General features: G+C 52.0%; 2 protein-coding genes across 2 annotated transcripts; both read left to right on the top strand.

Annotated features, from left to right (window-relative positions):
* Positions 1-32,454: 32,454 nt before the first annotated feature.
* LOC111154427 (vasoactive intestinal peptide receptor 2) lies at positions 32,455-87,742 on the top strand. Its single transcript, XM_022514022.1, has 13 exons — positions 32,455-32,517; positions 34,919-35,018; positions 54,824-54,931; positions 59,230-59,327; positions 75,163-75,260; positions 76,108-76,249; positions 80,043-80,193; positions 80,892-80,952; positions 82,615-82,684; positions 83,157-83,248; positions 86,251-86,380; positions 86,453-86,494; positions 87,183-87,742. The coding sequence occupies exons 1-13, from the start codon at positions 32,455-32,457 to the stop codon at positions 87,354-87,356; spliced, it is 1,329 nt and encodes a 442-aa protein (XP_022369730.1). The 3' UTR covers positions 87,357-87,742.
* A 13,373-nt stretch (positions 87,743-101,115) lies between these two features.
* LOC111154448 (basic proline-rich protein-like) lies at positions 101,116-137,713 on the top strand. The gene is made up of 4 exons (XM_022514055.1): positions 101,116-101,458; positions 101,982-102,104; positions 129,343-130,047; positions 136,938-137,713. The coding sequence occupies exons 1-4, from the start codon at positions 101,116-101,118 to the stop codon at positions 137,711-137,713; spliced, it is 1,947 nt and encodes a 648-aa protein (XP_022369763.1).
* Positions 137,714-142,065: the final 4,352 nt, after the last annotated feature.

The raw sequence follows: 142,065 nt of genomic DNA, 5'->3' as shown, positions 1-142,065 counted from the left end.
TACCTGGGGACACTCACCTACAGGATAATTACAAATGCTTGGGAAATGAAATCGTATAGGTACATGATGTCTTTCAGCTGATTTTTTTAGCCCTTTGAGGAACTTGACTGTGTTTCCCACACCTTCAGATTACCCATTTTACATAATAAGCACCCAATAATTACATGCATATTGAATAATGAACATATATATGAAAGGATGCAGAAAATACAGACCTAAACATTACGAGATGATCCCTGAAAGACAGAAATTTAGGAAATTTTAATTTTCTTTGTGTCTACCAAGTTTTCTGCAGTGAATGTTAATATTTCCATGATTGGGGGAAAAAAAGAATTTAAAGGCAACATCAGTGACAACCTTATCAGCCGGAAGCAGCATCAGAGTATGACACGAGCCCCGGTGGGGTGGGAGCGGGAGTAGTGAACGCCTGGGCGCTGGAACACAGGTTGCCTGGGCAACAGGGGATCCTGGGGCAGAGCTGCCTCTTAGGAAGGGCAGGGCTGTGACTAGTTGTGTTGGGGCTGATGACTGGTCTTCAGAAATGAGGTCCTTCCATCGAGTCAGGTTTCCTGTGTCACCAGGGAAACTGAGATTTTACTGAGACAAAATAGTTTGTGTAATTACTAACAAGGCCACATCAACAAATACTAGTGGTATTTCGCCAAGAAGATTCTATCCCATAAAACTACTCAAGCTGCCAGCTGAGGTCTTCTCACTGGGTCTCTGGCAGTTGTTTCAAATTTTTCACAATGCTTTTCCTCATAAGTTTATGGGATGGGTAGGCCTGGCTTCGTGTTTTATTGGAAGGCCAGTGGGCATTTGCAGATTTCATTGTATATTTGGAGCACAGAAGATGCATCAGTATGGGGCTTTCATGTTTATGTCAAATCAAAACAATAAAAAGGAAACATACCAGAGTGATCTGCTTAACATGTCACCCTCTGGAACCAGGGCCTGGGCTCAGGGACCCCCAAGACCCACAAACTCAAATTTCAAAGATCATCAGCATCTGATCAACATGGCTAGAGGTAGGTTTGTATTTTGGGGTTGGAAGAAGCTAGAGAATGTCTTGAAGGGGAAGGTGAAGACTGGGACCCATGTGGGACCCATGTGGGTCCTGGTCTGGGCTCAAGGCACCTGCCTGAACCACTGAAAAGGACTTAGAAAATCTGGAAGAAGATAGTCAAAGCATGGTGGTCCCTGCAGTGTGACCCCACCGTGTCCCCTGGGGTCCCTTCTCATGCTGCACCAAAGGAACTGAGTCCCTTTCAATTTGACTGCTTAAAATGACAGCTCGAAAATAAATCATTAATGCCTCTTGGATCAGGGTTTTCCAGAGAAACAGAACAAATAGGACATGCATATCCAGAGAAAAAGATTTATTATAAGGAGTTGGGCCATGTGATTATGAGGCTGGCAAACCCAGCTGACTGGATGAGGTCCACCACATTTTGGAGGTCACCCTGTTTTGCTCAGAGTCCACTAATTTGAATGTCAATCTCACTCAAAACACCCTCACAGAAACACCCAAAATAAGGTTTGACCAAATGTCTGGGAACCCCAGGGGCCCAGGCAAGTGGGCACAGAAAATTAACCACCACAGCCCTTAACTGAGGCTTCTCTTCTTCCGAGGAACTGACCTGAGTTGTCTCAAGCGTCTGTCCTTGCAGTGAGGTCACACGGAACGCTCGTCAGCGCTGGCTTGCCAGACACACTCCAACCAGCAACGTTTCCCTTCTCTTTCCCCCGGTTTGTTTCTCTTCACTGTCATTCCCTCGCGGGTCACTCTCCGCTGACCAATGAGGTAGAAAAGTCTGCATATAAGTCACGGGACCACGTAGTTTCCACCGTAAGTGGCACAGTTTTTTGGTTTTGTTTTGCTTTTAGTGTTACGTTAGTCACTGTCCGTCATTACTGTTTGATGTCCTGTTCCAAGATTCACCGTTTGCATGTAACAGCCAGAGCTCCGTGCCGCCCGAGCCCTCCCGAGTACCCGCCACCGGGTGACCCATCCCCCGCCCCCTCCCCTCTGAAACCCCCAGTTTGCTCCCCGGAGTCCACAGTCTCTCATGGTTCATCTCCCCCTCTGATTCCCCTCTTCTTTTTTTTTTAATTTAAATTCAATTAGCCAACATAGAGCACATCATTAGCTTCTGCTGTAGTAGTCAGTGACTCCTCAGTCCTAGGTGACACGCAGCGCCCATCACACCATGTGCCCTCCTTCATGCCCGTCCCCCAGTGACCCCAGCCCCCAGCCTCTTCCCCTCCAGTCACCTCCAGTTTGTTTCCCAGAGTCAGGAGTCTCTCATGGTTTGTTCCTTCTCTGACTTCTTCCCGTGCCGTCTCCTGTCCTTCCACCAGCAGCTGCCGTCTGTGCCCGGTGTGAGGCTGCCGCGAGCTGCTCACCCGGGACGGCCGTGGGCACATCCACCCTCCTGCAGAGGGCACAGCAAGGACAACGGCCCCATGCGATGGTTCACGGGAACCTCTGACACGGCAGACATTGGACGAAGAGGGAATATTTGGAGATTTGTTTGGATTAAAAGAAAAAGTGAGGGGGTCTGCATGGCTCAGTGGGTGAGGCACCTGCCTTCGGCTCAGGTCATGGTCCCGGAGTCCTGAGATGGAGCCCGTGGTCGTCGGGGAGTCGGCTCCTCCCTCGCCCTCTCCTCCACCTGTGTGCTCTCTCTCCCTCTCCCTCCTCTCTTCCTCTCAAATAAAATCCTTTAAATAAATGCAAACTTCAGAAAAGGATTGTAAAACAACCACCACGGACGAATCAACTCTGAAGAAGCCACCCGCGCTCCTTGATCAGTGCCCTTGCCCGGTGTTCAGTTCAGACCAGCATCTGCTTCCTTAACCCAAAGGACATTCACTGCGTGTGCCTGAAAAACTGCCATGACCTTCACGCCTCACCAGCGTGCTCCTGAGCCTGGAGCAACGGCCAGAAAGAGGAATCTGAAGAACTTAGGCTTGGACCTGGCGTCTCCAGGCGCCCTCTCTGTGCCACCCACCCATCCCGCGGTGTGAGAACCAGTTCTACCTCTTTGGCCTGCTTTTGTCTTTTCTAAAATACCCACAACCAGGGGTAGAAAACCGAGGCTGGAGAGGGGACGAGTTAGTGTGAGACGACTATTAACACACGTATATGTAACCCAGAAGGGTCAGAAGGTACCAAATGTTTCTCCTAGACTTTCCCCGTTAGTATGTGTATGGAGTGAACACAGATAACGCCTTGAAAATTTTTGTGATTTTGTCGTCTTTTTCAATATATGATATTTACCCCAATTACACTAAGGCATTCTTCACGCAATAGTGATTGTGTTAGAATGGTGGGGAGAGTAGTAGAATTTTTACAAAGAAATATTCAGCTCCTTTAGTTCAAAAAAAATGAGAATTGCAGATGAATTGGGGAGGAGATCAAGAGGTCACTTACCACAACGAGCAGAGTGACGTACAGAATTACCGAATCAATGTACTGTACACCTGAAACTAATATAGCATTGTATGTTACTTACACTGGAAGTAAAGTTTTTAAAAATTAAAAAATAAAAATAAGTAAATCAGAAAAAAATTGAGAATTGAAGTAAGATAATAGATTTTCAAACTTAGACACTGTATCAAGAATGTGTTTTCTAAATTCTGCCCCCCTTTTAAGCTATGCAGGTTCCAAATGCTATGCACTGAAAAAAGATAACCTATTTGGGTCCTCACATGGCCTGAAGTTCTAGCCTCTTTCTCCTCCTATAAGAACGCTGATCTCATCTGGGAGGGTCCATCCTCAAGGTTTCATTTAAACCTAATCACTACCCAAAGCCCTTCCTCCTAATACCATCCCACTAGGAGTTACAGTTTCAACATATGAATTTGGGGAGGACACAACATATGAATTATGCACTCTGTAACAATGACTAAAAACACTGAACATCTTCTCATTCATGGGTTGGCCATTGTATCTTGTATATTCGGTGAAAAATTGTCTGTTCAAATACTTGGCCTATTATTAAATTATTTGCCTTTTTTTGTTGTTGAGTGGTGAGAGTTCTTTATATACTCCCAATATAAGGCCCTGAAGAGATGTAGGACTTGTATTTTCTCTCTTCCGTAGGCTTTCGCTCTCTCGGTGGTATTGCTATGGTACTGTTTGTAGCACACAAGATATTAGTAGTCTAATTTCTCTTGTTTTTTCTTTGTCATTTATGCTTTTAGTTTTTAAAGAAGCCAGGAGATTTACTGTTCTATTTCCTTCTAAGAGTTTCATAGTTTTAGCCTCCATTGGGCTATATGATCCATTTTGCGTTCATATCTCTGTATACTGGGAAGTAGGATTCCAACTTCATTCTTTTGCATATGGATATTGTCACAGAACTATTTGTTCAAAAGATTATTCTTTCCCTATTGAATTTTCTTGACATCCTTGTCAAAAGTAAATTGACTATAAATGTGAGGGTTTATTTTGAGACTCTCAATTCTATTTCACTGATACTAGTATGTATCTTATGCCAAATTCACACTGTCTTGATTACTGTGGTTTTAGTAAGTTTTTGAATTCTCCATTTTGTTCTCCTTTTTAAAAATATTGTTTTGGCTATTCTTGATCTCTTGCATTCCATATGAACTTTAAAATCGGTTTTTCAATTTCTGTAAAAAAAAAAAAGCAGCTGGAGTTTTTATAAGGATTGCCTTAATCTGTAGATCACTTTGTGAAGTATGGTCATCTTAGTAATATTAAGTGTTCCAATATATTAACATTACATATCTTCCCATTTATTTAAGTCTTTGAATTTTTTAAAATGTGTTTTATTTCTCAGAGTGCAAGTATTGCACTTTTTTCTTAATCTATTCCTAAGTATTTTATTATTTTTGATGCTGTACTAATGATGAAGGGGAATTGTTTCCTTAAATTCATTTTTGGATTTTTATTGCCAGAGTATAAAATATTGATTTTTTTACATATCAATAGCATACTTGACTAGTATCCTGCAACCTCGCTGAACATGTTTATTAGTTATAACAGTTTTCATGGATTTCCTGGATGTTATATATTCAAGATCACGGCATCTGCAAATAGGGATGGTTTTACATCTTCTTTTCCTCTATGAAGGCTTTTTGTTCCTCTTTCTTGCCCAACTGCTCTGGTTAGAACCCCAATACAATGTTGAATACAAGTGGTAAGACCTTGACTTTCTCCACATCTTTGTTCGTTCTTCAAGCATCTTTAAGAAACGTCTTTTAAATTCTGGCTCTGTTGTGCCTGTCATCGGTACAGTACGGTGCATTCGGAGAGAGCTGCTGTGGGTTTGCTCGTTTTCCTTTGGAGGTGCTGTACTTTTTTGTTTCTCGGTGTGTTTTGTGGTTTTGTTGTTGCTGTTGTCAAAAGCTGTAAATTTGAACCTAATAATCCGGTAATCAGATTTTCCCCCTTCCTGAAGTTTTGCTGTTTTAGTTATTGTTTTGCTTATTGTTTCTGTTTTTCCGATCGCTGTAAGCTGTGTCTGTGCCGAGGATAATGAGCCTGAGCTCTTGTCAGATCTTTCCGGAGCCTGCTCTGGGCCCTGGGCGCACGGCTGCGCTCCGATTCTCCCTGTGCGCGCGGTTCTTGAATGTCCTGGTCTTCCATGCTAGGCCCCCGAAAGGGGGGAAAGAGAAAAATATTCAAGGCTTCAATAGGCCCCAGAGTTCCAAAGTAGTTACACCAGACAATTCTGTCAGTGCGGGAGCCTGTGTGGAGAGACAGAGTCCCGGGGCGACCCACTGCGGTCTTCCATAGTCTCACTGTGTCAGCCTCAAGAGCTTCTGTCTCCCTGCGAGCTTGTCGGCCTCATCTGAAGTACTTGGTTGTCGGTGTGCATCTACTCAAGCACTTCCTCTGACCACCTTTTATTTCTGAAAGGCCGGTGGTGTGTCCCCGCATTCATGCCGACTTCAGGAGCCTGAGTCTCTTCCTTTCGTCTCAGTCAGTCCCCCAGAAGATTTGTCATGTGGTTGGTCTTCTCAAAGACCTGACTCTTGGTTTTGCTATTTTCTTTGTCACCGTGCTACTGTCTATCCCCTGTAGGGCCGGTGCTGCCCTGATCTCTGTCGCCTCCTTCCTTCTCCTTGCTTTGTGTTCATTCCCTCTTCTTCTCCCTGTGTCTTCCGGTGGAAGGCCAGGTTATAGACCTGTGATCTCTCTTTGTTTTTCCTATGGGCATTTACGGCTATAATTTCCCTCTAAGATGTAGTTTAGCTGTCATAAGTTTTGGTATCTTGTATTTTATTTTCATTCATCTCAAGGCATTTCTTACGTCCCTTATGACTTCTTTCCTGACCCACTGGTTGGTTGGACGGACGTTCTTTCACTTCTACGCGTCTCCATATTTCCCAGATTTCCTGCTGTTATTAATTTCTACTTTAATGCCACTGCAGATGGAAAAGACGTTTTGTATAATTCAACCACTTTAAATTTATCAAGGCTTGTTTTATGGCCTAGTATATGGGCTCACCTGGAGAACGTTCTATGTTCACTTGAGAATAATACAGATTTAGCTACAGTTAGATACAGTATCCCACGGATGTCTATCAGAACGCGATGATTGACAGTGTTGCTCCGATCTTCTATTTCCTTCCTGCTCTTCTGCCTGGATGCTCTGTCCAGTGTTAAGTGTGGAATGCTGAAGCCTCCAACTATTATTCTTGAATTGTCTATTTCTTCCTTCAATTCTACCAGTTTTAATATAATGTATATTGGAGATCTTTTGTTAGGTGAATGTATGCTATAATTCCTATGTCTTCCTGGTTAATTGACGTTTTAATCATTATACAACGGCTCTCTTTATTTCCAGTAAACTTTTTGTTTGTTTTAAAGTCTGTTTAGGGGACGCCAGGGTGGCTCAGTTGTTAGGCGTCTGCCTTGCCTCAGGTCATGATCCCAGGGATCATGGGATGGAGACCTGAATCAGGCTCCCTGCTCAGCGGGGAACCTGCTTCTCCCTCTCCCAGTTCCCCTGCTTATGTTCCCTCTCTCTCTGTGTGTCTCTCTCTCAAATAAGCAAATAAATCTTGGAACACTGGAAAAGTAAAGTTAAATTTAAAAAAATATTATATGGGTAAATGGAATAAAAACACAAATCTAAAGAAAAAACCAAAATCTTTAAAAATAAAATAAAATAAAATAAAGTCTGTTTTGTCTAATATTGGTAGAGCTACTCTAGTTCCCTTATATTTCATGTATGGCTTATTTTCAACCGTTCTTTTATTTGTAATCTATTTGTATGTTTCAACCTAATGTGTGTCTCCTATGGGCAACATATGATTGGATCTTGTTTCTCTTTTTATCTAATTTGACAAATTCTACCTTTCAAATGGATTATTTAATTTTGATACTATTATTAATATTGTTGGGTTTACATCTGCCATTTTGTTTTTATGTTTCTTATTTTTTGTTCATATATTCCACCTTTATTTCCTTCTTTTGCATTAAGTGTATACTCTATAGAGTAACATTTCAATCCCTTTATTTTTTATTTATTTTTTAAGGGGGAGGGGCAGAGGAAGAGGGAGAAAGAGAATCTCAAGGAGACTCCACACCCAGTGTGGAGCCTGACGTGGGGTTCGATCTCACAACCCTGATATCATGACCTGAGCTGAAATCAAGAGTCAGACGGTTAACCACCCAAGCTACCAGGCACACCTCAACTCCTTTATTTTTTAAAACATAATTTTTGTGTTCTTTTCCTAGTGGTTCCTCTAGGGCTTACAATATACATCATAACGCATCAAAATCTACTTCCAATTTATCCTAATTTATACTGAATTTATTCTAGTGAAATACAGAAATTTTTTTCCTATGTATATCTTCATTCTTTCCTTTTTTGTGATTTCTAGTGTTATATATATTATATACATATGTTACAAGTCCAGCAATACATTTTAATAATTATTGCTTTATATAATCTTCTGTCTTTTTGTCGAAGCTGAAAAAAGAAAGACAAGCACCTTCCTGTAGAGTTAGTCATGTGAACCTTTTCATTTATTCTTTTTGGCTTTCTCAAGTTCTTCCTGCGGACCGGAGCTCTTGTTCAGTGTCATTTCCTTACTGTGATATAACGTGGTCCTGCACACTCCTCCACGGTCCAACATGCGCCTCCTGTCCAGTAGACTACATTCCACTGTGTTGTTGGCTCACAAATACCATAATATATTCATATTATTTTATGCAATTATTTTTAGTCAATCAAAAAAAGAATAGAGAAGAACTATGCAATGTTACCTTATTTTGTATTTACCTATATAATTATCTTTTTAGTGCTCCTTTTGTGTGTACAGATTTGAAATACTATCCAATATCACTCATTTTCAGCCTGAAGAACTTAGTTCTTGTAGGTGGGTCTTCTTGCAACCAGTTCTCTCAGTTTTTGTTGATCCGACAATGCCTTTATCCTGACTTCATTTTTTTTTTAAAGATTTACTTTTTATTTATTTGACAGACAGAGATCACAAGTAGGCAGAGAGGCAGACAGAGAGAGAGGGGGAAGCAGGCTCCCTGCTGAGCAGAGAGCCCGACGCGGGACTCGATCCCAGGACCCTGGGATCATGACCTGAGCAGAAGGCAGCGGCTTAACCCACTGAGCCACCCAGGCGCCCCCTGACTTCATTTTTGAAAGGTAGTTTTACTGGACTTTTTTTTGTTTCCACACTTTGAATATACCATCATGTTTCCTTGTAGCCTCTATTGTTTCTGAGAGAAGTCACTATTAGTCTCCCCGGGGTTCCCTTGTTCATGGTGAGTCGTCTTTCTCTTACTGCTTTCAAGATTGTGTCGCCTTCGTTGTCCATATTCTGGCAGAGATATGTCTAGATGTGGATCACTTGGCTTTTGTTATTCTTTTATTTATTTTAATGGTTTGGATGCATAGATTAATATTTTCATCACATTTGGAAAGTTGTCAGTTATTATTTCTTAAATACTTTCTCATTTCCTTTCTCTTTCTCTTCTCACTGGTAATCTCCTTGCACGTATGTTCATTCACCTAATGCGGCCCCAATTTCTCGGCAGTGCCGTTTGTTTTTCTTCATTCTTCTGCAGTTATATAATCTCTACTGACCTTTTTTCTTTTTTCTTTTTTTAATTTAATTTTTTCGGTGTTCCAGAATTCATTGTTTATGCACCACGCCCAGTGTTCCATGCAATCCGTGCCCTCCTGCATACCCACCACCAGGCTCACCCAACCCCTCACACTCGTCCCCTCCAAAACCCTCAGTTTGTTTCTCAGAGTCTACAGTCTCTCATGGTTCGTGTCCCCCTCCGATTCCCCCCAACTCCCTTCTCCTCTCCATCTCCCCATGTCCTCCATGTTATTCCTTATGCTCTGCAGGTAAGTGAAACCATGTGATAATTGACTCTCTGCTTGACTTATTTCACTCAGCATCATCTCCTCCAGTCCCGTCCATGTTGATGCGAAAGTCGGGTGTTCATCCTTTCTGATGGCTGAGTAATACTCCATAGTGTATATGGACCACATCTTCCTTATCCATTCGTCTGTTGAAAGGCATCTTGGTTCTTTCCACAGTTTGGCGACCGTGGCGATTGCTGCTATGAACACTGGGGTACAGACGGCCCTTCTCTTCACTCTGTCTGTGTCTCTGGGGTAAGTACCCGCTGCCAGCCTGTTTCCAGTGCGCTGATGACTTGTTCTGCCGGCTCAGACCCACTACTGAGATGCTTCAGTGACGTTTTCATTCGGGTTCTTGTAATTTCATCTCCAGAATTTTTATTTCATTCTTTCCAGTAATTTCTCTCTTTGTTCATATTCCCTATTTAATGAGACATTGTTGTAATGCTTTCCTTAAATTCTATAGGTATGGTTTCATTAGTTCTTTGAACACCTTTATAATAGCTACATTGAAGTCTTTGCGACCATCTGGGCCCCTTCAAAAGCAGTTTCTATTACCTGTTCTATTACTCTTGTATATGGGTCACACGTCCCTGTCTCTTTGTATATCTCACAATATTTTTGTTAAAAATTGACTTTCTGTTTAAAAAAGTTTTAAATAATATTTCATAGCAACACTCATTACTTATTTCCCCCTCCCTGGGGTGATTGGTTGCTAAGCGGTTTACTGTTTAGTGCCTTGGCTCAACCAGTTCTCTGAAGTCTCTCAGCCAACCCACACACAATGTGCAACTTCTGGCATCTCTCCCCCACAGTGTTTTAATCTTCTAGCCTTGTTATCTAAGTTTCACCTCCAAGTAGATATAAGTCACTTTTTTAAAGGCTGTTTTTAAACCCCCTTAGTGTGTTAGATTTTAGAATATTTGCTTTATAAGATGAGCCAGATAAAGGTTCCGGTAGATTCAGCAGCCCCCTTTGTGATTCAAAAACAACAACTTTCCTGCTGTGTCATCGCAGCAGAGAGGCAGGTAGAGGCAAAGGAGCTCTTGGGGGTCTCTTTTGTAAGAAAAGTAATGCCTTCATGAAAGCTCCACCCTCATAACCTAATCATCTCCCAAAGGCTCCACCACCTAACACCACCACACTGGGGTAAGGATTTCAACTTTTAAATTGTGGGGGAGAACACATTCAGTCTATAGCACTTGCATCTTACACATTCTCCAAAAAAAAAAAAGTTGTACAATAAATGTCTAGAGTATTTTAAGATTAAGCCTCCTTAAAAAAAGAATATTTGCTTTATGATTCTTTCAAGTTTTTATTTCAGAACTGCCACGTCCCAGACTCTAGGAATCAATGTTTCCATGAGAAATGATAGATGGGATCCTTCCAGGAAATGTAAAATTTTCCCAAATGGTTAAGTTCAAGGATGACTTGTCGACCCATGATTCAAGTTTGGACTTACATTTCAGTTATCTTTTGCTGAGTAAGTATCCTGAGCTTGGTGATATAAAGCAGTTTACTTTGCTCAGCCATTCTGTGGCTTGGCTGTGGACAGGGTGCAGCTTGTATGACTAGTCTCAGCTCATCCTGTCTGGAAGGACCTCAATGGGAAGACTCAAGCATTTGGGTCGACTTGAAAGTCTGTAGCTGGTGGATTTCCAGGTGGTTTGAGGTGGATTTCCAGGTGGTTTGAGCTTCTCATGGCATGGCAGCTGAACCCCAAGAGGACACTTGCTCACAAGGGAACACCAGACAGAAAGGGCACAGCATTTTGTTACCCAGCCCTAGAAGTCACCTACAGCACTCCCGCTAGCTTCAGTTGGTCAAAGGAGTTACAAGCCTGCTCAGATCAAAGGGGAGGAAACATAGATCTCACTTCTTCATGGGAAAAATGTGGAGAATTTCTAGTCACATTTTAAAAACAGCCACAGCTTGTTTAATACTAAATTTCCCTGAGAATTATATCTGTATCTATTACTTTTACATCAACATGGTAAAAAGAAAAAAAAAAAGAGGGCCCAGAAATTTAAATCATCGTGGCCAATGCCTACTGAAGCTTCATCAGAAATTACAGTGCTAAGCCATTAGCAGATGTCTTACCTCAGCAATGGTTGCTTTTGCAGAGGGTTTGCAAGCCACTCACAATTTTCTGAAAAAATTAGATACAGGACAGATGAGTTTTGATAGGCCACCCAAAGAAGGGAGCGGGAAAGTGTGACGTGCAGTCTGGCTTCCCTCGGGGACAACATGCCTTGCACTAAGGGCCCTCGGGCAGTGAAGTGTGCACCTGGGGGTCCCAGATAGCTCAGAGAGGAGAAAGCAAGGAAAGAAACACAAGAAGTCTCAATGACCTGCTTCAAAATTGTGCCCATGACCGACCCTGGAATCAATGAATATTTTCCTGCATTCTTGAGTGGAAAATCTTCAAATGTTAAGAAACTAGACTTTCTTCTGTCTGGAAAATAAAATCATAAATCCTGGTTGTGCGTGTCAGTCCACCCACAGGAGATTGAGAGCCGTTTTCCTTGGCTTGGTGTACGAGAGTTTCTGGCATAGAGGAGGAATCCGGCATGATAGTGCTTTCCAGGGACCCTTAGTCTTTCAGGAAGAGGGAAAATACCAAGATTCAAACCCCTTGTTTTATTAACAAGGCCTGAGAGGCAACGTGACTTGCTGGCAATCCCCCGGCATGAGGGGCAGTTCCAACAAGGTCCTTCTGTCTGCAGAACGGAGGAGGTGGGGAGCATTGCTGCCAGCCAGGAGCGACAGGGGCCTCTAGGTCTGAGAGTCGAGATGTTTGCTGTTCAGTAGCAGCTGTGTTGGGCCTAAGTGGGCTGGTTAGGAAGGAAGGTTTGCCAAGATCTAGGTGAAAATTTAGAAGACACATTAGCAGTGTTGGGGGTTACCCTCCTCTGTCCCTAAGTTGCTTTATTCATTCGTTTGTTTGCTTGTTTGACTCACTCCTTTGGGTTGAACAACTTCTTTGGGTTAAACTCACTCCTTGGAGGCTGCTATATAAAGCCAGAAGTAGAAGGTCACCTGAGTGGCCTGCCACATTAAGCTGTGACCACCCACTAACAGCTTAATGCTTTGTGGGATTGAAGCCTGCCCAGGACAGGGATCTTGGGGGAAGAGGACGGGGATGGTTAAGTGCTCTGAGGGAGGCGGGGAACACCAGGCGGGCTCGCCCACAGGGAGAACTGAACAAGCGGTGAGAAAGAGACCAAGAGCCTTCATGGGACACTGAGCCATGCCTGGAGCAGCAGCAGCAGCGAAGACCTACTGAGGGCCTGCACTGGGCCCGGACCCTTCTAGAGTTTCCGGGCGCTTCATGTCATTTAATCTTCATGCTAACCTGTTTCGGGGACACTGCTGTTATCTTCATGGTGCTGCTAAGGGCCTCTTCTGCTTTCTAGAGGTTAAGAAACCTCAGCAAGTTGACACACAGGGACCAGACAGCGTTGGGGTAACCTAGGTTCATGCTCTGGGTCAAAGACCATGTTCTACTGCCGACGCAGTGCAAACTGGATGATTTTCCCTACTGCCAACTCTATAGACTATAATCTCCCAGAGAATGATCTTCGTAAGTGACTCTCAATGACATCCCATGTGACAGCCAATGCCACAAGAAGGGCAAAGCAAAGGGACACATTCGGCATCATGCAAACCCATTTCCACCATCAGCAAACCAGACCAGAGTACCAGGCCTAGCATCAGACTGGTTTCATTTAGCAGATGTTTCCCCAGAATGTGTTCCAGGATGTGACAATGCTAGGAACGGACAACAGTAAATCTCTTAGGGCCAACAGCCACATTCCTGCACAGTCCAGCTGCCCAGACATCTTGTGGGTATTGGCTGGAATGATTAACTTCAGAACAGTTGCTTCTCCTTCGTGGTCTTCTCCCCTCGGCCCCTCTCCCTCGGACATACCCCCAAGGAGGGCCCTGCTCTGCCCATAGCATGGGTTTGGTGTCCGAACTGAGTTTTGGCTACAAGCTCAAACAGAAAAGAATAAAAATTTCTTTTCAAAATGTCTCTCTCTACTGGAAAAAAATGAATCTTTAACTTGGGGGAGGGTCTTCACTGAGTCCTAACAGTTGAAACTTGTTGTGTGAGACTGAAGCAGCTCTGAAGGGAGGAGGACCCCAGAGGTGAGAAAAAAGGCAGGACCCCCCTCCCCCCGCCCCGTAAGTGAGACACGCAGGAGAGAGTTTCATCTGAACCAAAATCAAGTAAGATTTTACATCAGGAGTCCAGAGGTTCTGTCCGAAATGCCTGAGTGATTGTCTCCACTCATGTTAGTTCAAAACACCAGATTTGTGATGAAAGGAAAAGTGCTGACAGGAAAAAAAGAATGTATTTTGATGTTCAAATATAAGGTAGAAACAATTCTGATGTTCTGAGCTCATGCTGGGTAGGAGTCACCATCGTGCCCCACTCCCTCGGCACTGCCCTCTCTGGGGCATGCCCGCCTCAAGCGAGTCCAAGTCTCTACTTGGGACTCTGGTGCAGAGTCCCGCCCCAGGAGCACCAGGGACCCATGGGACTGCACGGTGACTGCTTGGCCTTGGATGAGACACTTCTGAGGCACGTTCTACATCACCTCCCAGGGATGCCAGTGGGACTGAGCCCCAGGTACTGACAGCAGCAAACTGCTTGTAAATGACCCATCTCTTCCCTTCTCTGGTCCCCACGGCCCTACTAGCCCCTCAGCACATCCCGATTAAACCCCTTGCCCAGCGTCCGCTGCATCACTGTTCGTGATATGGAGAGAAAGATGTAGCTCCCCACGGACGGAGCCAAGAGGGCTGCTATGAAATGGTGCCTGCTGTTTTCCTCAGAGTATTTTCTTTGGCTTTCAATTTTGTCACATTTTCACTGACTTCTCTTGAAGTCATGCGAAATGTCTAAAATATAAAGGAAAATCCACCAACTGGTTGAAAAGAATCCAAAAAGCGAAATGTTAGCGATCTCAGTCTTTCCCCAAACAGACTTCAGTGGACACCATTATCCGCTTCTATTCATAAAGACCTGCCCGGAAACGGAAATATTGAAAGAAATATTTTTTATTCAAAGGGAAGAGAATATGAAGCAGCAAAAGTGCATTAATAAAGGTCATATTGACCTGTTTTTTAATGGACTTCTTTAATCTCCTGAATCTATCCTTAATTTACTCTGATTCCCTTTCCTGAAATTAAGGGGCTCGCCACAGGCTGGTTCATCCATTTGGGTGCATAGGAAATCAATGGTTCTTTTTAAGAATAGTTATTTTCTCCAAGAAGAGAAAGAAAGAAAGAAGAAGAGAGAGAAGGAGGGAGAGAGGGAGGAGGCAAGAAGGAAAGGGGAAGGGGAAAGGATGGAAGGAAGGGAAGAAGGGAGGGAGGAAGGGGGAGGGAAGAGAGGAAGGGGGAAAGGGAAAAAGGAGGGAGAAAGGAAAGAAAGAAAACAGGTTTATGGTGTCTATAGCAGGCTGGGCTGGGCCTTGTCTCTAGATGAACAAATGACATGTTTTCTAATGATGGTCTCTGGATAATTGAGGTTTTCTTCTCTGATGACCAGGCAAGGACTTGAATGTGGAGTCGTGGGATTCTCTCTCCCGAGAACAAGCGAGACCAGGGCCTGGCAGGGAGGCACCCAGGCTTGGCCCTTGCCGGGCAGCTCCCGCCACGGTTAGTCCATTCCACATTTGTCCGAAAGTGGCCGGACGAGCCTGTGGGCCACCAGGGTCAGCCCCGCTCTGGTCCGTCAGAGGGCAGAGGTTCAGCCGGGACCCGTTAGATGGCTCGCTCCTGCCGTTCTGAAACCCAGAAAAGAGACATCTTAAAACCAGGAGGGAGTGGGAGGTAGACTTTAAGTCATAGCCCCTGACGGGAGGAGACTGGGGCTGTGTATCAGGCCTGACCACATACTACATCTGTGTCCCACTCTCTTCTGTTTCCTTGTCACTCAAACAGGAATACTAGTAACATTTACTCAATAGGGTGCGATGGGGTTGAATGAAATACTCATGCACAGCACCTGGCTTCCTGGCTCTCGGGCAGGCGGCCTGGAAGAGCCAGCAGGTGGCTGGGGAGGACAGTCCCCTCTTGGAAAGGTGCCGCCCTGCACTGCCCCTGCCCGGAGCTGAGAAACTGGACTCAAAAGTCACCATGGAGACATCTGTGAGCCCATATGCCGCCACTTCTTGCCCGGAGCAGAAACTGGTACTTGAGCACAGTCCTGGGACAGGTCTCCAGACGTGTTTGACAGAGCTTTCCCAGAAGCTGCACCAGCCCGTCTCAGAGGGGACAGCAGAGGAGAGGAAATCTTGGAGAGTCGCGACTGTGCTCCGGGCCCTCATGCCCCACGGTCAGGGGAGTGGGCAGCACGGGGTCTGGAAATCAGTCTGGAGCCCTGTGCTCCCCAGAAAGCACCTCACCCTCCAGCCAGCAGGCATCTGCCCTGCGCGTGGCAGGCCCTCGGCCCCTGTGGCTCTTTACCTAGTGGTGCGACTGCGGAGCTCCTGGGGGGACCTGGCACAGGCGACGGCATCGTGGGGTCCACAAGCTCCTATAATCCAACACCAGCACCCACACACACGGTCTCTGGAGCAACGATATGAAGGGCCTCCCTCAAGCCGCCTGCATCCCATGGGCAGCGTGGGAGAAGCAACACAAGGCCCATTTAGGCGGCTGACTGCTTTTTCAGGAACTCTTCCAGCTTCTCCACACGCTATTTTTAATCCTGTCAAACACATCCGACAAGCTGGAAGGACAGCACAGTCCGTAAAGAAAATTAAAGCGGCTACGACCTGTTTGAAGGATGGAACATCCTCAGTAATCAGTTAAGTGCTCTCAGTTAAAAGAAGGAACACTTTCCGGTTATGGGCCGGTTTGTGGATCAACAAACCTCCCATTTCTGCAGCCCCGTGGCGCCCAAGTTGGCGCATCAAGGCCTTTGAGTCAAAGCTCAGTACTAATTTCACGTACCGTCTTCCCATCCTCACCGTGTCGCGAATTCTAGCTACTCACCCTGCATGACGAACGGTCTAGTTGAGGTACGAGAGCGAAGTGTGGTCTTCCTGCAACTATCGGACGTCTGTCCGCCCCAGCAGACAGTAAGCCCCGTGCACTGGCAGCAAGTCCCTGGTTCTCGGGACGTCTTTCACACCCGCTAAGTACATGTTCATGCTCATACGTGAGAGTCAGTTGGACCATGAGGTCTCCCATCTTTGTGATCACCTGAGGATGGGCTGGTAGGTGGTGGAACGGTGCAGATGAATTCATAACAAATATGGCCAGGTGGGAAACAGGGGCGGCAGAAATGTGGGTCATGGCCCGAACTGGTGGTGTGTTTTCCAGAACCACCACTGTCTCCTTGCCTTCTCCAGCCGGTGGTGGTACTCCCAGGTGCCAGCAAGGTTTATTGCCAGAAACACCACCAGTTGCTTCTGGCCTGAAAAGTTTGAAGCATTTATTGTCTCTTACCCACCTGAGCAGGGACTTTTTCATCTGGTATTTTTAAGCTCAAAATTTGTCACTAATGGAATAATTCCCTGGAAGACAAGTCTTGCTTTCTAACACTTTTCTTTGATCCACATTCAGTGAAAGCATGTAAATCCCTGTTTCCTACAATTTGGGGCTGAAGAGCATTGTGTCAGCTAGAAAGGGAACGTCCCAAAGTCTTTTGAAAATCTCAGCACTGGAACGAGAGATAAAATCGTTCAGCTTCTCTGTGAGGCATGTGGTGTATGCCCAAGTGCGTGTGCACCTGTTTTTCCCTAGAAGTCTGAGCTGGCACCACGGTGTCCGCCCCTGGTGGTCAGAGACAAGCCTGCGGTTGGTCACACTTCCTAGCACCTGGCTCGGTTAATGGCACAGTAGATAGACTAACAAATGTATGAATATTATGAAACTTAATATAGGCAGAAACTACATAAAAATTAAACCAAGGAAAATGTATTTCTACAGGTATATATTGTTCCATTAAAAACTTCAAAAATAACTTTCCTTTTTGTTTATAAAGTAATTGTTCAGAAACTTTAGCAAAAATACACAGAAATAGGAAAAAAAATACAAGAGACCCAGATTAGAGCTCTGCATTTTAGTGTACAAAATTAGCACAAAACTAGTTCAATTGACAGTAAAGTCACAGGAAAATTTTGAAGTCAAAGTTGACAAATTCATCCTCAGATCATCTCCCTCCTCATCTCCCCGCTCTCCCATGGCTCACTCTCCATTTTTTTTGCACGACCCTCCTCACTACCCAATATAAGGCTCCCACTTCCCACCCAGTGTCTCTGTTTCAATGCTGACCTTGGACCAGGAGTCCTGTCCATGGAGCTCCAGGCAGCCGGGCTGGGGTCTGTGATGATTGAGCGATGGTGGGTGACTAGGGTCCTGGGGTCACTCTTTGCTGTGTCCCCTAGTAGTTTATTGTTAAGAAATGCCTCATGTGGCCATCTTTCTAATAATAGAAGAATCAACTAAGTCCAATTATGTTGTCCAAATAGCTCAGAAACTTGGATCTGTGGTTTGAAAACCATCAATATGCAGCCGTCGGACACCTGTCTGTGCCCTTGGACCTTGGCAGCCTCCACAGGCCCCCTCAGGCAGGGCTGGTCCAGGCCTCGCGTCTCTATGATGCAGAGTGCACCCAGCAGCAAGATGAGGGGCCCCCACCAAACCAAAACGGCCAAGTTAAGGACCCCTCTTGACTGTGCGAGTCAGCTTTGTCCCCCTCTGGAAATCAAGACAATCAGTCCGACCTCCTTTAGCCAAGGACAAGTGTTGACCGGGCACACCTGCAGCGAGGCGGCCCAGCCCATCGTGCCCTGATGGAGACGGGCCCCCAGCTGCCCAGGGGCCCTGCACGTGCCCGCTCAGAAGGCACTCCAGCCAGTTCGTGAATTGTTTGGATAGTAACGCACAAATGGACAGCATATCTCCATGTATGCATTTCGATGCCAACAGGAGAGTAAAACACCCGTATGTCTTAAACAACTCCGACACCGCAGATGTAAGAGGCCCCTCGGACCTTAGCTGTGCAACCTCCTGCCTTTCAACCCCTCCTGGGTCCTTGGAGTCCTTGCCTTCCCAAACAGGCCCCTTCTGCCCCGCCTGCCTGGCCTTGCCCATTAGCAGGACGCCCCACAAGAGACAGTCCTTCCTGACCCGTCGAAGCCTACGGTTGGAAGACACCTTAACCGTCTCCTCCCATCTCAGCTTTCTGCACACGTCTCGTGCAGATCATACTCTGGGTTCTTCAGCCTTGTCTGTGTGGCGATCACGTAATGTCACCTACGTGCAGTGACACGCCGCCAGCATCTTTTAGTCCCTGTGTCATTTTCTTAGATTTAATATCTGCTCCTCTAACTTGTTATGGTTGTAAGCGTGTTTCCAAACTAACTTTCTCAGCTGCCTTGAACTTAGCCCCCAAGAGTCTTACAAGCGAGCTTCACAGCAGAGCAGGCAGACCCGAGCGGGGACAGCCCGGCTGTGGACAGACCTACACAGCTCTCCTGCCCTTGACATTTGCCATGCAGCGATTCTCCCAGAAAGGTCGTCTCTGGTAACTGAATGGTCCCTGGGATGTTTTCCTCTTTCAGATGAACTGACACTGGTTTGCAGGGTAGGGCCAGCCAAATAACAGAGTTTTCACTGGCTCCCCGTGTAAACACAGTCCTGAACTATTGTCTTCTACAGATGCCTAACATAGAAGAAAGGAAGGCATTTCTAGCTTTGACAGCAGAGCAGGTAAAAAGCCTCATTTTGTTCTTTTAAAGACTGCAATAAATATGAAAATGCAGCTAACTCTAATTTTTAAATATCAATTTAGCTTGCTTTCAGAGTGTTGGAGGTAGTCAGAGTCGTCGACTAGCCTGCTCAATAACTCATTCTGCAAATGAGGAGACTTATGTCCCAAGAGGTAATGATCATGGAGGGTTGTCTGGGAGGCCTTCGGCAAAACCGAGGTTCCCAAGGTTTCTGCACCTCAGCTACCACAGGATGAAAATAATCCCTGGGTGCTTGAGTCCGAGGGAGCAGTGTTCCTCACCTGCTGGTACGTGACATCCAGCCAGCCCGGTGCAGCCCTCGGGAGTGCTCTGTGCAAGGAGCCAATGCAGACCCTGGCCCCTGGCCCCTCCCCCCGCTTTCCAAGCAGGCAGGCAGGACCAACAGAATGGATGGAAAGTACTGAAGGACAGAGCTTATGCAACACTACTGTAATGAAAGGACATTAGTGCCTCTGGTCTTGTGTTACAGAAGTGTGAGCACAGAAGAGCCCTCATGGGCGCTCCATCCACGGATCCTGGGGGACGTTATCAATTCTCCAAGGACAGTGGAGTAATTACTGATCCTTCCCCTTCATTTTAGAAGAAAACTTTTATTTATTTTTTTAAAAGATTTTATTCATCCCCTTGACAGACAGAGATCACAAGTAGGCAGAGAGGCAGGCAGAGAGAGAGGAGGAAGCAGGCTCCCTGCTGAGCAGAGAGCCCGATGCGGGGCTCGATCCCAGCAGCCTAGGATCATGACCTGAGCCGCAGACAGAGGCTTAACCCACTGAGCCACCCAGGCGCCCCTAGAAGAAAACTTTTAAACCAAGTCCTATTTACCAGTTTACTTCTTAATTCTCATTTCTGCTGAATAGGTGGTTAAAAACAGGAGATCTTTACTTTGTGTTCCCTTAAGCTGTTCATTTTTTTCTCTTCTCCTTAAAAAACAGACACAAACCATTCTGAAAGGCAACGCAGTCTTTCAGATCCTGACGTTCGCAGCGCTCCCTGGCATTGTGACGTCTTTCCCCCTGTGGCCAGGGCTGCTTTTATAAAAACAGGTCAGACAGGCCTCCAGACCTCCGACACCCCTCACCCAGCCCACACCATCTTCACCCTAGAAACACACCACTTCTCTTCCAACTGTGAACAGGTTGCCCCAAGCCATTTTGCTGACAGTTTCATCAGGGGGCTTCTTTGTGGTAAAGACTGTTACGTGCACTGGGGGATGCTCTGGACCTGCTCTCACTGGCGCTCGGGGTCCAGGAGCCGACAGTTGGAAACCCTTCTCCGTCCCATCACCCAAGCAGGGCAGCACCCCCCGGAGAGGGCACCGGCCGGAGGCACATTCTGCACGCTCCGACAGCCCAGAGTCAGCTCGCGATTGTGGTGGGTGGTGGAACCAGGGCCCAGCCTCAGAGGGTGGAACCTGGAGGGGCCGGGGGGAGTGAGTGCCGGGGGAGGGGAAGCACCAGAGCCAGTCTTACCTGTAAGGGGTCCACACATCTGAAAGCCTGGCCCTGCCCCCTGGACCCACCATCCTGGCTATAAAAAGCATTAAATCCCTTGCGCGAGGCTTGGGTCCCTTAGAGCAGAAATACATGGAAGTCAGGACACTAACGCCATTTGTGAGCCGGGAAGAGACGAAGCCCTGGGAGAGTCAAGCTTCCTGTGGAGGAAACTGCTTTTTGAGAGCCACGTGGGAGAGGCAGGAGCAGAAAAGGACAAGACAAGGAGGGGCCGCCCCTGAGCCCTCGGGCTCTGCCCTGCGGGAAGCTCCAGGAGCTGTCAGTGCCCGCGGGCAAGGGCGCGCGGGCAGGCAGCGGCTTCAGAGCCCTTACTGCACCGCTGAGGGATAATCTGTGTCAAGACACAAGAGAAATGCAGAACAGGGCTGCAGAGCCAAAGAGAGTTAGAAGGTGTGTTGAAATGTTTGCTGTTTTTCCCCTTCTCTCTTGCCGGAAATAATGCACTCCCTGAACTAGTTCCAAGGATTTTAGACCAAACGGAGTGAGTGCAGCAGAAGTAAAAGGCAGCGTTCAGGGGAAGTCACTCTGGTCTGCACATTCAGCCTTTCGGGTGGAATTTATTAGCTCCGTAAAGTCAGCCTGCCGTGGAAAATATTAAGGTTATAACTACCGAGGCTTTCCTGGCTTAAAAAAGTAGAGAAAATCTTGTATTGCTTTATCAGCTAACGTGCTGATCAGTAATCAGCTGATTTATTCTACCTGAACTTAACCACATGTTGAGTAAATAGTGGAGTCCACCCAATGTACACTCTGGAAAATACTCTGAAAAATAATCCAGTACATTTAGGAAAATATGCTACATTCTACCCTACCTCTGTCCACCCTAACCTCTGGTTTGTACTTTTTTTTTTTTTTAAGGAAACAGCTTTCAATAGATTTCTAATTTCTAATTCAGCATGTGAGGAACTTGGAAGGCATCACTCCTGTCCTCTCAAGGAGAAAAAGCTGAAGAAACTGAAAATCAAAAACGTGTCTTAGATTCATCACAGAGTTGAGGTCAGAGAGCAAACCACTGCTCCCAGAACTGGAGAGATAGGCTGATACAGAGACTCACAGCTTCCATGAGCAGGATCCCAGGAGCAGAAATCTTTGTGGGAACCGGTGCGGGGGCGGGAGACCCCAAGCTGTAACTGATTAACTGACCAATTCACTGTGGACAAATCTGTGAGGTAAAGCCTGCAAGAGAGCCCAGGTCTCGGGGGGCTCACAGTTATGACTTACCTCCAGGTATGGTTCTCACGGTGAACATCAGAGAAAAATCCCTTCATGCTTCCAGCAGTGGGGGAAGGAAAGAACCCGTTTTTAAAAACATAAGAGTCCTCTGTTCTTAGTAAGACCTGCCTCAGGGGGAACCGGCTAACCCTAACTTGCTGGGTTTCTCCGAGCCTAACCTACGCAGAGGAAAGGGAGTTACTCAACTGCAGCCCACTCTACCCATTCTATCCCACTGAAGGGGAAGAAAAACCTGAGAAGTTCTAGTGAAGTCGATGGTCCAGAGGCACAGACTCCCCAAAAGACAGAGACCCAACACTAAGACTATAGCAGCCCTCCCTTCCCCCACCTCACCTCTGCACATCAGTAAGATTCCTGTATAACAACAGGGAAAGACACTGAAAGAACTACACATCTCAGACCTTATTTTAAAAGTCTCTAAGAAATCCAGAGACAGCAGAGCAGAAAATAACAAGGTACCGGAGAAAACTGTAGCCTGTAATATCCAGTTACAGCAAACAGCAAATACAACCCAACTCCTAGCCAGATAAACATAAAAACTAATACCAAAGGCCCATTCACCTCAGTTTCTTTTACCCGGCACATTGTGTTCAACTTCTAACAAAAAAATTACAAGGCACACTAAAAGACAAAAATCACAGTTTGAAGAGGCAAAGCAAGCATAAGAAACAGACTCAGATATGGCAGAAATGTTGCAATTATTAGACCTAGAAATTAAAACAACTATGATTAATATGTTAAGGACTTTAAGGGGAAAAGTGAACAACATAAAAGAATCTACAGATAATGTAAACAAAGAGTGGAAATTCTAAGACAGAGTCAAAAGGAAATGCTAGAAAATTAAAACACTATTAACAGAAATGAATGCATTTATGAGTTCATCATTAGACTGGCCATTACTGAGGAAAGAATCAGTGAGCTTGAGGAAATGTCCATAGAAACTTCCAGAACTATAATGTAATGAGAAAAAAGAATGAAAAAGATGGAACAAAATGTCCAAGAACTTTCCAGAGCAATTTCCAGAACAAGAAATTTCCAAGAACATTTCTCTGTAATACACACATAGTGGAAGAAGGAAGAAAAGGAAAAAGAGAAGTCAAGAGAAGAAATATTTAAAACAATAATGACTGAGAATTTTCCAAAATTAATGGTGGGAAACAAAAATCCAGGAAGTTTAGAGAATACCAAGCAGAATAAGTATTAAAAAAATCTACACTTAGACACAGGGATGAAATGGGGGCAAGAGAGACAGGCAACCCACACCCCTATTAAACATTCAGTCTTCTTCATGGTAGGGGATGTGAGGGAGAAAAGCCATGTGAAATACAAGTAACAGAACATATGGAAGGGAGGGGGCATGTGGTGGCTCAGTCAGTTCAGCGTTCAACCCTTGATTTTGGCTCAGGTCATGATCTCAGGGTCCTGAGATCAAGCCCCGCATTGGTCTCTGCACTGGGTGTGGAGCCTGTTTGAGATTCTCTCTCTCCCTCTGTGCCCCTCTCTCCCTCTCCCTGCCTCCATGTGGATATATGGAAGGAAAAAGAGGAAGTGTACATCTGGGCAGGTATGGAAGGGTATGAGATATTTTGACCTCACAAGGAAGGTCAGTGTGACTTCTATGCTTTCATAGTATGCTGAGGAAGTTGACGCTCAGAGACCGTAAATAGTTGATCGTGGAACACTCAGCAAGCCAGCAGGAGAGATAAGAGTCTAGCACCTAACTCTGAAGCCCACACTCTCCCCATTGCACCAAACAAGAGGTATTGAAGGTCATGTCCTGAAGAGCCTTAATGTTGTCCTAAGGAGCTTGGGCTTAGTTCTCTAATGGGTGGAAGTACTCATATTCAAATTGCAGAAAATTAAGAACAGAGAAAATCTTGAATTAAGCCAGAAAAGGGGGTTGGGGGGAGGAACTTTACATATAGAGGAGTAATAAATAAATAAATAATAGAATTGGATTCAACTTCTCTCCAGAAACCATGCAAGCAAAAAGAAAAGGAGTGAAATGTTTTCAAGTGCTAATGGAAAAGAAACCTACCAATATAGTATTCTGTATCCATCAAAAGTAACCTTCACAAGTGGAGGAGAAATAAAGACTTTCTTAAGCAAATATAACTGAGGGAATTTACTACATGTAGCCCTGCCTTGCTAGAAATATTAAAATAAATTCTTCGTTGAAAATGAAGATGGTATAGGTTAGAAACTTGGATCCCCATAAAGAAGATTGTTAGAGAAGGAATAACTGAAGGTAAAACTAAATCTTGGGGGTTTTTTTTTAATCCTAATTGATCTAACAGATAACAATTTGTTCAAAATACTAATAGAAGTGCTTTTTGTTATAGCTTATGGACACATAAATTGAATGACAAATTTTAAAGGACAGAAGGATTTATTGGGGATACTCTGTTATAAGGTAGTTCTTCTACCTATAAAGTGGTATAATGTGGGGGTTTTTTACACTTTAAGGAAAAATTCACTGAACAGGACATTTCCATGCATTAACAGATACCCCAAGAGACATATTAAAGTCTCTAAGTGTTAGAACCAGAGGAGGGCTTGAGAGATTGTCATGGCCAACTTCTTTATTTCATAGATGGGGACTTTAAGGCCTGAGAGAAAGCGATGCCAGTCCCCAGATGGGATGCAAGCCTGGAGCTGCTGACTTCAGTGTTTTTTCTTCTCCTGCTCTTTGTCACTACATCTATACAAGAATGTGTCCTTTTTCGTGGTAGTGTTTTTTGAAAATGGATTTGAATCCAACTAATCAAAATCTGTGGGATACAGGAAAAATAGGACTTAGAAGGAAGTCTAAAGCATTGAAAGCACACATTAGAGAAGATGAAAGATAAAGTCAGTTATCTAAACTTTCACTTTAGGAAATTAGAGGGGCAGAAAGTAAATTAAGTCCAAAGTAAACATAAGAAAATAAAGAATTAGAACAAAAATCAATGAAATGGAAAACATTAGTGAAAAATCAATGAAACCCAAAGCTAGTTCTTTTGCAAAGTTCAATAAAATTGATAAACTTCTAGGCAAGTTCATCACTACTGATCACTATTAAAAGGATAATAAAAGAGTATTAGGAATGATTCTATGTCCATGAATTCAATAACTTAGGTAAGATGAAATAATTCCTTAAAGAACACAATTTACCAAAACTCACATAAAGAGAAATAGAAAATCTGAAAAAGCCTGTATCTATGAAATGAATTAAATCAATACATAATAACCTTCCCAAACAGAAAATAGTGGGCCCAGATGGGTTCACTGGTGAATTTCACCTAACATTTAAGGAAGAAATTGTACAATTCTCTACAATCTCTCCTAGAAGATAGAAGTAGAGGACTACTCCTAATTCACTGTATAAGGCCAGCTTTACCATAATACCAAAACTGGACAAGAACATTGTGAGTAAAGAAAACTGCAGACCAATATCTCTCATGATCATGGATACAAAAACACTCAACAAAATATTAGCAAACTAAATCCAACAATTTATAAAAATACTTACACTGTACAAACTTGGGGGATTTTTTCCAGGTATATAAAACTGATTCAAAATTTAAAAATCAATTAATATAATTTATCACATCAACAAGCTAAAGAAGAAAAATCATGTTATTACATAAAATAGATGTGGAAAAAGCATTTGACAAAAGCTAACACCTATTCATGATAAAAACTCTCAATAAAGTAGGGATTGAGGGGACCTTCTTCAATTTAAAAAAGATTGGAGGGGAGGGAACTCTACAGTTAATATCATACTTAATGGTGAGATACTTCCCTGCTAAAATCAGGCAGGCATGGATATCCCCTCTACCATTACTATTCAACATCATAATGGAAGTTCTAGCTAATGAAATAAGACAAGAAGAAGAAATAAAATGTACACAGACGGGAAATGAAGAAATAAAACTACCTTTGTTCACAAATGACATCATTGTCTATGTTGAAAATCCCAAAGAATCAACAACACAAAAAATCTCCTACAACCAATTAGTGACTATAGCAAAGTTGTAGGATACAAGGTTAATATACAAGGTCAGTTGGGTGCCTGAGTGGCTCAGTAGGTTAAGCCTCTGCCTTCAGCTCAGGTCATGATCTCAGGGTCCTGGGATCGAGTCCTGCATTGGGCTCTCTGCTCAGCAGGGAGCCTGCTTCCTCTTCTCTCTCTGCCTGCCTCTCTGTCTACTTGTGATCTCTCTCTATCAAATTAAAAAAAAAAAAAAAAGGTCAGTTGCTTTCTTATATACCAGTAATGAACAACTGGAAGATAAACTTACTGTTAACATTAGCACCAAAAAACCTCTGAAGACTTAGCTATAAATCAAACAAAATATGTACAAGATCTATGTGAGAAAAACTACAAAATTCGATGAATGACATCAAAGGAGAAATAAATAAATGGGGAGATAGTCCATGTTCATGGATAAAAATATTCTATGTTGTCAAGAGGTCAGTTCTTCCCCAATTAATCTATAGATTCAATGCAAATCCAATCAAAATGCCAATAAGCTATTTTGTGGATATGGACAACTGATTCTAACATTTATATGGAGGCAAAAGATCCAGAATAGCCACACAGTATTGAAGGAGAACTGAGTCAAAGGACTAATACAAATCTAGTAAGACTTTAAGACTTAATTTAAAGCTACAGTTATCAGGACAGTGTTGAAAGACTATGTTAAAAGACAAGAGAGTTAAAAGACTAGACAATAGACCAGTGGAATAGAATGAGAACCCAGAAATAGACCCAGACAAATACAGTCAACTCATCTTTGACAAAGAAACAGAAGGAATTCATAAGGAAAGGACAGTCTTTTCATTAAATACTACTGGAACAACAAACAACAGTACATCCACATGCAGAGGAACTGAATCTAGACACATATCTTACACCTTTCACAAAAACTACCTCAAAATGAATCACAGACCTAAAGGTAAAATGCAGAACTATTAAACTCCTAGAAGATAACAAATGAGAAAATCTAGATGACCTTGGGTTTGGTGATGACTTTTTAGATACAACACTAAAAGCACAATCCAAGAAAGAAAAAACTGTGAGTGGGACTTTATTAAAATTAAAGATTTTTGCTCTGTGAAAGACACATTAAGCAACTGAGAAGACAAACCATAGACCAGGAGAAATGTTTGCAAGCCACCTATCTGATAAAGGACTAGAATACAAAAATTTCCAAAAATATTTTAAAACAACAGTAAGAAAACAAACAATACATTTTTTTAATTGGCTAAAGATCTGAAACAGACACTTCACCCAAAAAAGATATACAGATGGCAAATAAGCATATAAAAAGATGCTCTTCCTTATATGTTCTCAGGGAAATAAAAGTAAAATAATAAGGTACCATTACACACCTCCTAGAATGGCCAGAATTTGGAACACTGACAAGGCCAAACACTGGCCAGCAAGTGGAGCAACTGGAACTCACACTGGTTGCTGGTGGGAATGCAAACTATGCAGCCGTTGTGGAAGAGTTGGGCAGTTTCTTACAAAACTGAACATATTCTTACCATACGATCCAACAATTATACCCCTAGATATTTATCTGAGTGAACTGAATACTTATGTCCACACAAAACATCTATTCATGAATATTGACAGCAGCTTTACTCAGATTGCTAAAACTTGGAAGCAACCAAGACATCCTTCAACAAGTGAGTGGATAAACTGTGGAACAGATGGACAGTTGAATGTGCTAGAAAGAACTGAGCTAACAAGCCTCAGAAAAACACGGAGGCACCTTAAATGCAGGCTGGTCTGTGAAAGAAGCCCACCTACAAAGGCTACACACTGTAAGAGTGTAGAAGCGATCCTCCTTTGATAATGCTGAATTTGTATGTTTCAGCTGACACGTGAAACCTTTTTAAAGATTTTTCTCAAAGATCTGAAAAGCTGGGGCGCCTGCGTAGCTCAGTGGGTTAAAGCCTCTGCCTTCGGCTCAGGTCATGATCCCAGGGTCCTGGGATCAAGCCCTGCATCGGGCTCTCTGCTCAGTGGGGAGCCTGCTTCCCCCCACCCCCCACCTCTGCCTGCCTCTCTGCCTACTTGTGATCTCTGTCAGGTAAATAAATAAAATCTTTTAAAAAAAAATCTGAAAAGCTATTAGCCAGGATGTTTCTTTAAAAAAACGTAGATGCATGTGTAGAGCTAAGATGCTGCTGTCCATGTATGATTTAATAAAAATAATTTTAAAGGGGAAAAAAAGAACATTGGCTGGAAAGGTGACGGGGATATAGGAACCCTGTCCTCCCACCCAGTTTTGCTGTGCGTGTGAACTGCTTGAAAGACGAAGCTGTTTACAAAATCACACTTTCCAGAGGCAGCTTACACACACTACCATGCTTCCTTTACTTTGGGGGCCTCCCCAGGGACAGACCCTCTTCTGAAGGTCTCTGGGCCAGGCTCAGCAGAGAGCTGGAAGAACATTGAGGGTGGCTCAGCCAATTATGTCAGCATTTAAACCCAAAGGCCAGAGAGCTGTGATGAGCACCCCACATTTCAAAGTCAGATGCTAGACCATCGACAGGAGGGTTGCCAAGGTCTGTTCCAAGCTGAATTAGAGAAGGAGGCCAGCAGGGCAGACTTAGGGGAGAGACCCCACTGTGCTCAACATGGCCCTTCTCCACCAGGGAGCTAGGGGTGCTTCCTCTCCCCCGACCCAAGTGAAGTACCTCAAGACCCATTTGGGGAGATCGGCCTGTGTCCTCTGAAGGAAGCAGCAGTGACTCTGATGCCTGGGAAGTCTGAATGGGAGGCTGCATCTGGCTGGCTGCCTCTGTCTGGAAAACAAAGGGCACGTTTTTGTCTCCTTAGCCAGCTGTCGCCTCCCATGGACCATCTTCAGACGGACCTTCAGGAGAATGGTCTGGAGAGGAAAGACGACCCCAGTGGAAGGGAAAACATCCTGAGAGGCACCCTTTGCACCCAGAGGGCAACAGCTGTAAGGTCTCGAGGATGGTGGGGGCACAGGAGGCCTGCAGACCTCACTGTGCTGCGGAAGTAGGGCTTCCTGACTCTTCCCACCCTCCTCTGACCTGGAGGATGCCCGGGCTGCAGTGGGGAAGGGTGTGCGGGTAAGGCCGGGGAGGGGAGGCTCCTACCCTATGGTGCTGTGCACAGCTCCCGGCCCCGGGTTCCGGCCCCGGGTTCCGGCTGGTGCAGGACGGGGCTAGGACGGGGGAGGGTCGTGAGAATTTTAAATTAAGCAGCTGAGGGTGTTGCTAACCCACAGCACTGGGCCTTTTCTATCTGGAAAAGAGATCCTCACCAGAAAGGACCGAGGGCTGCCGGGGTCTCTCAAAGTCACAGGCGTAAGGGAAGTTTACTCAAAGGAATCCATCTCATTGAATAGGTTGGTTGTGGTTGAAAATAGGAAGGGCCAGAAACAGCCCGGGCAGACGAGCAGCCCAGATCCCACTGACCCATCCTGGGCCTGAGTCCCCACTACATCTTGCACCCAGGAAGCGGGGCCGGTCTGGGGCTGAGGTGGGCACATCCTGAAAGCAGCACTTCCCATCCATATACTTTTAAAAATGTCTGCGAGTGTTTGATTTCTATCTTCATAATCCCTTGAGAAGTAGGTCACGCGCATCTTGGGGACGGTACTGCACAGCCTGGGGAGCTGACGCAGCCTCCTGGTACTGGGTGACGCAGCAGCTGTGCTCCAGGGTTCCCTGAGCATCGGGGCGCCGAGGGGCCAGGGCGCCGTGTGCCTGGAAGGACTCAGGACACAACCACAGGACATGTGCTCTACCCGTGAGGTGCGGGGCCAGGGTTTGGGTCCGGAAGGGCACTCCTGTGAGCCCTGCTGCTCTCCCCAGCACACCGCTGTGAGCTCATGAATGATGTGAAGCGCTCCCCAAAGCCCCAGGCTTTCTTAGGCGGGAAGAGAAAGTGCGCGTTCTATCGACCTCTAGCATCCCAGGCTTCTAAAAGACACTTAAATTGCAGCACAGCAAACGGTGAATTTCCTCACAGGTCCAAGTTAACAACGGCCTCATGTGGTGTGGCCATGACCCTCCACCCTAGCAGGTGTGGTCCCCAGAGTTACTCATCTAGTCTTGGCAGAAGGACTGAAAGGACCTCAGAGTTACGTGTATTCAAAGCTTATTCTTCTCTTTTGGAAAGTATTTAGTTTTGAGCTATTTCACTCTCTTCTGACCACAAAGCCCTAAGGCTTCCCTTCACTAAATCAATGGGTTTCTGAGCTTCTGACCTGCTCAGCTTCCACCGTGGGCTCAGAGCTGAGCCAGGAAAACCCAGGGAAGCCACTGGCAAAAACAGTGCCAGGCAGGGTATGCTGTGTGGGCAAGGGGGAGCTGGCAGAAGGGGTGTCCAGGCAGGAGGTGGGGAGAGCAGCTGAAAAGTGTCTCATAGTTACAGCCACTCCCAGACGCCTCAGAACATAGTCAGGTGCGGGTGCTGAGGGCAGGTGTGGTCAGAAGAGGTCTCAGGGAGCGGGAGGCAGTAGTGGGGCCCTCGTGACCAGAGCCCAGGGCAGGGACCAAGGCTTCAGCAAGGTGTGAGCACAGCTGATCTAGGGCTACCACAGCTCAGCAAGGCCAGTGCCAGAGGCCCAGAGACAAGGCCACTGCTCTACCACATCAGGAACCTACAGAAGAACCCCTCCTCCCACCCGGAGAACACACAGGCCCCCTGCAAGGGAAGTGGGAAAATTCCTGGGAGAGTGGGGATTCACCCAAAACAGTACCACCCATCCCAACATCAGTGGGAATTTAACGAGGTACGAACAGTCAGAATTAGCAACATTTTGTCTAATTTGTGCAATCCACCTGCATGGTGTATAATTCCAACACTCACACAACACTGATTCTGTCCTCCCTTGGGTCAAGACAGTCTCACGTTCTCCAGCCTCCCAAATGGGCCATACTTCTTGATGTCTGTGATGCTCTCAGCACATTGGTTGTTCCTTGGTGCTTCTGAGATGCTGCCTCTCTCCATCCTTGATCTCTCACTCGTAGCCATTCTCCTAACCAGTCACATATTCTCCTCCAGGGCCTCGAAGGGGCAGCCAACTCCTCCTTCTCCCATTAGCCTGTGTCTCACTATGGTCGCACTTACTTCCCATCACACGAACTCCTACACATTGCCTTGAACCCAGGCTAGTACTGTTTCGAGTGCGGGCCCTCAACAACAAAACACGGACGCGGTAATGATCTTGATTCCTACAGCCATCTTCCGAGGGGGGAAGGCAGGTGTCATTATTCTCGTTTACCAATGGGCATATAGCTCAGGAAGTCTGTGGGCTTGTCACGGGTTGAATAGTGAGTAAAGGCATCTTTATGGAGTTGGACCCAGGGTCAGCAAGCCTCTAGACCACACGCTTTATCCACCTAGAACGTCTGGTCTTGGCCTCTAAGACTGCTCCCCCACGGAGAGAATGATGGATGACAGACAGACGGCTAGACGGATGACAGATGGACGACTGATAGATATTAATTGATACATGGGGGGGGCTGGTTAGGGTGGTCAGAGAGGACGCAAGTGATAAAAAGCCAACGCGGTAAGACTTCACAGCTGAATCTAGGTAGAGGGTGAGAGGGTACTCCGTACTATTCTTGTTCTAGGTTTCGTGTGAGCAGTTATTTTCGCATGGGAAGTTAAAACCACAACAAAAATTACCTGTTTCATTTTCCATTTCTAGGTGCTTTTCTATCTGCTGGATAGCAGCCAGCTCTAACACTGAAATAATCCTTTGGGGTGTTCAGAGCTGAGGGGATGCTTCCGGATATGCCCATTTCCATCTCGGGCCCCTCTGCAGCCGCCACTCGCCACTCGGGAGGACAGAATGGCTTTCCTGGTTTGGCTTGGGCAGGACCCGCCGACATGGGGAGTCCGCCCACACCCAAACGCACCCCAATTTTCTTCTTACGTTTCAGTTGCCCCGACCCAATCCCACTGGCTTCGAAGGCAGCACACCCAGCCTAACTGGGTTTCTTGACATTTGGGGGGCGCCTTCAGCTTATTATTTAACGAGGAGGACGTAGGTAGGTGCAAACCCGTGGCGGTTCACGACCGGAGCCCTGTTTCCTTGTCCCCAGTCGCTCTCCCGCTGACCGCTCCACGTGCAGTCTGGAGGCCACGGCAAGCCCTTCGCCTGCCTGCGCTCGTCTCTCTGCTCCGCCAGCCGCCGGGCGCGCGGGGCAAGGCTGGAGGACGTGGTGCGCGGTGGGAGCGGGCGCGGGCGGGGACGCGGGGCGGAGGGGGGAAGCGCGCGGGGCCAAGCGGAGAGCGCGCGGGGCTGGGAGGGGAGGAGCTGGGGACGCTGGGAGCAAGGCCGAGGGAGAGTGGGGGGCCGCGGGGAGGAAGGGGCGCGGGGCGGGGCCCCGGGCGCCGGGGGCGGAGTCGCGGGCCGCGGGGAGCAGCCAGGCCGGCGGCCCGCGGGGAACCAGGCGCCTCTCCCACGCGCTCCGGCGGCCCAGTGGCAGCGGCAGGGCGCGCGGAGCTGCGACCGCCGGCGGGAGCGGGGCCGGAGCGGGGGTGCGCGCTCGGCCCACGCTGGCGTCCGCCGAGCCGGGATGAGGGCGCCCGCGCTGCTGCCGCCCGCGCTGCTGACCTGCTGCGGCTGGCTGCTCGCCCCCGTGAGTGCGTCCGCGGCCCCCGCCCTCCCGCACCCCACGCGCGTCCTCCCTCCGGGGACTGGGGCGCGGCTCCCGACCGCGGCGCTCCCCTCCCGCGTCCGGGCGCGGGGCACCGGGCCGGCCCAGCACCCTCGCTCGCCGGGGTCCGGGTCCGGGTCGGGAACGGGGTGGTCGGAGGAGCCCCGGTACCCTCCCCCGCGGGTCAGACGAGGGCTCGGGCGGGGAAGGGGCGGCTGTCGGTCCCGTCCGTGTGGTCCCCGGTTTGCTGGAAGCGGGACCCGGTCAAGGAGGCGCTGTTTTGGCCGCTGCTTCCCGGGGGCGTGAGGCTGGGCGCGCGGGGCGGTCACGTCGTCGCCCCGAGCGAGGGACGGGGGACAGGGCCATGCCCGCCCCCCCCCCCGGGAGACCGGAGTTGGCCTTGTCACGGGCGCCGCTCCGTCTCCTCCTGGGTCTCGTCGCTGCTTTGTGTTTGTTTCGTGTTTCGGCCAAGTTCCCTTCGGACGCGCTCTGCTTCCTCCGTCGCGGCTCCTTGCAGGGCGCGGGGGGCGCGGGGGGCGCGGGGGGGCGCGGGGCGCCCGAGCACCGGGTGGTTCGCGACCGCGCGACCCGCTTCTCCGGCTCCCGAGAGCTCTTCCTTGTGTCGGAAGGAACCGTCAGCCCGGTTCTTGCTCTCCTCCTGCGCCGAGGCAGGGCTTGCGCGTCCGTCCGTCCGTGTGTCCGTCTGCCTCCGGATCGCGGGGCTGGAGCCGCGGCGGTGAAGCCCCGGACGCAGCTGTGCGGGGACGTTGTGTCGCGTCTCGTTGTTGGCGTGGGAACCGACGAAAGTCCCTCGTCTGGGCTGAAGGCCACCGGGTCTGTCCTGCGGAGGAACGGGGTTTAGGGAGACCCTGTTAGGGGCGCCGGGGGGGCCAGTGGGCTGGGCGGCTGCCTTCGGCTCTGGTCACGGCCTCAGGGTCCGGGGATCCAGCCCCGCTCGGCGGGAGCCTGCTTCCTCCTCTCCCTCTGCCTGCGGCTCTGCCTGCTTGTCCTCTCTCCCTCTCTCTCTCTCTGTCAAGTAAATAAATAAAATCTTTCTTAAAAAAAGAAGAAGACCCTTGTTAGTCATTAACGCTTTGAAAGAGCTGGTTGTCACAAGTACCAGGATTATTCTGGCTAATGCAGCTTTGATTCCCAAGGTGTCCCAAAGTCAGTCGTTGCTCTGCATGTTCAAGAATGTCAGGAACCGTAGCGTCTTTTTATACCTTGACAAACATTTTGTAAAGTGAACGTAATTTTCCCAATTCTAAAATTTAAAGACCATGGACTTGTTCATACAGGAGAAGTACAGTCTGTCCGAAACTAGGAGGTTCTACAGTGGGTGTTGTCCAGTAGTAATGGGGGGGGGGGAGGACACTTTGTGTCTTTTTAAAAGTGAGGGTAATTGTGGCAAAAGTATCAGCATTTTCTTCTTTTAATTCTGTTTAGAAACGTTATACCTGGTGAGGGTCCCCGTCGAGCGTTTGGATAGTAAGGTCAGTGAATACAGGTGGCCGTCACCTACCCAGAGTACGACTGCCTCCCAGGAAAAGCAAGATTTTCTTCAGACAGAGCAGGGCTGTGCAGCTCCAGCCTGCAGTACGAGTACTTGGGATGGGGAGAAATAAAAAAGAGAGAACGTTGGATTTTCATAAAAGCAGAGCTCGGAGACTCTTTTCTTCCAAGACTGAAGCGTGCGGCTCTGTCTGATGCCCACGCCCACAGGCGATCTCACTCTTCCCCGGTTCCACAGCTTTAGTTCCCGCGACAGGTCGCTACAGGAAATCACCCACCTCTTGTTCAGGCGGCATAACACTCTTCCCTCTCTTCCTCTCCCTACTTACCCTCTGATCTTTTTGAAAATCTTCTTCACACCAAACTCTAACAGTTTCAGATGTGACCTCGGGCTCTGCAAACGAAGTTATCCCGTTAGAGGTCTGTCCGGCAAGTGCAAGGCTGTCCTTCGATGAGGCGGGCTGGCGTCTGGGGCTAGCGCGTGGTCATTAAGAACAGTCTTGAGAGCACACGTGTGTGTACTGTAACTAAATCGAGGGCTAGGAATGGAGGACTCGGACACTGAGAGGTCACTGGATTAAAAAATCTATTGCTACCAAAGTGGTACGAACAGAAGACGATGTGTGGGTTAGTAAGTTGCTTTCTGCGCAGAAAAAGATTCTGTTAGGGTTACATTTGTGTTATAAGTCTTTTACAAAGTAATTTTTTTAATAATGATGTCAGAAATATGAAGGTGATTGCTTTTAAGTGAGTGTTATTTGGGGAGCAGTTTAGAACCATGAGCAGTTGGTTTTGTTTTGTAGAAGTGTTGTTTGACTTTCCTCTTATGGTGAAATTTTTAGTTACTTCCGTTTTTTTAAACCTTGACCAGGTGAACAGTGTTCACCCAGAATGTCGATTTCATCTGGAAATACAGGAGGAAGAGACAAAATGCACAGAGCTTCTAAGGACTCAAACAGGAAAATACAAAGGTAAGATAGCCGCTTGGTGAGTACAGGGGCTCAGCTGGATAACCGGGCAGGCTGATAGCTCCCCCTCACTCTGAAAATTGATGTTTTAAAGTCACCCGCATCTTCAAAAAATAAAAAGGTCTGTTTCCACTGCCGGGGGCCGGGGAATCCTTCCCATAATAAACTTTTTTTAAGTTATTTTTATTAATATATAATGTATTATTAGCCCCAGGGGTACAGGCATGTGAATCATCAGAGTTACACATTTCACAGCACTCACCATAGCACACACTTCCCACTGTCCATCCCCCAGCCACCCTCTCCCTACCCAAGCCTTAATCCTTAACAGTAACAGTATCCATGGTTTGACATAAGAGCAAATTACTAAAATATTTTCATGGGCATTGTTATGCTTTGCAAAAGCAACTCCATTATCCATGGAATGAATATTTTTATCTGATTTCTCGCATTTAAAAATTTTAGTCACATCCCAGATGATTTTAGTCCAGTTAGGAATGTGGAAACACCAGAAATCAAACAGGGAAATGAGACTTCTGTTTTCCTGAAGACAGACCTATTGTGAATACAGCAGATTTGCTCACTTTACCTTCTCCAGGTCAAACCGCACATGCTGGGACCGTGTGTACTCTGGCTAGGCACATTCACAGTCTGTAAATTCAGAAGGTTCCGTGATAACACCCACATTATAACAGAAGCAAAAACCTTTTGTCTTTCATCTTCATTCATTTTCAAGACAAAAAGTGAAATCAAAGACTCCGTGTTAAAACAGGTTGGTGTCCTGCAGGGGGACTTGAGACCAGAAGTTACGCACTTGGGCTTTGTTCTAGACCACTGCTGCCCAGAAGAGATAGAAGGTGAACCGCATAGATAATTTTTAATATTCTAGTTACCCCATTAAAATGTGAAAAAGGGGAGATTAATTTTAATATACTTTATCCAAAAATATCCAAACCATTATCATTTCAACTTATAATCAATATAAAATATGGATAAGAAACTTTGAATTTGTTTATACTAAATCTTAGGAACCGAGTATTTGATTTGCACTTACAGCACATACACTGTGGACCCACCTCACAGCAGCCAGGGCCCCTCCCCCACCACCACACGGGACAGGACGGCTTCGGACCAATTAGCCAGCTCTGAGGATAGATGAGACACAGGTCCTGTCAGCCAGCGCCTCAAGACAAATCTATCATCATGGCCACTGAGGTCCGTTCCCTTCAGTGAACATTAAGAGATTTAGGAAAAATCAATGCAGACAGGAGCCAGAATTTAGAATTCTCTGGTGAGCGTCTGGTGAGCCCAGGTCCCAGCAGCACCATCCATGAGACCTCCAGCTCAGAGACAGGTGGGCCAGCCCGCTGCCTGCTGCCTTCTCAGTAGGTGACACTTGGCCATCCGAAGATGCCTGGAGAGTGAGCTCCATACCCCTCACACCATCACTGTGCGGTCCGGGCACTGATGTGCTCTGAGGCTGCCCACAATGGCATTCACTCACTAGTACTAACTGTCCTCCTGGAGCAGCGGTGAACAGAGCCATGTCTTTGCGGGAGTTCATCTTCCAGGGTTCACGGGGCGTCATAGGCTCTGCGGGGCCGAACGCTGCCATTTCCTGCTGCCTTCTTTAGGCCATACTTCCCAGGCCCTCTGCCACAAGCCATGGACACACACAGACTGTCCCAAATGGGGAAGGAAGAGTGCTGTCGACACTGCTGGCATGAGTACATCATGAAATTGCGGACCAAGCTGTACTCAGTTTTATTACTGTTGACAGATTCTTACAGATGGCACACCTGTCCCTAGCCTGCACCTGGGCGACAGCCCCCTTCCCTCGCTGCCCTCACAACTGATGTTTTAGGGAAAAGCTCTGGGAATACTTCATGGTTCTTTCTTGTCACTCTTTATTTCCCACATTCATCAAGAACATTTTGTTAACAAATAGAACACTGGCACTATTTCAGTGGGCAACAAGGAACACTTAACATTTAAAAAATAGCATACGGCTCATGACTTTCCCTCTGCGGAATGTCCTCACGGTTGGCCTGGGGTTGGCTGGCTAGTGGACAGAGCAGCGTGGAGGGGCATCTGTAGGTCTGTGCCTGTGGCTCGCCTGACAGGTGCTGTGTGATGAGAAAGGGGACTCGTTCAGGGAAGCTAAGTTTTCTGCCATTATGAAATAGGCCACAATCAGGGGCTTTTATATGTATAGGAAAGATTCTTCATTACTGGTTATCTCACACAGATGGAGTGTGGCATTAGTTCATTCAAAGCAATGTCCTTTTGGTTTTACTCTGTTCCAAAGACACAGGTCTCACCCCTAGTCCCTGACCAACCCTTCATGAGGATAAGGTGTTGGCCCAGGGCGAGCTGATGGCCTTGTGGCTGGGCAGAGCCGACGCGTGGGGCCGTGGGGATACGGGGGGCGACTGGCAGCTGCTCTGTGCAACCCTTGGTTGTTACTGTGAGGAAATGCAGGTGCCAAACTGCCCAGCTTCCTATTTTCAGAAAATATCAGAAATGTAGACTTTACCTAAAATATTCCAGTTTATTAAAAGTTTACAACTAGTTCTTTAAAAAAAAAAGTTTTGCAGGAGACAGGCAGACCTCCTGTGGGGCAGGCAGACATTGCCCGGGAGCTGTCAGGTTGCTCTCTCCAGGATGTCTGGGCCCCTCAGGCCTCTCACCACCATCGGACACGCCTCTGGGGGGTCAGGACACCCTAAATGCTCAGCAAGGTCTCCTTCGCAGGCACCTCCTGCCTGGGTTCAGAGTGGCTCAGGGGTGATCTGTACGTGACCCACATCAGACAGTGGGATGGCGACATCTAAAGGCAGAGTCTCTGAAAATCTCTCGTTCGCCGTGACATCAGCTGGAGCAGAAAGAACATGGTAGTTTTGGATAAAGGTTGTAAACGGTCTTCCTTGTTTGGAGCGGCCCAGAAAGACACCACTCAGTTTTCTTGCAGCGACAAGCATCCGTCTTGGATGTTTTCTTTTATGGAAGGCTCTTATTATTAATATTAGCTCTATAGCAAAAACACCTGCGTGTGACTCATTTCACCTTCGGACTTACAGGAAGAGCCTGCTACAGGCCACCTGCCCTTCAGGAGAAGAGCAGCCATAGGACTGTGTCCTGGGCCTGGCCTCCCTTCGGTTTTCTGTGAAGAAGGACAACTTGTGTTCTAAAGTCCTTTTTTTCTGTTTGCTCGTTGAGATATGCATGGTTCAAATGCCAGAGATATAAATAGGAATAAGTTACCAGAATAAAGATACTGTGGATGAGGGAAACCAGAAGCAGAAAGTGAAGGCTTTCTGACTGATGAGAAGAGAGTGTACATTTGCTTCATGGAGTTAAAAGTGAGAAGGTCTGTAGTGTCTGCTTTTAAATCCTATAGGATTAAGAAGTTGGTGTAAAAACAGAAACAAGGAAAAACTAGTTCTTATTTTAGTGAGGTCATGCGGATAAATCTGATAGTTCTTTTTCCTGCGCTCTGGGTCTAAAGCAAATGCAAACACATGAATCCAGACAGAAGACGACTTCAGTTCTAAATCCTTTTAAAGAATTCACTGTATAAGAAAAGCTTAGGAGCTATTTAGAGCTTTGTCGTTTAATATTGACTCATTGATAAGACTAACTTAATCCTCCTAATAGATGTATGAGGTGCTCTGAGGCCACCAGTGCCTAAAACTATAGTGAAAGTCCAGCCCTGTTTCCCGGCGGTGGCCTGTGCTGACCTGCGGCGGGCAGGGAATGAGTCAGCCACTCAGGCTTTGCCCAGTTTTCCTGCCTGTGCACAGAGTGGAGAGGAACTTTTGTGTGACTTTGTGTTTTTACACCTAGATCTGGAGGGCCTGTGGCCTGGGCCTGGGGGCCTGGTCCCCCACATAGGTGGGACCCATGTTTTCTGGACAGCCCCACACCTGGAGCTGTCCCATTCAGGTGCACGGCTGAAGAGGGTAGGGTGGTGAATGTTAGCTTAGGACCAGGGCCATGGGAGGTGCTAGACTAAAAACTTCCTTTTCTTTGACTTTGATCTACTTGTCCAGAGCGGTGGGGGTTTGAGGGGTTTGGAGTCTCCTACTTGCAAGCTGGCAGGTTAGCAAAGAGGCCTGCCAGAGGCTCGGGGCTCTGGGCCCAGACAGACATGGTTGCCCCTGGCACTCGGGCACCTTGGGAGCCACGTTCGCATGGTTCCCTTCTCCCGAGTCCCCCGGGAGCGATGCAGGTCAGCCATGTGACACAGTGCCCACAGCAGCCTGTGTCACAGCTGAGGAGCCCCCAGTGTCCCAAGGAGGCTGCCGGCACTCCTGCCCAGCCTTTGCTCCAGAAAAAGATTTTATCTCATCGCGGTGCTCCGTCCAGAGGGAAGCACTCTCTCCGTCCAGCAGCCTCTGTGACAGGCATCCCCAGATAGTCTGGAACAAAGCAGGTGCACCGGGGAGAAGCGTCTCCGGCTCCGGGACAGTGGCTGCTCAGCGGGGCTGAGTCCCTGCAGATTCTCCGCAGCACGGCTGTGTGACCGCAACTCGCTGTCCTGTGCCGTGCTGGCCCTGCGCCACGCTGGCCTCAAGGGGGAGACGACATTTTGTTCCCGTCTCAGCCCGAGTCTTACGCAGTGCTTGGCATTTAAAAAGATGTTGAGGAAGGTTTTGCTGAACACATTAATGAGAATCTTCACATTAAAAACTAAGTAAGGTACCCCTGGGGCAAACTACATTATATGTTAATTAAAAAACTAAGTGAACATCCACCTGGAAAAAACCCGTTCAGAAACACATCTAATGACAGCTTTTCCCACTGCAGACGTGCAGTTCCCCTCCCTGGAGGCAGCTCCCCTCCCCCCGGCGAGGCACAGGGGAGATGCACATGGCCCCTCCGCTCTCTCCTTCTGCTGATGGAAATGTCATACCCTATGTCCTTATGCCTGTCTGTACTTTGCCTTCCTTTTTTGTTTTTGACTTCAGCAGTGTACTTGCTGACGATTCTTTGCTGGTGTAATTACCCTAAGAGCTGTGTAGTATCTCGTTAGTCTGTCCCAGGCTCCTGGCCTCTTAGGGTAGCTTACAAGCCACACTCTAGTGACCGCATTTGTTCCTGTGAGTAAAACATTCCACCAGCATTTGACGGTGGGCTTCAAGCCACTGATCATGAAATCGTATGACCAAGTAACATCGTTTTCACAGCTTTATTTCTGTGATGTTCGTGTCCCATAACATAGAAGCGATTACGTCCCATTTTACACCCAGTCTTTCCCCACACCTTTTCATCACAAAGGGAACGAGACTGTTTCATGAATGGGTTTCCTCCCAGAAAATCAAGGGGGAGGATGTCACCTCTTCTTGGATGCCCGCCCGTTGGGGTGCCTGTTTCTGCCGAGGGGCCCGGGTAGAGCCCTGCCGTCGCGTGCACCTTCAGCTCGGAGATGGTCCTCCTCCCTGCAGAATGTGCGTCCTTGAAGAGCCCGCCCCGTGTTGATGACTTGCTAGTCCCGGTCCTCAGCAGACACACAGGTCAGGGCGCACACTGAGCACCCACCGTCGTCTGTCCACGCGGGTCTGAAAGGAGCCGCTCGGGACGTCAGCAGTCAGCCCAGCCAAGGAGAAGGCAGCGGCCTTTCTGGGGTCAGGATGATGCCAAAGCCCATTTCTTCCCTTTCACTCTCCCTCTGATGTAAGTTGGCCCTTGTTCTGGTCCAGACTTCTCTGTGGGCCGATAAGTTAAAGAGCCTGATCTGTTTTCCCCCTTAGTACTGGGTCTTTTCTTTTCTTTTTTTTTAAACTAGATTTCTCCTAATTCTAAACTCCTTAAAATCAGCTAGTAGCCTTAGAGAGTTAAATAACCAATAATTATTTATCGAGTTTTCTGAAAATAATGACTTAAAATTTACTTTTTATAGGAAATGAATCTCACTGAAATAAATTCTAACCTGAATTAAATTTTGTGTTCAGACTCCTATCAGGAATCCTAAACCAGAAACCCATTTCTAGCAGACAGGGCTTCCGCACACCTAGCAGCACAGTGATCACTGATCTTGCTTGGAAGGAGAAAGCTATGACCTGATGCCCACTAAATCACAGGAAGGAACTCCGAGGGGTTCACGCTGCCCTGCTTGGACCATGTTAGCTTCTGCGTCCTTCCTTCTAAGACCCGCCGAGTCTCGGCCCAGCGGCGGGCCGACCGTCTCCGCTATTTCTGTCTCTTTGCTTTGTGGGTCCCCCTGAGCTCAGATTTCCTCCTCCTCCGGATTCTCACAGCAGCAGGGGCAAGTTCTGCTGCTTTTCCAGTCAGTGGAAGTTGGGTTTCTCCCCTGATGAGCCCTGGCAACCTGGGTTCTAAGTCCACCGATGTTTGGGATCTCCTGTGCTGTGTTCACGGCCCAGAGTTTGTCCAGCCTTTCCTCTCCGGAGCCCAACCCACCCCACCACCCCCACCGGCATGGGAGCGCTTGCGAGGCAGACACAGCCCCGGTCTCTTCCTGGGCCTCTCGGCCACCAGGACCCACAACCACGAGCCCAGGGCTGGTGCTCCTGCGTGGAGGACGGGTTCCGCTCCCACACGACCTCCTCGCCTTCATGCTGGCTTTCCATCTGGCCTGTTTGTGATTATTCGCGCAGGTTGCCGTCCTTCCTGACCAGGACTTGGAGATAGGAGCTGCTCTGCTGCAAGGCTTTCTAGAGTTTTCTGGGTCAAGCACCAGCGCAGGGACCGCCTCGGAATGCTTCATAGCCAGGACCTCTGGGTCTGAGTGTTCGCTCGTGGCGCGGACTGAGTGAGAATGAGGCTGTCACTTGCCGACGCACCTGCAGATTCCGTCGGTCATCAGCTGCCGCAGCGTGTTTTCATTCAGTGTCTCCCAGGACAGAAGGCGTGAAGAGAGGTTGGTCAGGACATGGTCCTCCCCTGGGAACCCCGAATCACGTCCCCAGTGGCAATGCTGTGGGTGAGCAGGGATGGCAGTGCTTGAGTCGAGAGACAGTAAGATTTCTGAGGGGGAACCCGAGTGTGAACTCACGGTAACATCAGTTTACTTGCAACCAAAAACCGTGATAGGAAGATGCCTGAGGACTTGGGTTATCTTTCCTCGGAGTGAAGGCAGAAACGGGATGGACAGGAAAATGACCCCGAATAATGGGTGCTTTTTGCTCATGAGCTAACCGGTGATCAGCACTGTGGTCATTCTCCGTAAACTTCTTATGCGCAGCGGTCCTGCTCTGTGACCTTGGTCCTGGTTTCCGTTGGGCCTCCTGTGTCCTGTGCTCAGCCCTGGGATGGATTCAGTCCCACCCAGCCAAGCCCCGTAGTCTCCCTTCCAACTCATGTTGCCTTGGTATCGCTTCTGTCATGACAGCGAACGCAGGCCCCATTCACGTTAGGCGTGGGGTCCCATCTCAGGGTTCCTCGGCTTCTTGGCACATAAGCATCTGCTGGAGGGACCTTTCCTGTCAGGCACAGACTGCAAATCTCACTCAGTGCTGAGGGCAGAGGGAAGGCACCCAGCGTGCCGTGCCCCTGAGACGTGGTGCGGGGCCCTGTCTTGGGACAAGGCAGGGAGATGTGCACAGAGCCCTTGGCAGGGGAGCCGAGTCTTAATCGGGAAAGCAATCGTCAGCCGCCCTGTTGAGACGCATCAACGTGCAGAAATCCGAGAGCGTTCTGAGCACGGCATCCAGGCTCGCGGCAGACAGAGTCCGGGTCCCTGGTCCCACTCGGATGCTCTTTTTACAAAGTGACGTGTGGCATCTTAGAGAGAAGATGCTTTAGAAAAGACCTTCTCTCCTCCTCTTTAAAGTCTGCTTCAAAGGGAAGGGAAGTTCCTTGACGCTCCACCATCTGTTAGCTGGAACGGAGCCTAACCTCTCCTGCATGCTCGTCGTTAACTGTCAGCGCGTCCGGCCCACGCCACCTCTTTGGATAACGGTTTCCAGTGCCCACTACAGCCCTCATGGAACCAGTGTTTCCTTTCTTCCGGCCAACAGCAGTGGTTTTGAAGTCTCAGGACAGGACCATCTTTCACTCCTGGTGCCTCTGGCCTGAGTTTTGTCATCCCGGCCCTGGTGGGGCCGAGTCCGTTCTCCGCTTCTCTGTGTGTAAGCGCGGACCCGCCGCACGAGCCGTGGTTTCTCCGCGGGTGGAGACCTCGTGGCAGGGATGATAGGCCGCTGGCACAGTGGCCGACATCTGCACCCTGCCCCCTGGGGCATCAGGCCGGCTGTGGCCACAGTCCAGCAGCCGGAAGAGGCGGCGTCCCCCGCTCCGCAGCGGATCTGTGAGTTCGCGCAGCTCTGCCCTTCCCTGCGGCCGGAGGAGAGGCCTGTTGGCGAGGACAGCGGGGGTGAGGCCTGGCGGCGTAGCTCCTAGGGACAAGGGCAACATATTTGTCCTACTGTCCCCCCAGCGCTTCTGCTCTGTCCTGTGAGACCCTGGGCTCCGTGCGCTGGGGCACGAAAAGATCCTCGCAAGACTGTCTCCTGGCTCCAAAACACACACAGGGATTCGGAGGAGGGAGTGATTTTCCGGGGGCTGGAGCTTGGAGAGGCAGGCTTTGGACATGCAGCAAAGGGGGAGACACACGTGTCAGGGGCGCCGAGCCTTAGCCTGGGGTGAGGGGCTGGGAACAGGGAAGGGAGAGCAGAGTCGACCCACAACCTGGACTGCTGAGAGTGAGAAGCCGAGGGAGGAGCTCTGAGCTGTGGGGTGTGGGGTTCGAGCCACGCTTAGGACAGCTCAAGAGGCAGGTGCTTCTGAGAGGAACAACAAGGGTGGCGCTGGGAGCGGAGAAGCCGCTGGTGACATCCGGGTGGGAGATGCTGATGTCGGCTGTGGAGGGGGATGAGAAGAGCCGTTTGCACGGACCAGGGCAGCCAGCTGCCCACTGCAGAGTGATGGTGACCAGGCAGGTCCCCACGGCTGGGCAGAGGGGGCAAACTGCCCTGGAGAGACACCGGAAAAGCAGGAGGCCCAGGAGAGGGCGGAGGAAGAGGCACCTTAGGGTGGGAGCCCCGAACGTGTGTGGAAGCAGAAGGGAAGAAAGGGGAGGAGGAGAGGCCCTAGGGCAGGAGGAGGCAGCCCAAGCCAGACCTAAAGGTAGAGACGGGTGGGGAGGGCAGAATGAGGATGGAGAGGGCTGTACGCGCAGGACCCACAGGAGGCTGCCCTCCTGGCTGGATGGGGGCTGGAGGGCTCACCAGAACCGGGGCCCAGGGCACTGACTGGTCACCCCGGGCCCTGGGTGACTTGCACACCCATCCTCTTGTCCTGCAGACCTTGCTCAGAGCCGTGCCTCCCACCAAGCCCAGAAGGGCCTTCCACAGGGGCCGGCCATAGAGCAGCTAGAGACCCTGTTGGCATGGGGCCACGGGGCCCAGCGTTTCTGTGCCTGGGTGGGTCCTCGCACACGTGGTCACACCCAGCCGGGCGTCTGCCAGGCTGTGTACGAGTGTGATTTGTCTCACTTATCGTAACACCGTAGGTCTACGTCCTGGAGTGATCCCAAGTCACCCAAGTCCTGACCATGAGTCCGTGGAATATTATCCTGGGGTGGCGTGGCAAGATTCCCTCAGCTTCAAGTCTCTGCGTATCTGCCTGTGCCTCTCTGGCCCACGCAGACGTTCCCGCAGCCCCACGTTGTCACAGACGTTGGGAGGAAGGCTTTTGAAACTCTGAACATTTAAGGAAAGAGAGGAAAGAGGGACACCTAGGTGGCTCCGTCAGTGGACCGTCCAACTTGGTTTCCACCTGGGTGGTGATCTCGGGGTCGTGAGATCCAGCTGCACGTCTAGCTCTGTGCTCAGCAGGGAGTCTGCTTGGGATTCTCTCTCTCTTTCCCCCACTCTGCCTCTCCCCCAGCCCATGTGTCCCCCGCCCAAAAATACAGAAACAAAATCTTTAGAAAAAAAGAGGAAATAGAGGCTGTTTACGAAAGGTCACGGCAGCAAACATCGTAGTGGGGGAAGGGCGTCCGCATGCTGTACGCGATTTAGCACGCTCAGCGACGTTCCTAACAGACGCCGTTTTAGGGCCTACGGAAGCTGCCCGAGGTTGGCCATGCCCAGCTGCCTGAGGAGGGGTGTGGGCGCTGCTCCTGCCACGGAGGGACTGGCAGCCCGTCCCTGAGCAGCAGGGCCGGCACAGAGTCCCACTCACGGGCACCAGGTTGGCTCAGGCTCAACTTGGAAGACAGTTCCGTGTTCGGGACTTACTGGACTCGATGTGTTTTTTTAAATATATAGGTTCAAACTGGACCTCTTCTTTGAAAAATCCTTTTGTTCATTTCACAGCCTTGGTTAATTCTGGACTTGGAGTGTTGGTATGGTGGGAGCTCAAGTCCCAGAATAGGACTCCCTCCGCCGGAATCCACCTGTGCTGCCAACCCCAGAACAAAGCTCTCTTGCCTCAGACACAGACTTTCGAGTGATCCATCTTCACAGGGCGATCCCGCGGCAACGTCCCAGCAGACGGCACGTGCAGACCTGAGCTGTGGTTCTCGTCCCGGCTCCCGAGGCGGGAGAACCGCATACAGCACCCTAATTGGGCGGAATATGGGCGTTCCCTGGCATTGCCTGTGAAACACTCCTTGGACACACTAAGCGTCTTCTGCAGAACCGGTGTGCCCCTGCCCGGGGGCCCCGCAGGCGCCTGAGGGAGCGACATGACCCCCGCCGCGGTCCAGGCCTCCTTGGTGGTTGCTCTCAGGGACCAAGGTTTGACCTGCCCTGTGCCCCGTGTGCAAGTCAGGAATGCGGAAGAGCCAGCCCCCGGTGATGTCTCTGCGGGCACACGTAGTCCCCTGCGGTGCTTGCTAGTGGGAGGAGCCCTCGGTCACGGCCCTCCTGGTGCGGGGAACCACTCGGGGCCTAGCAGGTGCGCAGTCTCCACTTGCTGAAGAAATGAGTACTTGCCCCTGTGGTCGCTGAGAGGGCCCGGCTCCTCTCAGCTACAAGCTGTGCTGCGTCAGGAAGGAAGAGAAGTTTACGTGGGACCCAGCCCTGTCCGGCATCTGCCCGCGGAGGCCCCACGCGGTTCCGGCTGCTTGTCTTACAGACCCCTCCAGCAGCTGCCTCTGGCATGGGCTTGTCTCTCAACCACACTGACGTCTCTGAGACGAGCACACGCGTTAGTTCTGACGTATCATCGCTTTGGGGGGACTCCCCTCGAAAGGCTCCTTCCTGCTCTGCTTCTGCCCGCAACCATCAGGGTCGTCCTTCCCGATGGCGCACTTTGCCCAGCTCAGCGAAGGCACGGAGGCAGCGCGCCGTGTCCCACTGGTGGGCATTTTACGGGCACACGATGTAAATGCTCATCCTTAGAACGACAGGAAGAAGGAATCCCTCGTCTGGTAGGACTCGGTCACCACTGCTCGTGTTCAGATTAACTGGGTTCCGTGGGGCTTAGAGTAACAGCCACCCGAACAGGGAGCGCGCAGAGAGAGCCGAAGAGGAAACCCGAAACCGAGGAAACCGAGGGAGGGGCTGGCAGGAAAGTTTATGAGCGAGAGTGTGTTTTGGAGGCGCCAGGTCCAGCGGAGGGTTTCCCGGGATCATGGTCACAGGGTGGGGACGCGGGACCCTGCTCGTCATCAGCAGGCAGCGTCTTGGACAGCCTTGTTGGCTTCTGTGGGGCGGCTTGTTGATGGTAATTGCCAGGGCCACCGGGAAACCGAGGCCTGAGTGTCCACGAGTGGTAGTCCTGGGGACTGGTCTCTGAGCAGAAAGTCACAGCAAGGGAGGGTTGAGACGGTTGTCGAGTCGCCCCCAGTTGTAACTGCAGCTGCTCCCCAAAAGCTCCAAAGGCAGCCTTCGGGCCAAGAGCAAAAATCACAAGTAGCCCAGCCGACCACAGTGACCTGAGGCCTCAACGTCGGAGGGTCACTTCAGGTGTGCTGACCAGCACTGGGGGGAATCAAAGGGTCCGCATCTGGCCTCTCGAATCCTGGATGCCCCCTGTGTCTGGCCTCTTAAGTGAGGGGAGAGCTCTGGTCACAGCGTCTCCCGGGATCTGGGGCCCTCGAAGCCTGCCTGTGTGCTCCCCTCCTCGTGAGCTCCCCTGCTTGAGAGCACCTGGTGAACGAGGACAAGCCGCTGTCCTCTCGGGAGGCCGTCTGCAGCACAGCCCTGCCGCCAGCTCTGTGGGGCCAGCGGGCCGGCGGTGGGCAAGGGTCAGCTTGCCTGGGGCTCCGGGTCCAAACACGCAGCTGGGTTCACAGACAAACTCTCGTAAAAGGGTTTTTCCAGCTCAGTTGGAGAGTCACGCTGTTGAGCTTCTAGTTCTTTCATTTGGTAACAGGCATGGAGGGGGGCTGGAAATGGGAAACAGATCGATGGCTTTGATGACCAAAAAGATAATTCATTTTTTAAAAGACCATTAAATTAGAACTTTGGAGCTCAGAGGATCCATGGCCAAGCCCTAGGTGGTTGTAGAGCTGTGCCTGTCGGGGTCCCTCTGGTTCTCAGCTCAGTGGGAGGGACTGAGAATGCAGTGCACACGGCCCAGGCCTCCCTGGCGGCCCGCAGCACGGTGAGAACCTGCTCCGTGCCACTCCTGTCTCGTTCCTCTTCGGTTCATCCTCCTCCTGCAGGAGCGCTGGGCGCCAAGTGGGGTTCCTGTCTTCAAGGAATAAAAACGACTGAGCCGTAGCAGTTCCCGTCAGGGCACCGGCTGAGACCTCATCCTGCTCTCTGACTCGGTGCTTGCCCTCCGCCCTGGAGCCGCCGCAGAGCAGGGATGCACGGGGATGGGGGCTGTGACTGGAGGCAGAGACCCTGTCCGGCTGCCCAGAGAAGTGGGGTGGAGGTCGTAGCCAGGAGCACCTACAGGAAGACCAGCAGTTCCTTCGAGGAGGTCGGCTCTGAGCCTCCCAAGCCCCAGAGGCGGTGTGTGCAGGCTCCCACCCAAGCCGCTGAGGCAGGCCCCTGCCCACCCTGTCCTCCATCCTCCACGGGCTGCAGGCCGCCAGCTTGGCGTGAGCCCACCTGGAGTGAGACAAGTGGGACAGCAGATCTGGGAGGCTTGGGACGTGTTTCCGAGGGTCTCACGACCCGGGACAATCTGGCAGCTTCGAGGCAGGACCTCCCATCCACAGAGCAGAGGTTGTCACAGATGAGCTGCGACTCTTCCTGACCCTGGCACCCCGCTGTCTTTTGGACTGATCGCCCCCAGCCCTGTGGTCCTCGAACTTCCCACTTCCCTTTCTCCCTGGCCGAGCCCTGGTACTTATCTGAAGGGACTGAAATGGCAAAGGGACTGACGGAGAGGGACACTCCTTGTTGTTCCTCCCCCTTCAGAGATGTCCAGAGACCCCGGACCAAAGCACAGGCCACAGGGACGGCTGTGCCGCTGAGCTCCCCCCCCCCCACCTGCCACGGGCTTGAGCCCGGAGCGCAGCCCCACAGCAGGCGCCCCTGTGGAGCCCCAGCATGATCGGAGGCTGAGCCCACCTGCCGGCCCTTCAGGGGACCCCAGCCACCGCAGGTAAGTCGCCTCGAGGCTCTGTGGGCCAGGGCTTGGGGAGACACGCAGGCCATGGAATCGGGCTCTCGGGCAGCCTCGTCCTCTGTGAGATGCGCCCCAGTGGCCTTCGGTGTTCTGGGACGTGAACGAGTTCTCGTGCCCACAGAGCCGAGGGCGTGCGCAGCCCGGAGGACGCAGTGTTTCTGTCCACTCGACCGCGATCAGCATCCACACTGTGAAGCCACCTGCTTCTCTTTTAATGGTCACATCTGCAGGCCCAGCTGGGGTCAGCTCCTAGGGTCCTGGAGGGAGAGGAGAGCGTCAGGGGAGGGTCCCGGAGCCCCGGTCTGTGCCAAGCGGCCCGGTGCCATGGCAGCCTTGGGAGAACGTGAAGTGCCTGTCACAGGGTCACTGTGTCTGGGTTCTCAGCGTGTCCTGGTCCGCCGCTGACGGGACCACCCGCACTGAGCCCAGGAGAAGCTGCGGGTTAGGGAGAGCAGGCGCAGGCTCGTGGGCAGAGCCAGATGGGAGGTTTTCTGGTCTTTCTTGAGCAAGGTTTAAAAGAAATGAGAAGTAAATTAGGTCTCGTTGTCTGTGATGAAGGTCCTTGGACGCAGCGGCTTGTTCTCACCAGGGACTGAGGGAGCCGCTGAGCCGAGCGGGTCCCAGTTGGAGGCCTCGACGGGTTCTCCTCCTGCCACTAAACAGCAGTCACTTCCCAGCGCCTCCGGCCCAGTCGCTCCCGTCCCCTCATTCAGGCCGCCTGCAGGACAGAGTCAGAGAGTGGGAGGGAGGACAGGCGCGCGCACAGGCTCTCCTCTCCCGGCGGGTCTCTGTCTCGCCGCAGCCAGCCGTGTCTCGGCGTCCTCACTCGCACGGACGTGGCGGATCTGAGTTTCACGTGGGGCTTGTGGAAGCCAGTACAAGGGCATCTGGCAGACATCCCTTCACACCCAAGCAATGGAAATTCCTCTTGCGCGGCTGTCGCCTGGCTTTCTTCGGGACCCTGGCCGCCATCGTCCTGCGGGAGCTGCCCTTGGACAGGCACTGACCTCCCACAAAGCCTGGCAGAGAGGTCCTCACTTGAGGGCTGGGAGGAAGAAAAGCGCCCTTGTGGGCAGCCATCCTGCACACTCAGGTCGCTCTGGGCTGGACCTCTGAGCACTGTCTCAGCCTCCCTGCCGTGTCTGATTCTGGAAGAAGCTTTGCCACTTGGGACTTTAAACTCAGATGAAGCTTTTGAATGGAGAGAGTTATTGGTAGTGTTTGCTCATTGAAGTGGGGGGGACACCCGGCCAAATACTGCCCAGCCCAGCACCTCCGTGCCAGAAACATTGTTCCATCGTCTGTTCCTACAGCCCATTCCACACACTCGGCGGGAGCCAGGAGATCTGGTGTGAGGCACCCGACACAGCTGTCCCTGCCTCTCCTCCGCAGGCAGGGTTGCTCCTGCTGAGTTCCCTCCCTCCTTGTCACTGCTCACTGCTTCCCGGTGCACGCTAGGGAGACGCGGCTCTGTCACTTGACGCATGTGGGAACCACGAAGTCCATCCCTCAGAGCCAGGCCCACCCGGGGTTCCCTGAGCTGTCTCTCTGACCTGGTGTTTGTAGGGACTGGATTTCTCTCAGGGCAGGAAGGTGCCTGCAGCACCCCAGGACCCTCACACAGAGAGGGCAGCATCCGTGTGTCTGGCCGTGGTCACAGCCTCATCTGGAACCTAAGGCAGGACGTTTGGTACACAAACCCTGAGAGTCCACACGCAGAAGGGGAGACTGTCTCTGGCCCACTTGAGGCTTCAGGAGGAACCTGGCCTCGGGCACATGACTTGGGCTCTGTGCAGCGCTCTCAACACAGTATCTCGAACATGGAAGACCAAAGTGTGGGGAGCATGTGCCCTCAGGTCTTGGGAGGGCTGGTGGGGACATCGGCCTTCGAGGGTGAGAGCAGTGACGAGCAGAGATGAGAATGTGTGGCTCTGGACCGGTGAACGTTTGTGAGCGTTCACGAATCCCTTCCCTACAGAAAGTGTAACGTAAAAGGAATAAGGTTCATGTTGTGCTTTGCCTGAGAATTAGTGCATGTTTATGTCATTGAGAAAATGAGAACAAAATCCCAAACTCAAAACAACGCACGCGGCGTCCTCGGTGAGAGTTCCGACTTGGAGACAGAACTGGGTTTGAGGGGATTTGTTTCCTTTCAATTACAGCAGATTCCTCCCCCCTTGGACAAGATGGTCTCAAGTCGGTCGAGTTCCAGCTGCCTCCCTCAGAGTTTGTCCTCTGTGCCCGTGTTTCTGGGACCTTCCTGGAGCACGTTTCAAAAGCAGCCTGTCCTGAACCGTATCCATCGGCGTCGTGTATGGGCTCGCTGACAACGCTGTGACGTTTAAGAAAGCTCCGTGGGTTTTCTGAGCGGCTTAGAGTATTGTTCACTCTGGGCGACCGGACCCACTTTCCCTTGAAATGGGCAGGTCCCCTCCAGGTGGCATGGCCAGGCTCCCAGGGAGGGCTCTCCCTGCCCACCCGTCGCCTCCTCCGACGCCCCCTCAGTCCTCTGCTCAGCCAGCTGCTCGGACAGCACGTGAGGTGCGGAGTCCCAGCAAGGCGCTCGGTCTGAGAAAACCGGTGTGTGTGCTTTGGGGAAACTAGGAAAGTCAAGTTCCCGCCGAGCCGCTGTCGGGCTGAGGTGAGAATGACGCCCGGGGTCAGCTCTGGAACTTGAGCTGGGCAGGACTCTGCAAGCCCAGACGCTCCAAGTGGGAAGGCTGGACGAGGCTTCGGGTGTGTCTGCACAGGAGGGACACCGAGAGGCCCAGCAGGCAAGTCCGTACTCAAGGGAAAGCCTCTGGCTGGATGCTCCCAGTTTAAGTAACAAACACACACTTTTGTGTTTTAAATTAGTAGATGTTTAAGGCATTTTTTTCTGGCTTTTCGATTCACCAAGCTACTGACCGTCATTTGATTAAGAGGGTTTCTCCTCCATCTTCTTGGTGGGTTTTGAAAGACAAAATATTTGTGTGATAAGTGAAAAACACATTTTTTCCCAGAAGGTCCTCACTTATATTTATTCATAAAGTATCTTAGATAGTTCATACGGACTCGTTCAGCAGATAAACCACCGCAGGGAGAAAGTTTCTGGACCCCTTTACCCTCCGCATCGCTATCGGTACAGCAACGACGGGTGCTAGGGTGTTCTCTTTGCTCTAAGTTTCTTCATGATTTGCAAGAGCGGCTCGTTAGTCGGTTGTCTGTGGGCCTCAACTGCAGCTCGGGGTCGGTGCCGTCCGTGAGAACTTCCCGTGACGATCGGGGCTGTGTGTGGAGGGAGCTGTGCTGCCGTCACCGCCGACCACGCGTGGCCGCTGCAGCTGGGGAACTGGTCTGTTACTGTGTTTAATTTGAACTAATTTAGATTTAAATTGAAAGTGTCCCATGCAGCCAGTGGTTGCTGTGCCAGAGAGTGCGGTTGTAGGATTTTTCTCAGCTTCATACCGACGTGGTCCGCTGGGTTCTTCTTCCATTACTTGCTGTGTCAGCCCGGAGTCCTGGCTGGCGCTAAAGGACAGCAGTGATAGCGAGGGTCCCGTCAGGTCCCTGACTTTGGGTACACGCGGTGTTTAATCACTTCTAATCATACGGCTATTGGAAACAAGTGGTCTTCGTTATGTTAAAGCAGCCTCATTACATTCCCTTCTTCTTAGACTTCTGGAGAATCAGGAGAGGCTGCTAACGTTTGCGGGGCCGCTCTCGGAGGCTGCGGGTATGAGCAGGTGCTGAGGCTGCCAGGGCGCAACATGAGCAGAGTCCTCATGCGGCCTGATGGCCTCCCCGGGGCCTCACCGCTTCTACACCAGCCTTTTCTCCCAACTGTAACGTCTCTGCTCATACTGCTCTCTCACCAGGCCCGGCCCCTGCGGTCACACTTCTGTCCCCCGTCCAACCTGCCCTCCAGCACAGTCATGTCACAGCTGTTGGCTTATATTATTAGGGTCGCAGCTGACCATGTAACCGTCGTTTCTTGTATAACTTTGGGCTTTTCCGGGAACACTAAGTGGCTAATTCTCCTGCTCCTTCATTGTCTATACATTAGTAATTAAGCATCACACTTTGCACCAGAACAACCAGTGACTCTCAAGACAACTGGACACGAAAGGTCCTCACAATGTGCTCTTTCCTTCTTAGAGCATCTCCTCCTGGGTGCTCCGTCCTCCAGCCTGAGCTGGCCTGGCCGGTCTGGGGCCTCCCATGGGCTCTGCTGCGGTTGGGTGACATCAGCTCAGGCTCCAGAAGAACCTGGCAAGGGCAGGAAGAATGCAGGTCTCACTGCTCAGAGTGCAAACTTGACGTGATGCTCCCGAATTCTTCCCCACGCCGAGCTCGGTGTCCCATGTCCAGAGCCCTCCTGGTGGGCCAAGCCGCCTGCTTCTTCCTCCTCGTCCTCCACAGGCCTAGCGGCCTCTCCCTCATACTCAGCACAGGAGTGTGCTTTCTGTGCTCCAAGCGGACCGACATCTCTGAGCGCTGCCCTTTCAAACTTGACGTCATTTTGTGGGATTTGGGAAGTGGAAGAGAGGAGTTCTGGACTCCATTGGCTGTCTCCTGCCTTCAGACTGGCCACGTATGTGAACGCCCCCATACCAGCCTCCGGCCCTCACCCGCACGCGCCCCTGGGCTGGGCCTACTGCTCTCCCCGCTGGGCTGCCGGCCGGAAGGCTGGTTACTCCCAGGTAACATCCTGCACAGCCGCAGCGTGGGGCCCGGTAAACCCACAAAGGGAAGGCTTGCCAGTGCCTGAAAGGATGACCCGTCGGACTCCCGGCGCTCGAATCAAATCCCGCTGTGACGTGAACACTGACTGCAACGAACCCGTCGATCTAAGGTGTGTCCCTCAAGGTTCCGTTACTAAAGCAGAAATTGTGGTCTTCGTGGTGAGGATGGTCGGACCTTCCCGATACCCAGGGGCCAGTGCTCAGACGTGCTGCTTTCCCGTCGGTGGGGGCTCGGCCTCTGCTTGTGTTTCTCGGGACAGCTGGACACCTTCACCGGCCCCCCCCAGGGGCTCTCTGCTGGGAGCCCTGGCCCTGGCCGGGCTCCTCCAGGCCTCAGCCGCCACGTGTCTCCTGCGCTGACATCGGACGTGTCACGGGGGGGTCATTGCAGGGCCTGTCCCGGCCTGGTCTCTGCCGCGAGGCGCACACCTAAAGTCACTCGCCACCCATGGTCCTTGTTGACTTCTGCATATTTCTTCCAAAGCAGTATTTCTTTAAATATGTGAGAATGTTAACACACTATGAATTTATGCACTCATTTAATCATTGGCATATAATTAAATTTTTAGAATAAATATATTTTCACTTTTATTTTAAAACCTTTAGAAAGTACTTTCAAGGAAGTCAAAGCTCGACTTGCAGCCACTGTATGGGAGGTATCTGCGTCCTTAAAGTGAACACTCCCGGGCTCCAGCCAGGACTGTGGAGACCCGCCGGCGCCGGCGCCGGCGCCGGCCGCACAGGACCCGGCGGCTTGTGGAGCCACTGGTCGTTGTTTCCTCCTAGGCTAGAACGTTGCTCCTGCAACACTGATGTTTACGTGAAATACAGCACTTTAAGTGTCGTAAGATATTGTAGAAACACCTGGGACTTGGGGTAAAAAGCCCTGGGTTCAGGTGTGGATTCTGTCCTAGTTTGTGAGACGTTTCCTCTTGGACAACAGGCGTGTGTTTGCAGGCCTCGCACAGGGTGGGTGTTTGCCGAGACCCAGTAAGAGATCTGCAAAACGATGTAAGTGTCACGTTACACTAATAAGGTTATCTGATACCTGCAGGAGGGTGACTTAAGACTTCACCACTCAGATGCCGTCTTAACTGGTAAAATCAAGTGAGCTTTTCAAATATTTAAATTTGCATATTACCCTTGAAGTCAGACACCCTAAAAGCACACATGTACATTCATCCTGGGACCCTAAGCCTTCAGGACTCACACAAACCCCCGTAGGACCCATGTGGTCACACTGGGGGACGCACCTCAGCCGGAGAAAAGTAACTGACCGTTCTCGGAGCAGTCAGCGGCCTGCAAGATGCCTGGGGACGCTCAGTTACCTTCTGCCACACGTCCGGCAACTCCTCCAGCCGGAACACAATGAATGCAGAAGCTAAGAGTACTCTCCATCGTATTGTTGGTGCAAGCTTCTTTCACAAATAAGCAATTTGCCAGATGATTATCTGAGTAGTGGGCTATCTCCTTGCAAAGCTTTAAGGCCCACGACTTGCTGCCAGCGGCCTGGGCGTCCCCAGGAGCAGCGATGCCTCCGCTTCCTTAGTGCTGCCTTAGTCCTTGTCTCTCTCTCTCTCCCTCCAGCCTGCACTGGTGTCTGGGACAACATTACCTGCTGGCGCCCCGCGGACATCGGCGAGACCGTCACCGTACCCTGTCCCAAAGTGTTCAGCAACTTTTACAGTAAACCAGGTACCGTCTGTCCACACTGTGGAAGCCCAGGAAGATGCTGTGGTTGGCTTCCCCTCGAGGCCCCAGGAAGCAGCTTGCCGGTCTCCTTTACGAAGGGAGTCGGGACAGCTGTGCCTCATGGGCTGAGCTGGTTTTAGGAGCAGGGGAACCGAGAAGCTCCTTGCTGGGTCAGCCACCTGAAAGCAAACCCCGGGGGAGAGCAGGTCTCATACAGGACAGATGGGGCCTGGGCACCAAAATGGGGGGAGGTGGCAATGCCCATGAGGGCCAGTGGGCTTTGGGCACCGAGAATACGCATGTGGTTCCATGCTTTCGTCCATGGGTGGCTTCCCCGAGCCCGCAGGGAGCCTCCCCCACAGGTTCTGAGGCGCCCTGACGCTCAGGGACGGCGGCCGGCCTCTCCTGGAGCCCAGACGGCTCCTTGTCCACAGGGAACATGGTATTCATCGCACTGACTCCTCAGGTCCCACGGTCTCTGTTCCCGGGTCCGAGGGGCCAGCCACGTGGGGTTGCCACCTGTCCTAGGCCAGCTTTCTGTGCAATGGTGCAGCCTCTCGGCTCGTCCCCAAGAAGGGGCTTCTGTTGCGTTGTGCTTTGTTTTGTTGTACACGATCCAGATTTTCATAATATGAGAAAGTCTGTCTGGAAAAATAGGAAAGAGAAGATACATCTGGAAATTGGAAAGGCCTGATACTTGGCATTCTCTAGAGAACTGTTTTCATCTCGAGCAAACATTACAGGGTAAAAACACTGAGAACCAGAATTGTTGAAGCACGTTAATCAGAATGTCGTGGCACAGATTGGGATGGAGAAAAAGGAGGTTCGAAAGAAAAAGGCTTTGTTTCATCTCTGTGACCGGCAAGGTGAGACCTTTCCTTGGTGAGTCAGTCAATGGCGCAGGAAGAGAGGACAGAAATCAAGCTCAGTCACTGGTCATCTTCAGCTCAGAATCACTAAATCACCTTGGAGAAGCTGAAGTTTAGAAAATATCCTGTGCGTCAATAACGTTTCTACCAAATGGTTTGAACTATAATATTCTCCCAGAAATCCTAAGCAAACTAGCATAGACCCAGGCCTCCTTCCTCAGATGGCTTGGCTCTGGCTCCTTCCACGGGCAGCCAGGGGTTTCACGCTGACAAACATAAGAGCTCTGGCTCCTGGGCCGTCGGGTGTGAGCACCCAGCCTCTGCGAGACAGGAGCCGTCGGGGCGCCCAGTGCCCGGGTCCGCTCAGAGCCTGTCTGTGTGTGAAACCCCTGGGCATCCTCTGCTTTGGGGAATGAGAATCCAGGCTGTCTTGGGTTAAGTGCTTGATGCTCTTCTTGTCCAAGCGGGAGCAGGACACGGCCTCGCTATCGTGGGGGGCATCTCTCCCACCAGAGATTTGCAGGCGTTTCCCTGAGTCACAGCTGGACAGTCTGAGACATGTGCACCTACTCGTTCGGCCGGTCGCAGAGATGTGGCGTAGGAGGTGACAAGTCACCGCCCACGTGGAAGGCTTGGAGCATTCGTGCCATCACTTGGAGGAACCTGGGCCTAATGCAGAGCCGGGGGCTGAGCAGGGCTGGGGCCGGGGCCGACAGGCGTCAGGTGACAGTGGGCTGAGGCCCCAGAGATGAAATTCGGCAGAGATAAAAGTCTTGAAATCCAGCGAGGACCCAGTGGGCGTGACTCTGTGCAGTACTTCCCAGGCCACAGAAAGTGTTCCCAGACACACGGTCACTCCTCGGGGGCCCATGGGGAGCGCCGGGTTGTAGGGCGACTTGCAACGGCTTCAGCCCCCAGACCCAGATGTTCAAGAAATAGATCTGTGTTTTGATAAGAAGTGGTTTTCTTTTCTGAGTTCTCATACCTCCAGGGGATGGGAAGTGGAGGGCTCTCCCGACGCCATGCATGGGGTCACGCCCTCTGCTGTCTTCATGCTGGCGAGGCCCCTCGGAGCTGTGCGAGGATGTGGGCTGCCAGTCCACTCCCGCAGCAGGAAGGACTCTGCCTCCAGCGTGACGGCAGAGCCGGCGGGACCCGGTGCGGCACCAGAGCGAGTCTCTAAAGGGGACAGCAGCGAGCTGTCGAGTGAAGGGGTGGGGGGCAGGCTCAGAGGGGAGCAGGACTTGTTCTGAAGGGCCGAGACCTCACGGTGCCGCGGGGGCAGAGAGGGTGGGTGTGCCCCGCGTCGGGGACAGATGGGGCCGGAGCACACGCCCACCTGTCCTGAAAGGACGCACACAAGTCCCGAGATGAGCTGGGCGTTGGAGTCCGACCCCCACGCAGGCGGTGGGGCTTGCCATGCCTGCGACATGGAGCTCACGCGGGGAGCTGCTCTCACGCGGGCGGGTTGTCTGGAGAGCAGGGACCTCCACGCCCCATAGACACGGTGCTCTGGGCAGTGCAGACGCACCCACCCCTCCGCCTCGGTGGAAGACCAAGGACCCTCCCAATAGCCCCCGCAGACATACGCTCCATGAGCAAAGGACCGGGCGTCGGGGATCAGCCTTGGGGAGCAGGGACGGAGGCACCCGTCACGACTCTGCTGAGGGCCCCTAGGCAGTGCAGCTGAGCTGAGAGTCCCCCAGTGTGGTGAGGCTCCCATAGGGCAGATGGTCCCACAGAAGAGGTCCACCCGCAGAGGACAGAGAAGAGGGTCCTAGAAGTGCGTCCTCCCCACCTTCCCTTCCCTGGTCCTGCCTTCACCTCCCAGGCCTCCCCCCTCCTCTCCCCTCCCAGTCTCCTCCTCACTTCCCCGGACCCCCTCACCTCCCTGGCCCCTCCACTCACCTCCCAGGCCGCACTCACCTCCCCAGCACCCACTCACGTCCCCAGGTCCCCCCTCACCTCCCAGCACCCACCACCTCCCTGGGCCCCCCTCACATCACAGGACTCCACCTTGCCTCCACTATCCACTGTGGTCCCTGCCCTGCAGCTGCCCCCAGACCCCCCCGGGACGAGAGCAGGAGGAGGTTTGGGGCCTGGACTCAGAGAAACGCCGTGTTGGAGAGTGAGAGAGCAAGCCCACGCAACCCTGTGAGGGGCTTTGCCGAGGTCCCCTAACCCACTTTCTTGCCAGAAGGTCAGGGTCTGGGCCCTCCCGCGTGCCTGCACACAGTGTGCTGGGAATCGCTTATGCACATTATCACCTCAACGTGAGTGTGCCTGGCTCTAGATTTTGTCTATTAATCAATCACACAGGCCCCCCCGGTGTTGAAAACAAAGGGTTTTTGAGTGAGTAAACCTATTCCACCACTCAGTCATTACAGAACGTTGGGTGTGTTACTGAGCCTCAGTCTCATCTGTAAAATGGGAACCGTAATGCCCGCCAAGTCTGCTTCACGGCGCTGGTCCAAGACAGGCAGAGATGATGTGAGTTGGGTATCTGCTCTTCTGAGAGCCCAGGGGTCATGAGTCAGGGAGGAAGTTGGTGGCTGGTCTGCCGCTGAACCTCCCAGCACCAAGGGCGGGAAGTGCCTTCCCAGGCCTGAGCGTCCCACTGCCCGCCCCGCGAGACCCGCCGTCACCAGGGGTCCGTGCCCGGCCCTGAGGTCACTCAGCACCACGTCTTCTTTTTTAAATTTTATTTATTTATTTATTTATTAGAGAGCATCTGCAGCAGACTCCACACTGAGCGTGGAGCCCGACATTGGGCTCTGTCCCAGGACCCTGAGGTCATGGCCTGAGCGGAAACCGACAGTCCAAGGCTCAACCTACTGAGACACCCGACGTCTGACACTTTCTTTTAGATAGAGGGAACGTAGCATTCCTGAGCTTAACATACATGTTTCTGTTAATTAAGACCAAAAGAAAGTGGTGTCACAAGACAAGCACTGCCTTCATTTCGCGCGGTTTGCGTCTCATCCCCACAGTCTGCGGGTCAACGTCAGGGACGGCGCTGCCTGTGAGGTCACGCCCCGGGCAGCCGAGCAAGGGAGTGGCAGGGGCGGTGCAGGGGAATCGCCAGCTCTGGAACGGCTGGGGTTTTGCGATCACGCTCTTTCTGGGCAGAATACGAGTCTGTTACCTTTCCTTGCGCTCCTGAATAATCAGAAACCAGCCGTTACAGCCACCTCGCTGGGCCCCGTGACCAGAAGCTCACCCGCGAGCCACTGAGGCCCCGCCAAACCCCACTTCTGTGGGTGGGGAGCCCGGGGTGGGCAGGGCTGAAGGCGCACACCGTGAAGTGGCTGGACAGGGTGAGGCTGAGCTCCTCGCTGCCAGAGAGAGGAAGCACATGGGGCCGTGCCCGCCGTCACCCTCAGGCCAGCTGTCGGGGACCTGCAGGCCTGACGCCCGCACTCTGTCTTCCAGGAAACATAAGCAAAAACTGCACGAGTCACGGCTGGTCAGAGATGTTTCCCAACTTCGTGGACGCGTGCGGCTCTGGTGACACCGAGGACGACAGCAAGGTAAGGGCCCGTGCAGTTCCCGTGCTTCCCAGTCCCTTTTCTGGAAGCGACCACGGAACGGTGTCCTTGAGCTGCTCCACACGAATGTCCCCAAAGAGCACTGCGGCTTCCTCGTGGCCAGTGTGGGCCGCGTCCCTGTGTCCGTCCTGGGCCGGGCATCTGATGGCATCTGGCCTCCGTCTGTGGCTCTGCCGTTTTGGAGGCAGGAGAGCCTGACTCTCTTTGCCGGCCTCCAGTGAGGCTCAGTGGCTCTGCAGGCCTGACGTGAGCCTTAATGAGCACCCATTCTGCCGACGGGTTTCTTTGGTCTGTTTAGGACTCTGCCCCTAAGCGGGCTCTCCAGAAGCGTGCAGTAGGGTTTCTAGCCGCGAGCAGCAGCAGGAGAGGCGCACGACTCTGGGGCTTGCAGCCGTTTCCGGCCGGCGGTGCCCAGGGCGTGCTGATGGTCAGTGTGCCGCAGGAGGCCCGGGAGGTGTGCGCAGGGGGAGCCCTCTCTCTGGGAACGCAACCGTTCAAATGATGCTTCGACTCGAGACTGCTCAGCTCTGCTCAGCCCCAGGGCTGGTCTGGGGTGGTTTTCTTTCCCGCACGTTCAGCCAGCGACACTGTGTGATTGTGGTTTTACTGGGTCTGCCACCAGGAAACCAGGTCACCGTCTTCCCCTTGGGCCACCTTCCTTCACGTGACCCCAACGCCGTGTTAACGACAGGCGAACGCCCTATTAACGTGAAGGCCTGGTGTCTCATTCCCCATCCCCTGCAGCCCCCACTGTGTGGGAATGTGCTGGAGGCCCTTGTAAGAGCCTCGGGGAACAGCCAGCTACTCCCGCGCCTTGCTCCCCCTTGCCTCCAGCCCTACACCCGCCTCCCCACCGTGGAGACTGCTACTAAGGTCACAGTCAGATCCGTTTCTTGGGGGATTAACACATCCTTCGTGTTCCTCTTCTACAGCGGGACTATCTTTGCTCTCCTCACTAAGATTCATGGTTTAAAGCCAATTTTTTACAAACAAATTATTAAACCTAGAGAAGGAGGTACCTCACGCTTCAGCCAGTGTCTCACTAAGCGAAGGTTAAGTTTCCTGACACGGGGCCCACGGTCAGTGGGGAGGATGCTGGCGCCGTTGGCATGGCCGAGCGCGTGCTGTGGGCCGCGTCACTTACCCGTGTCATCACGGGTGCTCTTTCCCCATTGAGGTGGGACAGACGCGCGGACACGGACGCACTTACGGAACACGCGTCCCTCAATGCTGTTTTTCCACAGACTGAACGGCGGGTCAACGCCGCCCTGTCTGTGGGGGCATTTTTCCAAAGATATTTGCTCACTTTGTCTCTCTGTGTCACGTGGTGCTAGTTCTGACAGTATTTCTGGCATTTTCCTGGGATTATCCTTGTTACCGTGATCTGTGACCACTGATTAGCACTCACTGCAAGCTCGGAGGATAATTAGCATTTTCTAACAATAAAGTAGTTTTTAACTAAGGACGTATGTCGTTTTCTTGGACACAGTGCTGTCGCACGCTCAGAAGCGACGGTCTCCGTAAGCCTTACGGGCGTCAGGACACCAACCAGTTTGCTCGACTCCCTCCGTCGCAGCTCCTGCGCTCGACGCTGGTCCAGAGCAGACCGGCCCCCACGGCACGTGCGACAGCCCGGTGCTTCGGTGCGTGGACATGAGAGCACTGCGAAGTGATCTCTCGGTCAAACAATCACCCGTCGCCTCACATATTTATTTATTTATTTATTTATTTTTTGGTGAGACACGGACCTTATTATTCCCTTAGAGCTGAGAGTCTACAGGTTGACTAACATCGCTTACGACCCCCACCCTGGTCTTCCGTCTTGGTGACCACCCGCCTTACAGATGGAAACACTGAGCTTCACTTGTGACACGACGTGGTCAGGGCCCGGCTCAGTTTCTGTCGTGCGATCACAGACGTGTCTGGGTCAGATCTACCCAGCTGAGCCTCTGGTGAAGCCTTTGTTGGTGCCTTTGCTCTCCGGCCGGCAGGCAGCCACCGTGGGGCCCGCGTGCCCCTGCTGTCCGGGGGCCATGTGCCGGACATGAGGGCACAAGGGGTGGTTCACACCCTCGGCCGGGCTTGTGACCAGGGAGGCCTAGACGCAGGGCAGCTCCCGGGCATCGCTCTAAGGACACATACTCAGCATCTAAGGCCGCAACGCGCCCTCTCAGCCCCTCTGCCTTCTCACCGGCTCCGGACTCCCGTCTCCAGTTCTGAGCCTCAGCCTGCTGGTCGGGGAACCGCCCCACGTCGGGCGCGGCACACCGGTCACAGGCGTCCTACACAGCAGCGTGAGAGTTCGCGTCCTTCCTCTCGTACTGACTGGGTTCTGCAAGAAACCCCAGTGGGACGTCAGCTCGTGGGTCTCCTGTGGGGCAGGCAGCATGAGGTGGCAGACAGTGCTGGGGCCGGGCAGACGCTGAGCTGGAAGACGGAGGGCGGCGCCTTGATCGTGCCTGTGGAGGCTCCAGGGCGTAGCCCAAAGTCAGTGACCTGTTCGCATGGAATCGGGATCCCCAGCACGTTTTCGTAGGAAGACGCCTGGGGATTTCAGGTTCTGGACTAGTCCCAAACTGCTTTCAGCTGTTGCGTGGGACCAGACCAGGAGCCCATCCTGTTGGCTCTCTGAGAATAAGTCTTGAACGGGTACAGAGTCGACCCCCAGCCTCAGGACAGTTCTGGAGCAGGACGAGTTCATAGGCCCTGTCCTGCGGTCCCTGCGTTATGACCAGGAATGGGGTTGCCCTTCCTCACAATGACCAGGGCTCCAGGAGTGGCTTCAGGGCACTGCCACTTGACACCCGCTCCCAGGTGACCCTAATGGATGCTGTCAGACCATTTCAGGGGCAAGAGGACAGGCCCCGGGGACGAGGACAGCCTTGGACCTCTGGCCAGGAGTCGGGGGTTACTCTGACACAACTCTCGTTCCTCTCTCTGCCGGTGTCCCGGACCCCTGGCGGGTGGACGCAGAACACCCCAGTCCTCCCAGCAGCACTTCTTCAGGCCGGTGGGTCTAAAGGTCTGACGAGGGTGGGCCCGTCCTCATTCGGTCGTTTCTAGGGAATCCTGGCGCTATGAGTCTGTCCCATTATCACGAGCCCAGTGTGATCATGGGCAGGGGCTGAGAGCTGGCGTCTGAGGCCACGTGGGCACATGTGACCCGCCAGGCTCCGCCGTCGGAGGCCTTCCCAGGAAAACCGGCGGACGACGCTTCCCACCCCCAGAAGCGTGCGGCCGGCCCCGCCTGCGTGAAGCACGGTGCCGCTGCTTCTCCTGCTTTTCCGTCCAGTCTGAGGAGCCATTTTTCTTCTTGATTAAACATTTCAGAGATTCTACAAATATCATGAATGCATATTCCCTACTAATGGGTGAGAAAATAAAAATATTTTAACATGGGGACGCGAAGACAATGATGGCACAAAACCAAAGCGAGTAACGTTTCTTCCTGACAGCGGTTTCCGCCGTTCGCACGCTCTGAATACTTGCTTGTTTAAGGAATCCTGCGGAAGACGAGAACCACGCGGCGTGGTGGTCATGCCGGGGCCGGCGGGGCTGGGGCACCAGCTGGGTCTCCTCAGGCGGCCAAGGGGAGGGCGGCCCTGGCCGTGAGCCAGGCACACTCTGCTTCTGATGTCATTCCTCATCTCATCAGCGGCTCACCAGCCTCCCGGTTTTATGATTTTAATTGGATTTCCTGCTGTCACACAGCCAGACTGTGCTCGGGGTGTTGTGTGCGCAAACTTCACTGGTTTCTGAATTAATTAAATTCAAGAAAAAAATTAGCCTCCACAAAAGCCACAGGCTTGGCTCCATGTGGTGAGGGAATCGAAAGATAAAATAAAGTCAGGAACGGGGAGGCCCGTGAAGGGAGACAGGATCCGAAGCCCCCGGAGGGCCACTCAGAGGGTTGCGGGAACCCCTGCAGAATCCCGCGAGTCCCAGGGGGCTTGGCTGGCCTCGGCCTCACAAGCCACGGTGAGACCATGAAGCCCACCAGGCTTGGCTCAGCCTCTCTCTGTCACCAGATCCTGGTTTCCGTGTCCAGGCTTCCTTGTCTCTGACCCTTTCCCCCCAAAACCACCTTCAGGAGCAGTTTCCTCTCAGGCCTTTGATTTTCGAATCTTTGTACGAAGTGCTTCCTCCCAGTAAGGGGATTTGAGGAGCACTCCCGGGGGGCCACAGGGGTCATGCCAGGAGCTGCCCTCTGTCCTTTCCCAAGCCTCCCCCTTCCTGGGGGTCTGCAGGATCCCTGCTCACGGGAGCTGGGGGTCTCCTGAGCTGAAGAAGCTGTCCTAGGGTCCTGCCCTCCGCCTCAGGGGGGACTGCCAGCGAGGGTCCTCCACCTGGAGTTACCAGCCTGGTCGTCCATCCCTGCAGGCCTGACCCTCTGTCCTGGGGCTCCCCAACACGGCAGTCTCTTGGCATTTCTCCTGCGTGTCCCGGGCTGTCCTGAGGCTCCAGCCCGGGACGCTCCCTCAGACCAGGCTCCCTGCCTCAGTTTCCCATCCCATCTCCAGGGATGCTGAGAGCTGGTGAAACATGGAAACACCTAGAAATTCAGCAACCACAAGTGTCCATGGGGTCGGAGGTGCCTCCTCTCTCCTGAGTAGCAGGAGTCTTCCAAACGAACACAGAAGGACCCAGAGCAGCCCCTGCCCCCTCGGCTCTGTGCTGGTCGGCATGCATGACTCTCCCCTCCAGCGCACGCCCTGCCCTTTCAAGGGACAGCCCCCCTGATGACATCCTGGCGTCCTGTGTGTCACGGACAAGCAAGGCAGAACCCTCCATGTGTCTCCTATATTGTATATTTGCTAACACGGTTCTTAAAGAAAGAGCACTTCAGCTAAATTTAGCCGACAGAGCTGTCTGGCATGTCAGCCTCCCCATGCATCAAACGGATACATTTCTTCCATGTTATGCCATATTCCTAAAAATATTTTTGCTCTCTCCTCTCAGCTTCCAGACACACCAGTAACTCTTGCTGCCTAACCGCTGGTGTGGCCTCCCGGGGCTCCCCACTCTGACAACAGAGACCCCAGGGCTGGGTGTCTGTGGCGCACTGTTTCGCTCAGCCCTCACGAGGGAGTGTGCTGCTATCCCACTGCTTGGCGGTGGGGGGGAGGGGGGCGGCGCGGGGGGCTTGTCGCTCAGGGATGTGCTGAGCAGCTCCTGGGAGACGCGGGGCCAGGAGGAGAGCCCTGGGTATGGCAACGTGCGTGCCCGCAGCTACGCCAACTAACAGATCTGGGCCGCTCTGGCCCGTGCTGGCTCCCCTTACAGGTTCCCGTTTAATCCAGCTTCTGACCCAACTCTGGCGGCTGCGTCTGCTCCGCTTCCCATCTCACGGCAGGAGCGAGCTCCCCACTGTGGCTTTGAGGGGCGCGTGAGTCCCACACAGGTAGACTGCTCAGGGGACCCGGGGAGGCAGGCCGCCAGGCAGGCGCGGGCAACACTGGGCTCGGAGATCCAGCGAGGGCCCAGAGCGGGCAACATCGTCCGGAAGCCTGGGTCAGAAAGCTGGAAGCAACGGCGGGACCCTGAGCTGCAGCCCACAGTGAGAGGGCCTGAGCTCATGCGAACCGGCTGACTCGGGTCTGGGCAGAAATCCGACCGTGAGCGGGGACGGGTTCAGAAGAGTCACGAGACAGGCACCATTATGGGCTATTTTCACGCTACTTTTGACTGAACCTGAGACAATGATGTGTAATACTTGCTGAATAAAGGAATGAGTCTTTCCAAGGCCAAAGAAGAATGTGGATGAGAAGTTAAGAAGGAAATATAAAGAAAAACTGTCACGGGGAGGGAGACCTGTGCAGTCTCCCAGGAGAGGGAAGGCTCTGCCATGAGCCCAGGGCCCTGCTCTGGGGAGCACAAGGCCTCCGTTTGGCGAGGACTGGCTGTATCCACGGACCTGGGTGTATCGGGCCGGACTCGGGGTAGCAGGCTGGGGCGCTGGCAGCGGGTTGAATGACGCCGACTGGTCTCAGCCCGGAACAGTGCTCTCGAGAAGGGTCTGACCTCCTGGCCCCCTGCTTCCCCTGGGCTTGTCCGTGAGCAGCCTTGCCCGGACAGACGGACGCGGCAGCCGGCAGTCTGCAGGGCCGGGGGTGCCAGCTGCCCTGGCCGGGCCACAGGCAGGAGCAGGAGGGAGGGTCCCCTGGCAGTGGGGGAACAACCAGCTCTTCACCGAGTAGTCTGACTGTTTCTCCATTCGATGTTCGCATTTTGGGACTAACTGAAATAATGGAACAGAGGTTGGGTCCAGCGGGATTTGCTTCACTGGGTACGAGTGAGCTCTGTCAGAGGCCTACAAGAGGAAGATGAGGTTTTGACAGAGCTCCCTGCTGACGGACTGTCACCTGGGTGTGCTTTGCGGGGCCTACAGCTGGACGTGGCCTGAGAGCCACAAGAGCCGCTGACGAAGGACAGAAGCTCCTCGGGTCCAGGAGGTCCTCGTAAGAGCTCTGTTCTCCCTTTTAAAAGTCTCTTTGTTATATTTATGACTTTCTCAGAAGTAAGAATATATTACTTTTATACTCAAATAAAATCTAATTTTAGTCCAAAAAGAAAAACCTCTTAAAAGTATGCCAGGTTTGTCAGATCATTTCTCAGTTACATTTGCCTTTTAACTCGGGGCTTTGTCAAGAGGTGAGGAAACCCAACTGTCCCACTGCGTCCGTGTGGTGCCGTTCGTGCACGGAGGGTGCGAGGGCCCCGCACACGTCCCCGATTCTCCAGGCAGAGTCTCGCCACAGCTGCGGTGCTGCCCATGAACCGGCAAGTGTGTGGGCTGCCACCAACCACCGGCTGGGCGTGCTCCCTGTCGCTCCTAAAATGTGATAAAAGTGAGGGTACTCTCTAACCTCAGCACTGGGACCCCGTTTGGGAAATGTGCCGTTTTTGCTGTTACCCATCTGCCATCTGGGCCCCAGTGCAGGCAGGGTCCCGGCACAAGCTCGTCGTGACGCGTGAGCGGTTTCCAATCTGGAACATTCCTCAGTCTTTCTCTTGTACGGCATGTGTTTCTCAAGAACACAGCGGACAGCCTGACTTGGGAAGCGGCCGTCAGCTGGGCTTACTCTGACGTCTCTGACAATGGCACTTGGGTGTCGGGGGTAAATGCTCCGTGACTACGGCCCTTTACCTCAGAAATGTCATATTTGGGTTTTAAAAGAAAGTCAGTCCTCTCCTCTGAGCCCTCCACACCAACGAAGGAACGCTCCGCGTAGCGACTCAAGAGAGGCCTGGCGAGCCTCTCCTTCGGATGTCACCCTGCGGCCGCGCAGGGAGAAGCTGCAAAGTCACCTCGCCGTTATCCCCGCGGGCTCAGAGTGAAATAGCAAAGCCAAGGTTCTCTGGGAAAGCAGCGTTTATTCAGAGCAGGAGTCTGGGACAGTTTTGGACGTCACCCTCCCCTCCACGGGGCATCTGAGCTCTCAAAGGGCATCTTCCAGGGGTCTGCTCCTTCCTCAGGGGAGCTGGTGCCCTCCCAGAGGAGAGGAGGGCGTGGGGTGCTGGCCGCAGGCGTGCACGCACACACGCACACGAATGTGCACACGTGCACACACCCATGCACACACAGTCACACACGTGCACGCATGCACACACGCCTGTGCACACATATGCGCACATGCACACCTCAGCTCCTGGATCATTAGCACTGAGCTCTCCGCGGTGCCTTCCTGTGCACGCCGACCCGTGGAGCCCAGCTCCAACGTGGAGGCAACACGTGTCCCAAATGCCCAGATATCTCTGACAGCAGGACCCGTGCCTATTTCCTCATGACTCTGCAAGTGCATCCACGACTAGAAAAGGCCCTGATTTACCACTCAGAAGCAGCCACCGGGAGGCTCTGGCTGCGGGCCCCTGCCTCTCCCCTGCAGGGCCAGTCTGGACTGGACGGGAAAGAGAAGACCCTTCTCCAGCCCGTTCTGAACTTTTCTGTGAATGCACCCCATGGACAGAGGAAGCTTGAGAAGTGTTTCCTCACCTCAATAAGGAGGACTTGGATCGTTGGATTAATAATCTTTAAAACCTCTTTCATTATAACAGTGGTTTGCATTATAAAATCAGACCAAGTAACATAAATCACTTACTAAGGGCATTTACGAAGCCCTGTGTGGACAGTCTCATTTAATCCCTGACAAGCCGTGGGACGCAGCACGGTTGTTACCATTTCTGGCCGGGAGAAGCAGACGCGGAAGGGAGTGAACCCCCGTCTTGTGTGTTCACGGAATGTAGGCCTGAGCCAGGGGCACCCGCCATCCTGTGTGCGGCGTCGATCCCAGGAGCACAAGCCCAGGTCCCCGGGCACCGCGCTCCGTGCTTCGTGGGGAGTGTGTCTCCGTGACTTACTGACCATCTGTACGCGTTCTCTGGTGGGGGCTCTAGTTTGTCCAAAATGGTTTTTTTTTTTAATGGGGTTGTTTCTCTTCTTCCGGTGGGTTTTGAGAGTTCTTCGTGTGTTTTGTGCGCCCGTCCTTCATCGGGGAGTCCCCAGCCTGCGCACGTCTTCCCGCTCGCTGGCATGGCTGATCGCAGAGTGGGAGTCTGGCTTTAATGCATCCGCATATTAGCTGCTCCCTTCTCGGACCGTGTCTCTGCTGCCACAGCCAGGGTGGTCTCGTTCTCCCCTCGGATGTCCAACAGCAGTTTCCAAGGTTCGTGTTTCACGGGAGGACCTCTGACCTATTCCGCATTAATTCCACATTAATTCCGGTGCCACTGTGAGCTCTGAACCTCCAGTCCTGGTGGCACACGATGCCACGGGTCCTGGTGGTATGTGACTGGATTGCTTCTGCTCCTTTGTCCAATGCCAGGGAGGTTCTTAGTGGCTCTCTGCCTGGGCTCCGTTCTCGCTGACCCGCTCGCCGCGCCCGCCAGCGCCAGGCTGTCTCAATTGCCGCAGTGGAAGCGGTCATCAGTCTCATGACTCTGCCCCGGCGAGCAGGGACTCCCGTGACAGCCCATCGGTCCCCCAGCTGTGGGGCAGCCGCTGGTCCTGTGTCCTCCCCTCTCTTGCTGATCCAAGTAAAGTGGTTGGTTTTTCAATTTGATTCATTCGTTATCAGCATGAAGTGGCAACTTCCGTGCCGCTTACAGCAGCACTAATTCCCCTTAAAGAAAAAATCAAAACAGAAGAGTAACCGTGGCCCTCGTGGGGGGATGACACCGTGGGTTCCGGCCAGCAGCTTCAGGGCCCCGTCCCTAAACGTGCTTCTCCCCTCCTGGAGTTCATGTCCGTCATCTGTTAATGGGAACTTGCTTCCGTCCCAAGGTTCTTGGGAGAACTGAATGAATTTCGTGTCACGGTTTATTAAGTGGGGAGCCCTCCACCAAGGTTTTGAGTATCGCCACAGTCCCCTGAGCAGAATGGCTTTAGTGGACAAGGTGGGGCTCAGAAGACACTTTCCCAGGAAATACCAAGAAGAAAACCTCCGCTTGCGACGTTTTACAACAGGTGGTTGTGAGCTTTGCCCTGAACCTCGAGACGGGGTGCACGTCTTGGGAGTGGGGCTTTGATGTCTTGCCGTGCACTAGGGGAATAAATGGATTCTTGGACCTCATTCCCCATAAATCGGGGGTGGTTTCTAGTGATCTCTAACACGTTTGTTTCAAAGAAAGCCTTGGGGCACCGAGGTTAGGCCCCTGACCCTTAGTTTTGGCTCAGGTTGTGATCTTTGGGTCATGACTTCAAGTCAGTGAGAGTCTGCTCGGGATTCTCTCCCTCTCTCCCTGTGCCCCTCCCTCCCAAACAAATAAATAAGTCATAAACAAATCAATAAAACAAAGAAAGCCTCAGGTTTCCGCTTTTTATGGCGAGAACAGGCACGTCCTTGCCATCTGGCAGAGGGCTGCCGGTCCCCAGGCTCCCGAAATCCTGCCGCAGCCCCAGAAACCACGCCCCAGGTCACGTCCCCTGGACTGGCCATCACACTCCAGCATGTCCTGCAGTGTGACGCAAGCACAGCCCTTAAGCCTTGCTGGCCGCCCCACGGGGCGTCGGACTATGTGAGCCCTGGAGTCGGGAAGGGGCAGAGCCAGTGTCACCAGTGGTGGTCTTGTCTCTCGGGGGGCCCAATGCCCCTGCTCCATCTAGCCGGCCTCCCCCACTCCCTCCCCTCTATCCTGGAGCCTCAGGCTTCTCCTCCCCGCCGAGCACTCCTCCGGCAGCTCCCACCGCCCACGTCCTCCTGCCCCTGCTCAGTCCCTTAGTCTGAATCCGGAGTGAGACACGCAGACTAGCCCTCCCTCGCTCGTTTCCCAGCTGTGTTTGGGTGCTGTTCACCCGACAGGACTTCATGCTCCCTGAGGACGGGAACTGCGCCTTCCAGTTCAAGTGGGACCCGTCCTAAGAAGAAGGGTCTGCGTGTCTGTGGTGTTTTCTCTGCCCCTGATGCAAAGGTACTTGCTGTTGAGCAGGTAAATCATTCTGCAAGGGTTCTGGGAGAAACCATTGTTTTCCCAACGGGGATGTGTGTGATGAGGGCATCTGTAGGTTCAGGAGAGAACGCCGCTGAGCTCCTGTGTCTTGAGTTTGCTGAAGGGAGGGGTGACAGGCGGCGCAGCTTTTACCAGAAAGCTTCTGAGACTGTGCTGGGGTGAGTCAGAGGTCTCTGGTCTGGCCAGCAGTCTCTCAGCGCCTTCGGGCAAAGTGCACAGCTGGAAACCCAGCACACACTGCAGGCCAGCACGAACATCTCACAGAACCGCATTCTCCAGGCTACTCTTCTTCAAATTGGTTGCATCCCCTACGAACGGGTTGTAATAGGGTGACTGTATTGTATGTCCGCCAACCCTGGCCTCTTGAGGGAGAAAGGAGGAGCTAGTAATGAAGGCTCCGGGCTCCGGACGCCAGATGCAAGCCAACCGTGGTCCGTGGTCACCCTAGTTATGACTCACTGTTTGGGCGACACGTGTCCCTGAGAGGAGCTCTGTCTGCTGGCAACACCCGCACAGACCTGCATTCGTGGACAGTAAGAAGAGGACATCACTTTGTCCACACACTTGCTGGGCGGCTCAGGAAGCAGGTCCCCGGAATGGGCTGGCAGGGAAGGACCAGCCTGGCCACCGTCTCGGACATCACCCCCTCCCAGGCAGGACTGCTGAGCAAAAGCTGGGCGGGAGTTTGCTGGCCCAGCCCGAAGTGACTCAGGGTGGAGGGTTCCCATTGCCTGCCCGTCCACCCTCGCTGGCTCCTCAGAAGTACTGAAGTGTTGAGAAGGGGGGTTTCCTGGACTTCTTTGTCTTCCTTCCTGATTTGTGATGATGGTGGTGAGAGACTTTTCCAAGGAAATCAGCCTCGACGTGTGATCACAACACGTGGCTGTGTATCTGCAGGGGACCCAGGGTGGTCCTCCTGCTCAAGGGTGTGGAACTCGGCCATAGGGTCACATGCGCTGTGGCTCTCAGGACCCGAGCGGTACTGGCCGTTTCTGTGCAAGGAAGCATCACGCCAGCATTGCCTGGGAGCGAAGGCGTCCAGCGGCCAGGCTGCCCCTACCAGATCTTCCCCCTGGCCCTGCCGAGGCCGTGCTTCGCAGGGACTGTCCACAGGGGAAAGAAGACCACATTAAAGATACTGCATGACACACAAAGCGAATGTTTGCTGGTGATGGAAAATGAAATCTCAGGTTCCTGATGCATCCAACATCCAGACCCCCTTCCCCTGAGATCTCTTTAAATGGAGTCGCCCCCTTGTCCCCGACCACCTGGCTCCCGGGGTGGCAGCCCAGGCCCTGCGCCCTCAGCTCCCCCAGCTTCCTGGCACAGCCACCTCGGACGCGGTCACAGCCCTCACGAGGTCCCCTGAGCCCCGGCTCACGCTCCCCGCCAGGCTGGGCTCCTCTGTCCCGCACCGTGCTTGCGGCTGAGAGGGGAAACCCATTACATCCGTCAGCGAAGAAAAGAACCTTCTCTACCGGCCCGCAGTGGCTAGATCCACGAGCTGACTGGGCTTTTAGGTCTCACCCTTGTCTGGGGATGGCGGGGACTTAATAATCTAGAGGCTGTTCTCCTGGAGCAACACCATTTTGTCCCCACACAGAAGCAGAGGCCCCCTCCGGTTCCTGCCAGTGCCCTGTGAACGGAGGCCTGCGGAGGGCATAGCCGCAGCTGAGCAGGCCTGAACCCTCTGTGTTCTTAGGAAAATTGGGAAGAGGGGCAAGAGGCAGGTCAGAGCCCCCGAGGGACAGAGCCTTGTTCTGGAGGAAGTCTGTGTCCACCAGGCAAGGAGAAGCTGGCCTCGTCCTCCGCCCTGGGGTCCCCACGCTGAGTCCTTCCCACCCAGCTGCCTACTGTGTTCAATGACTTCTCCATCCGCCCTGACATCGCCCCAGACTCTCCTGTGAGAAGCCTCGGGGGAGCCCCGGAGGGCAGGGCGGTGTGCCGTCAGCTTCCGGGACGAGCCGAAGTGAGAGTCCTTACCAAAAAGGGAGTGGGGTCGCTGCTGCCTTTCCCGTCTTATAGGCCAAGGACAGAGCCGCGACGCAGCCCAGGGGTGCAAACCCAGATCCCTCCGGCACATGGATGTGACCACAACCTGCTTAGTACCCACGTGCCCCCGTACCCACTGCCCGTGAGCCGCGGCTCTCCTTCCTGCCGGGCAGAGGTCGTCACCCTAGCCTCCGGGTTCACCTCGGTCTGAAGATCCGACGACATGGTTGGGGGAGAGCTGAAACCATAAACTTCCGAGATCTCTGGTTCCCAGCGGCCCGCCGGGGGTGGGCGAAGGGGGCAGGACGGGTGCCTGCGCTCACGGGGCTCCAACCACCGCCATGTGACCTGGCGAGGGCAGGACAGGCTGGAAGGGCGGCTTCCCGAGGAGGGGCCCCTGATTAGAGTGCTGCGTGCTGGGCGGGGGGAAGGGCGGGACCTCAGAGACCGCCAGCAGCAGTGACGGAGCAGGTGGAGGCCGCCGTCTTGTTAGAGGGGCCTCAGGCATGAGGAGGGGTCTCCAGCCACCTCGGTGTGGCCCACGGCTCTGCCCACAAACAGAGGGGCCCTGCAGAGGGTTTTAAGCGGGCGCCAGAAGGGTCACGTGTACATGTTAACCCTGCCTGTGGTGTAGCTCCGAGGTTCAGAAAGGAGCCACATCGGAATCACTGCAGGGTCCGGTTCTGGGGCAGACAGGGGTTGATGGCCTCTGGGCGTTTGCTTTTGGACACGTTCCTGAGGGATGATGTCACTGCCGCTCTGGGGGTTGTACCGGGAGAACCACTGGTACACAGCACAGCATCGTGACCCCACGTGGACCAGAGCACGCGTCTCTGCAGGAGGGGGAACCAAGGCAGGAAGCCGGACTGGGAATCCGAGGCTGGGAAGACCCTGGAGCCTAGACCCAGACGCCCCGTGTAGACCCTCTGTGTAGTTCCAGAAGCCACTTCTAATGAAAATGAATTTATTTTTTAAATATTTTATTTATTTATTTATTTGAGAGAGAACGAGTGAGAGAGAGCATGAGAGAGGAGAAGGTCGGCGGGAGAAGCAGACTCCCCGTGGGGCTGGGAGCCTGATGCGGGACTCCATCCTGGAAGTCCGGGATCATGACCTGAGCCGAAGGCGGTCGCTCAACCAACTGAGCTACCCAGGCGCCCATGAATTTATTTTTTAAAGATTTTATTTATTTATTAGAGAGCTAGAGAGAGAGCACAAGTCGGCAGAGCGGCCGGCAGAGAAGAGGGAGAAGCAGACTCTCCCTTGATCAGGGAGCCTGATGCAGGGCTCGATCCCAGGACCCCGGGATCGTGACCTGAACCGAAGGCAGAGGCTTCACCCACTGAGCTACCCAGGCACCCCCTAATGAAAATCAATTTAAAGTTGCATCAAAGATGGACATTTCCACACAGTTCTAGGGCCCATGTTCTAAACATGAATCCTTACTCTTCAGTTCTGTCCCCACCGGCAGCGACACAGGTCGGCTGTACACAGAAACCCCAGAAGTTGTTCGTCCGTGTCCTCGAGCAGAGCCCCAGACTGTGTCCTTGTGATTCGCCTCGTTCCCTTAGAAGTTGCCTGGGAGAAGTGTCCAACCTGTTCTGCACAGCGTGTCACCCTGTGGCCGTTAGCCTTGGTTCTGGGTTGCTCAGCCCTGGGGCTGTCCTGCGTTCTGTTCTGGTGAGACTTCCCGGAGCTGCGCACCTCTGAGGCCTCGAGCTTGTCCCGGACTGTGTTCGGGCAAGAAGCCCTTAACAGAGGCAATTTGCAAATAAGCAGACCGAACCTTCTAAATGACTGAGCACATGAGAAATGTGAAATCTAAACCACTTTAAGCAAAGTAATACAGATTAAAATGTGGATATTCTTTTTTTTTTTAAGTGGACGCAGAAAAAACGTCCTAATTCATACTCTCTCAATTTCCAATTCACGCGTTGTGTCCTGGGGTAGTCAGTCCAGGGGTGAAAATGTGCCTGCGAGCTCCTCGTGGGTGGGACCCTTCTCTTACTCTCCCTGTTCCCAAGGCACCTCGCTCAGTGTCTGGTTCCCAGCAAATGCCCGGTACCTGTGCCGAGCAGGGTGAATTAAATTAATGGCAATGCCAACTGTGTTCAGCAAGAAATAAAAATCTTCTGTAAGAAATTGGAGGTAAAACAATTCCCAGCACAAACCACTCGAAAATGCTAAATCAAGTGTAACCGTGTTGCTTGAAAATGCACAGCTGAGATTTCAAGAAAGTAAAGAATCGCAGGCACATTGCCGAGCACCGGTGCAGTCCGCAGGGGCGGCTGGTTCCCGGGGCAGCAGCTGGAGCATCTGGAAGAGCTGGGGTGAGCCGCGCGCAGGTGTGGGTGGCGGCAGGCGGCTGGAGCGGAGAGCTGGACCGAACGTCTGACCGTGGAAGTGACGGGGAAAGTCTTCTTACCCGGCTTCGCTTTCCAGGAGGAAGATCCGAAGGGCGCGCCCTCCTGCAGGCCAGGTTCCCCATCTGGGTCTTTGAGAGGCTATACCAATTTCATTTTCTCATTAAATATTAACGAGAAACTCATTTTTCCCAAACTTTGCAGTTTACTTCTGAAATACGTCATTACCCATATTGAGTCTTCAATAATAAGGGTAATAAGGAGACAGAAACTCTCCTCCAAGGGCATCACCTTGGTGTAAAGAACAACACTGGGGCTGGACGGGGTGTGCAGACCAGCCTGCTGGGTAGCGGCCCGCGGGTGCCCCACGAAGCTCCAGAAGCAGGCCTGTCCCTCCTGCCTCGGCCTGGACCTGGGTTTGCTCGATGACCCCAGGGCAGGGGATCAGCTTGGTGCCTCCCTAGAGGGCACCATCCCCTCTGTGGGGTTTATACTAAGCTGGTGTGAACAGGGCTATCGAGAATTCAGGGCCAGTGCGGAACGTCCACTGGGTCCACACTCCTGGGCCAGTGCAGCATAAACCTGGGTAGGTCAGGACATACTTGCAAAACCAGCCCCCTGTGGTTTCTGGGGCTCTCTCATGGGAAGCACCCCCCAACCCCTGTCTGGTATCAGCTTATTTTAAAAAATATTTTTTAGAACAATTTCAGCTTATTTTTAAAGAGCCTCCCATAATGAACTTGACATCGGCAGTTTCTCTCAGATTTGTGATGTGTGATCAGACGGCAAAGTGGGGGACCCTCAGACCACCCCCTCCCTGCTCCACAAAAAGTCACTCAGAATGAATTTTAGGGAAATAGGCAGGCATTTAAAGAGGTGAATAAAGTGTTTGGGTTCAGAGTGGAGGTGGGCTGGTGCTGTCTGGCGTGCCCTGGGCCGGGCAGCGAGGGCCCCGCGTCAGGCGGCATCACTCCGGCCCAGGCTGACCGCCAGCATCTCTCCGTGCCTCTTCACAGATGACGTTCTACGTTCTGGTGAAAGCCATTTACACGCTGGGCTACAGTGTCTCTCTGATTTCCCTTTCCACCGGAAGCCTCATTCTTTGCCTCTTCCGGTAAGTATCAGAAATGAGCAATTCTGCTGTCTGAGACCAGAAATTGTTCAAGCCAGGTAGGCCCATCAGGGGAGGAAAGAGGTTCACTGTCTCCAAGCCGGCTCTCTCTCTGTTACACCTGGAAAACTCCCTTGGAGAATCCCGCGTGCTAATATTTACACTTCTGTTTACATAGTCCGCATTTCTTATATAAAGGGACAAGGCCGGCTTTGGATACGAATTCAGTTCAACTGCTGCTACTGAGTACCCAGCCGTTGCGCAAATCCTTTGGAAATACAGAAGCACGTGAGCCTGCCCTCGCCATCCAGCAAGTGGGGGAAATGCTCCTATGCTTTGGGCGTCATTTCCTGACGGCTCTGAATCAAAAGTCAAAGTCAAAACAAATATCAGTTAGGTGTTCTGCAGAGCAGAATTTAAGTGGAACAAGGGAATTAGAAACAAAATGTTCTGAGCACTTTTTAGAGAAGCAAGATACCACATGAAGTGAAGTTCAAAGGCAGGTCATTTGACACGGGTCTTGCAGGAAATTTGCTGCAAAGATGTTCTCTTCACATCTGCGAAGTGGGCACAGGCCGTCGCAGCCCTGTTTGCTTACACTCTTACTCTGAAGTCTCCGGGACAGCCTCAGGAGATGGAAATAAAGGAACAAGTTTTACCTACAGAAACAGTTACCATAATACAAAACTGAAAACATCCTAAACATTCAGTAAAGAATAGTAACTTCCATAAAAACGGAAGAAGCCTTAAGATTAAATCTGATTATTAAAGTGTTCATTGCTCCCTCCACCCCACCCCACCTCACCCCATCCCTTCCCTCACCCCTCACCCCTGCCCATCTCCACCGCAGGAAGCTGCACTGCACCCGGAACTACATCCACCTGAACCTGTTTGTCTCCTTCATCCTCCGAGCCGTCTCCGTGTTGGTCAAGGACGGTGTGCTGTACTCCAGCTCGGGCACAGGGCACTGCCCCGACCAGCCGTCCTCCTGGGTAAGGCTGCCACTGGGACCGGGGTCCTCGCACGGAGGGGATGGTGGCTGGTGTGAACTGCAGCCCCACAGACCTCCATCCTCGCCACCCGGGCCCTTTGTCTCTCCCCACCTGACACTGGGATGAAGTCTCACAGCTCGTGCTCGGGGCTAACGGCAAGGGTCAGGCTGAGCAGCATAGGGGCTGCCCGAGGGGCTGGGGCTCAGAGCAGGCCCAGGTTGGCAGGTGAGACTGGGATGTGTCCCAGGCACCTTCCTGGGCTGGGAGGTCGTGGGCCGCAAGCGCTCACCCCCAAGCAGAGCCGGGAAAACACGAGGGCGCCTCCCCCACGGGATCCACGGCGGCAGCTCTGGGCTGGAAAACCCAACGTAGGTGGAGAGGCACAGTGTCAGTGTCTTCACCCCGCATCTCCCAGATGCAAGAAAGAGAAGCACCCGTGGACTGTTGGAGGGAAAGTTCCCATGGGGAGCATGAGCCCCCCGCACCCCCACCGGGAGCCCCGTGGCCTGTCTGTGACCACGCTGGGCCCAGCTGTCTGCCATGAGGAGGAACATGCTAGTTACTTCTATGGCTGTGCACTCCTATGCCAGGCTCCCACCCAGGCTGCGCTGGTGCTGAGCGTGGGCCTGCGGTGCTGGGCTGGGCTGCACGCTGACCGCGCCCCTCTGATACGGGAGTCCATCTGAGTCCTTCCTAGGGCTGCCTCGGGACCTCTGGCAGGCACCCGGGCTCCGGGCCATCCGGCGGTCAGTGTGACCGCAGCTTCCTGGGCAGCCCTCGCTGCATGAGGAGCCAGGACGCTGGCCACTGTCCTCTCAGGCTCCGGGCAGCTGGATCTGTCTACTGGCGCTGTTGCCCGGGACGGAACAGACTTGAGTTAATTCAGTTTTCAGATAGGAAAGCCTTCTAGAACACCGCAGAACACCAGCGTTTCGCAGGCCTGCCGGTAAATAGATTTCTGGGGACAATCTGCTCATGACATACTCGGACTGAGTCAATCAGCAGAGTTTGTCCTAATAAAAGTAACACAAGACCCTTCACCCGGCAGACCCCCAGCCCACGTGGGAGTCAGAGTCCCTGGGGTTCTTGCCCCACAATGGAGTCTCTGACGTGGGCGACAGGCATGAGCCCCAGTGCCACTCTGGGTTCTTCTTTTGTTGAGAAGCCTCCTTTCCCTTCTCCAGGGATCTCAAATCTCTGCTCAAAGGAGCCCCCCTTCCTGAGCTTCTTATTAAGGGCCTAGTGAGCCTAGTGGGCTACAGACCCCCACCATCCAACCCCGCCACGGCCACCCGGCACCACCAGCCCCTATGCTGAAGGTCACTGACCCCCCTGCCCACCTGGGGTTGGGGCTTCACCTCCCTACTTCTCGACAGCCTTCCAGTGCCAGGCTGGATGCTGCTGGGGAGGCCCTGTGATTCAGAAGAGCCTCTGGCCCATTTGTGCAGGAGGACGCAGGGCTCCTGGGTTGGATGGGGCTGCGGTCAGCACACAGACAGCAAGTGTCCCACACACCCTGGCACTGAAGTTGTCCAAGGATTCAGGACTAAGGACTGAGGTGTGAGAAGCAGGGAGCAGGTGCAGAGTCCCCCTGCCCAGTTCCCAGAGGGGTCTCCAGAGGGCTGCACCCCTCCATCAGGATGTCACCAGGATGTGCACCAACAGAGGAAGGAAGGGTGGGGGACAGAAGGCAGGAGAAAAGGAAGGAGGAAAGGAGGGGACTGGGTCTTCCCTCTTCTTGTCCCCAGAGAAGGCAAGGTTTGGAGTAAGTTAGTCAGAGATACAGGCAGACCTCAGCATGAGGACCAGAGAAAACCTCTTTTCTTGCAGTTGCATTTTTTGGACATTTTGGTTCTCAGCTGGGTACCAAACCAACATTATTCTCACAAGCAGAACCGTGGGGGCATCTCCCCCAAGTAGGCTGAAGGGTCTGTTTCTCAAGATATTTGGAAGAGCCGAGCACACGGCAGAGTCTATTTCCTTCCAAGAGGAGGCTTCCCCTCCCACGGGCCCACTCTCCCCACGTACCCTGAACACAGCACTGAGCCCTGGGCTCAGTGTGTCTCCTCCTGGCTGTCCCGGGGTCGGGGGGCTGCAACCCCAGCAGCTAATTCTCACTGAGACCAGAACGATCGACATGTGTGGTCGATGGGGACTCTGAGAAACCTAGCTTCGGGCTTTCCGAGGTGCTCCCCGTGAGCCTGAGCCCCCGGGAGGGGTCAGGTGGGGTATCCGTGGTGGAGGCCGTGGCCCAGCACATGGCTCTGATGTCACATGTGGAACCGCCGCACCGATGACAGGCACCACAACTTCCCGCAACACGAGTCTCTGCTCATGTTCTGGCTTCTGTCCGACGGGACGCCACCATGCAGGCTGCCTCGAAAGGTTCTGTGCTCTACAGTTGCGATGCAGGTGACTGCACAGCTCTCCCGAAAGTCGGAACAGCTGTGGGCTGTGTGCCTGCCGCGGCTTCCCTGGCATCCCAGGGTCGGTGGGCTCCGAGCACCTCCCCCCACACCCCGAGCACACACCCGCGTCCCGGTGAGTGGCCCTCAGTGAGTCCCAGGCTCACCGCGGCTGGTTCTCACCGCGGCTGGTTTTCCTGTTCCCACAGTGCGTCGTTAGTGCATCTGTCCACTTAGGGTGCGGGGGCATGACGTTCGGGGGGACCTACGTGCCAGCCCCGCTCCCGGCCCCTCGGGCCTCGGGCACTCAGCCTCAGGAAGCAGGAAGTGGCAGTTGCAGCCCCGCAGACAGTGGGGCTTGTCGCACTGAGGACAGAGAGAGCTGGGACGAGGTCGGGGTGGGAGCACGGTGAGCGCGGGAGGCAGGGGGCTGGTGCCACAGGTCGCCTGGCGGAAGCTCCTGGAGGCCCCGGGAGCCAGCTTGGAAGGGCTGCCGTGACTTTCCCGTCAGCACCAGCACCCCCAGACATGCACGTCGGTATATCCACGCACGCGTGTATAAAAGCACACATGCATACACACGTGTGTGCAGACACCACATACAAGGTGCGCACCTGTGCAGACGGACAGGACTCCTCCTCGTGTGGAAGTGTGTCCGCAGACACGCTCACGTGTCCATATGAAGAGACACCCACGTACGTAAAGTTGCCTCTCTCCGCGAGGGAGTGTGTGTGGACGTCTGCCTGTACACGTATGTAGTTTGTACGTACACGTATGTCGTGTCGGAGGGCAGCAAAGCTGCAGGAGAGAAAAGAAGTCCTGTTCTTCAGCACACGTTCGCAAACTTGCTGGTTAAAATCCTCAATTTCATGTTTTTTCAAGAGGCTGAAACAGCTGTGGGACTCTACGAAAGTCTGCGGAGTCGGTCTCACAGACCGCCTGGTTCCTCCCAGGAAGAACTCTCAAGATGCCGGGAACATAGCGTGCTCGAGGGACTCTCTCATTCTGCCCTTTGTTGTTCTGCCTCTTGCTGAGTGGGTGACGAGGACAAACAGAGGAGGGCGAGGGGGTGGGCAGAGGATGAGGACCGGACGTGCAGCGGCAGGGGGAGGGCAGGCGGGCAGGCTAACCGCCGCGACCCCACAGCCCACTGCTGTCCGAGCGGCCGTGTGCATCTCCTTCCGCCCGTGTTTATCCTCCAGTGAGTTCTGCCCCAGGGCTGTGGCTGCCAAGGGCCTCGCGTGAGCACAGTGCCCGACACCGCTGTTCGGTACCCTCGGGTCCTTCCACAGACGCACGCGCGCCTTCCGTCCTAGAGCTCCTCCGCCCGCCGTGAACTGTTGTGTCCAACGGGGTCCGTGCTCTCTGTCTCTGTCCTGACATTCCAGGTCGCCTGCAAGCTGAGCCTGGTGTTTTTCCAGTACTGCATCATGGCGAACTTCTACTGGCTCCTGGTGGAGGGACTGTACCTCCACACCCTCCTGGTGGCCATATTCTCCCCCAGCCGGCGTTTCGTGGCCTACCTCCTGATTGGATGGGGTAAGGACTGTTTCCCCCGTGCACGCCCGATGCCCCAGCAGCCACCTGCCAACGCTCCAGGTGCCTAATTTCCACTGCTCTCACCTAGAAATGCAGACCTTTTAGCTCAGAAAAACCCTTTGCTGCCCCATAGGATGACCTTCTGGTTAGATTAGGAAGAGTCTTCCTAGCACGACTAGTTTCCTGGAGGCAGCACCCTCATATTTCTAGGAACCAGGAACCTAGTTTAAAACTGCTATAAACTTCCTGGGGCACATCCTGTGCTGGAAAGTCAGAAAGAAGTGCCGTGGAGGAGAAGGGCAGGGAGCCCTTCTCACAGGAGGTCCTGGCAACCCACCAGTTAGCAGGACCTTCACTGGCCAGAATTGGAAAGGGCATAAGCAGTGGTCCCCCCAGGCGCACGGTGAGAGGCACCCTTGCCGTCATTGCTCCCACACTCCAGCAGCAACACTTAGGATGCACGGCAAAGCTTTGCCGGCCTGTGGGGCTTCAGGTTGCAAACCCACATGTATCATCACTGCTTTGTAATGAGCATAAACGTCTGTGCGTTTATGAAGCATTTCCACTTGACCCTTCCATCAGAAAGCCCTCATTCTTGCTGCCCCTGGTGGATGAGGGTGCACTCTTCTGTCCCTGTGGGCGGTCCCTGTTAGCTCGCGTGGGCTTGTGGATAACCAGGTGACTTTGGTTTATGGCAGGCATCCCCACCGTCTGCATAGCTGCATGGACGGCAGCCAGGCTCTCCTTAGAAGACACAGGGTGAGTGCTCTGTCCAGCCTCTGCCCGTAAAATGAGATGGACCAGTCCTGGCCAAGTTGCCGGCATCGTTAAGTTTTCGGAAACTAGAAAGAAGCTCGCTCTCTGGGTGGAAGGAGGATTTGCATTTGTGGCTACAGCCGAGCGAAGAGCTACACAGGCAGTATTTGAGCACCCCGTGTATGAGAAACCCTCAGACCTCATGACGGTTTGCTGGGGCGACCGTACTTGGAGAAGATCCGTGTGAGGGATGGGCATTGAACCAGGTCCTACAGCAGAGCTGGGATTGGGATGAGCCAGGCAGAGGTGGGAGCAGCATCTTAGGTAGAGGAAGCAGTGTTCACAAACGGAACCGAGCAGAACGCACGCACTGTCTGCCTGGGGCCAAGTGTGGAGAAGTGACCGCTGAAGACGAGGTTAAAATGGCCAGCAGGAGTGCAGCTCTCTGAGATAGTACTCTAAAACGCAACAGAGCAGGGTCTGAAGTTCTGTTTTCTGTTTTTAATCAACCCAGTGTACAGCTGCGTCAGGGCCCCAGACTCAGGCACCAAGATCAGGGCCCCAGACTCAGGCACCAGGATCAGGGCCCCAGACACAGGCACCAAGATCAGGGCCCCAGACTCAGGCACCAGGATCAGGGCCCCAGAATCAGTCACCAGGCTCCCACCATGAATGTTGTGCCTCATGAAGGGCTCTCCGGGTCTACCAGTTCTCTACTAGTGGTAACAAACCACCCTAAAACTCAGCGGCTTACATAATTGCAGTTTCTAGGGTGTGTTCCTGTGCCCTGGCAGCTTGGACAGACTCACGTGGCCTTCTTCTGGCCGCTGCCTGGCTTGCTCACACACTGGGCACCTGCTGGGTTGGCCGAGGGCTGGCGGGGCTGGGACAGCACCAGCTGGCAGGCTCCCTTCTGTCCTGCTGGTTCCAAGCGCTCCACGTCCTATTGCCAAAACCAGCGAGGACTGTGAGGCGAGGGCTGATCTCTGCCCTTGCTGGGAGGGGCTGCAGAGCCCCACTGGGGGTGGGGGTAACGGAGGGAACGATGGAGACGTTGCAAGCACCCTCCCCCAGCTTGCTACTGGAGACAGCCCTTACGCTGGGAACCGGAGTGAAAACATTGCTGGACAGACATTCCTAGCTGTGCCTGCCTCAGTTACTCCAAAGACATTTTAAACCTTCATTCAAGACACAAACACAAACCATTCAGGAGGGGAGAAGAAATTAATTTTCAGGAGAAAAACTCCCCTTTGTCGGATGCTGGCCAGAGTGAGCATGAGATCCCCCAGCTCCCTAGTTAGGGGCCTTCCGTGGGGCTTGGTCTCCCCGTTGACCTGCCCGCGGGAGTTCTGCTCTGGCTTCACGTTAGCAGACTTCTGTGTCAGGAAGAGTGAGGTCACTGGCCAGGGACGATTGCAGCCAGGTCTGTACGTGCGGAGCAGCTCTGCTCTCACAGCAGCCACCTGCCCGTCCCGGTCCCGCGTGCGCCATCCCGCAGAGGGGCCTCGGAACATACCAGGCCCAGAGGCCCGCGTGGCTGGAGGGCCAGCCCGGTTTGGCCAGCCCTGCATAAGGGGCACGTCCACAGGCAGTGCGTGGACCCTCCTGCCCTTGCTTTGTGCGTGAATCGGGGGTGACGTGATTTTCCTTCTCTCTTTTCTCTAGTTGCTGGGATACCAATGACCACAGTGTTCCCTGGTGGGTTATACGAACACCAATTTTGATATCTATTATAGTAAGTAATTTCTGTATGGAAACGTGAGCTATCCATTGGGTTGCACGCTTGGGCAGAGAAGAAGCCCACGTCGCTGTTTTACATAAGAATAGCCTCGTCCCACTTGGCCTCGTGAGAGACACAGGGGCCCAGCTCCTTCCGTCTGCCCTGGACTCAGTCCCCCTCCGGGAGGAAGGCTCAGTGAAGGGGGAGAGAGTGGGGAGAGAGAGGCAAGCTCTCCAGAGGGGGGGCGGGAAGGAACCCTGCAGGGAGTCGGGGCCAGCCCTGCACCCATCTGGAGCTGAGTCACGTTGTCCCCCTCCCCTCTCAGGACTGACGCCCCCGGGAGACCCAGTCCGCTGCAGCCGCTGCCACCAGCTGGGCAGGGCAGAGGGGAGGAGAGCCGGTTCTGCGGGGCTGAGCGGCAGACAACCTGGCCACACCCACCTCCCCACAGGGAGCTCACGCACACATGTGGTCTCTCTTTGTGCAGGTCAACTTTGTCCTTTTTGTTAGCATTATACGGATTTTACTACAGAAGCTGACGTCCCCAGATGTCGGTGGCACTGACCCGTCACAGTACAAGTGAGTATGTGTGTGGGTCCCAGAGCCCAGCTGCCCTCACAACCACCCGTGGCCTGGAAACCCAGAGTCGGGGAGGACATGCCTCTGTGCACTCAGCGAAGGCCCGAGTTCACCCCTGTGGGTGCGGGACTGTGCTTGTGGCTGGGGTGGCGGTGTCTTCTCCCAGGCGGGTGACAGTGGCTCCAGTCGAGCCCTCCCCTTGTTTCAGCACCAACACCCTCTAGGGCTCACGGAAGCCCTCTGCCCGCTTTCCTGTTTCGTAATCTGACTTTTTCTCCTCGACCACTCATTCTCTGTATTTCATGCTTGACTCTTTGTTCCCCATCAGACCACAGGTTTCCTGCCGGCATCTAAGGCCAGGCCTCGTACTGAATAATAATTCGTGGTTTATTGGCCGAATGATTACATGATGGTTTTCATCATGTCCGTTCAATGGGAAAGAGATCAGAGATCAAGTACACACCACAGTCATCTGGCTAATTAATGAGGACCTGGAGACTCGATAAAAGAACGTAAAGATTCTATAAATTTCTGTCCAGAACTTACAAAGAAAACGCCCACAACTTATTATCAAGTAGAACTAGCTCAGCACGGGGTGGCTGGTCCAGCCAGTGGGGGCCCCAGACTCAGACAGCTGGAATCACAGCCGCCTGGAGCTGTGCGACCCTGGGCCGGTGACATGACGACAGCCAGGGGTGTGCCTGGCAGTGGGACGGGCAGCATCATTGGTGGCCAGGGGCCCTGTGCTGGGCTGAGACACCAGCTGCAGGCTGGGGGGATGTGACCTCACTGCTCTGGGCCTCAGTGTCCTCATCTATAACGTGGAAATAATGATCATGATTTCTAAGGAGGGTAAATACAGTTAGTACTGGAAAGACATTTAGTGCCGGCACCATTAAGTGTTGTGGGGAAATCGGTGCACAGATCCTTCTGGCCATGCCCTAGGCTACATACAACCCAAGGCATCCTTTTCTCTGCCCGGTCGATTCAAGGCAGCTACACAGAAGGCCAGACCTAGAGATGGGATTCCACATCAGACCACAAAGGACAAAGCCATGCCGTCCCATGCAAGCCCGCCCGCACCCGCGGCAGGGACAGGACAGCTCTCAGTTGCTCTTCGAACTCAGTTTTGATTTTCAGCTGGTCTTGTTTGGCTTCTGTGCTGACCTTTTCTTTGGGGTCTCTGGGAGTGTCCATTCAGTACGTCTTAGAGATACATGTTTTTATTTTAGAAACAAAATTAAGTAGGAAAATATAATCTCTTCTTTTCCCAGGATGACAAAAGAAACAGAGCATGTCTGCAATGTTGACCTCTGATTGTATCTTGATGTCTTTTCTCTGGAACTATCTTTATAACAGTAACAAACGCCCCCGAACAGGGTCCCAGAGGTCCAGCCTCGCTAGAAATCTGTCTCCAGAAATGAACATGATAATGATTCCAGATGTACCTAAGGGAATTCAGGCAGACTCTGTGCCTCACACTGAACTGAAGGGCACAGCTCCCTACACAGCTGCCTTCTGCTCACCAGCCTAGTGCTGAAACAGGATGAAATGCAGCGACCTTGTGAGGTTAGATGTTTGTGTCTGCAAGGAGACAGCGGTGTGACACTCACGATGGGCCTTCCTTGCCGACAGGGCTGGACCATGTCCTGCCACACAGCGACCCGGGCTTCTGGGGTTTGCATGGACGGCCTGAAGCAGGGACTTCCCACTTGTAAACACCACAGGACATGGTTCGTTTGTGAGGGAAATCAAGAGAAATGGACACATTTCTAGAACTTACATCCCAGGCTCTGAGCGCTAGGTTCGAGGTCAGTGCCTCAAAAATATGTTAAGAAGTTCGTGACTTTTTCTAAGCATTGGGTTAGGGCCAAGGAAGAGGAAAAGGTGGGGGAGGGGCAGAGTGGAGCCTTCTCGCTGGGTTCCTTCTGGATCAGGCCGCCGGGTCCCTGCAGAGGCTACCGGATGTTCATTTAGGGGCCTTGGTATGCACACACATCACCGGGTGGCCTGACTTGGCCTGGGGCCAAGCTCCTCCCTGATGTGCTCCCCGGGGACCCCAGTGCCCCTGACAAGCCCCCGGGGACCCCAGTGCTCCTGTCCATGCTGGAGCTGCAAGGATGAAATCTGGCCACAGGCCAGAATGACCCAGGAGGCTGTTAGAGTGACCAGCACCGGTCCCACCGCGGGGACCTGGTTTAGTTGCAGTGAGGAGGTAGGCTGGACTGAGGAATCTAGAAAGTTCCACGGATGGCTCTCACACGAAGCAGGAGAGGCCCCAGCTCAGAGCAGTGACTCTCCAGGTGGGATCCAGACAGCAGAGGCAGCATCTCTAGGAACCTGAGAGCCAGCAGCGCAAAGGTGGGGCCAGCGACCGGCCTTCGAACGTGACCCCCAGGCAGTCCTGGTGCCGCTCCAGCGTAGAGAACGGAGACTGGGTTTGCCAGGGCATGGGGAGAGCAGCTAAAAGAAAGGGGGCCGTGAGCTCGGTGGTCTTTCTTCCAGGCGTAGAACCCAGCGAGCAGGAAGCTGCATTTCGATCAGGGAGGGCAGTGACTCCCCGATGGACAGAACAGTTATATCGGGTCCAGGTCAACCAACCCCACCGAGCTCGGGGCACCCAGACCCCGGGGCGCCCGTCCCGCTGCCACACTGTGCTCGGGGGGCTGCCCCCCTGCTGATTCTGCTCCTGTGAACAGAGTCAGACTTGACTGCCAGTGCTGGGAAGCTGCCCTCAGACGGAGTCCTTGCTGGGGGCCCGGCAGGAGGTCTCGGAGGTCCTGTTTGTCACCGCGCCGGCACGTTCTGCCCGCGGCTGGCGGGGGGAGGCTGGTTTTACTCGGTCTGTGAGCAGCAGGGCTCTGCGGGTGAGGCCCTGGCCCTGGGCCAGCGAGCGCCACCCCCCCCCCCCCCCCCCCCCGGGGCCCGGGGCCGCCCCCCCCCCCCCCGCCACTCCCGGAGCCCAGGGCCGGCCCCGCGCTCAGCGTCTGTCTGTCCCGCAGGAGGCTCGCCAAGTCCACGCTGCTGCTCATCCCGCTGTTCGGAGCCCACTACATGGTGTTTGCCGTGTTTCCTATCGGCGTCTCCTCCAAGTATCAGATTCTGTTTGAGCTGTGCATGGGATCATTTCAGGTGCGCGTGGGAAGGGACGGTTCCTCCTCCGCGCGTCGGGGCGCGGCTCTGACAGTCCTTTCTCACTTGCAGGGCCTGGTGGTGGCTGTTCTATACTGCTTTCTCAACAGCGAAGTAAGTGTTCGTCACAGCTCGGGGGACGCGTGTGGGTTCCCTGACGCGCCCCGCGACCTGCAGGAGAGCTCAGGTCTTCTGTCCTGGCAGCCCCATTCACTGAGCCTGTCTCCCCACACCAGGCCAGCCTCCCACAGGCCGGCTCGAGAAAGCTCCCCAGCTGGCGGGTGGAGAGGGATCCTGCCCTCTGCGTGGCCCCGGCCTTACTCCTTGACCCCAGATATCGGGCCACACAGACCCCCATGGGGAGGGGCGGGCCCAGGGATGGGAGCCCTGCTCTCTGAGCTCCCTGCCCACAGCCAGTGAGGATGCACGTGCGTGAGTCCCCCAGAGCAGAGCCCTGGTCTGCTTGTTCCCATGTGCCTTCCCCTGCCAGGCCTCATGTGGCCGCCAGCCCCCAGGCTTCCAGCCCTGCACCCCTCTCTCCCTCAGCTCAAATGCCCTCCGGGAGCCTGCTCCCCTTCCGCTGCTCTGGGGGGCCCCCGAGTCCTGACCCCACCTGGCTCCAAGCACCCTTGCCTGCTGCTGCCCATCCTCCCTCCTGCTGGCTCTGGCCACCTGGCCGGCCGCATCTTCCGTACCGCGGCTCCCCCGGAGCAGGGCCGCGGCGGCGCTGGCTGCCCCCGGGCGTGTGTCGGCTCCCACGTCCGCCTGACCCCCGCTTCCTCGTTGCCTCATCCTCGCCCAGGTGCAGAGCGAGTTGAAAAGGAAGTGGCGCGGCCTGTGCCCCGGATGGCCCTGCGGCCTGGACCACAGGCTCCGCCGCGCGTCTGTCTCGAGGAATGACTGGGAGAACGCCCTGCAGTTCCACCGCGGCTCCCGTGCCCCATCCTTCCTGCAGACGGAGACCTCGGTCATCTAGATGGGCGCCCCATTGCAGATGGACGGACGTGGGCAGCCGCAGGCCAGCCTCCCCCGGCGGGAGAGCCCTGGCGGGTGACTCGGGTGACTCCGCAGAGCTGGTCTCTGCCTGTCCCCTCCGTGGAGCTGGGGCTCCGTGGGCACCAGCTGGGACTTCAGTCTGATCCCTGTTAAACGTCAGTATGTAGGCAGTTTTGCTCGTAATGCTGTTTGGCCAAGTAGAGGGACCTGTTTTCAGAGAGAACAGGGAGACAGAAGCGGTCTCTGAAATGGGACACAGTGGCCCAGAACTTGGCTCCATCCACTCCACCCTGGAAGGAAAAAAGGTGGGTTTCTAATGGTGCCAGTTCTGGGCAGGGGGCAAAGGCCTGAGCTGGGGGCTGGAGCCTCCCCCTGCATGACCCCCAGCTCTGGCCTCCCCTGCCCAGTCCTCAGTAGGGCAGCATTCTCATCTGCCAGACACAGGCACAGCGCAGCAGAACCTGCCCCTGCTTGTCCCCACCTGGCCCAGGGCCGCCCCTACCTGCTGGTCCACCAGGAAAAGTGCAGAGAAGGGTGTCAGTTGACAACGGCAGCGAGTGGAGTGTCACCCCGCAAGGGCACCAGAGCCTAATGAGACTCCCCCTGAGACCACGTCGGGCCTCCTCCCCGCACAGGCGTGAGGAGGTTGGGTAACCTGCGGCCCAGCTGGCAGGACCTGGTCATCAGGGCAACTACGACGCCAGGCATTTTATCTGGAGCAGAAAGCTATCCTCCTTTTAATGAAATAATCTTTTAATGAAAATAATTTTAAAGTCCATTTCTGCTTAAATGGAGGTTATTCTAACAAAATATAAAAACGTGTTGAGCGCTTCTGTCCACCATGGCAAACAGCAGCCCCAGTTTCCAGTTCCCCCGATGTCTGCAGATTCGGGAGCTGGTCTGAGTGCTGAGCAGCTGCAGAGAGAGCAGACAGCCGGCCTTGCAGCACCAGACAGACGGACGATCTGCCCAAACCCCGTCCAGCTGCCTCAGCTGCTGCACTCAGCAGTTCGACCCCATTTATGTTCCTGGCGCCCCCAAACCTGAGGCCATGAAGTCTTCTTCCTGAGGCAAAGCCTGGACAAACAGGGACAGCAGAGCAGCTGCGTGCAGAGGTCACCTGAGCTGGGGCCCCCTCCTCAGATGAGTCACTGTCACCAGATCCCCATGACCAGCTGAGAGCCAGACCCGGGTTTACGTGCGGCCATGGGTTGTGCTCAGCCCTGGACGTGCCTCTTCCTTGCTGGTCTGCACCAAGGCCCCGCGGGCGTGGACTGGTCTGTCTTGCCTGGGAAATGGGAGGAGGCCGGGAGAGCCAATGTTTCCTAAGAGCAGAGCGGGGGTCCAAGAGTCAGCACACTGGTCCTAACCTGCTGTAATGTGTGTGGGATGTCCACAATCCCTGTGTGCAGCACTTCAGTAAAACCTAAGTTCCTGTCCAGAGGCTCTAGACTGCTGGTCTGCAGGTCCCAGGCCCTCGGCTCTCACGCAGAGGGCAGACTCACTGTGCTCAGCGGAGGGCCGTCACCGTCCCTGGAGCTCTCCCTGCAGGACCAGCGAGCTGCATGGAGGAAGGAGAGCGGGAGACACATGGCACCTTCAAGGCCCTGGAAGCAGCCACCTCTCCCAGGGAGCTGAGGCCGCCCACCAGGTTGACCTCCTCAGGGCACCCAGGGCAGTGGGAAGTGGCCACCCAGCATCCAGCGGCTCCGGCAGCCACCCTAGCCACCCTAGCCGAGAAGCAGGGGCAGGGCTGACACATATGTGCACGCCCGTGTGTGTCTGCGAGCGCCCCGACCCCATGCGCCTCAGGCCCGTAAGATCTGCGTCAGCACCGTCCGTGCTCAGCCCGTGCTCCCCTCCGGAGGAGCAGGGCATGCCGTGGAAAGCAGACTTGCAGAGCCAGGATGGAGGTCCGCCGGGGAGGAGGGCAGGCTCGGCGCAGCACCGGGTTGCGGGGGACGGTGCCCCCGGGCAGGGAAGGTGGAGAGATCAGGGAGGACCTGGTCCCGACACTCAAGGAGGACAGCGGTATGGGCGTGCGCCCCCCCCACACTGAAGGGGACCCTCTCCACGGCGGGCCTGCTCCTTTCTTAGCAAAAAAGGCAGCTTTTAAGGGGCCTTTTTTCAGGTTTTCAGGTAACAGAGATTATACAGAGGAGTTATAAAAGTTCGAGTATTATAGGGAAATATTACCGACAGTAATCTGTCGAAAAGTCTCTGAATCGCGTCTTCCATCGGCTCCTCTCCCTTCTGGGACTAACAGATCTTCCCGGTGTTTTCCTCTATGTGTGTGCAAACCTCTCCCTCCCCTTCTGCCTTTCTTCTTCTCCACGGAAACGAGGCCGTACTGTGTGGAAGCCTCTGCAACTTGCCTCTTTAGTGAAGACAGGTCGTGTGACTCTGGCCTGTCCACCCACAGACACGCTCCTCACGGTAGGACAGTCCCCGGCCTGGGTTCCCCCGTCCCTCCCTCCCGATACAAGTCGAGGTGTCGCACGAGCATTTGTGCGCACGCCCAGGGATTCCCCCAGAACAGGGTCTCCCACGTGCTGGGCACAGCCAGGCACAGCGGGCCAGCGGCGGGAGGTGCAGCTCCCTCTGTGGCAGATAGGACGGTCCCCACCCACCAACCCCAGCATCACTGACATTTCCTCTCTTCCCAGCCCCAATCTGCCTGCCTCCAGGCATGAGCCACAGGAGCACCTCCCCCTTGGTTCTGCATTAATGCGGAGCCTGACCTCCCATGAGACCCCAACCCCCAGCCCCCCTGGCAGGCATTCCCCCCACCCCACAATGCAGGTCAGCTGCTCTTTTACAAACCGACTTCTTTATTCCTGGGAAATGGGGGCCGAGACTCAGCAGAGACCGTGGGTGGTTTGTGTCAACTGACAAGCACTTAAAGAGGCACCCCTCGGCTTGTGGACCTTACCAAGGACTTAGGGCATCTTTTATACAGAAAAGTGTTCTTTGGAAGATGGAAAGACGCTCGCTTCCTTCATCGTCTCTAAAGGTTTCCTAGGGAAGTAGAGCGGGCAGAGGTGGTCTGCAGATTAGCTCCTCAAAATGAAAAACAGCCCCACCTCCTCCTGTCTCCAGATGCCCTAGATGGAGCCCTGAGCGGAAGGTCAGCAGGTCGTAGCCTGAACACTGACCCCTCAGCTAGCACAGGACCTTTGCTAAAGCTGCTTATGTTCAACACCCAGAACTGAAGAAACAATAGGGGGAAGTAAACAAAACAATGGGATCACGTAGGACCCGCTCTCTGTGTAAAATTCCGGGTTATGCATACCCTCTCCTGGGCTGAAGGTTGTAGGTGATCAAGTCAAAGACAGCAGTCTATAAACTGGACACCTTCGAAACACAAGATTTTATAGTTTAAATAATTATAATTATGAATCTAGAATATGCAAATTTTGTTATTTTGCAATTCACAATGTAAATAACTACAATTCCTTTCTGATTTGAAAACACACTCCACTAAAGCCTCATTTCAAGGTCACTCATAATTCTGCAGAGTTTCACGCAGCTTGAGTAGATTACCGTCTCCCAAGTCTGTCAACCTGCAGTGAGAAAACCCTTATCTATTATTAGCTCTATGGAAGCTGGAGGTACGTAGGACATGATCTCTGCACACTTAATTCCAGTTTTCGTGTATGAAACATGCACGCACACACACACACACGCTTGGATAGGATGCGTTCCCATGGGTGCACTCCTGCCTGCCTCCCTGCTGCTGTCTGGGTAGGATTTTGTCTGGCTTCACACACGCTTCTCTTTTCTCCCTCCTTGTCAGACAGCCTCTGGGGCTCTGAGATGGGGGACCTGCACTCCAGGCCTTCCCCTGGGCGGCGTTGATGACCCAGCTCAGGCGCAGCTCCACGCTGAGAGCGAGAACTAAGGGAGAAAGGAGACTGGGAGCTACCACCACATACAAGGGGCCTCTGTGGTGTAAGAAAACGCATGAACTGCTCAAATTCCTGGGGATGCACAGATCGTGCTTTTGATCACATGTCGCACTTCCCTGGGAATGAGACCACGGACTGTGGATCGATAACGTGTATCTGGTCTGCACTGTGTCCGAACCCCCATGTCCACTGTCCGCCTGTCCATCTGGCCATGTGACCGCTCATGGCTCTGCAAGACAAGAGTTCAGCAAGGCAAAGAGGGTTTTGAGGAAAAGACAGGCGTTAAATGAGGTTACAGGGGATATGTGGGATTTATAAAAGGGAACAACTTGAAAATAGGGCGATGTGGCTAATGCAGCTTGCCAAGGGGCTCCGCTCTGCTGCGTCCAGGAAGGCAGCAGGAGGTGCGGTCAGACGGACAGGCTCCAGACGCCCCTAGTAGATGAAACGGGCTTTCTTCTGAAGACTGGGAGCTTCCCAAGGCTTTTGAGCTGGGGAATGACGAGGCTGAGGCTGTGTTTCAGAGGCGAACTGATGGCTGGGAAAGAGGCAGTGTCGTGGAGCATCTGTGAGCTTGGTCTGCACAGGACAGGAAGGAGGGCACTGGCTATTGAGGCCAGGAGCCGGGGAGCCACACCCGTGGTGGGACAGTTTGCTAAGAGGCAACACCGGGATCACAGGAGAGTCCCCGGAGGCCCACATGACAGTGAAGCACACTGTGGGCCAGAGGTCACCGCGTTCACGCCGTTTACTCTGACACTTTCAGAATAAAATGAAAGTGAGGCTTTCTCAAATAGTAGTCTGGCTGACAGATTAGCAGCCTGCAGTTCCTCCTGTCCTGCGGGAGTTTTTCTGAGAAAGGAGGGTGTCCGAGGGCCAGGTGGGAGAGAGGCTCTCCCTCCATTCTCCTCTGTTGACACAACAGCATCTCAAACCCACTCACATCATCAGAGACATGGAGGAGAGACACTGGGGATCGCGTGGGTTTGTACAACCCCAAGCCAAGCTGATTCTGAACGTGCTTTCGGTGATGTAAGAAACCACAAAGAAAGAGATCTACTCAACTAGATTCAGGCCGAAACAAAGAAAGAGCATCCAGAACGAATCTGAGTCAAACCCAGCGAGCAATTCTGGGCACCACGGGGTCTCCAGCTCAACAGACCATAGCTCAAACCTGGGACCCCGATGCGACCACCCTCCCTGACCTACACTCGCTGTCAAGCTAGATACACAATAGGCTCCCGTAAGCAACGTCAAAATGTGTGTTTATAGAAGTTAAACCCCAGAATCCTATTTGGGGCATTAGGGGTATGTGGGGCTGTGAGGGGAGGGTCTGTCAGTGAGAATTACCCTCCAGATTCAGTAGCTAAAGTTAAGGTCAGATTGCCAGGCCGATGTCAGGAATCGCGAAGTCAAGACAGAGGCAGCCAGGGGTGGAGGGGAGGTCACAGCCCACAGGAAGGGGGACGTTTGTTAAAGGTCTGACCTGCAAAAGGTCAGTTAGCAGGACAGTTATGCCCCAGACACAGGCAGGCTGGGTGGGTTCCGACCCGTCTCAGACGGCACCATGCGGGTGGGGCAGCACCGTGCTCCCCTGTGCCCAGCAGGGTGCTGTTGAGGAAAAGCACGAGGCTGGGTCCAGGGGTGCCTCGAGGACCCTGTGATCAGGGATTCCCAGTCGATCCCACAAGTTGTGTCCATATTCCAGCCCATTTTCCCAGCTGGACCAAAGCGAATTACTAAGGATGGCATGGAAAGCCACTCCACACCCTTGTGGCACCCCCTCAACCTTGGCTTGCCAGCCCCACTGGTCAGCATCTCACCCAGATGATGTCCCTGCAACAGAGAGACAGTGTCCACCCAGGTCAACACAGCCCACAGATATTGCTCGGGCCTCAAGGTGAACACATCCCTGGAGCCGTCCCCACAGTGCCCTGCTCTCAGCCACCGGCTGTCTGCTTGCTACTGTGAGCTGCCTTGAATTTGGGGATGGAGGCCAACAAAGCAATACATAAAAACGCCAGCCCTCCTGCAGCCATCCAGCCGGTCCTGCACTGGCCAGTCACGCTAAGGTCTTCCTGGGGTCCCCATGCAGTCCCCTCCTGTTTCTGGGCCCAGGCCAGGATGATTTCCTTCCGTGAAAGACATTTCTCCAGATGTGAGCGCCCAGCAGAGGACATCAGGAAAGGGCACCGGCTTCAGCCTCTTCAGAGTCTATGCTGGGGACCTTTGAGCAGAACGAGATCCAGATGACACTTCTGCTCCCAAAATGTCAGGGCTGCTCTAGAGGAACACCAGGGTTTGTGATGGTTTGGGGTGAACTTCTTGAATAATCTGCCTCAGCCACCTTCCCTGCAAGACTGTGGCCTCCTCACTGCCCTCCTGCCCATTTCAAGGGCCCTCACCTGCCCACAAGCATAGCCCACAGCCCCTCCAGCACCTCCTTGCCCCGTGTAGATAGAACTCCCTGTGAAGACATGCGAGTGGGCTGGTTTGCCAGAGGTAACCAAGGACACATCACTACATGTTACTGTGGAGCTCCCGCCCGCCTGAGGATGGTCTAGGTCTGGGTCAGCCAGGATGCTCAGGAACCCTCCAAGAGCAGGGCAGCAGGCTCCTGCTCCCACAAGCACACCTGTCTGGAGAGGGTGGCTGGCGGACCTGAGAGAGAGCTCCCTGGGGGCAGCCACAGAAAGGAGCCCGTCCCTCCAGGAAGGTGCTGAGCCCTGGGGGAAAGCTCAGAAGGAAGCCCCAGCATGCTTTCCTGGTGGAGAGGTGACCTGCACCAGATGGCCTGTTGGGAGGGCTTTGGGCCATGCAAGAGGAACTGAGAGAGAAAATAACCTCCAGATGCCCCAGGGCCTGGAGCACACAGGGAAGCATCTCGTGACAAACTTTTTAAAAATATATGTAAGCGAGAGCAGATACTGCTGGGAAGATGGCAGGGTAGGAGGACCCTGGGCTTACCTCTTGCCATGTGGCCACCTAGAGAGTACCTGCATCGACATAAATAACCCAGAAAGCGACCCAAAGCCTGGCAGCGTGGACTCTCCATAGCCAAGCATAGACAAAAGGCCACCACGATGCAGATCTAGCCTCTCTAATCACTTTTGGCAAGGTCCCATCAAAGCGGTGCCACCAGCGGTCGGTGTGCAGGCAGCCCAGATGAGGGCCAGCATCACTCCAAATTGACTCCTGCCCCCATGGAAGGGGAGGACGACCACACACACCAGTCTGACTGCGGTCTCAGCGGTGGGCTGGGGGCAGGCAGCTGGTCTGACTGCAGGCCCCACCCAGCAGCAAACTCTTCTCAGGGACCACACAGGGGAAGTGCCACAGTTTGGTGCTACTACATCTCTGGCAAACACCTACTCTGACTCAACTCAAGCCCAAGGCAGCCCCCAACCAGCCCACTAACACCACGGGCACCAGACTCTGCACACAACAGGCAGAGAGCCATCACAGCCTAGAGTGAAGGCAAACGGAGCTACACCACAATGGCAGGACACCCCTGTAGCAACACACATAGGAGACACCCCTGAAGCACCATTTTCTGGTGAAAAGGAGACGTTGCCCTGTGGGGCACTGCAGGGCCCCTTCCTCACAAAACCACTACTTCCAAGTGTGGGTGACATCGCTGACTCTCCTAAAACAGAGAAACAGACAAAGATATAGACAAAGTGAGGAGACAGAGGACTATGTCCCAAATGAATGAGCAAAACAAAATCATAGCAAGGAATCTAAATGAAATGGAGAGGAGTGATACACCTGGTAGTGAATTTAAAGCAATGCTGATAAAAGTACTCACTAGAATTGAGAAAGGAGTGTAGGACTTCCCTGACACCCTTCACAAAGGGATAGAAGACCTAAAAAAGAACCAATTAGAGAAAATGAACTCACTTAATGAAAATAAAAATAGACCACCCGGAATAAGTAACAAACAAGAGGAAGTAGAAGGATGGATCAGCAACCTGGAGGACAGTGTCATGGAAAGTAATCAAGGTGAGCAGATAAGGGGGCAGGGGATACACAAAATGAGAAGAGATCCAGGGAACATAGCAACACTGTCAAGCATAACAGTTGCATCATGGGGATCCCAGAACAAGAAGAGCAAGGAAAGGTGGCAAAGGTTTATTTGAAGAAATAATAGCTGAAAACTTCCTGAATCTGGGGAAGGAAAGAGAAATCCAGATACAGGAGGCACAGAGAGCCCCCAACAAAACCAATCCAAAGAGGTCTACACCAAGATACAAAGTAAATAAGATGGCCAAATGCAGTGGCAAAGAGAATTTTAAAAGCAGCAAGAGAAAGGAAAACAGGTACATACATGAGAAACCCCATAAGGCTATAAGTAGATTTTTCAGCAGAAACTTTACAGTCCAGAAGGGAGCAGCATGACATACTCAAAAAGTGCTAAAAGGAAAATATCTGCAACCAAGAATAATCTACCCAGCAAGGCTTTCATTTAGAATAGAAGGAGAGATAGAGTTTCCCAGAAAAACAAAAGTTAAAGAAATTCATGACCAGGAGCAAAACCAGCCACGTTCCCATCACAATGATACCATCAGCTTGTGAGTCTGAAATCCACAGTCCGGCCTCCCTCCTCCCCAAGTCACATACACAGCCTTTTCAATGCCAAGTCAACATTTCTTCACCACAGATTGAGGACTGAAACTGACACCCTTCCCCTCAAATTGCAGCCCCTGTGCTCAAGTTTGTGCACAAAAGTGGACATAATTATAACAACAGAATGAAACAATCCAAATAGTGACACCAATTCTGTGGACTATATCATGGATAAAAGGAGTGTGCTAGGCTAAGAATATCTCCAACATGCACATCAAAGATACACACAGCACAATTCTGGTTACTAAAAGGAACAAACCTGGCAAGAATAAAAGAAGATGAAATCACAGAGGGAGACAAACCATACGAGACTCTTAGGCATAGGAAACAAACTGAGGGTTGTTGAGGGGAAGGGGTTAACTGGTGAAGACACTAAGGAGGGCAAATGATGGGATGAGCACTGGGTGTTCTATAAGACTGAAGAATCCCTGAACTCTACCTCTGAAGCTAATAATACACTATATGTTAATTAATTAAATTTAAATTTTAAAAAAGAAACCCCAAAATATATGTAAGAGCAAGCTGAAAGATTGCTTGATTTATAAAATGAACTGGAGAAGCAAAGCATTTGACTCTTAGTTCACCTGAATAAAGTTTCTGAGAAGTCATCCAAGCCCCAGTCCCCTCTCCTTCCCTCTGGATGGGGCAAGGGTCCAGATCCAGGAAGAGTCCAGTTGACATTCACTGCCCCCATTCCAGCATGTGGCCTCAGCATCAGGACCTATTGGTGCTGCCTTCTGGAGACAAAGTGGAGGCACATTCTCTTGTGGGGTTGGGCAAACCTATCCTGCAGCTCCCTCTGTCCTTCCAACCCTTCCAGAAAGGCCCTCAAGCAGTCTGTTTGAGCCAGATGAACCTTGCAGGATGTGCACTCCAGAAAACAGGAGTCATTCTGAAGCAGAAAGGAAACGGTTTGACTGGGAGATCTGGGATTTTCTCAGGTGGGCTCCACGCACAGCTAATCCCTCAAATGAATGGGAATCTAACAGGTTCCCGAAGCCTAGTCACTCCCCCAATATCAGAGAAGCTCCCGAAGTCTCCCTGACTCTCAGCTCTCCCCAAGGCCCACCCTCCTCCAGAGGCAGCTGATCAGAGGGGGGCTTAATGACTTTCCAGCAGACACTATTGCTAGATGTCCCAGCAGTCCCCACAAGGGACAAACAGGCCCTACAAGTGTGCCCTGTGAGCGAACAGCCTGGGTCCAGAGCATCGAGATGTGAACCCCAAACCTGCTTCCAACTGCCAGACCTGTGAGCAGCTCGTAACTTCTGAGAAGATGGGCTTGTTAACTGCAGGAAGCTCTAGAATCAGTCCCAACCCTTAGTAAGGGCTAACTGAGGGTTAGCAGTTTCTCATTTCTTAATTGAAGGAATGTCAATCTTCCCATGAGGAGCTTATAATTAAAGAAAAAGTCCAGGGCACCTGGGTGGCTCAGTGGATTAAGCCGCTGCCTTCGGCTCGGGTCATGATCTCAGGGTCCTGGGATCGAGTTCCGCATCGGGTTCTCTGCTCGGCGGGGAGCCTGCTTCCCCCTTCCTCTCCTCTGCCTGCCTCTCTGCCTACTTGTGATCTCTCTCTGTCAAATAAATAAAAAAAAAATCTTAAAAAAAAAAAAGAAAAAAAAGAAAAAGTCCAACACTTAGAAAACTGACTAACAGAAACAACACAGATAATCAAAGAACAAAAAATTATAAAAACAAGAATAAGGAAAAAGTTATACACCCCATAAGTAAAATAAAAAACTGGATACCTTAATTTCCCAAAAGAATGGCACTATTCAGTGATGATGATGCAAGGTTAGAGTTATACTATGTAGTATGATATTATAAATTTCATATTTGGTGGTTTTATTATCTATCATAGTTTTACCATAAGGCAATATACCTCTTATACCATAAAGCATATTATTATCCTGTATTTATTTCCTCTATAAACATTAAACCTGTTAGAACTTTATTTTTTTAAGATATTTATTTGTTTATTTATTTATTTATTTATTTATTTGACAGAGGCAGAGCAAGAGAGGAAACGTAATCAGGGAGAGTGGGAGAGGGAGAAGCAGGCTTCCCGCTGAGTAGGGAGCCGGATGCAGGGCTCAGTCCCAGGACCCTGAGATCTCGACCTCAGCCAAAGGCAGATGCTTAGCTACTGAGCCACCCAGGTGCCCTATAAACCTGTTATAACTTTAAAATGTTCATTCCAGTTAGTAGGTTTATCTCTAGGGGTTTTCCCTAATTAAATATTCAGAGTTCTGCACAATGATTCATGTACAAAAATGGTCATTATGATGTTATTTATAATAAAGATGTCAGAGAACTGAAAACAATAAAAATGTTGGGTCACTTAAGGATGGTTAAATAACCTGTGATTTAGACTACTGGATGAAGACTCCGACATGGAAGGTCCACATTGGGCAAGGGTACCATGAGGAAAGTGGGGCCATGTGCCAATCCATCTTTTGCAAAGTACACTGAGTCAGCCACATACAGGCTGAGCATTCTCGAACAAGATCAAAATTACAGGAAAGAGTCACCATAAGTAAGCAGGAGGAACAAGTTGCCACCCTGTGTAATCTGAGAGGCATTTACTGCCTGAGACAGCTCTCTTGGGTGGTTCAACCAGAAACACTAACCACTGTGCCTCCCTGTAATGATTAACTCTACCAAGCAAACCATTACGAGCGCAACGCAAATTACCTGATCCAAATGCTCACCTGCCAAGGGTATTCAAGGATGAAATTTAGATAAGCACCTTTGATCAAATGGACTGGAGAAGGAAAAGCTCATCTAACCCAGGGTCTCGATTACCACCAGGATGGAACCCATCTTCATACACAGCTCAGTGTCTCTTCCTGAGGTCCCAACTCATATCTCCACTTGTACATCAGATATCCTCCCTGATAGCTCATCCCACACTCAGCATCTTCTTCCCATTTCACAGTGATGAAGAGTTGATTTGTCAAGAAGATATAAACAACCCTAAATGTGCAGGCAGCTAATGACCATCAAGATGCACAAAGCAGAATGGACAAAATTTTTTAAAAATAAAAAATAAAAAGAACAGACAAATCCACACACATAACTGGAGATTTTAACCCACTTCTCTAAAAAGTCAATAAGGATATAGAAAATTTGAACAGTATCAGTCAACTTGGCCTAGTGAACACAGTCAGAGGACTTCACCCAACAACTGTGGAACATGTGTCTTTCCAAGAGCACACAGATACTTGACCATGTGTTAAGCCATGAAGCAAGTCTCGATAGATTTCAAATGAACAAAACCATACACAGTAGATTTTCTGACCACAACAGAATTAAACTAGAAATCAGTAACAAAAACAAGTAGAAAACACTGAACATTAAGTTAAGCAACACATCTGTCTAAATAAATGAAAAAAGAAATCACAAGGAAAGTTATAAAATATTTTGAACTAAATGAAAACAAAAACGCAGTGTATCAAAATTTGTTGAACGCAACTAAAGAAATCCTTGGTGGAAATTTTAAAACTTAAAATATAGATATAGTGAGTGCTGTGAAGTGTAAACCTGGCGATTCACAGACCTCCTGTACCCTGGGGCTAATAATACATTACATGTTAATTTAAGAATTTTAAAATTTTTAAAAAATAAAAAAATATAGATATTAGCAAAGAAAATGAGAAAAATCAATGAATTTGCTTCCACTTCATGAGAAGAACAAATCAAGGGGCACCTGGATGGCTCAGTGGGTTAAAGCCTCTGCCTCCCGCTTGGGTCATGATCCCAGGGTCCTGGGATCGAGCCCCGCATCAGGCTCTCTACTCAGCGGGGAGCCTGCTTCCCTTCCTCTCTCTCTGCCTGCCTCTCTGCCTACCTGTGATCTCTCTCTCTCTCTGTCAAATAAATAAATAAAATTTTTAAGAAAAGAAGAAGAAGGGGTGCCTGGGTGGCTCAGTGGGTTAAGCCGCTGCCTTCGGCTCAGGTCATGATCTTAGGTCCTTGGGATCGAGTCCCGCATCCGGCTCTCTGCTCAGCAGGGAGCCTGCTTCCCTCTCTCTCTCTCTCTCTCTCTACCTGCCTCTCCATCTACTTGTGATCTCTCTCTGTCAAATAAATAAATAAAATCTTCAAAAAAAAAAAGAAAGAAAAGAAGAAGAAGAAGAAGAAATCAACAGCTTCTTTCCCAGTCTGTTGTTTCTCTTGTTCTGTCGAGCTGGAAGCCTTATAGGCACCCTAAATTCTTCCTCATCCTGCCGGTACACCCAAGGGTCTTGCCATCACTACCCCACCACCGTCTCCCTGTTGGCTCTTCAATGTGGTTCCGCATTCCCCTCTTTGTAGCCTCACTATTTTGCAAGGGGCTAAACCAGCAGTCTCCTAAGTGGTCTCAGCCAAACTTGACCACCCCAGTCCTTCCCCAAATCAGCCACAGAAATTGCTGTCCAGCATGCCACTGACATCATGCTATCCCTCCAGCGACACGTACCTTGGAGTTCTTGTCACCTTCAGTAGCCCTCCACCACCAGAAACGTGGGAGTCTTGCAAATGACTCACACGGGTCCTTGGCTCCCACCACCCCAACCAGCTGATGCTCCCCATGTCCTCACAGCTGGTGTGGCCCCCACCAGCACACCCTCCTCCGCCGGCTCCACAAGGAGATACCAGGTATTCCCTCCTGGGAAGCCTTTCTTCACATCTCCCGGGTTGTTGTTATCCCCATTCTGTGCCTCTCTTGTTCCTAATGTCCCCTGTGTACCTCCTTCATACCTGATGATAAGTTTCCCTGTGAATGTTCTAGTCTCCCTTTTCCCCTATATTCTTGAGTTCTTGAGACAGGAAGACATCTCGGTCACCTCTGCCTCCCCACCCTGAGAAGCCACTGCAGGAAGCAGGTCCCTGCTGACTTGCCCCGTAATAATTTGCAGGTGAGTGTTGAGGTCAGCGAGCTGGCTCCAGAAGGATGCAGGGATCTGGCCCAAGTTGGAAGGTAGCCTCTCTTGGCCGTGCTCTCCTGGGACGCTTAAACTCACGCAGTGGATATTTCAGAGTACATAAAAACCGACTGCCTAAGGGTCTCCTACTCTCTTCTTTCTGATGAAGGGCAGTACGGATGACACTTTCCTCTACTCAGAGAAAACCTTTACCTGGTAATAGGGTTCCTAAAGACTAACCCATGAGAACTTTCCAGAGAATACTTCCCAGTGAATTTTGAGCCAGTTCTTCAAGAATGTTTCGAGTCGAGGCGCGCGCTGGTCCTGCTCGTCCTGCAGCTGGTGGTGAGCAGCGGATGCACCTGTCCCTGAAGGCGGGTCTGCCAAGGTGCCCCCCAGGGCTGGGGGATGAGTCTCAGCACCTGCAACTCCACCAGCTGCGCCGCTGCGCCTGGCAGAAGGACAGACGTCCTCCTCGGGAGCTCAGACTGAAGGAGAGGCCAGCAGCGCCCCTGTCCAAGCCCCAGGGGGGACCCGTGTCGCTAGCCATCCTTCCTCAAGGCCGCGAGGCGAAGGAGCTGCAGAGCAAGGGCATGGCGACCTCCGGCCCGCGCTGCTCAGGAACGGTGACTGCAGTCAGTAACCTTCACATCCGCCCTTGGATCCCGAGGGGGCCTCGGTCTTCAGGGAAGTGTCCCCTCGGGGCAGTTCCACCCCGGGCAGGCGCGGTCAGGCTCTCAGTGGGCAGCTCGCGCTTGATTAGGTCACGACTACGGGAGCCTGGGGCCTATTTTCTTGGAAATACGTTTGAAAATATTTAATTCTATGAGGGGAGAAAAGGCCCAATTAAAAATAAAGTGACTCATTTCTTCAAGCGGGTCGCTTTGGCTCCTTCCCTCTGCCTCAGCGCAAGACACCCGTTGCCACAGCAACCTGCGCGGAATGGAAAATGGTCCAGATTTCAGAGAAGGAGTTTCTGGGTTTGTTTGGATGGGACTGTCCGGATCCTTCCGTTCTCGAAGCGCAGACGATGTGGTTCGCGCCGGGGCAGGCAGGGCGCACGGGGCAGGAAGGTCCCCCGCGGGGCTCGCTGGCCTCAGGGTCAGAAGCGCCGCCTGGACGAGAGCCTCGGGGCCGCGCGCCGGCCGGTCCATCCCTACAGACGACCCCTCCCCGGGCGCGGCCCTGCTCCCGCCCGTCTGTCGCCGCGAACCGGCCCGCCAGGCCCCTACGCGCCAGCCGGAGCCCCGGGACCCCCGCCTTCACGAGGCCCTTCCCCAGGCAGGTGCGGATGCTCGTATCACCAGGGGGCTCTTGCGGGTCCTTTCCGGGAAATCAAAATCAGAGTTCACTTTTAAAACCAAAAAGGAAAAATGAGCATGGGCTAGAGCTTCACCTTGTGGATAAATAGGAATCCCAGGTGGAGGAAGGGGTTAATGTGCTAAAAATGAAAACCAAAAAGTGCTAAAAGAATTTGTAGGTGAATTTCTCCACCATTGGTTGAGAAAGTTCTTCCTAATGTCAAAGAAAATTCCTGTATTTTACTGCACAAAAGTTCTTAGGTTGTACCACATTTTAAAGTTCTGCTTACCAAATAAAGAACACCAATGCACTGAATTAAAAGGCAAGTAATAATATAGAAAAATATTTGCAAGAGTTATGAAAAGGAGTCAATATTCCTAAGGCTCAGTCAGTAAGCAAGCTACCAAGACGCCATGAATAAGTGGGCAGATCACTTAAAAAGCTAAGCCACAGAGTATAAGTAAAAATACCTCATAAATACATGAAAATTGTTCAATGTCACAAGAAAGTAAAGTGATGCATTTTTATGTCCCAATACTTAAAATAATTTGTAAAGTTAAATAAGTAATGTTCCACATAGACTGTTACTAATAGAACTAAACTGGTCCAAATTTTCACAAAAAAAGCATTTCAGCAAATACAGCATTAACTTAAAAATATTTGTGAACTTCAACCAAATAATTTCACTTCTTATCCTAGGAAAATAAATCCGATTCTAGGCAAATATCTATGTACAAAGATGCACACATAATGAGAACTGGGAGAACAGGCCGGAACTGGGTGGAAAGGCTAGATCCCAGTTTGCCCGTTTACTGGGGTATCCTGTGACCAAGCACATCCATGAAATTTTAATGATAAAAAATAATGTTTAGGAAGCTAAGTGGAAAAGAAAACCAGCACTTAAATTGTATATAGAATCTTTCATTCATATAAAAACACACTAAAAATACTAAAAAACAAATACACAAGATATTAAGGTGGCTACTCTTGGAAACACTATTCCTTCATTTTCAGAAATTCATGCTTCCTTACTTTCAGCTAACATGTGCAAAGTGCCTTCTATTTACCGGGCGGAGTTCCTAGGGCACTGGGAGCTCAGATGTGTGCAGAACAAAGCACCCACGTTCCAGCGGGGAAGACGGCAGCCAAAAGACAGGTCAGAACAGGCCACAGCAGATACAGTCCGCATCTGCTCTGCAACTCAGGGGCACAAGAAGGTGAGGTCCCTTAGCACTGATACTGTGATGACAAGGCGAAAATACAATGAACACAATGGAAATAAAGCTTCTAAAATCTGGCGTACAGGCAATTCCTTATCGTGTAATGTACACACTGTCCAGAAGTGACTGTCCTTGCCATTTGCAATGGAATAATGTTGCCACGAATCACCACCTACCTTGTCTGACGTATGGCTTTGATGATTAGAGATAATGAGTGTAAAATACCGAGGACAGTTTATTAACCAAAATGTACTCTTGGTAAGTTACAGTCATCATCATACTCTTTTATTTTATTGTGTTATGTCAGTCACCACACAGTACGCCCTAGTTTGGGATGCAGTGTTCCACGATTCATTGTTTGCGTGTAAGACCCAGGGCTCCATGCAATCTGTGCCATCATCATACTTTGAAGTGGAAATGAAATCTTTTCATTTCATTCAAAATAATTTGTTTCTTATGAAGTTACTCCCAACCAAGAGCCTAATTTCAGACATTTGCCTTCAAGTACAAGTGTATGTTTGCTCTCATGGTAATTCGTCTTTCCTCTCCTCTCCTGGAATGAGTGTCCACCAGGAGATGGCCGTCCATGTAGGACTCTGCTTGGCTTCTGGACACTCCCTTCCTCCCATCACAGAATGCAAGGTCCACTCCTCAGCATGAAGGGAGCTACATACAGTGAAGGATCACTGGGGAAGCAAAGGGCAAGCTCTTGCAGACTTTAGTAAGAAACAAATAAGGTATTTACTTTGGCTCTTTATTTACGTTTTCACATTAAATTTCATGTAATAATTTATGCACATGGCTTTAAATAAAGAAAAAAGCTTCTTTAATTAAGTAATAATGGATATGAATATACTAATTTTGGGGGAAAAAAAAACAAGTGCCAAATCAATAAATCATGTATTTTGTTATGATTAAATCTCCTTCATGCAATTCAGGCTACCACGACTGGGTTTAGTGATGATTCAGATCAAAAGTATAGGGAGGGACGCCTGGGTGGCTCAGTTGGTTAAGCAGCTGCCTTCGGCTCAGGTCATGATTCCAGTGTCCTGGGATCGAGTCCCACATCGGGCTCCTAGCTTGGCGGGAAGCCTGCTTCTCCCTTTGCCTCTGCCTGCCGCTCTGTATGCCTGTGCTCGCCCGCCCTGTCTCTCTCTTTCTCTCTCTGACAAATAAATAAAATCTTAAAAAAAAAAAAAGTATAGGGAAAGTATGACCAGCGGTAGTAATTAGACTTCAAATTACTCCTCTAAACCCCCTGAACCCTTTTCTGTAATTAAAAAAAACTTATACAAACATTGAAACAAATTACATATAAATGTTAAAAACCAAGCCACCCTCAAATTTCTTTGCAAAGCTCTATGTCAGATTTATAACCAGCCAAAGCCTTTTCATATGTGAACTGGACAAGATGAATATTCAGAAAATACAAACACGGATGTCACCCAGGGACTGTAACTTACTTTTTTATGAAGACACATGCCAAATATTGGACAAAGGAAGAAAATGGAAAATTTCAAGAATGAGAAAGTGACGGTGTTAAAAAATAAAAAACTGTCAGTAACCAATCAGTTGAAATAGAGACGATCTAAATAATCACACTGTGCTTTTGAAGTTAAATGCAGATGTAAGAAAACCCTCAATATGGAATCGTATCACATAAGAATCTATGAGACAGCACCAGTAATCATTGAAGCAGTAGATGTGACCATACATGCTGAGCTGTAGGCATAAAGACAGCACGTGCACCAAGATGAGAAAGAACATTCTAAAATCACACCTTCTACAGAAGGGGATTCAAGAGACAGCATTTCACTATCGACCCTACTATTTAGGAAATATAGGCTAAAGAAAGCCTTTAAAAACTAAAAGTAATCCCTGGTTAACACTGAATATAGTAAATATTGCTTCTAAGACAGAGGAATTAAAGGAAAGAAAACACGATTCATACACTGAAAGAAGGAAGCAGTGTGCAAGCCTTTGTTAAAATGATGGAACATTGCTTAAGTCAGATCTAATTCTGGATGACTCATAGGGTGATTTCTCTGTTGGAAAATAAAATTCAGATTGTACCTAAAACCAAATTCCAACCATCTGCTACTTTTAAAAGTTACACCTAAAATAAACAAATGACGCTAAAAAATCTCCATATTTATATATTGGCAAAGAACACAGGCAAAAACAATGAAAAGTAATGCAGGGAGGATGACCAGTGGAAGCAGGAGGACGGTGGGCAGAGCAGGAGGATGGTGGGCAGAGCAGGGAGGATGGTGGGCGGAGCAGGGAGGATGATGGGTGGAGCAGGAGGGCGGTGGGCGGAGCAGGAGGATGGTGGGTAGAGCAGAGAAGAAGGTGGGCGGAGCAGGAGGATGGGATTGGAAGCCAGAGGACGTCTAACGTGATAGACAGCTTACCTGTCGCACTTTTATGCTAATGAGGCAACTTTCTGGTTGCCCGGCGGCTGGACTAAGGAGAGCCCATTTGTGACAAGACGAATTACTAATGCGGGACGTTGCAGCCCCTCCCACCAACCTCGCAGGCCCTGCCCGGCGGGAGTCCAGGCCGGTCCAACACTCCCCTGGGCGGCAGAGGAAGACGAAGTCCAGAGCAGAAGCGAAGTAGATACGCAGAGATGCAGCCCTACAGGAGAATGGGGAGGGGGCGCAAACGCCAGGGTCAGGGTGAAGGAGCAGCCGGCAGGGTGGGAGGCTCTGGGAGTTCGGGGTGAGGGGAGAGGACAGAACGCACAAGGATATTTGCTGGAGCCTTGGGACCTGGAAGGAACTGGTCCTTCAGGGAAGAAGACATTTACCCTGTTTCTGTGCCTGGCGGGAGGCACCTCTCAGACATACCCCCCCACCACGACCCCTGGATGTGAAGGGGCCTGGGAGCTGGGCCATCCTGAGCACCAGGGAGCAGGGGACTGGCTGAAGCGGGACTGACCCCTGAGCCTCTGAGGGAAGTTCCCCACTGTGGGTGCCTGAGGGCCTCTTCCCTGCAGGCACAAACTGGGGGGTTTCAGTGCGCCCCCCACCCGTCCTCCCCAGCTCCAGCATCAAAAAGTCTTCACAGAAGGGACGTCCGAGCACATTCCCCTTCTGTCCAGTGGTCCTAGGGGCCTCTCTTTCTTTCCCTGGGGACTCCCTCCCATGCCTTGTGAAGCAAATCTGAGGCTGGTGGTTAGGGGGGCTGAGAACAGCGGGTGTGGTGGGGGGTGGGGGATGGCACCCGCAGCACCAAGCTCTTTGGTTTTAGGCAGTGCCTGACCTACTTGTCTCCCGACAGTGTGAGTGCGGCCAACTTCTCACTGATGGGAAAGGCTGGGGAAATATTTCTGAGTGGAGACTTAATTAATTGGTACTTGATTGCTCTATTTGAGCCTCTGATGATTTTTTTTTAAGAGAGGGAGGCAGGGGGGTGCCTGGGTGGCTCAGTCAATGAAGCCACTGCCTTCAGCTCGGGTCATGCATGGTCCCAGGGTCCTGGGATCAAGCCCCACATCGGGCTCTCTGCTCAGCGGGGAGCCTGCTTCCTCCTCTCCCTCTGCCTGCCTCTCTGCCTGCTTGGGATCTCTGTCTGTCACATTAAAAAAAAGAGAGAGGGAGGGAGGGAGGGAGGGAGGGGCCGAGGAAGACAGAGAGGGAATCCCAAGCCGACTGCACTCTGAATACAGAGCCCAATGCGGGGCTTGACCTTAGGACCCTGAGATCATGACCTGAGCCGGACTCAGGAGTCGGAGGCCTAGCCGACTGAGCCGCCCAGGAGCCCTAAGCACCTAAGGGTTATTAATCTTTGTAAATTCCCTGTAGAGCGTGAGAGAGGATGGCTTTGGCTCCCGTGCCACTTCCCCAGAAAGTGGAGAGCAGCAGGGCAAGAGCGAGATCGTGCTGTGAGTGGCTGTGCCCAAGTCGGGCTCCCAGGCGCTGCTCCAGGACAGGACACGGACAGACAGAAGGAGTCAGTCCCACGCAGGGCTGGGGCTCCTCTGCTCTGAGCCGCTCCAGACTCTGCAATGGCAGCAGGAGTGGAAATCTGACTTTGAGGGCACTGTCAGTGCTGGAGGCCGGGCACCCACCGCGGCCACTGGTGGCCGTCCCCACCAGTCTGTGCACCAAGACTTAAGCTGTTCTCTGGGAAACATAACCCTACTGGGGCAGCCTGAACCCAGGCTTTGTCTGCCTTGGTTTGTCTTCCTCAAAGACCCCTCAGAACCGAACGAGGAGCGGGTTTTGAGGACGCAGTTCCCTCCAGATCATTCCAGAATGAAATGCAGCTCCTGAGTGTCTGGCCCACCACCAGCACCACCCGGTCCCCAGGGCCTGCTCCCTGGCCTGTTCCTTTCCCAGGACAGCGTGATCCCCTCCCTGGACTGGAGCACGGCCACCAGAGTCCTGAAACTTTAAGACGATTCAAAAACTCCTCAGCTTTGGTGAAGAAATAGAGCTAGACAATGCTTTTTCAAGTTTCTTCATAGATTTAAAGGCGGATTCTCTCCCTTTCGTCAATTTCTAAAAGAAGAGAAGAGGGAAAAGGGAATGAAAAAAGAAAGCAAACAAGGAAAGAAGAAAGAGAAAGTCTGTCATCTTCATATATAAAAAAAAAAAAAAACTTATTCATTACTTGGTTACTCAACAAATAATGGTGCTTTTTGGTAAAGCCACCCAAATCTGAGTTCCGTGAGAGCAGGGACTTGGTTCTTTACCCGGCCTTTGTAAGAGTGCCTGACGCACAGTGGACACTCCGTTAATATTTGTTGAACTAATTATACATTTAAATATTTGAAGCAAAAGAAACAGTTGAAGATTTGGGTGGAAAAGATTTTTCCCTAAGTTTCAAGAGTTCTTCCTGAGGAAGAAGAGAAATGATTTTTCTGAAGTTTCCTGATGTTTCTCTCTGCCCTGCCTTCCCACTCACCCTTGCCCCAACTCGGAAGAGATCAGCACCCTTCTGATCCATGTTCCCTTTCTAAGGTCATGGGCAGGACGTTTCCAACAGTACCTGCCATTTTAAGACATGGAAATCCCTGATGAAGACAAGGAAGGCACAACCCATACGCGGCACCCCCCGAAAAATGGATACGTAGGTGGGTACAGCTTAAGAGACGTGGATCCCCTAAAGCCCGTTCATGGAAACAAGGGTAGGAATCCACGCCCCAGTGGAGTGACCTCCAAGCCGGCCCCTTCAAACCCTGGGCCCCAGTGACGCCCGGACTGGCCCTGCCCTAGCTCATTCTCCTGCGTCTTCAGAATTTGACAGGCTGGCAGAGGCAGTATTTGGCGGGAGAGTTAGGAAGGTTTCTGCAGCAAATAGGGGCGAAGCCTCCAGACAGTTTCCAGAGCAAAGGCCCAATACGATCCTACGCAAGGACGAGGCGGCATGATGGCCAAGACTCTGGACTGGTCAGCCCAGTCCGGGTTAACCTCTACCTACTGGCAGAGACACGACCTTCTAAGCAGAATTTTAATGAATTTTAATGAAAATTTCAGAGGACGCGTTGAGAAATACTGCTCAGATTCTATTATCTAAAAGTAAATACCTTTCCCTAACTTACTTTTCATTTTTAATTATTACATTCTCAGGCCAAAAACCATTTATCACTTATCACTGTAAACTTGGGCATATCCACAATAAAGTCATCAGGGATACAACAGCAAGAAAGCGATCTTCCAGGAGTAGAAAGGAACTTACCTTGATTCTACCGTGGAGGGTGCTAAGGGACATCAAGTTAACCCCTTACTCCCCCCGGAGATCTAGACACAGAGAGGCTTGTCCACCAGCCTGAGGACTCACAGCAGAGCACAGCTCCCCTCTCACCTACTGAGTGCAGCCAGCGGAGGAGACAAGAGGCAGTGACCTGTGGTCTTAGCACACTCCACTGGTCCGGGTGGTCAGGCTGAGTTTCAGGCCGGGCCTCAGAGTTCCCAAAAGCTCCCCAGGGACTTCCGAGTGCTTCCAGGATTGGGCGCCTTGGTTGCAAGGGTGCCTTGCACACCGGTCATTAGGTTTATCTGCGAGCTTCCTCCTGCCCTGTTCCCCTCTCCCGTGGGAGATGAAGACTTTCCCCAAGAGGGCATCTCAATGCCGATGTGAGTGGACCTTCTGGGAACCATACAAAGTCCAGAGGAAAGAGGTTAAGTTACTCTGTCGCTCACAATCTGGGGAACAGAGTCCACCCAACTCACCCCAATCTATTATCTCTCCATCCAAATCCATTTGCTTCTTATATCAGGAAAGCTTGGCCCTAGAAGTAGGTGATTTCTATTCTGTTCAAGTATTATTTGAGTACTTTCCTGAGGATTTTGTGGTTTGATTTTGGGATTAGTGTGCCCTATTCTAAGCATTATAAATCATTTTTTGATCACACAGAATTAACTAATTATAAAATAATTTGCTAAAGTAGGTTTTGGCCTGCATTGATAGTTATGAGATCACTCAACACAGGCCTTACAGAACACTTTCTGGAACAGCTCGTTTCATAACGTTGACGTTAAAAGCCCGGCTCTTCCCCGACAGGTCTGACTTCTCTGGGTCCACAGAGGGCAGTTTACCAGAAAGGACAGCCGGTCTTGCTTCCAAGGAGCGGTAGCTATTTCTACAGCCCTCAGTGTGTGTCATTTTGCTTGATCCAAGGCCCCTTAAACACATGATGGGGGCTGGAGGCTCGGAGGCCGCCTAGCCTGAAGCTGAGTCTTGGGATTTCCAGGTGGATCACTATGGGAAGTCTGGCTCTGGGCCATTTAAATCAGGGCAAAACAGTCAGAAACGTGTGACTCTTCTGGTCGTAGCTGCAGAACACAGACCAGCCAGTAGATAGAACCCTGTCCGTTTACTGACCCGCTGCGTTTACTACCTACAACGACAGCGGGAGGAGTTCAAGGAATCAGCTCATGCAACAATGGGACCAAAAACCCAAAACCCACAGGCCGGGCCAGCAGACCACCCACAAAAGCAAGACATCTGTGCTACCGCCCAGAGGAAGATCTTCTTTAAGGAAACCTCAGTGTTTGCTTTTAGGTCTTTCTACGGATTGGAGGAGGCCCACCCACACTGCTGAGAATAATTTCCTTCTCATCTGCTGATGGGAGGTGTTGAGCCAGTCTACAAAATACGCTCCTGAACTTGCCTCTTCCCGCCTACGACACGGGCGTGAGAACCGGGGCTGTCACTTGTGGCGCATGGGGAACCGTGAAAACCTGATGGGGATTTGGCCCTCGTATCATCCAGCCCCTGAGCTAGGGGCCTGCGGTCACCTTCTCCCGACTTCTTTCCGTGTGAGTAAGGGCTCCTCCCTCGGTAAGGAAGCCGGCGGATTCCAAGCGTGAGAGCCTGTCCTTGGAGCCGAAGCATTTCTTAAAGACGCAGCGGCTCTGTCGGAGAGACTCGGTCCGGAGCAACCTCAGCGGCAAGGAACACACACCTGCTCAGGGTCTAATTAGGAGGTTCGTTGAAAGGACAAGGAGGTTGAGGGCAAAAGGCACCTCGGCAGCCGCCAGCCAGGTGCGGCAGGAGCTCAAACCTGGCTCGGAGGAGCTCAAACCTGGCTCGGAGGCCGTCCAGCCTCGAGGAGGGCCTGGGAGCCCACAGCAGCCGCGGGGACCGACAGGTAAGACCAGAACTCTGCCACGGTGCGGCCTCATCATCCCCGCTTCCCTTCCTCCCATTCAGGGCCTGCCCTGCGGCCGGGCGGCCCCACCTCGTCTGCGCAGGGGGCCCCATCTACATCCAGCTCCCCGGCTCCGCTCCGGCACTCTGCTGCCTGCAGACTCCGTGGGTGACGAGCTCCGTTGGGGTTGCCAGGCATCATCAGATACGCTAGTATCGCTCAGAATGAGAACCACCTGCGGCCTGTGAGAGCACTGTGGGCTCCTGGGACCTATCCCAGACGGACTGTATCGCAGAGGAGGGACAGTGATGGGGGTCTGCCTCACTAGCAGCCCCCAAGGGTTCCTCGTGCCCTCGGGAGGAGCACACTGACTTCTAAGATGTGCCTGCCTTCTGCGGGATAGGCCGGAGGCCGCTGACCCGTGGCAGAGAACCTGAACCTCACCCAGAGACAAGGCTTCCCTCTGAGAGCCGTTCCACCAGGTGTCTGGTGGAATATTCCAGGATGGGGGAGCTTCAGAACAGAGACGTGTTCTCATACTCTTGGATGGAGGAGTACCTGGGAGAAAGCAAAAGCTCTTTACAAAAGTGCAAAGCTCCACTGCGGGAGGAGATGACAAAATAACCAGAAGGGCTTATTTACCCTGGAAACTTGCCTGTTTCCCACAGCAACCGAATGAGTCATGGGATTTGCTAGCCTAGGGTTGGGGGATGGTGCGCTCGTGTAAAGCTGAGAACCAAAGCTGCGAGGTTTCTAAATCCGCTTTTCAAATCTTCTCTCAGACTTTTGGTCACGAAATCCAAGGCTTCTATGGAAAGAGCAGGTTTCTTAAGAGAGAACAGCTTTCTGGAGCTGTGCAGAGAGACTAGATGATCTCAAGCTTTGAGCTTGTGCCATAAATCATAGTGTGAAGAAAAATATAGAATGGCATGAAACAATTTTCCATCCCAAAACAAGATGAAAGTCTGTTGTGGGAAGAGGGTAAGCTGCTGCCAGGATCTCATCACAGCCCTAGAGACCTTAGAGCAGAAGCTGAGACCCAGAGCAGAAGCAAGGCCAGGGAAGCAGCAAGCAACGTTTGTACATAGAACCAGGGGCACGTCCACACTGTCCCCCTCCCGGCGGCCGCAGGGCTCTCCCAGGCAAAGCCTGGGCATCCCCAGCTCGCCCGCCCTCTCTGGCGCTCTGTACTCCAGTAGAGCTTTGCAAACAGAAGGCTTCTGCACGAATTGGTGGGATGGGTAAGGGAACAAACTGCAGACCAGTAGCCCGTGTATTGTTCCTCCCTGGTTCTGGACGGTGCAAAGCCCCAGGGCCTGCAGGCTCCTTGGGAATGGGAGCCACATGCATGTCATCCACCATTCACAGAAGCCCTGAGCATGCCATCCCTCCATTCACAGGAGCCATGAGCACACCAGCCACCATTCGCAGGGTTCCACTAGAATGACAACCTCAATAGTAACACTCACCGAGGGCATCTACACACCAGGAAAGACATTCATCATCCCGTCGCTTGTGCTCTAGGTGCTGTTATTACCCCATTTTACAGGCAAAGAAACCAAAGCTCGGTGAGGGCAGGCAACTCACCCAAGAGTGTCCAGTTAGCAAGTGGCACTCCAGTCCCCGGAGTAGACACTGGCAAGCCTCGTCTGGGATCCTAGGGCTCCACGTTTCTGGATGATGGTCTAATTTTTTTATCATGTTGTGTTAGTCACCATCAAATACATCATTAGTTTTTGATGCCATGTTCCAAGATCCATTGTCTGTGTACAACACCCACTGCTCCTTAAAATGGGCCTTCTTGGGCTTTCATACACCACCTACTGCTGTTAAATCGTGACTTTAATGAAGGCAATCAGAGTCAATGCTCCAGGAATGCAACGGTCGTTACAGAGCCGAGTAGTTAGGGTTTGTCTCCAAGGCTGGTTGCCTTTCTCTCTCTCGCTCTGTCCACGCCTGTGTCTTCTTAGTTCTCTCTGCAAACTCCACTACGCTGAGCATTCCAATAAGGCCGGGGGCTTTTTCTCCTCCCCAAGGTGCCCCCGCAGACCCTCCATGTCCTGGGACCTCCGAGGGCCATCAGGCCTGTCTCCAGGGCTGGATATTTCACATCTTCTTTCTTCTGGATTTTCTACCTTGTTTTCTTTGGTTACACCCTCAAGAGGCTTTCTCAAAAAGAAGACATCAGAAGAAACATTACCTGAGACTACGACTACATAAAACTTCTGCTATTTTATCTTATCAGTGATTTGCCTTCGTTCCAGGTGGAAGCCATTCCTGCTAGAACTAGCAAAGCCTTGTCCCAGCGACTTCCTGTGCTGAGAAGTCTGTTACAAACCCAGTTCTCACCTCCTTGGAGCTTTCCTGCCACCCTCCACTCCCTGGAACACGTTAGGGTCTTCTCTTGACTCTTGGAGCTCTGAAATGTAATGATGCTGGATCTCTGTCTGGATTGGGGTTTTTGTTGTTGTTTTGGTTTGGTTTTGCTTTGGATTTGGGGTTTGGGGCTTTCTTCATTCATTCAGAGAATCCAGTTAATCTGGAGACCTGTGTCCTTTAACTCTGGGGCATTACTCTTACATTTCTTTGATATTTTTCCTCTTCATTTTCTCCATTCGTTTTTCCATAATCCCTACTAATTAGGTATTCTTCGTTTACGTGTCTTGTCATTTTGCTGTGCTTTCTGGCTGTCTCCTTACTTTATCTCCCGACACTTCTACTGAATCTTTCATTCTGTAAATCATGTTTCTGATTTCCAGGAGCCCTTCTTAATCCCCCGATGGTTTTCCGTGTGGCATGGCGTTTGTGTTTATCAGTATGCTCTCAAAACTTCTGAGGAATCTATCTGTTCTCGGGCTTGTCTTTGCTTTCCAGAGGATCATTTTTAGTTGTTTTATTTCCGTCTATTTGCTATCAAAGACTTCAGTGTTTACCTACCTGTTTCCAGCACGTAGATACCTCCTTCTGTGGTTTCGTTTTCTCTAGGGAAGAAACCCCAGTGCTCCTGATGGAGGGCAGAGACTGACAGTGAGCATTCTCAGGCCAGAGTCCGACAGATCTCACACAGAACACGGTGAACTCCTGGGACAGTAGCTCCTAGATACCTAGCTCCTAAGTTGAGAAAAGCAGAAAGATTTGGGAGGAAGACAGCCTCTCAGCTTTCTGCAGTGATAGACTTAGGGTCTGCCCTTCATGGCCGGCACTTCTGATCTAGAGGGAAGCTTGGATCCCAACCAGCCCTTCCTGTTTCTTTGCCCGGGGAGGAGGGGCCCCCTCTCCATAGCCACACGGCAGGCCAGCTGCCTGGCCTGGCCTGGCCTCAGTAGGACATTTAGATCACCCTGCTTCTCTAGGCTGTAGAGCCTTAACTTCGAAGGGTCTCCCCATCTAGTCCACATGTACCCTCTCTCTCACTGGAGCTGCTGGGCTGGCTTCTCCCCCCGTCCCACCTAGTCCCCATTCTGATCCTCTACCTTCGTGGCCTGTCCTCCCAAAACCCGTCCTTCTCTTCTACCCAAACCCAGATGCCCAGGGTTAGAATGGGGTCAGCCTGATGCTGTCGTCAGGGGACACCTGTCAACATGTCTCTTCGGCATATGACGGATCATGGTGCCTTGATCACTTCCAGGGCTTGGGGAAGAATCAGGGAAGAACTGACAAGTAAGCACCTGCCTCAACTCCAAAAGAGCATTAAATAAATGGGTCGTAAAATTTTACTTTGTCCACAGGAAACTCAAATGTACTACCTTCGTCATTGAAACCAGGCTGCGCCCTCTTGCAGAGCACACATCCCCAGCCCGAGAGGGTTCAACGTCAGCTTCCGGTTGCAGAGCAGGTGAGGCTGGGCAGGGGCACTGAGCAGTGTGGCATCTCGTCCCTCATCCACCTCCGAGCGCCGCCCTCTCCGTGTGGCCGGCGTGCGTCCCGCGGCCTGTTTACCGATGCTATCGCCGTTTAAATGCCTCATCTGTAAGCGTCCAGCCCAGAACCGTGGGACCGAGCCCGCCACACATCTGCCGGTCACGTGCCGCCCCCCCCACCTCTTGCCAGTTCCCGCAGGGTGGGAGTTTGGGGTGAAGCTTCTCCTTAACTTTCTAAAACGGAAGCGTCTCTACTTGAATCAAAAAGGCAGTTCTTCACTCAGCAGACGTGAGCACTAGAAATCCTGGAGCCGCAGTTTGCAACTATAAAATCATTCCAAATAAAACCAAGGAAAGCCATCCTGGTGACATTCCAGGCACAAAGGGCAGGAGGGAGAGAAGTAGACTCAGCCGCTCTGCAGCTCTGCCACCGTGCTCAGAGGTTTCCGCCGCTCTCACAAGAGGCCAGGGCACTGTGAGAAGCAGGCCCTCCGGGATGGAAGTGCGGAGTCTTAGCTAAACCCAAGGACCCCTCACCGTCATCCCTGCGCGCTCCCCAGCAGGAGGGAGAGCTCTCGGGGGGAGGAGGGGAGAGCGAGTCCCGAGTTCTCACCCATCACAATGCCAGAGAGAGGCCGGAGCTGAAAGGGGCTGTCACCATCCGCATCAGTTAGAAGGTGAAATAATGTCCCATTTGTGCGGCAGGAAGAGAGGTGGCCAGGAAGTCCCAGAAGAAACTGCCCCTGTGACCACCCCCCAGGGAAGGGAGGGTTAGCACAAACTCCAAACCAACATCCCCGTTGGATACCCATCTTCTCAGAAAGACAGCTTGGCACCGCTGCCTGGTCACCCTGATGTGCCACGGTCCCCTCCATGGGAAGCTGAGGTCTCCCCGGGTTAGGCTCCTGCCTTGCACACTCTGGAGTGGGCCGGGAATGGGCTTGGCAGAACACAGGACTCTGACCGCTGCTGTCATTAAGGTGAGTCAGGAAAGTCATAACCAAATGAGTTTCATTCGTAAACACAACAAACTTTTTCTATAAGCAAAGAACAGGAAAATGTGTTTCCTTCAGACCAAGTTTCCCTCCTTTAGCTGGGAAACTCGATCAGTACAGCTAAAGCTCTGGACTTGCCCATGACCTCTTGTGCGACCCCAGCAAGTCATCGAAGCCTGGCCTGGCTTACCGACCCATTAAACAGGAACACTATCAACTTCCCCATCCACCTGCTCAGACTGGAACACGCCAGCCGGCACTCTGAAGCACAGAAGGTTCTGTAAACCCAGCTTTTCGTCCGTGCGGTTCCCGACAGGGTAGCAAGGCACCGAATCAAGGGAATTACATCATTTTAACAGACGGCCATTTCTTGAGAGCCTCAGAGCGGCCTCCCGGGAGAGGGATCCCTGGTCTGCAGAGGGACTGGCTAAGGGCTTCTGAGCCCCAGGGGGCCAGGCCCCTTCTCAGCCCCGGAAGCTCCAGGTAGGACCTGGTCGCGGCCCGCACCCCACCCCACCCCGTCTCCACCCATCACCCTGGTCCTCCTCAGAGCCACAGTCCCTGGGCAGATGGAGGGCATGATGTCATCATTCCTTAACATACTGTTTGGGCGAAGAAATTTGAAATGGAGCATTCTCAAGAGATATTCTTTATAAACTAAACCTTAAGGTCTTAAACCGGCTCCGCCTGTCAGACACCTTCTCTCAGAGCATGTTGGCCCCACAGGCATCTGGCCTTACAGACGGGTCCACAAGGGTCCACGAAACTTCAGAGGGCTGCCCGCCCCCCAGGAGTTCGGGTTCCCACTGCCACCGAGACCTTTCTGAGGCCTGTAGACTCTCCAAAGGACACTGGCATCGCCTCCTTCAGGCGCAGACCGGCCCGTCTGCTCCACCACTACCACCGCGAGGCGCCGGAGCGTGCACGCTGTCTGCCGTCCCACCAAGTTTTTAGTCAGAAAGCTGATGGGCAAAGGCTCAGTCAGCCCCATTGGCAGCCCCTAAGCCTCCTGCTGCCATTGAACAGGTAGACTGACAATCCAGACCCCGCGTCTGCGTGTTCTGTGTGGTGGGCTCGGGCTTGGCTGCGTGCAAAGGGACAACAGGTTTACTCAGGCAAACACACGGAGCTTGGCACAGATGTCCCCAGCCGCGTCTTGCTCTGAGGGACCCAGCTTGGGGACTGGACCGTGGAGGTCCGCCCTGGGCCTGGATCCAGCCCACTAGTTCCAGACCTCGAGAGACATCCAAGCCCTGCCCATTTTAAATAGTGGCCAGTAAGGACTCAGTATCAAAAGGACCATCTTTCATCATTAATCTTTCAAAGGATTTAAAATTTAAAAAGTAAAGGACACTCTGTTAAAGACATTTCTGCTCATCAGTCAGAACACATCTGGTGAACCAGCTCCCCCGAGAGAAGCGCTCCCAGGCAGAAACACAGACAAACGTCGCGTCAGAAGGTCTGCTCTGCCCGCCCCAGAGGCAACATGGACAAGTCAAGCCCTACTGGGGCCACAGGATCAGACAAGCCTGCGGTGAGCCTGGTGCCGGCCCCCATTGTCTCAGCTGCTTGAAACCATGCAGGCACAGCACAGTGAAAAGGCCCTCACGGCTGTATCACACCCCCCGGGGTCCCTGGCTCACAGCCCCAGGTCCAGAGTCCACAAATCAAAGACAAATCTAGACAGTGGCAGCTGTGACCCAAAGCTGGTAGGCCTCTAAAATTGATCAGAAGTTGAGAGAGGCCTGTGTGGTCCTACATCCTACAGACAGGTGCAGATGGCAGAATGTTCTAGAACGGTCTCCATCACTGAGAATTTGGAAGTCCTCACCCTCGTAGAGAAGACATCCCAGTATGGGAATCTCATCAATCATCCGGGCGTCCTCTTTCCTCTCTCTATCCACATTAGACCCGGTGACTTCTCTTCCAGAACACGGAGGCCCCCAGGAGCTTTAGTTATAGGCAGGAATGACTAATTCTGACCCCAAACCTCCTAGAGCCACGAGCCCAGAGGAGATCAGAGGCAGAGCCACAGGAGCCGTTTGGATGAGGGTGGCACACAGTGGGGCCTGTGGACAGCGAGGGCTTGCTCAGGGCACTCCAGCCGCCTTTGCGGGAGGAATGGGATTTTCCTCCACCAGCATCTAACTGCGGGCGGCCTGAAGAACACAGTGTGGTCAGAGTCTTTCCCCTAAGTTCTGGCTACAAAGGAGAGACTTGGTCAACACGCCGTCCTTGATCCATTGCGGGACGTGGTAGCAGCTCACAGACATGTAAACTCTCAGAAATCCAGAAGATTAGCTGTTCCCGAGTCGAGCGTTGGGAGGATTGGGTCAGGAGGCAATGGTGCGGCCATCACGTTGCACACAGCGGTAGTAGCCAGCTTCTTCCCAGCGACCGGTTAGCCCTGGCCCGCCCCAGAAGCCGTGCGACATATTTTGAAATCTCGTGTGTAATGCCTCCCGCCGCGTTCTCCTTTCTCAAGATTGTAGCTATTCAAGTCCTTCCTGGGTCCATGTGAAGTTTAGGGTGTTTTTTTTTTCTGTTTCTAATAAAAATGTTGGTTCCTAAGTATTTTATTATTTTGGATGCTAATGTAAATGAGATTGTTTCCTTAATTTCCTTGTCAGGTGGTTCTTTGCTGGTATATAGAAATGCAACTGGTGTTGGTGTCCTACAACTGTACTGAACTCATGTACGCATTCTGACAGCTTTTTGGGGTGTCCTCAGGGTTTTCTATGTATAGAATTATGTCATCTGCAAACAGAGACAAGTTTACTTTTCTTTTCCAGTTTGGACGCCTCCTGAGTCTTTGCCGTGACTGCTTGTCCGGCTTGGGCTCCCAGCTCTGTGTGGAGCGGGCGGTGAGTGTGGGTGCCCCGCTCCCTCCAGATCCTGATGCCTGACCTTCAGTGTGGTCTTAGCTGTGAGCTTGCCATCGACGGCCTTTATTAGTCCAATTTCTTCTATACCTAGTTCGTTGATCATTCCTACCATGAAAGAATGTTCTGTCTGGTCAAATACTTTTTCTGGAAAACATTCCTGGCCTTTTGGGACTTCTTTCTTATGGTCCTATGAAGCCTCAGCTTTCCGGCGGAGGGAGCAAAGTCTGGTGCATCGCACCGTGAGGCACCCTCGCTGTCAGGTTTCAGAGCTGACATCTTCTGAGTTTGCCTGATTTCTGAAGACAGAGCAAGAACATGGGCCCATCAAAGACTCTTGTCAGCTGTGAACAAAACAGCAAACAGTGCAGTCTTGGCCTGACTCTCTAGATGGAGACGCAGGATTTCAATCCGACCATGGAGGTGGTGACCGAGAAGAGGCCGCAGGGCAGAGACAGGAGCGGACGCCTTGGGAGAGTCGCTCAGGGGCCTGAGGAAGAGAAGCCCCAAGGGGAGGCCAAGGGGCAGGACCCGCTCTGCCATGGGAGGCGAGGAGGGCCAAGTGGCCCTGTCCCCACGTCGGTCTCCAGCGAGGGCGGGGGCACAGCCACCTCTTCTTTCAAACCCGCAGATTCCATCACAGTGAGAAAACAATTTTCATTTTTTGAAGACACTAAAAAAGTAGTTTACCACTAACCCACTCTTGGTTAACTGACCACAGTCTAGAAGGAGGAACTCATTCAGGATCATCTTGTGCTCACCCTTCATGCAGAGGGCCTGTCTCCCCGAAAACGACTCTTCCCTTCCCCGTGACCCACAGACTTTCCTTCCCCAGGTGGACTGCTCTCCTGCCAGAAGCTGGGACTCCGTGCCTGACCCTGCGTCCTAAAATCCTCACAGGGCCCTTTGATGAGCAGCCTGAGCCAGGCTTTGGCTCCAGAACCCGCCATGCCCGCCCACCCTTCCCAGTCCCCAGCCCTGCCTCGACCTTTCCACTCTTCGTGTCCCCAGAGGGGCGGTCCCTGCACGCATCAACCCTGGGCATCTCAGTGATGCTTTCTGTGCTGCGGGGCCGGCTGCTGTGAGAGGGTGTGTCTCAAGAGTCAGAGATCAGTTCTGTAAATCCGAAGTGTCTGGGGGTGGGGAGAGAGTCGGGCCTTCTGAGCGCTCCTCCAGTCATGACGCTCGTGGGTCTCCTGCTGCCTTCTCTGCAGCTGGGGTAGAGCAAGCTCCTTCTCCAAATGGCAGGTGGCAGGCACCCACACTAGAGCATCTGCCATGTCCCAAAGCCTTAATCTGTGCCCATAATGTCACCTTCTCCTTTCCTCCAAGCCCTTCTCATGGTCCCCAGAGGACTGTCTGTGTTGTCCTTCAGGCCCCTGCCCCCATGACCTGTGCATCTAGGAGACCCATGAAAAGCTACGTCAAGGCAGAAGCTGAGCGGCCAAAGCAGGAAGAAGAGGCACCATAAACTGAATGCATCGTGCGCTTCCGAATCAGAGGCTCAGAGTTGGGTGGGCCCTTAGCGACCTCCCCAGTGGTTTCCATCTGGTGGGACATTTTGTTCAATAAAACACAATACAGAATCCCAATATATAAAATGGGTCTGATGCTCTGGTTGATGGAGGCACGCGTAGCCCAGCAGCACATGAGTCAGAAGCCTGGACTGTCCCAGACCCTCCCAGCAGAGGGGCTCAAAAACAATTTGAAACGGAACACCTGTTCTCTGCCCTTTCTGCATCACGGGAACAGCCCTGGGAGGGTAAGCAACCTGGAAAAGCCAGGCCCTGAGTCTAGGGAGGTCCGGATCAAGGCCCAGGGGCCGCTGTCTCCATAATGTGTGGGAGCTGCTGCAAAGACGAGAGTCCAGCTGGTCTGACCCAGTACAGGCAAGGAACCTGGTGTTGTGGAGAACGGCCCCCGGGGCTCTGGGGGTGATTCTGCTGTCGGAAAGCTGTTGGCTTGCTCCACGGGAGTGTCATGCTGCCTAGCAGTGGGAATATTGACAGCAATGCCAGGTTTTGTAAATATACCAGGAATTACTTTCTTTAAGATTTATCGATTTATTTTAGGAGAGAAAGAGACAGAGCACCAGCGGAAGGGGCAGAGCTGAGGGAGCAAGAAGTTCCAGCAGGACCCGCAGCGGAGCGTGGAGCCCGACCCAGGGCTGGATCTCATGCCCTGAGATCATGACCTGAGCCAAAACCAGGAGTCGGATGCTCAGCCGACTGAGGCGCCCCGCCACCCCACACTGGAAATCACTTTTAAAAAGAGGATGAACAGTGTGCTTGCAAAAAACCATAAGTAAAAACTCTTGACAGTATCAGGTTTCTAGCAAACAAAGAGTCACAGGTAAGAAGTCAGGAATTTATAAAATGTGCCCATTTTTAACTGTCACAGAAAACAGTCCTAGGTCTTCAGCTGCCCTCCCTTCCTCGGAATCCCGCCCTGAGAGCACAGACCCAGATTCCACAGACACTCGGGCAAGACCCACTCCAGGGGCACAGTGTTCCAGGCTTGGAGCCACGTGACCAGCTCTGGCCAGTGGCTGTGGGCGGCAGTGGCCCGTGTCCCACTCTGCCCACTCTCTTCCTTGCAAGCCACATGTTACAGTGCAGTGTTTGGACGTGGAGGACACCTGGAGCTCTGAGTCACTGCGAGGAGGGAGCCCTGCCTACCCAGGACATGGCGAGGGGAAGGACCACGCTGCCCGCTGGGGCTTCGAGTTTGGCTGATGAGTGTAACCCTGACTACAGCTATTCTTTTCAATACTCTGCTTAAAAATACTTACAGAGCCTCTCCTCTAGATCTTCATTGCTGGGAACACGGGCACACACAGACACACACATGAACATGCACACAGCCCCTCGTGGCCACTGGGTTAATTTCCTTCAATATTCCAGAGGACTTCTCTTAATCCCACATTGACCACATTTTCTAAATTCCCACCTCAATATCATTCCACCATCATCCCCAAATCACACACAGATACACACATGCACATATAACATATACAGAGCATGTGAGTTCCTGGAATTCTGATTCATAGGACTATGTACTCTGCAATTTTGTACCAACTTTAGAATTTAAGTTCTTTTAGGGTGAGTTAGGGTTTGGTGACTTACTTCCTTCCCACTAAAATTATTAAGGGTTCATTTTCCTATTATAAATAATGGTTCAGTAGGCTACTTAGGCTTGATATTAATATAAAAACTTCTAGAACATTAAGAGAACTTGGTTTCTGGGCCAAAAGCCAGTCCACAGAAATCTTACCATCTCCATCTGAGGCTCGAAGTTATGACCCGCCCCAGTGCATGTGTGCTGTTAGTTAAGGATGAAACTTTTGGAAGTTACCAGTCATGTGCTTGGACTCCCTCCCCAGGTAGTCACGTAACAGCTGTGAGGGTGTTGCCCCCTATGCATTACGAAGATCAACGTGGCCCCAAAGCTCGGTGAGAGCTCTGTGAGGGTTAGACGCCCCCTGTCATTTCTCTCTGCAGGTTTTGCTTCTCCTTTCTGTTCCTCTCTTTCCCATCTTTCTCTCTTTACAATAGAAAGAGAGTCTTCAATAAATGGTGCTGGGGAAATTGGACAGCTATAGGTAGAAGAATGAAACTCGACCATTCTCTTACACCATACACAAAGATAAACTCAAAACAGATAAAAGACCTCAACGTGAGGCAGGAATCTATCAAAGTCCTCGAGGAGAACATAGGCAGTAACCTCTTCGACATTGGCCACAGCAACTTCTTTCAAGACACGTCTCCAAAGGCAAAGGAAACAAAAGCAAAAATGAACTTTTGGGACTTCATCAAGATCAAAAACTTCTGCACAGCAAAGGAAACAGTCAACAAAACAAAGAGGCAACCCACAGAATGGGAGAAGATATTCACAAATGACATTACAGACAAAGGGCTGATATCTGAGATCTATAAAGAACTCCTCAAACTCAACACACACAAAACAGATAATCACATCCAAAAATGGGCAGAAAACATGAACAGACACTTCCCCAATGAAGACATACAAATGGCTATCAGACACATGAAAAAATGTTCATCATCACTAGCCATCAGGGAGATTCAAATCAAAGCCTCATTGAGATACCACCTTACACCAGTTAGAATGGCCAAAATCAACAAGACAGGAAACAACGTGTGTTGGAGAAGATGTGGAGAAAGGGGAACCCTCTTACACGGTTGGTGGGAATGCAAGTTGGTGCAGCCACTTTGGAAAACAGGGTGGAGATTCCTTAAGAAATTAAAAATAGAGCTTCCCTATGACCCTGCAATTGCACTGCTGGGTATTTACCCCAAAGATACAGATGTAGTGAAAAGAAGGGCCATCTGTACCCCAGTGTTCATAGCAGCAGTGGCCACAGTCTGTGGAAAGAACCAAGATGCCCTTCAGCGGATGAATGGATAAGGAAGATGTGGTCCACATACACTATGGAGTATGATGCCTCCATCAGAAAGGATGAATACCCAACTTTTGTATCAACGTGGATGGGACTGGAGGAGATTATGCTGAGTGAAATAAGTCAAGCAGACAGAGTCAATTATCATACGGTTTCACTTACTTGTGGAACATAAGGAATAACACAGAGGACATTGGGAGAGGAGAGGAGAAGGGATTTGGGAGAAATTGGGTGGGAGGAGATGAACCATGAGAGACTGTGGACTCCAAGAAACAATCTGAGGGTTTTAGAGGGGAGGAGAGTGGGGGTTTGGGAGGGCCTGGTGGTGGGTACTAAGGAGGACACGTATTGCATGGAGCACTGGGTGTGGTGCATAAACAATGAATTCTGGAACACTGAAAAGAAATTTTAAAAAAATAAAAATTTTTTAAAAAGAAAGCATAGGTTTTATTATTTGTTCTATTTGCCAGAAAGAGCTTCCAGTGTTTCCAATTTCAAATACAAATAACATTTTTCTGGTTAAAATGTTTAAATTTCATTGTTTTTAGCTTACACCAACCACAATTTATTTGCCTCTGTGGTCAGGGTCATTCCAAGCAATGCGGCCTCTCCTGTTGTAAACGAAGAGCGTGCAGACAGAGCATGCACGGACTGGGCCCCTGTGCCCACCCCGAGCACCTGCTGAGTAGGCCCCTGGGCAAGCCTGATATGTGAGAGTCTCAGACACACACCATGGAGACCTGCCTTCCCTGAAGCTCCCTCTGACCCAGACCTGCAGGCCCAGATATGCAAGCTTGAGGCTCCCTTGCACAATGTGCTTAACTCAGATTTTCCATTTCTCCCTGGAAAAAGGAGGACAGAAATGATTGCTGCTGGCCTCCCTCCTTGTGAAGGACGGCTAACAAAGATTAACGTGATAACATTCAAAGGATACCTTAAGAACTTGGAACAGAAGCAGGCGGTACATGGAAAGATCCATAACCATATCTCAAAGTCTGGCTGGTAGATGGTGTCAGTCTACCTTTTGCAAATGCTGGCTTTCTTCACTATTGGCATTCAGGGACCAAATATGACTGTAATTGTTTGGCTTCATTTGAGAAAGAGAATGCATACAGAGAAACGTGCAGCTCTCCCCTGACATAGGCCCTCGATGTCCCTCCACACAGATGTTTTCCACGGCCGAAGGGGATGGCTAGCAGACTTCTGTCCTTCACCTGCCCCCCAGGGAGCCCAAATCAGCACAGACTCTTCCCCGAATCCTTGTTCTTGATACTAATTATAATTTTCAGAAGAGAACTGAGATATTTGAGGACAGAAACAGAATCACCTGCAGGAACCTTCCCATTTAAAAGCCCAGATGGTCGCACTTAGCAAAACACGGGTGCCAGGACCAAGCAGCCCCAGCTTTGGCCACATCGTCTCATGGCCTCTTCCACAGCCTCACGTGTCCTGAACCGCAGCCAGACCCTTTGCTTCCCCACAGGTGGCAGCGACGAGAGACTCGAATGAGCTCCCACAGACCCGCCGCACACAAGAGGTGTGAACATCTTCGACTCAAGGCTCAGAGCCAGCTGGTCGATGGGCAACCCCATCTCCCATGGTGACATGGCCTCAGGAGGTCCTGCTCCGGCATGAGTTCTCGCTCGGTTTCTCAGTTTTCTTGCAGCACATTTTTAATTCAAACAATATAAAAAAGCCTTAAAATAGCAAGTTGAGTCCTTCCCGAGCTGTCCTTCGGAGATAAGCAAACGTAGTTACCAGCTGGTTCATATTCAAATACCCGTGCCCATGGTCTGGGTATACTGCTGAGAGTTTAACAACAATTCCATTAATAGGCAGTTCTGAAAATTAATATTTTGAATAATTGCTAAACAGTCATATGGTAAAACTGACTTTTTTGGTGTAGCACTTTACAAATTTTAGCAAATCATGTTTTAATAAATGTCACTGGAAAATCAAGAGCGTTATTTCTGAAAAACTGCTCTTTGCCCCGCAGGGCTCAGATGGTCTGATTCTTGCCCAGGCATCACGGATTCCCCACCTGAATGTACCACACCACTTAGTCAGATCTTTCTTTAGGGCACTTCTGTCTGCCATCCTCAGAGCAAAGGCAGACACCCTCTTCTGTATTTGCTCCTGGAAGGGTGAAAGGGAATTCATGCCCCAAGATAACATGTAGACTAACTAAATGTTAAGTTCTCTTCCAAAGCTGGCATTCCATCCTTTTAAACTCTCATTTCTTCCCTGAACCTAACAGAGCTTTATCTGGCTGTTCAAAAAACTGCCACTTTACTTATTGGACAATTTTGACTTCCTGTGACTACTGCCATTTGCAGCATATTCTATCTTGAACACAGACCTCAGTTCTGTAAAAATTCATCTCTTAAAACAGGGAAGCAATGCCCACAATCTAACTACCAGTCAACATCTTGCTAGAGATATTACTCAATGCAATCAGATAAGAGAAATAAATTGGAGGCATAAAAATGAGTCAAGAAGCAAAGTTATTCCAAGATTCACAAGGAATCTTGGAACCCTGAAAAAAAAAACTTAAATTAAAAAAACAAAAAATCCAAAAAATAAAATAATGAACCCCCCGCAAAAGAGAAGCAAAATTATCCCTATTGGCTGAGGTGATGGTAAACCTGACTACATAGAAAGACAACCCCATTCTTGCACAGGATGATTCAAAATTATAAATTTAATGCAGTTCCAACAAAAATACTGACTTACAGAATTGGACAAGTTGTTACTAAACAAGCATGTAAAAACAGCCAAGAAAACTCTGAGAGAGATAGAGCTCTGAGTGAGAACAGGCCCAGCAGACCTTAAGACATGCTTCAAAGAGCTACTGGAATGTAGACAGATCAGGAGATGGAAACAGAGAGATCCCAGAACCCACCCAAGCACACATGGATATTCACCAAATGGCAAGAGTGATCCCTGGGACAAAGACTACCTTCTCATAAAACGTGCTGGAACGGCTGCTTAGCCGATGTGGAAAATAAAACTAGATCCAAACCTCACACCGTACCCAAGAACAAACTCCTAATCGGACTGGAGACCAGACGCAAACAATGAGATCACACAAGGCCCAGAAGAAACGTCACTAAGTTCCTCTTCAACCATAGGAGAAGAATTTCTAATTGTGACTCAAAATCCTAAGGCAATACAAAAAAAGGATCTATAAATTTGACTACAGGAAAAAAATTTTTATTAAATGTTAAAAACACTATAAGCAAAATTAAAAGGCAGCTGATACCCCAGGAGAAAATATTCACTGCACATACCACAGATAAAGGGCTAATGTACAACACATATAAAGAACTCTTAACAACAAGGGATCAAAGGATAAAAAGTCCAATAGAAACATGGGAAAGGGCAACAAACAATTCAGGGGGAAAGACATAAAAATGGCTCTCAGGCATATATTTTGAAGTGACAACACACTCCTTGGGTGAGGCCGTGGGGAGACAGGTTCTCTCATACGCTGCTGGCAGGAATGCACGCTGGTACAACCCTCTGCGAGGAAGATAAGGCAATTCTCACAGACCACATGCCCACTTCCCTTCGACCGACCCCGCAAACCCGCTTGTAGGAACCCACCCTAGAACATCTCACCACCAATACAAAAGTGCCGCGACACGGAGTGTCCGCGGAAGTGCTGTTTGCAGTTGCAGAATACTGGAAACACCTGCAGACCCATAGGAACCACAGAATCCACTCAATAGAGTCCCCGATGGGATGTCAAGAGATGGGACCATCGCCTCTGTGACACTCTTCAAAGATGCCAAGTTGGACTAATCATGGGGCGATGTCAGACACATCCAAATCGAAGGATGTTCTACGAGACCCATGAGCAGCCCTTCAAAGAGCCTCCAGGCCCTTGAAGACAAGCAAGGTCAGGAGGGTGACAGCTGAAGGCACGGGAAGCAGCAGGACGGCTGGGTGGTAGGGAGCCCTGGGTGAGACCCTGGCCCGGCAAGGACCTCACTAAGCAAACGGGCCAAGTTCAGATAACATCAAGGCCTAGTCACCAGCACTGCACCGACAGGAGGACCTGCTTTGACAACTGTGTGACGTCGGTGCCAGATGTCGGCATCAGAGGAAGCTACGTGCAGATGACGTCGTATTTTTTTGCAACTTTTCTGTAAATCTAGTATTATTTCAAACGTTTTTAAAACTCACAATTCCATAGACACCCCCCCCCCCGAAGAAAAAAATAAATACAGAAAAAGAGAAAGCCAGAGAGAGCCTGTTTTCTTTGGTCGCCTGTGTTCGCTCAGTTTACCCTTATCAGCTGGTGTTGGCCTCCGGGAGCTCCAGCCTCAAGGTCATCCCAAGCCTCTGATCCCCTGAGAGGCACCAGTTTGGCAAGGGCGGGGAGAGCTTCCTGTATTTGCTTTAAACTTTGTTTAAAGATTCAAATCCCTTAAAAACAGGAAGGTAGGTTTTTAAGTTATAGAACTGATGCATATGAAGGGGACGGGTAAGTGAAAAGAACACGAGCGCCTCCCACCCACCCAGAACGCCACCCCACCAAGCTCACCTCTGTGGACAGCAGGAGGGTGTTAATGTTTAAACACGCGAGGTCGTGTTGTACTACGGCAACTAACCTGCTGGTTCTCACTCAGCTCGTTCCTTGTAAGTGGTTCTCACTGGCTCCACCACGCTGTTTCATGGTCATGGTAAAAGCGCGGACCCGTTCCCCTCCTGACAGACACCGCAGCTGCTGTCACACAGATGCCTCCGGGAAGAGAGGTGTGTGTGTGTGTGTGTGTGTGCGCATTTGTGCAGCCCTGGAACACAACCCAGCAGGGGAGTGGCGCCGTGAAGCCACGAAGCCTTGTACATCCAGGAGCTGGGGACTGTCGCCCCTCCCTGGCTTACTGGAGAGCTTGTTTCCCAGGGACGTTCCTGCACTGGGTTGAAGGAAGGCTTAGCATTTTTCCAGCCAGATGGAGGAAAACAGTGCACAGTTGTCCTTTTGAAAACTTCCTTGAGTTATGAGCGACGCTGTGAATTCGGTCCTGCTGACTGGTCATCAGATGGGTCCACCTGAACCGTCTTTTCCATGTCGGCGGACGTCAGACTGGGCTGTTACCTTTTCTTACACATCTGAGCAGTCTTTACATTTAAGGAAAATACACTTTTGTGCATTGCAAAGGTTTTTCGTGTTATACTTTGCCTTTTGATTTTATTTATGGCATTTGTGTTGTGCAGTTTTCTTCTTCCATCAAATTTACTCATCTCTTTTATGAGCTTCACAGTTTTTGTCGTTCTTAGAAATGATTTTACTGTGTACAAAAAAAATGTTTTCTCTAGTAATTGTTTGGTTTCACTTTTTATATTGAAATCTTTGGTCAACATTGAATTTATTTTGACCTATATATGGAGGTAAGACCATGTTTGAATTCAAATCACAAAACTCTAAGCAAGTCCACAGGAAGTTGGTGCCTTGGCTCCAAGTCAGCATATTAGAGCCTTTCTCAAACACTCAGGGGTAATGAAATGTGAACTTTCTGCTCTGGGACCCAGAACTGGGGACAGTAAGTACTGAAGCGGAGGGATGCACGGACTGAATGTTTGTGTCTCCCCCAGGTTCATGTGTTGAAACCCTAACCCCAAGGCGATGGTGTAAGCGTCACAGGACTTTTTGTTCCTCACGACCCGGGGTTCTCGGTCACGCTGACGGAAGGATAAAGAGGTAGACCAGGCAGAGTGCTGGGCAGCAAAGCAGTGTTTATCGGGCGACAACACAAAGCCTCTGGAGAGGGAGGGGACCCGAGATGGCTGCCATTCTGGGATTTAAATCCAGGGGTTTTATAAGCCCTTTTGTAGAACTATCTTGATCGTCCTGGGTGTGGGTCCTTGTGGACTGGCCGCTGACTTGGGTCGGCTCTGGTCACGCACCCCTCCACCCAAAGGTGGTTGTTCACGTGTTGATGGTCTCTTGGGCTGACCTGTGTAGCCTAACTGCGTCCACCTGTGATGGTGACCCCTGTTTCATGGTGGGCTGTTTTGTCTCAGGACGTTTTGCAAAAGCGACTCCTGCCGAGGCTGCTGGACAGGATGCCCCGGTGCTCTCGTCTGGGCCGTCCAACAGGATGGGGGCCTGGTTTTGTCTCAGCTGCCCCAGCTCTCTTGCTTTCTTGTTGGGGACCCTGGCCCTGACCACCCAAGTGTCCAATTAACTCCGACTATGGGGTGGTGACCAGGACATGGGGGTGGGGCCCCGTGGAAGGGATCCGGGCCCTGGTAGAAGGGACCCCGACGGCTGGCCCGCTCTCCTTCCACCGTGAGCACGGGGCGCGCGGGCGGCTGTCTGCGGCGGGGACGCGGGAGCCTCACTGCCCCGCGCGGCTGCGGCCTCCAGACCCGGGAGCCTCCAGGACCCGGAGCCGCGAACGTCCGTCGCCCACAAGCCCCCGGTGGCGGCGTCCGCAACAGCCCCGCGCGCGTGTGGTGCCAGGACGGCCGCGCGGCCGCAGCGCCCAGGGGCCGGCCGGGTCCGGGCTTCCGGCCGACCTTCCGCGCGCGCCGGCCACGGGGCAGACAGGCCACGCGGCGCCGGGCACGGACGCCTCCTTCCGCTACACGCGCGGTCTCCGCCCGCGCCTCCCCTCGAGCTGCGTGAGGGACCCCGCCGGGCGCTGGCCCCGCCGGCCCCGCCGGCCCAGCCCTAACCCGGCTCACGGCCCGGCGCCCCCAGCAAGCTCGGAACAGGCTCTGCGCGTCCGCGAACCCCGACGCGCACGGACCACGCGGGAGCCGAGGGGGAAGGGGCGGCGCGGCCGGGGGCTTCCTGTCCCTGACCCCGGGGGTCGCCGAGCCTCGCCGGACCCGCCTTCGTCCGGGCTGCATCGTCGCACGTGCGGCTCAGCGACCCCCGCTCCAGCCGCGCCCCCCGCGCCGACGAGGAAGCCGCGGACCCTCAAGCAGACCAAAGGCAAAGGAAACAAAAGCAAAAATGAACTTTTGGGACTTCATCAAGATCAAAAACTTCTGCACAGCAAAGGAAACAGTCAACAAAACAAAGAGGCAACCCACAGAATGGGAGAAGATATTCACAAATGACATTACAGACAAAGGGCTGATATCTGAGATCTATAAAGAACTCCTCAAACTCAACACACACAAAACAGATAATCACATCCAAAAATGGGCAGAAAACATGAACAGACACTTCCCCAAAGAAGACATACAAATGGCTAACAGACACATGAAAAAATGTTCATCATCACTAGCCATCAGGGAGATTCAAATCAAAGCCTCATTGAGATATCACCTTACACCAGTTAGAATGGCCAAAATCAACAAGACAGGAAACAACGTGTGTTGGAGAAGATGTGGAGAAAGGGGAACCCTCTTACACGGTTGGTGGGAATGCAAGTTGGTGCAGCCACTTTGGAAAACAGGGTGGAGATTCCTTAAGAAATTAAAAATAGAGCTTCCCTATGACCCTGCAATTGCACTGCTGGGTATTTACCCCAAAGATACAGATGTAGTGAAAAGAAGGGCCATCTGTACCCCAGTGTTCATAGCAGCAGTGGCCACAGTCTGTGGAAAGAACCAAGATGCCCTTCAGCGGATGAATGGATAAGGAAGATGTGGTCCACATACACTATGGAGTATGATGCCTCCATCAGAAAGGATGAATACCCAACTTTTGTATCAACGTGGATGGGACTGGAGGAGATTATGCTGAGTGAAATAAGTCAAGCAGACAGAGTCAATTATCATACGGTTTCACTTACTTGTGGAACATAAGGAATAACACAGAGGACATTGGGAGAGGAGAGGAGAAGGGATTTGGGAGAAATTGGGTGGGAGGAGATGAACCATGAGAGACTGTGGACTCCAAGAAACAATCTGAGGGTTTTAGAGGGGAGGAGAGTGGGGGTTTGGGAGGGCCTGGTGGTGGGTACTAAGGAGGACACGTATTGCATGGAGCACTGGGTGTGGTGCATAAACAATGAATTCTGGAACACTGAAAAGAAATTTTAAAAAAATAAAAATTTTTTAAAAAGAAAGCATAGGTTTTATTATTTGTTCTATTTGCCAGAAAGAGCTTCCAGTGTTTCCAATTTCAAATACAAATAACATTTTTCTGGTTAAAATGTTTAAATTTCATTGTTTTTAGCTTACACCAACCACAATTTATTTGCCTCTGTGGTCAGGGTCATTCCAAGCAATGCGGCCTCTCCTGTTGTAAACGAAGAGCGTGCAGACAGAGCATGCACGGACTGGGCCCCTGTGCCCACCCCGAGCACCTGCTGAGTAGGCCCCTGGGCAAGCCTGATATGTGAGAGTCTCAGACACACACCATGGAGACCTGCCTTCCCTGAAGCTCCCTCTGACCCAGACCTGCAGGCCCAGATATGCAAGCTTGAGGCTCCCTTGCACAATGTGCTTAACTCAGATTTTCCATTTCTCCCTGGAAAAAGGAGGACAGAAATGATTGCTGCTGGCCTCCCTCCTTGTGAAGGACGGCTAACAAAGATTAACGTGATAACATTCAAAGGATACCTTAAGAACTTGGAACAGAAGCAGGCGGTACATGGAAAGATCCATAACCATATCTCAAAGTCTGGCTGGTAGATGGTGTCAGTCTACCTTTTGCAAATGCTGGCTTTCTTCACTATTGGCATTCAGGGACCAAATATGACTGTAATTGTTTGGCTTCATTTGAGAAAGAGAATGCATACAGAGAAACGTGCAGCTCTCCCCTGACATAGGCCCTCGATGTCCCTCCACACAGATGTTTTCCACGGCCGAAGGGGATGGCTAGCAGACTTCTGTCCTTCACCTGCCCCCCAGGGAGCCCAAATCAGCACAGACTCTTCCCCGAATCCTTGTTCTTGATACTAATTATAATTTTCAGAAGAGAACTGAGATATTTGAGGACAGAAACAGAATCACCTGCAGGAACCTTCCCATTTAAAAGCCCAGATGGTCGCACTTAGCAAAACACGGGTGCCAGGACCAAGCAGCCCCAGCTTTGGCCACATCGTCTCATGGCCTCTTCCACAGCCTCACGTGTCCTGAACCGCAGCCAGACCCTTTGCTTCCCCACAGGTGGCAGCGACGAGAGACTCGAATGAGCTCCCACAGACCCGCCGCACACAAGAGGTGTGAACATCTTCGACTCAAGGCTCAGAGCCAGCTGGTCGATGGGCAACCCCATCTCCCATGGTGACATGGCCTCAGGAGGTCCTGCTCCGGCATGAGTTCTCGCTCGGTTTCTCAGTTTTCTTGCAGCACATTTTTAATTCAAACAATATAAAAAAGCCTTAAAATAGCAAGTTGAGTCCTTCCCGAGCTGTCCTTCGGAGATAAGCAAACGTAGTTACCAGCTGGTTCATATTCAAATACCCGTGCCCATGGTCTGGGTATACTGCTGAGAGTTTAACAACAATTCCATTAATAGGCAGTTCTGAAAATTAATATTTTGAATAATTGCTAAACAGTCATATGGTAAAACTGACTTTTTTGGTGTAGCACTTTACAAATTTTAGCAAATCATGTTTTAATAAATGTCACTGGAAAATCAAGAGCGTTATTTCTGAAAAACTGCTCTTTGCCCCGCAGGGCTCAGATGGTCTGATTCTTGCCCAGGCATCACGGATTCCCCACCTGAATGTACCACACCACTTAGTCAGATCTTTCTTTAGGGCACTTCTGTCTGCCATCCTCAGAGCAAAGGCAGACACCCTCTTCTGTATTTGCTCCTGGAAGGGTGAAAGGGAATTCATGCCCCAAGATAACATGTAGACTAACTAAATGTTAAGTTCTCTTCCAAAGCTGGCATTCCATCCTTTTAAACTCTCATTTCTTCCCTGAACCTAACAGAGCTTTATCTGGCTGTTCAAAAAACTGCCACTTTACTTATTGGACAATTTTGACTTCCTGTGACTACTGCCATTTGCAGCATATTCTATCTTGAACACAGACCTCAGTTCTGTAAAAATTCATCTCTTAAAACAGGGAAGCAATGCCCACAATCTAACTACCAGTCAACATCTTGCTAGAGATATTACTCAATGCAATCAGATAAGAGAAATAAATTGGAGGCATAAAAATGAGTCAAGAAGCAAAGTTATTCCAAGATTCACAAGGAATCTTGGAACCCTGAAAAAAAAAACTTAAATTAAAAAAACAAAAAATCCAAAAAATAAAATAATGAACCCCCCGCAAAAGAGAAGCAAAATTATCCCTATTGGCTGAGGTGATGGTAAACCTGACTACATAGAAAGACAACCCCATTCTTGCATAGGATGATTCAAAATTATAAATTTAATGCAGTTCCAACAAAAATACTGACTTACAGAATTGGACAAGTTGTTACTAAACAAGCATGTAAAAACAGCCAAGAAAACTCTGAGAGAGATAGAGCTCTGAGTGAGAACAGGCCCAGCAGACCTTAAGACATGCTTCAAAGAGCTACTGGAATGTAGACAGATCAGGAGATGGAAACAGAGAGATCCCAGAACCCACCCAAGCACACATGGATATTCACCAAATGGCAAGAGTGATCCCTGGGACAAAGACTACCTTCTCATAAAACGTGCTGGAACGGCTGCTTAGCCGATGTGGAAAATAAAACTAGATCCAAACCTCACACCGTACCCAAGAACAAACTCCTAATCGGACTGGAGACCAGACGCAAACAATGAGATCACACAAGGCCCAGAAGAAACGTCACTAAGTTCCTCTTCAACCATAGGAGAAGAATTTCTAATTGTGACTCAAAATCCTAAGGCAATACAAAAAAAGGATCTATAAATTTGACTACAGGAAAAAAATTTTTATTAAATGTTAAAAACACTATAAGCAAAATTAAAAGGCAGCTGATACCCCAGGAGAAAATATTCACTGCACATACCACAGATAAAGGGCTAATGTACAACACATATAAAGAACTCTTAACAACAAGGGATCAAAGGATAAAAAGTCCAATAGAAACATGGGAAAGGGCAACAAACAATTCAGGGGGAAAGACATAAAAATGGCTCTCAGGCATATATTTTGAAGTGACAACACACTCCTTGGGTGAGGCCGTGGGGAGACAGGTTCTCTCATACGCTGCTGGCAGGAATGCACGCTGGTACAACCCTCTGCGAGGAAGATAAGGCAATTCTCACAGACCACATGCCCACTTCCCTTCGACCGACCCCGCAAACCCGCTTGTAGGAACCCACCCTAGAACATCTCACCACCAATACAAAAGTGCCGCGACACGGAGTGTCCGCGGAAGTGCTGTTTGCAGTTGCAGAATACTGGAAACACCTGCAGACCCATAGGAACCACAGAATCCACTCAATAGAGTCCCCGATGGGATGTCAAGAGATGGGACCATCGCCTCTGTGACACTCTTCAAAGATGCCAAGTTGGACTAATCATGGGGCGATGTCAGACACATCCAAATCGAAGGATGTTCTACGAGACCCATGAGCAGCCCTTCAAAGAGCCTCCAGGCCCTTGAAGACAAGCAAGGTCAGGAGGGTGACAGCTGAAGGCACGGGAAGCAGCAGGACGGCTGGGTGGTAGGGAGCCCTGGGTGAGACCCTGGCCCGGCAAGGACCTCACTAAGCAAACGGGCCAAGTTCAGATAACATCAAGGCCTAGTCACCAGCACTGCACCGACAGGAGGACCTGCTTTGACAACTGTGTGACGTCGGTGCCAGATGTCGGCATCAGAGGAAGCTACGTGCAGATGACGTCGTATTTTTTTGCAACTTTTCTGTAAATCTAGTATTATTTCAAACGTTTTTAAAACTCACAATTCCATAGACACCCCCCCCCCCGAAGAAAAAAATAAATACAGAAAAAGAGAAAGCCAGAGAGAGCCTGTTTTCTTTGGTCGCCTGTGTTCGCTCAGTTTACCCTTATCAGCTGGTGTTGGCCTCCGGGAGCTCCAGCCTCAAGGTCATCCCAAGCCTCTGATCCCCTGAGAGGCACCAGTTTGGCAAGGGCGGGGAGAGCTTCCTGTATTTGCTTTAAACTTTGTTTAAAGATTCAAATCCCTTAAAAACAGGAAGGTAGGTTTTTAAGTTATAGAACTGATGCATATGAAGGGGACGGGTAAGTGAAAAGAACACGAGCGCCTCCCACCCACCCAGAACGCCACCCCACCAAGCTCACCTCTGTGGACAGCAGGAGGGTGTTAATGTTTAAACACGCGAGGTCGTGTTGTACTACGGCAACTAACCTGCTGGTTCTCACTCAGCTCGTTCCTTGTAAGTGGTTCTCACTGGCTCCACCACGCTGTTTCATGGTCATGGTAAAAGCGCGGACCCGTTCCCCTCCTGACAGACACCGCAGCTGCTGTCACACAGATGCCTCCGGGAAGAGAGGTGTGTGTGTGTGTGTGTGTGTGCGCATTTGTGCAGCCCTGGAACACAACCCAGCAGGGGAGTGGCGCCGTGAAGCCACGAAGCCTTGTACATCCAGGAGCTGGGGACTGTCGCCCCTCCCTGGCTTACTGGAGAGCTTGTTTCCCAGGGACGTTCCTGCACTGGGTTGAAGGAAGGCTTAGCATTTTTCCAGCCAGATGGAGGAAAACAGTGCACAGTTGTCCTTTTGAAAACTTCCTTGAGTTATGAGCGACGCTGTGAATTCGGTCCTGCTGACTGGTCATCAGATGGGTCCACCTGAACCGTCTTTTCCATGTCGGCGGACGTCAGACTGGGCTGTTACCTTTTCTTACACATCTGAGCAGTCTTTACATTTAAGGAAAATACACTTTTGTGCATTGCAAAGGTTTTTCGTGTTATACTTTGCCTTTTGATTTTATTTATGGCATTTGTGTTGTGCAGTTTTCTTCTTCCATCAAATTTACTCATCTCTTTTATGAGCTTCACAGTTTTTGTCGTTCTTAGAAATGATTTTACTGTGTACAAAAAAAATGTTTTCTCTAGTAATTGTTTGGTTTCACTTTTTATATTGAAATCTTTGGTCAACATTGAATTTATTTTGACCTATATATGGAGGTAAGACCATGTTTGAATTCAAATCACAAAACTCTAAGCAAGTCCACAGGAAGTTGGTGCCTTGGCTCCAAGTCAGCATATTAGAGCCTTTCTCAAACACTCAGGGGTAATGAAATGTGAACTTTCTGCTCTGGGACCCAGAACTGGGGACAGTAAGTACTGAAGCGGAGGGATGCACGGACTGAATGTTTGTGTCTCCCCCAGGTTCATGTGTTGAAACCCTAACCCCAAGGCGATGGTGTAAGCGTCACAGGACTTTTTGTTCCTCACGACCCGGGGTTCTCGGTCACGCTGACGGAAGGATAAAGAGGTAGACCAGGCAGAGTGCTGGGCAGCAAAGCAGTGTTTATCGGGCGACAACACAAAGCCTCTGGAGAGGGAGGGGACCCGAGATGGCTGCCATTCTGGGATTTAAATCCAGGGGTTTTATAAGCCCTTTTGTAGAACTATCTTGATCGTCCTGGGTGTGGGTCCTTGTGGACTGGCCGCTGACTTGGGTCGGCTCTGGTCACGCACCCCTCCACCCAAAGGTGGTTGTTCACGTGTTGATGGTCTCTTGGGCTGACCTGTGTAGCCTAACTGCGTCCACCTGTGATGGTGACCCCTGTTTCATGGTGGGCTGTTTTGTCTCAGGACGTTTTGCAAAAGCGACTCCTGCCGAGGCTGCTGGACAGGATGCCCCGGTGCTCTCGTCTGGGCCGTCCAACAGGATGGGGGCCTGGTTTTGTCTCAGCTGCCCCAGCTCTCTTGCTTTCTTGTTGGGGACCCTGGCCCTGACCACCCAAGTGTCCAATTAACTCCGACTATGGGGTGGTGACCAGGACATGGGGGTGGGGCCCCGTGGAAGGGATCCGGGCCCTGGTAGAAGGGACCCCGACGGCTGGCCCGCTCTCCTTCCACCGTGAGCACGGGGCGCGCGGGCGGCTGTCTGCGGCGGGGACGCGGGAGCCTCACTGCCCCGCGCGGCTGCGGCCTCCAGACCCGGGAGCCTCCAGGACCCGGAGCCGCGAACGTCCGTCGCCCACAAGCCCCCGGTGGCGGCGTCCGCAACAGCCCCGCGCGCGTGTGGTGCCAGGACGGCCGCGCGGCCGCAGCGCCCAGGGGCCGGCCGGGTCCGGGCTTCCGGCCGACCTTCCGCGCGCGCCGGCCACGGGGCAGACAGGCCACGCGGCGCCGGGCACGGACGCCTCCTTCCGCTACACGCGCGGTCTCCGCCCGCGCCTCCCCTCGAGCTGCGTGAGGGACCCCGCCGGGCGCTGGCCCCGCCGGCCCCGCCGGCCCAGCCCTAACCCGGCTCACGGCCCGGCGCCCCCAGCAAGCTCGGAACAGGCTCTGCGCGTCCGCGAACCCCGACGCGCACGGACCACGCGGGAGCCGAGGGGGAAGGGGCGGCGCGGCCGGGGGCTTCCTGTCCCTGACCCCGGGGGTCGCCGAGCCTCGCCGGACCCGCCTTCGTCCGGGCTGCATCGTCGCACGTGCGGCTCAGCGACCCCCGCTCCAGCCGCGCCCCCCGCGCCGACGAGGAAGCCGCGGACCCTCAAGCAGACACCCCGGAGCGCGGGGAACCCCGGAGCGCGGGGAACCCCGGAGCGCGGGGAACCCCGGAGCGCGGGGAGCACGTGACCCGCGTCCCTCCGGGCTCTGGAGGACAACTGCGCCGGCGCACCCGGGTGAAAGAGGGGCTCGGCCCGGACAGGGGGCGGGGCCCGGGCAGGGGCGGGGCCCGGGCAGGGGCGGGGCCCGGGCAGGGGCGGGGCCCGGGGAAGGGGCGGGCACGGCAGGAAGGGCCGCGCAGCAGGCGGCCCCTGCGCTCCAGCTGCGGAGGCGACAAGGAGACCGGCTTGGGCGTCTGCTACGACAGGCACGCGCCGTACGTGACGCGACCCCTAACGTCTACTGCCTCCAGCGCTCTAGGCGCGCTCGATGATAATGGTTCCTGGGCCCCCCCAGCCCAAGGCCACACTGAGTCACTTTAACGCAAGCCTGAGCGCACCCGTGCTGCCTCTCTTAACCTCTACTGGACTGCAGGGATCTCGGGAAAACCCCGAGGACCAGCTGCCCCTAAACTGCCTTCAAATGCAAAATGGCAGGCGGCGATTTCAGCTTCCAGACCCCCATCCCCTCCCTGCACGATTGTTTGTTGCCGGAACCCCTTGTGCTGATTTTGCTCCAGATTTCTAAAGTTCCGTTCCTGACGAGAAGTACCCGTAGGCGGAAGCAGAAGATGCAACAATCAAAATCCACTTCGAAACGCACGCACCGGGCGGTCAACCCTTCCAACTCCATCCGTCCGCCTCTGGAACAGGGAGCGGGTCTTTTCTTGAAGAGAAGACCGCTTCCTCAGCTCCCTGTGGTCTCTGCCACCAGCTTGCTGGGAGTGGGGAAGATGCGTTCAGCCCGCCTTCGTCCCCAGTGCCATGAGCAGGAACCATGCCCACCACAGGGCCGCACTGAGAGGCCCTTCTCTGAAGACAGCTTGCAATCACCGATCAAGGACCGAAAGGTCCTGGGGGCTTTCTCCCCGCCCGCCGGGTCTCAAAGCAAGCAGGACTTGTCCCTACCTCTCGGGTGAATCCCGGGGGGCTGAGCTGCAGAAGCACAGTGCTATAGGGCAAGGAAAAGGGAGGACCTGAAGGGCAGGCTCTTTGCAGACTGCCCATGAGAAACCATTCCTGCCACATCAGAAGGCATGCTGTTACTTTCCGGGTTCTGTTTTTGGTTTTGGAGCATTAGAATAATAGTCTACACGTGGAAGTCTCTGCTGAGACTCAAGGCCCCACCTCCCCAGAGCCCTCACCTGCTGGGGAGGATTCCCAGTGATTTCCATGGATGCTCCTGGCCTGGGCAGGTCAGAGTGGGGCAGCTCCACACTTCGGAGACTGGGCCCTGCTGTGCTCTCTCAGCCCTGTGCCGGGTGGCTCTTCTGACAACTTTTTCCATCTCTAAAAACAGGCTCTCTCTGGAAGCTCTGTCTGGAAGATCTCGGGGAGCGAGCTGTCACGTGCACAGACCTTGCTACCAACTCTTGGCTGAGCCAGTGATTTGAGTGAACCCGCACGGCCCCTCTGAGAGAGTGTCTGGCCAGACAGACGCACTGGGAATCCCACCTTTCAGCTCCTGGTTGCGGGAGGGAATCAGGGTCCTCCACGATGGAGAATCCACGTGGGTGACTGGTGTTTAACAAATAGAGAATGGCAAATTCATGCCACTTTGGAGAATAAAGCGAGCCTGAAATAATGTACCCCAACCATCGGGGCAGACAGGGCCAGGGCTACATTCTTTCCCCGCCCATGCTTCTGGCCCAAACACTCGAGTTCATCCTCAGAAAGGCAGAGTTCTGTCACCTGCATTCCCATGGAAGAGTTCCAGGGAAGACGCACCCAGAAGAGGGGCGTAGAGGAAAGTGTAGCCCTTTGCACGTCTGGCAGTTGTCGTTTACACATGCAAAGTCTATACCCACCCGTGCTAACACCCACCCAGGGACAACCCCATATGTTATCGTTACATACCGTTAAGTTATCAAAAATAGCTGGTTTAGGGGTGTCTGCCTGTCTCAGTAGGTAGAGCATGGGACTCTTGATCTCAGGGCGGTGAGTTCAAGCCCCATATTTGATGTAAAGATTTCTGGGGAGAAAAGAAAAGAAAGCTGGTTTAACTAATAATCTGTCTGATTTGGCAATTTCTGGAGCAAAGCTTACAATCTACATGCTAATTATAATCCTTAAATACCATGGAGATCTTTGACTCTTGGTGCCGTAGAGAAGGGGACTCTGAAAGGGTCAGAATTCAGAAGGTCAGCAGATGACATCATGGGGCCGTCAACTACCTTCCCTGGAAATGATGTAGGATGTCCTAGCTCAGCCTCTCCTTGCACGGGGGAGGGAGAGCGCCCCCACCACACAGGGACAGGACCTCTTCCACAGGCTCCTCTGCAGTGGGAGCAGGAGAGAGGCACAGGGGCCCTGGGGGTCACTATGCATGAAGTGACTTCAGTAAGCCAACCCCAGGATCTGTGCTCTGAGGACAGGGCATTACCTGGAAGAGTTAATTCTGATACTATTCCAGCCACTGCAAAACGCCCAGGGGAAATGATGGGGAGAAACTACCTGTCAGGCCTCAAATGTGGGATGTGGTGTCCAGCAGGCCCTTGGGAAGCGCTGTCTCTATGAGGAAGGCATTATCAGTCACTGCCAGGCAGGCTAAGCCCAGAACAGACGCACAAACACCTATGATCGTCGCGCCAAAATCTGTCTGCTCCAAAATGGAAAAGTGACATTTTCAGAGGTGAAGCAGTCGTGTTTGGAAAGAAAGACAACAGCTCTGGCTTGGCTGTGAGGAGATGCACAGGCCTTTCCGAAGCAGGGGAGGAGGGCCTGAACCGAGGACAGGGGGCTTTGTTGAGTGCCCGACGTTTGCCAGACTTATGAAGACAGCATGTCCTCTGCTCTCGGAACAGGCCTGTGCGTGAGTGACCCCCTCGTACAGATTAGGAGCCGCCGCAGCTCGGAGCAGCAGGCCCAGAGCTCTGGACCCAGCCCTTCCCCATCCGGGCTCAGAATTATGGGACTGGGGGAGTCTGGGGGCTGTAGGGCACTCTAAAGCTTGGGTCTCGTTTCTTTACATGAATGGCTAATAGAAAACTTTTAACAGCTTGTTATAATCCTTAACCTTTTGCACCAAATTGTCTGGTAACACTTTGAAAGCAGCTCCCTGCATATTCACTCTGAACCCAGTACCGCCACGATGTGAAAGATCAGAGGCCTTGGGGGCCGGGCGTCCCACCCATGCTCCTTCACCCACACTGGTCACGCGACAGCCAACCACCCCGCGCAGCCTCGAGCCAACAGTAAAGAAACGCCACACCTAACAGCTGGATCCTGGCATCTCAGGCGAAAAGGACCTGTCAGCCCAATCTTAGAGAATGCCCTGGGGCCACCTGCATCCGCACCACTGAGGGCCTTGGCCTGGGGTCCGCAGTCTCAAAGAACCCTTCCAGAGCCCTTTCTGAGAAGACCAAGCCACAGATGGTTGCCGCGACCACCACTCTGTACTCGTGCCTCCAGGCATCAGGCGTTCCATCTTGCTACCCTATTTCCCGAGACGGTGTCTACCGCAGTGTTGGTCACAAATATCTGTAAAACTGAAGGATGAAGAATATGAAGGGAAAGTCAGAAAACGGTGCCTCTAAAATCAGAAATCTAAACTCACGAGAGTCCAGATCTGAGGTCAGCAAGCAGCAACCTCCCCAAGGGTTGTGTCCTCTGGGGACCATTTGAAAATGTGACCCATGGGGTGGCCAGATAGAGGGAGGAACGTCTCTTCAGTGTCATCCAGTCCCCCGAAATAACCGGAAACCTGCACCCACGAGCCCACTTGGAGCTGCATCAGCCACGGGTGATCAGCATCAGGGGTCAGGAGAGCTGGCTAGACTAGAATTTGCCAGTCGTCGGTTTTCCAGCATCGTGGAAGCCGGTGCATATGATCCTGTTTGTCGTCCTCCCGTCACCCCCCTCCCCGGCCTCTTGCTCAGCCCCGTGGTGAGGGGCACGGCAGTGCCAAAGACTTTCAAGGCAGGCTGTGTATGGCTGGGGAAGGGATCCGGAGACCCACACGGATGAGACAGAGCCAGGCCCAAGCAGACACCAAGCAGCTCTCACACTTGACCTGCTGCCCACTGCCAGCGAGCTTACTTGCTCTGAGGATGTAAGTCAAGGGAAAGTTCCCTTTCCACATTTATATTTCTGAACAATTTCAGGTTAGCAAGCAAGTTTGAGCCTAAAACACCTGGGGAATATATTCTTTCTGTTATTAGCAGAAGACCAAGTTTTAGGGCTTATATTTTTCAGGAGAACTCAAGAAAAATGTAGGGAAACAATGATCTCCGTTGGTGAGGGAAACATGGACAGTCTTGCATGTGAAGAGGCTCCAGCAGCCACAGGAGAGAGACTGACATCAAAGACCCAAGACAGGGCCCT

This window comes from Enhydra lutris, unplaced genomic scaffold (genome assembly GCF_002288905.1).
Source record: "Enhydra lutris kenyoni isolate GAN:26980312 unplaced genomic scaffold, ASM228890v2 scaffoldscaffold37, whole genome shotgun sequence".
In the NCBI taxonomy this organism is placed as follows: Eukaryota; Metazoa; Chordata; class Mammalia; order Carnivora; family Mustelidae; genus Enhydra; species Enhydra lutris.
This window is presented reverse-complemented; position numbering and strand designations above follow the sequence as displayed.

Coding starts and splice junctions, on each gene's coding strand:
- LOC111154448 (XM_022514055.1), top strand. CDS start 101,116: ATGTTTCGAGTCGAGGCGCGCGCTGGTCCTGCTCGTCCTGCAGCTGGT. Junction 101,459..101,981: donor AGGAACGGTGACTGCAGTCA/GTAACCTTCACA, acceptor CCATCCCTACAG/ACGACCCCTCCCCGGGCGCG. Junction 130,048..136,937: donor GACCCTCAAGCAGACCAAAG/GCAAAGGAAACA, acceptor GCCCCGTGGAAG/GGATCCGGGCCCTGGTAGAA.
- LOC111154427 (XM_022514022.1), top strand. CDS start 32,455: ATGAGGGCGCCCGCGCTGCTGCCGCCCGCGCTGCTGACCTGCTGCGGC. Junction 83,249..86,250: donor ACTGACCCGTCACAGTACAA/GTGAGTATGTGT, acceptor TCTGTCCCGCAG/GAGGCTCGCCAAGTCCACGC. Junction 86,495..87,182: donor ACTGCTTTCTCAACAGCGAA/GTAAGTGTTCGT, acceptor ATCCTCGCCCAG/GTGCAGAGCGAGTTGAAAAG.